At 31.5% G+C, this 144,179-nt stretch overlaps 20 protein-coding genes, 1 long non-coding RNA gene and 2 pseudogenes across 30 annotated transcripts in view; 14 read left to right on the forward strand and 9 right to left on the reverse strand.

Annotated features, from left to right (window-relative positions):
- Positions 1-9,557: 9,557 nt before the first annotated feature.
- On the reverse strand, positions 9,558-11,532 carry LOC128390848 (uncharacterized). 2 transcript variants are annotated; one of them, XM_053350618.1, is made up of 2 exons: positions 10,118-11,532; positions 9,558-10,057 (listed from the first exon to the last, which is right to left on the reverse strand). In XM_053350618.1, the coding sequence occupies exons 1-2, from the start codon at positions 10,830-10,832 to the stop codon at positions 9,660-9,662; spliced, it is 1,113 nt and encodes a 370-aa protein (XP_053206593.1). In that variant the 5' UTR covers positions 10,833-11,532; the 3' UTR covers positions 9,558-9,659. The 2 variants fall into 2 exon arrangements, with proteins under 2 accessions (XP_053206593.1, XP_053206594.1); XM_053350619.1 differs by having other exon boundaries at positions 9,558-10,024; positions 10,118-11,531.
- Positions 11,533-25,044: 13,512 nt separating this feature from the next.
- Positions 25,045-37,327, forward strand: LOC128390833 (uncharacterized). Its single transcript, XM_053350606.1, is given in 5 exon segments — positions 25,045-25,586; positions 34,360-35,177; positions 35,273-35,756; positions 35,759-36,823; positions 36,826-37,327. Coding segments are annotated over 5 exon segments (2,664 nt in total). The 5' UTR covers positions 25,045-25,525; the 3' UTR covers positions 37,062-37,327.
- Positions 37,328-44,904: 7,577 nt separating this feature from the next.
- LOC128390862 (uncharacterized) lies at positions 44,905-45,798 on the forward strand. Its single transcript, XM_053350635.1, has one exon. The coding sequence runs from the start codon at positions 45,139-45,141 to the stop codon at positions 45,736-45,738; it is 600 nt and encodes a 199-aa protein (XP_053206610.1). The 5' UTR covers positions 44,905-45,138; the 3' UTR covers positions 45,739-45,798.
- A 1,338-nt stretch (positions 45,799-47,136) lies between these two features.
- Positions 47,137-49,115, reverse strand: LOC128390863 (uncharacterized). Of its 2 annotated transcripts, XR_008325711.1 has the most exons (5): positions 48,974-49,115; positions 48,666-48,868; positions 48,141-48,378; positions 47,758-48,026; positions 47,137-47,670 (listed from the first exon to the last, which is right to left on the reverse strand). It is a non-coding gene; the product is annotated as an uncharacterized LOC128390863 (long non-coding RNA). The 2 variants fall into 2 exon arrangements; XR_008325710.1 differs by having other exon boundaries at positions 47,137-48,026.
- LOC128390859 (carbonic anhydrase 1-like) lies at positions 48,679-52,439 on the forward strand. Its single transcript, XM_053350633.1, has 7 exons — positions 48,679-49,505; positions 49,690-49,716; positions 49,805-49,972; positions 50,688-50,842; positions 50,906-50,998; positions 51,494-51,721; positions 51,873-52,439. The coding sequence occupies exons 1-7, from the start codon at positions 49,217-49,219 to the stop codon at positions 52,074-52,076; spliced, it is 1,164 nt and encodes a 387-aa protein (XP_053206608.1). The 5' UTR covers positions 48,679-49,216; the 3' UTR covers positions 52,077-52,439.
- A 7-nt stretch (positions 52,440-52,446) lies between these two features.
- On the reverse strand, positions 52,447-57,002 carry LOC128390849 (V-type proton ATPase 116 kDa subunit a 1-like). Of its 2 annotated transcripts, none has more exons than XM_053350620.1 (5): positions 56,703-57,002; positions 56,538-56,616; positions 56,220-56,446; positions 54,857-54,975; positions 52,447-54,673 (listed from the first exon to the last, which is right to left on the reverse strand). In XM_053350620.1, the coding sequence occupies exons 1-5, from the start codon at positions 56,817-56,819 to the stop codon at positions 52,678-52,680; spliced, it is 2,538 nt and encodes an 845-aa protein (XP_053206595.1). In that variant the 5' UTR covers positions 56,820-57,002; the 3' UTR covers positions 52,447-52,677. The 2 variants fall into 2 exon arrangements, with proteins under 2 accessions (XP_053206595.1, XP_053206596.1); XM_053350621.1 differs by lacking the exon at positions 54,857-54,975 and adding an exon at positions 55,364-55,452 and having other exon boundaries at positions 56,703-57,001.
- Positions 57,003-57,103: 101 nt separating this feature from the next.
- On the forward strand, positions 57,104-60,031 carry LOC128390853 (tRNA (uracil-5-)-methyltransferase homolog B-like). The gene is made up of 2 exons (XM_053350627.1): positions 57,104-57,994; positions 58,054-60,031. Exons 1-2 carry the CDS (start codon positions 57,353-57,355, stop codon positions 58,744-58,746), a joined length of 1,335 nt encoding a protein of 444 aa, XP_053206602.1. The 5' UTR covers positions 57,104-57,352; the 3' UTR covers positions 58,747-60,031.
- A 1,470-nt stretch (positions 60,032-61,501) lies between these two features.
- On the forward strand, positions 61,502-65,545 carry LOC128390850 (glucose dehydrogenase [FAD, quinone]-like). The gene is given in 4 exon segments (XM_053350622.1): positions 61,502-62,316; positions 62,612-63,004; positions 63,892-64,440; positions 64,443-65,545. Coding segments are annotated over 4 exon segments (1,950 nt in total). The 5' UTR covers positions 61,502-62,189; the 3' UTR covers positions 65,324-65,545.
- A 30-nt stretch (positions 65,546-65,575) lies between these two features.
- LOC128390855 (DDB1- and CUL4-associated factor 13-like) lies at positions 65,576-67,225 on the reverse strand. Its single transcript, XM_053350628.1, has 3 exons — positions 67,041-67,225; positions 66,244-66,952; positions 65,576-66,173 (listed from the first exon to the last, which is right to left on the reverse strand). Exons 1-3 carry the CDS (start codon positions 67,108-67,110, stop codon positions 65,621-65,623), a joined length of 1,332 nt encoding a protein of 443 aa, XP_053206603.1. The 5' UTR covers positions 67,111-67,225; the 3' UTR covers positions 65,576-65,620.
- Positions 67,226-67,784: 559 nt separating this feature from the next.
- Positions 67,785-69,414, forward strand: LOC128390841 (BRCA1-associated protein-like). Its single transcript, XM_053350611.1, has 2 exons — positions 67,785-67,828; positions 67,926-69,414. Exons 1-2 carry the CDS (start codon positions 67,785-67,787, stop codon positions 68,407-68,409), a joined length of 528 nt encoding a protein of 175 aa, XP_053206586.1. The 3' UTR covers positions 68,410-69,414.
- Positions 69,415-69,588: 174 nt separating this feature from the next.
- On the forward strand, positions 69,589-71,354 carry LOC128390856 (NDP-glycosyltransferase YjiC-like). Its single transcript, XM_053350629.1, has 2 exons — positions 69,589-69,925; positions 69,989-71,354. Exons 1-2 carry the CDS (start codon positions 69,852-69,854, stop codon positions 71,244-71,246), a joined length of 1,332 nt encoding a protein of 443 aa, XP_053206604.1. The 5' UTR covers positions 69,589-69,851; the 3' UTR covers positions 71,247-71,354.
- Positions 71,355-72,732: 1,378 nt separating this feature from the next.
- Positions 72,733-74,255, forward strand: LOC128390842 (NDP-glycosyltransferase YjiC-like). Its single transcript, XM_053350612.1, has 2 exons — positions 72,733-72,877; positions 72,941-74,255. The coding sequence occupies exons 1-2, from the start codon at positions 72,804-72,806 to the stop codon at positions 74,253-74,255; spliced, it is 1,389 nt and encodes a 462-aa protein (XP_053206587.1). The 5' UTR covers positions 72,733-72,803.
- Positions 74,256-77,877: 3,622 nt separating this feature from the next.
- LOC128390860 (alcohol dehydrogenase [acceptor]-like) lies at positions 77,878-78,959 on the forward strand (annotated as a pseudogene).
- A 541-nt stretch (positions 78,960-79,500) lies between these two features.
- Positions 79,501-82,119, reverse strand: LOC128390843 (uncharacterized). The gene is made up of 2 exons (XM_053350614.1): positions 80,522-82,119; positions 79,501-80,491 (listed from the first exon to the last, which is right to left on the reverse strand). The coding sequence occupies exons 1-2, from the start codon at positions 81,000-81,002 to the stop codon at positions 79,686-79,688; spliced, it is 1,287 nt and encodes a 428-aa protein (XP_053206589.1). The 5' UTR covers positions 81,003-82,119; the 3' UTR covers positions 79,501-79,685.
- Positions 82,120-96,197: 14,078 nt separating this feature from the next.
- Positions 96,198-121,332, forward strand: LOC128390852 (uncharacterized UDP-glucosyltransferase YdhE-like). 6 transcript variants are annotated; one of them, XM_053350624.1, is made up of 4 exons: positions 96,198-96,569; positions 96,637-97,030; positions 119,468-119,562; positions 119,632-121,332. In XM_053350624.1, the coding sequence occupies exons 3-4, from the start codon at positions 119,489-119,491 to the stop codon at positions 120,896-120,898; spliced, it is 1,341 nt and encodes a 446-aa protein (XP_053206599.1). In that variant the 5' UTR covers positions 96,198-96,569; positions 96,637-97,030; positions 119,468-119,488; the 3' UTR covers positions 120,899-121,332. The 6 variants fall into 6 exon arrangements, 3 of the variants coding, with proteins under 3 accessions (XP_053206599.1, XP_053206601.1, XP_053206600.1); XR_008325709.1 differs by lacking the exons at positions 119,468-119,562; positions 119,632-121,332 and adding an exon at positions 118,528-118,607; XR_008325708.1 differs by lacking the exons at positions 119,468-119,562; positions 119,632-121,332 and adding an exon at positions 97,224-98,126.
- On the forward strand, positions 98,666-99,902 carry LOC128390861 (uncharacterized). The gene is made up of 2 exons (XM_053350634.1): positions 98,666-98,900; positions 98,963-99,902. The coding sequence occupies exons 1-2, from the start codon at positions 98,690-98,692 to the stop codon at positions 99,448-99,450; spliced, it is 699 nt and encodes a 232-aa protein (XP_053206609.1). The 5' UTR covers positions 98,666-98,689; the 3' UTR covers positions 99,451-99,902.
- Positions 99,938-101,731, reverse strand: LOC128390858 (UDP-glucuronosyltransferase 2B7-like). Its single transcript, XM_053350632.1, has 2 exons — positions 101,565-101,731; positions 99,938-101,501 (listed from the first exon to the last, which is right to left on the reverse strand). Exons 1-2 carry the CDS (start codon positions 101,606-101,608, stop codon positions 100,238-100,240), a joined length of 1,308 nt encoding a protein of 435 aa, XP_053206607.1. The 5' UTR covers positions 101,609-101,731; the 3' UTR covers positions 99,938-100,237.
- On the reverse strand, positions 104,671-106,279 carry LOC128390851 (para-nitrobenzyl esterase-like). Its single transcript, XM_053350623.1, has 3 exons — positions 105,974-106,279; positions 104,928-105,917; positions 104,671-104,854 (listed from the first exon to the last, which is right to left on the reverse strand). The coding sequence occupies exons 1-3, from the start codon at positions 106,243-106,245 to the stop codon at positions 104,719-104,721; spliced, it is 1,398 nt and encodes a 465-aa protein (XP_053206598.1). The 5' UTR covers positions 106,246-106,279; the 3' UTR covers positions 104,671-104,718.
- On the reverse strand, positions 108,226-109,880 carry LOC128390857 (DDB1- and CUL4-associated factor 13-like). Its single transcript, XM_053350630.1, is given in 5 exon segments — positions 108,226-108,607; positions 108,610-108,668; positions 108,670-108,792; positions 108,866-109,574; positions 109,664-109,880. Coding segments are annotated over 5 exon segments (1,314 nt in total). The 5' UTR covers positions 109,734-109,880; the 3' UTR covers positions 108,226-108,254.
- Positions 121,333-132,209: 10,877 nt separating the features above from the next.
- On the forward strand, positions 132,210-134,067 carry LOC128390812 (NDP-glycosyltransferase YjiC-like; annotated as a pseudogene).
- Positions 134,068-139,449: 5,382 nt separating this feature from the next.
- Positions 139,450-141,398, forward strand: LOC128390831 (BRCA1-associated protein-like). The gene has a single exon (XM_053350603.1). The coding sequence runs from the start codon at positions 139,559-139,561 to the stop codon at positions 141,011-141,013; it is 1,455 nt and encodes a 484-aa protein (XP_053206578.1). The 5' UTR covers positions 139,450-139,558; the 3' UTR covers positions 141,014-141,398.
- Positions 141,399-141,422: 24 nt separating this feature from the next.
- LOC128390832 (glutamate-gated chloride channel alpha-like) lies at positions 141,423-143,786 on the forward strand. 2 transcript variants are annotated; one of them, XM_053350604.1, is made up of 9 exons: positions 141,423-141,555; positions 141,623-141,687; positions 141,772-141,854; positions 141,925-142,113; positions 142,175-142,257; positions 142,527-142,658; positions 142,854-143,083; positions 143,150-143,296; positions 143,374-143,786. In XM_053350604.1, exons 1-9 carry the CDS (start codon positions 141,447-141,449, stop codon positions 143,662-143,664), a joined length of 1,329 nt encoding a protein of 442 aa, XP_053206579.1. In that variant the 5' UTR covers positions 141,423-141,446; the 3' UTR covers positions 143,665-143,786. The 2 variants fall into 2 exon arrangements, with proteins under 2 accessions (XP_053206579.1, XP_053206580.1); XM_053350605.1 differs by having other exon boundaries at positions 142,539-142,658.
- Positions 143,787-144,054: 268 nt separating this feature from the next.
- The window catches only part of LOC128390874 (uncharacterized), a 3,481-nt gene continuing 3,356 nt past the window's right edge, over positions 144,055-144,179 (reverse strand). The window contains exon 2 of the mRNA XM_053350646.1: positions 144,055-144,179. This exon is cut by the window's right edge and continues 1,742 nt beyond it. The gene's annotated coding sequence lies outside the window, so the exon portion shown is untranslated.

The following is a 144,179-nucleotide window of genomic DNA, read 5'->3' on the forward strand; positions in this document are numbered from 1 at the left end:
AAATTTATCATATAATTGCTGTTTCTTGGTGAAACTTCTTTATTGCTTGGTTGGTCACAAGATTAAGGAATCACCAGAAATGAACTTTAATTTCACAATGGGTAAACCGAATCATATTTACAATATTAGCCGTAATGGAAAATACCTGACAGAAGAGTCTTATGCGGAAATCGAGATTGAATTGAAGAAATATTATCGTAGAGAGGGTGAAAATTATGTCTGTAAATGTCAGCCAAAGTGTGAAGTTAAATCATGGTACACATCCGATTTAAAAAATCATCTACAACTTTTCTTTAATATTAAATATCGGTGTTTTAAATGTGGCAAAAACTATTCAAACAGAAGTACAATGACCTATCATCTAAAGTCATGTCCCGAAAAGGAATAAATCATGAATAATTGTTTTTGTGAACAATTAGTTAATAATTAATTTATTTAATTGTTTATGAATTATTTCAAATGCTAAAAAAAGGATTAAGAATAATAACAGAATTAGTTCTGTAAATTAAATTAATCTATTCACGGTGTTTACCACCGTGTTTAGTTTTCCTTTCTTTAATTCTTTCTAAATACTAAAGTTTGAAATTAAATGTACTCTAGTTGAACAGATCAACCATTTCAATGTATAGAAATTATTATTATCAGAATAAATAGATTCAAACAATCAAAATTAATTGATAAATCAGATTAATAAAGTTCTTTAAATTAAATTAGTCTATTCACGGTGTTTACCACCGTGTTTAGTTTTCCTTTTTTACATTCTTTTTATAAATCGCGTCAGTAAGATAATTTCTTAATTCCATGATAATAATGAAAGTTTTTAAGGAGATGATCAAGAAATATTAGTACCAACCAACAAAACACCAAAAAAACCAGAAAAACTTTCACTTTCAATTAAAGAGCTATAGCTTTAAAATGAACAACTAGAGTAATTAACTAGTTGCCTATTTCATAAAACTGTGATTATTTGTAATCATAGTTAACTGATGTAATAATTGGTAGTGACAACGTTCTCTGTTTTAATAAGCCAATTTATTTGTTTATTTATAGTTAAAAAGCAAGACAAAGACAATAAAAGCCAAATTGAAGTTTGAAGCTCTACTGGCTCTTTCGGCCATTCGAGCGTTGATTTTCTGTCTCACTGTCGCTTTCACCTATGGATGATTGATGATTAGTCCCTCCAGCTGATTCTATTGACGAATCTCTTGCAACTTCTTTCTTAATCTTATCTCTTGAGTTCATTGACTTTAGATTACATTCGACCATTTGTAATGATCGAAGAAAAGAAGATGATAAAAAACACCAGAAAAAGGAATAATTCACAAAATAATCTTCACGCCAATAAATCAACGCAGTGAATATCGTAATTATCAAATGCCAATAGCAAAAGATTAGTAGATATTTAATTGGCTAGTTTGGCTTTTACAATCGCAATTAACACAGCAACCGAATCAAAGTTTTTAAACAGAATCGATATAATTCGTTATGAACAATTGTCTCGACTGTTAAAATTTAAATCTTTATCGCAATTGACTTAATTACGCAATACATATATCTTTCAATGTTTATTGTTTGATAATTGCGTATCCTCACTGGATTACAAAATCAAACTCTATTGATTTTCAATAAGAAACAAACCAATTAAAATATTTGAATGAATCAATTCTAGTAAACACAAATGAAAGGTTTTCATTGAACAAAAATCATTCATGATAATCATCCTTAAGACAGATTGTTTTGTCTTTGATACTTTGGAAAACATTTACCTTATTGTGATAAATTAAAGTGTTGTCGTCAAGAGTCCTTCTTATAATACAGGGTGTTTACGCTAATTAAACAGATTTTTTTTTGGAATAACTCGTGAACTAAGATTCGCACAAACAAATGGACTAAACCGGCGGACTTGTAGTGTCTTAGGGTTTACTTTGACACCAAGTTGAAAATTGAAATTCGGCAGGCCAAAATTCCGACAACCAAAAGGCCAAAACTGATAAAAAATGTTTTTTGAGATATTAATGTCTTTGTTCATACAGAAAAATTTATCGTTTGTCTTTAAATCGAATTTTTGAACGGAATTCTGGCCTGCCGAATTTCAATTTTGAACTTGGTGTCAAAGTAAACCCTAAGACACGAAAAGTTCACTGGTGTAGTCCATTTGTTTGTGCGAATCTTAGTTCACGAGTTATTTCGGAAAAATTCTGTTTAATTAGCGTAAACGCCCTGTATGTAATCAGTGTTCGAGGCCTAAGCGAGCAAATTAAACAAATTTCACTAAAATGGTGGTCAAGATTTATGGTTATCTCTGACAGATAATTAGCTATAAGAGACACAATTATCACAAGTAATTTCAATTGAAGCAGCAGCATTTCCTTTGTTTTCCCTTTATGGGTTAGTAACATTATCCATAGATTAGCTCAGGAGACTTTTTTATAAGAGATTAAACACTTTCATCTACACAGAAGACAACTCTCAACTTGGTCCGAGGGAAATAACTAAGTGAATATGATATTTGTTCACAATCGTTGAATTTCAAACGATCACTTATTTGATCAACAAGAACTTTGTATCTTTCTTCGGATGCTTCATATACTTCCAAAGGTTCATTATCGGCGAATTATGTTAATATATTAATACAATGTAGTTGAGAACAGGATTTAACGCCATTCATCATGTTTTCTGACGCAAAAAAAGATTCAATAGCTCACACACTTAGGAATATTTATACAGCGACAAGTAACAATTAAAATTGATTTAGTTTTTCAGTGATGTTGATTCAGTAATAGTTTTTTATTGATAATACGAAATGTTAGCATGGGAGATTAGTAATCAAACAAGACGATTAAATTGTGAGTCGATCTTTGGAATCAGAAAAAGAAATTTGTTCAATAGTCAATTATGTTAGAATGGTGAGTTTAACCATCAGGTCACTTTCGCCTTCGTGGACAATCGTGAGAGAAACAATAACCTCTTCTTAAACGAATTTCCCCACACGAGCCACAGAAAGCGGCGAAGTTCGAGTGAACTGCTTCGAGGTGTATAACAATGTTTGGCTTTCCAGCGTACTTTCTCGTACAAAGTGGACATTTGGCCCATCGATCGCTTCCCAATCTGATTCGTTTGAAGAAGATTAGATTTAATTGCTTGTAACCAATGTTGTAGAGTTTTCCTTGTGACATCCCTTTGAGAATTCGTTTTCTATTGTATCAGATAGGAACGGGACCAACAATGGTTCAAGATCCGATTCAGGCCAAGGTACTTCATTTTGTACATGAGCAAAGATTTGTGGATCTGGATCAATTGAGCTCAAAGCAGCTAATCGTCTTTGAATTTGTGCCACATTGGACTTACCAAGATAACTTGGTAGTAGTGATTCTGTTAAATATCCATTTTGAATAAAGATTCCGTTATAGAACCAAAAGTCCTGAAGGCCTTTAATGGCGAGAGGAAATCGTTTCGCAATTTCGGATCGTATTGGTCATAAAGATTTTCCCTGTAAACATCTTTTTCGAGCGTCTTACATTTTCGTGTGTTTTTCTTTCTTATTTCAGTTTCACTTTCGCTCTCACCAGCGGTAAATTGATTATCTTGATAATCTTGATAATCTTGATCAACAAATTCTTCTATTGATCCAGTAAAGGATTTACTGTTTGCTTTTCTATCATAACTTTTTCTGACCTTAGTTGACTTGAGATTACGTCCAAGCACTTTTAACGATCTTCTTAGTAACTTGATTGATTCTCGATTCGAGTTTAATTTCAATAGAGCGACGTTACTCACAACCGAAGCAGCTTCAATCGATTTCGCCAAATTTATTTCATTTTCATAACTGCTCACATCAACCTGAGGTAATAAATTACCAGTTTCTACTTTAATCCAGTCACTTGAACTAATCTTGCTTTCGGCATCACAATGATCACTAAAGGCCATTAATTTACCAGGGGGAGTCAATGAGTTTTTCTGGTCTACACATGACACTTTGGACGCACTAAATTCACCACTTTCACATCGATTAGCACTTTCACCATTAAGATAATTCGATGATTCCATTATAATGAACAAATTTTCGAAGGAGAAATAAACAATTAATAATCAATAAATCATTAAAAGCGAAAAACAATCACAATGAGAAAACTTTACAAATGAACAGCTGAAGTGTCTTACTAATTGTTTCTTGATACAACTGTGAGTGTTTCTAATCAACACATGTATTATTTGGTTAAAATGAAAATCAACTTAATTTAAAATGAGAAACAATCAATTAAAACACATGTACTCTAAAATCAATATTAGTAAAGACAAACTGATTGACCACTTTGACCAATTACTATTTATGACAATCGTCGCAGAGCATAAACAAATTGTCTTCTTAATACTGTACATAATAGTCAATTGTAAGACAATTAATTGTCAAGGGTCAGTTTCAAAATCAATCTAATCAACAGTTGCGGTCTAAGAAATTTAGTTCAAACCAGATTAAACAAATCTCACTCAACCAAAATCACAATCAAGATTAACGATTATCTCATAGAGATAATTAGCCAAAGAGAAATATTTCCTGGTATAATGATGATTTCATTTGAAGTAACAGTATTTCCTTAATCTCCTCTCAGTGGGTTAGTATCATTAACAACGGATTAGCTTTTGTTTTATCATAAATTAACCCTTTTAATTATGAAGACGGTACTGAAAATCACTACTGTACAATATCTGTAATAAACTCAAATCGTTGTTGTTAAGATATTAATACAATCAACAATTAAAATGACCAATTAAAAGCAAAAAACAATAAAAATGGGAAATATTTAATGAACTACAAATCAACATGTTTGTTAGCTGTTGTTTTTTAATCTAATCGTTGGTCATCAACTGATTTATTGATATTAACTTGATTAGTTGGTTTAACTTTTTCTCGGACTCCTGAGTTACTTAAATTGATTGAGTCTAAGCGTATACATTAATCAGTACAATTAATTTTGAGCAGTTTTCATAAAGAGAACTATTTTGATAATGGTTTTATCGATTAAATATTTGATTGTCGTAATTGACTTAATTTACATGTGAAACATTTGATTTTTTGGATGGACACTTGTGTGTCCTCGCCGAACTTCTAACAAATAACTGACCACACTGACCACAGAAACAAGCAAAATTTGTATGAATGCTTTCCAAATGTTCTATTACCGACGATCGAATAGTATAAACCATACCACAAAGCGGACATTTGACCTTTCCATTTTCCTTACGAATGAATCCAACGAAGATTTGTCTCAGTCGTTTAAGATCAATATTGTAGAGTCTTCCTTGTGACATTCCCTTGAGCACTCGCTTAGCAGTTCCCTTGCGTATTTTTGGTGCTAATAATTGCTCGAAATCGGACTCATCCAAAGGCTTTTTATGTTTCACATGACTGAAAACGCAAGGATCTGGATTAAGCTCCGTTGATGTTTGTAGTCGCTTATAAAGGTGATCTGTTGAATAGGAACAAAGATTTACAGGGAAATTTTGTACTTGAATGTGTCCGTTTTGAATCAAATTTCTAGAGTAGAACCAAAAGTCTTTACGATTATAAACTTTAAGTTCAAAGCGCTTTTCAAGTGTTCTATTGATTCCGTCAATGGGTTTTCCTGCATCATGATCATTATTGAAGTTTGAATCTCTTTCAGTCTTTTTGTACACTTGACTTTCATTTTCACTTTCACTTTCGTCTGTTGATGATTGATGATCAGTTTCATCGTATCTTTGAATCGATTCCAAATAAGAATTAACTTTTGATTGCCATTTACGATTAATTGTTGACTGTATTGACTCGAGACGATCTTCGATCAATTTCAATGATCGTCTAAGAAATTTGATGGAATCTCGATTTAGAGACAATTTAATATGAAAAGAATCATCTCCATCAATAGCAATCAAAGATGATTTTACTATTGAGCTAATTTGCTCATGAAAATCAACACCGACGATATCAGGGCCAGCTTTTGTTTTAATAAATCCACTTGAACCATTCTTAAAATCAGCATAACAATTACCACCAAGGTTCATCAATTTATCGAAATGAGCCAATGAATTTCTCCGATCAAAACATTTAAATCTGGATTCACTGAATGCATCACTTTCACCGTGATCAGTACTTTCACTATTGAGATATTTCGTTGATTCCATGAAAATAAATCATTCAGTAAAAATATATTTGATTTAGAATAAACATATCAATGGAGATACTATTTAGTCAATTCTAGTAAACACAAACCAACGGTTTTCATTGAACAAAAATCATTTATGATAATCGTCCCTAAGTGTGGACAGACTGTTTTGTCTCTGACTCTACGGAAAACATTTACCTTATTGTGATTAAATTAAGTGTTTTCATTCAAGGGTCGTATTATAAATAATCAGTGGTCGAGGTCTAAGAGAGTAGTTTAAACAAGATTAAAAAAATCTCACTAAAATAGTGATCTAGATTAACGGTTATCTCTGGCAGATCATCAGCAATAAGAGATAAAAAAGTAATTCCAATTGAAGCAATTATATTTTCTTAGTTTTCCTTTAGTGGGTTAGTTCAAAGAATAATTCGTTGGTTCATAGGAGATCAACCCTTTTAGTTATGATGCTGAAAACTGCTTCGAGGGAAACCACAACTGTACAATGTAAACATCCCATCGTTGTTGAATGATTGTTTCTCCATTATTTTACAATCAATAATTTATGTTATATACCAGAAATTTTTTCGACTGTACCAATGTTTCTTATTACCGTTCATGTTGCGTTGTAGTACGTTAACTTGAGAAGTACTTTGAGAGTTGATTGGACTTTCCTGAGACTCCGTTTCACGATAAGTTTAGTGACTCTTTGTCGTTTTCGGTTCTTACACTTGACAATACAATCATTTCGAAGTTGATCAAATATTGAAAATCCAAACCAAAGACCTAAAATACTTCCTATGAAAATTAGATATTCACTTGGTGGTAAATTAGTTAAAGCTCTCAGGTAAACTATTGGCTCACTTGGTGATAGTAAGTAAACAACACCAAAATCCCCAGAAGCAATCGTCGGATATGCTTTGAGTTCAATCGAATATGATATTTGTTCACATTCAATGAATTTCAAACGATCACTTATTTGTCCAACAAGAACTTTGTATCTTTCTTCATATGCTTCATATGCTTCATAACCTTCATCATCATCTCTTTTTTCTTTCAGCTGATTCTCAAAACCTAAATTCTCCAAATTAATATTCCAAGGAACTAGAACATTAGGAGCGAGGTAAGGCTGTGGCTCTTTCAATGTAAAGTTTGTCAAAAGTTCTGAAAGTATTTTAATACGATCATAATCTTGACACTGAGTTTCAAATGGATATGGTAATGAAAGAGAAACTCGTTTCGAGTATCGAGCGAATATCAGTTGGAAAAGATCTGAGTTATCGTTGAGTGTACGATAATAAGTGAACGTAGTCTCTGGTAACTTTTTATTATCACTTAGTCTTATTCCAGATTTTGAATTCAATGTGTGAGTTAGAAAGGCAAATCCATCCATTGCAACTGAGGTCACACTCATGTCAACAGTTATTGGCCTTGATTCGTTTCGACAAGATATTCTCAAGAAAATTGCAAGAGCAGAAAAATATCGGCTCATTGAGCAAACCCTTTTGAGAAGATTTTTCTTAGTACTTTGTAATTCAAGCCTAAGAATTTTGGTTCTCAGGTCAATTGTTAACTCTTTTACATCTTTGACCTTAATAAAATGTGCTAACCATGCCGAAGAAACATAGGGATGAGCTTTTATCAAACTCGAACATGAGTTGGTGTAAATTTCAAAAGTACGATTATTTTCAGGTTGATCAAGTTCAGAGCATAAAATTGACATTTGATCAGGATAACGAATGAACAATTCAGTTAAATTGATGGCAATTGCCATTGGCACCATTAAATCGATATCGGGTAATTCTGTAAACGTTGGATTTTCAAAAGTTACATCACTTCGAACTTTAAATTGTAAAAATTCCTTGGTTGTATGTAAAAGTTGAATAAAACAACCAATTGAACAGACACCACGAACAAAGATTAAACGTGAGAGTTTCATTCTTATTCACGATCTACCGTTAATATTAACGATTTAAATTACTATCGAATGAAAAAGACTGGGAAGGTGAAAGTCTATTGATTATTTGAATGTTTCAAGTTCTTTTCAATTTAAGTGTATAAATGATGAAATTAATTATTTATAACTACTAAATATTGAACCATTAACATCATTTTATTATTAAGGTTCCGAGACAGAATATAATCAAGTTAACGATTCATAAAATGTTCGAGATTGTTTTTCAATATAAATGATGAATTAGCAGTACGAATCTATTGACAATTGTTAACGTTAATTCATTGACTCGCAATTGTTGTAGGTATTAGAACGTTTTATCATTTCGAACTTTATAACTAAGATATTCAATCGTTAACATGTAGATTTGAACGCTACAAACGAAGTAAACATACGAACTGGGACAAATAATAGATCGCTCAATAATGATCTTCATAGCTATCACAAAGAAAATGGACCATGAATGCTAACGAAAATACAAAATAATGAGCATTTAAATGCTTTGAATTTAATTTAACTGTGAAGTAAAAGTTTAATTAGTCAAGGAAAGTGAAAAGAAAGGTAAATTAATTTTCTACCACAAAGGTTCAATTATCGACAAATTGTCATTTTAGTGCAACGATTTATTAATGATTAGTTATTAATTATTATTATTGTATTAATAATAATTGATAACAGGATTTATCGCCAAGTTTTTGCTTGACGATAAGGAAATTAAATGATAAAAAATGAAATGATGCTCATTTACATTTGTAAGTTTCTTATTGATCAATTAATCAAAATGAAAATATGAATAGAGCCAAGATCATGTAATCATCATGTTTTCAGATCCAAGAAAAAGTATTCAAAGGCGCACACACTTGAGGACAACGATGAGTAACTATTAGAATTGATTTAGCTTTTCATTGCGATTGATTCAGTAATAATCAACTAAAACTCTGCAAAAAAACTGTTGAAATTTTGTCCAGTTCATCATGGAATATAAGCTCATTGTCTTCGTTACTCTTTTCACCATCGGTACTTGTGATACTGTCCCCAGGGAGTACAATTCATGTGGTTCTGCGTGTGAAGAGACTTGTGCCAATCTCAGGATCTGTGGGTCGCAATGTGTATCTGGTTATTTCTGTCCACGAGGTTATGTCGTGAATCATGACAAACAATGTGTTCGTATTGAAGACTGTTGATCCCGAAAGGAGCCTTTTGAGCATTCAAATATTGTTATTTACTATTTAACTCGAAGAAATTTTTGTAATCGTTAAATTTACTTTTCCATACAATAAAATGATGCAAGCGAATTGAATTGCAATAATTTGATTGGATCAATTTGTCAGTTGACTATTTTAATATAAAAAAAAGTTTTGTATTGATAATACGAAATGCTAGAATGAGAAATTAGCAATTAAACCCTAGAAAAAATTAGAGGTTTGATTAAGATAAAATTGTGAGTCGATCTTTGGAGTCGATTTTGTTGAAAAAAAAGAAATTATTTAATTTGTTCCAAAGTTAATTATTGTAGAGAATCGAGTCAGAATAAGTAGTCACACTGTTGAGAGCTGGAGTTTCGGTTAATGATTAGAATGGTGGGTTTGACCATCAGGTCCCTTTCGCCTTTGTGGACAATCGTGAGAAAAACAAATACCTCTTCGTAAATAGATTCGTCCACATGAACCACAGAAACAAGTGAAATTCGAATGCAAAGTTTCCATGTGTCTTATAACGTTAGCCTTTCCAATGTATTCTTTCACACATAATGGACATCTGGTCCATCGATCACTTTGCATTCTCATTCGTTTAGTGAAGATTAGACCTAATCGCTTGTAATCAATGTTGTAGAGTTTTCCTTGTGACATCCCTTTGAGAACCCGTCTCTTTATTTTATCAGATAGGAACGGGGCCAACAATGGTTCGAGATCCGATTCAGGCCAAGGTACTTCATTTTGTACACGGGAAAAGATTCGAGGATCTGGATCGAGTTGACTCAAGGCATTTACACGTCGTTTTACTTGTAATACATCATACTTACCAAGATAACTTGGTAGTGGCGATTTCACTGAACACCCATTTTGAATAAAAATTCCGTTATAGAACCAAAAGTCCTGAAGGCCTTTAATGACGAGAGGAAATCGTTTCGCGAATTTCGGATCGTATTGGTCATAAAGATTCTCCCTGTAAACATCTTTTTCGAGGGTCTTACATTTTCGTGTGTTTTTCTTTCTTATTTCAGTTTCACTTTCGCTCTCATCAGCGGATTGATTATCTTGATTATCTTGATAATCTTGATAATCTTGATAATCTTGATCAACAAATTCTTCTATTGATTCTGTAGAGGATTTACTGTTTGCTTTTCTATCATAACTTTTTCTGACCTTAGTTGACTTGAGATTACGTCCAAGCACTTTTAAAGATCTTCTTAGTAACTTGATTGATTCTCGATTCGAGTTTAATTTCAATAGAGCGACGTTACTCACAACCGAAGCAGCTTCAATCGATTTCGCCAAATTTATTTCATTTTCATAACTGCTCACATCAACCTGAGGTAATAAATTACCAGTTTCTACTTTAATCCAATCACTTGTACTAATCTTGCTATCGGCATCACAATGATCACTAAAGGCCATTAATTTACCAGGGGGAGTCAATGAGTTTTTCTGGTCAACACATGACACTTTGGACTCACTAAATTCACCACTTTCACATCGATTAGCACTTTCACCATTAAGATAATTCGATGATTCCATTATAATGAACAAATTTTCGAAGGAGAAATAAACAATTAATAATCAATAAATCATTAAAAGCGAAAAATAATCACAATGAGAAAACTTTACAAATGAACAGCTGAAGTGTCTTACTAATTGTTTCTTGATACAACTGTGAGTGTTTCTAATCAACACATGTATTATTTAGTTAAAATGAAAATCAACTTAATTTAAAATGAAAAACAATCAATTAAAACACATGTACTATAAAATCAATATTAGTAAAGACAAACTGATTGACCACTTTGACCAATTACTATTTATGATAAACAAATTGGCTACTAAAGGCACTAATCACTGAAGACCGATAATTTACCAATAAGTTTCTCTTGTCTACACATGACACTTTGGACACTCACTAATTTCACCACTTTCACCGTGATAAGAAATTTCACCATTAAGATAATTCCATGGTTCCATGATGCTAAATTAAATATTCGAGCGAGATAATCAACAGGCAAAAATTAGTAAAACCAAAAACAATCAAAACTAGAAAACTTTACAAATGAACAGCTGAAGTAATTTGTCAATTGTTTCTTGCAACAACTGAGTCTTTCTAATCAACACATTTATCAATTGTAATTTGGGTAAAATCATTTTAAATTCAAATCTACTAGATTTAAAATAAGAGACGCTCAATTAAAATACTAAATCGTAACTAGTTAAGACAAACTGATGGACCACTTTGAACAATTATTATCTATGATAATTGTCTCAAAGCATAAACAAATTGCTTTTGATACTGTGGACAATAATCAACTAATTGTAAGACAATTGATTGTTGATATTCAAGGGGCAGTTTCAAAATCAATCTAATCAACAGTTGAAGTCTAAGAAATTTAGTTCAAACCAGATTTAACAAATCTCACTCAACCAAAATCACAATCAAGATTAATGATTATCTCATAGAGATAATTAGCCAAAGAGAAATATTTTTCTGGTCTAAAGGTGATTCAATTTGAAGCAACAGCATTTTCTTAATCTTACCTTAGTGGGTTAGTATCATTAACAACGGATTAGCTTTTTTTTATAAGAGATTAACCCTTTTAGTTATGTATTAATAGATGATACTAAAAATTGCTTAGAGGGAAATCACTACTGTGCAATATACAAACTCCAATCGTTGTTGTAAGGATACAATCAGCAATTGAAATGACCAATTAAACGCAAAGGAAACACAAAAAAAAACAATAAAAATGGGAAATATTAAATGAATTTCAATTCAAAATGTTTGTTAGCTGTTATATTTTAATCAGATCATCAGAAATGAAAGCAAATTGGCGTAAAAACAATTAAATCAAATAAAATCAAATTTTAATGAACGTTGAGTTGAGGTGTTATCATAAAGAATTGTTTTGATTATGGTTTAGTTGATTAAACATTTGATTGTGATAATTTTGATGTTTACTTATCAGCTGAACATTTGTGAGTCTTAACCGTATCGGTTCTGAGAAAAAAATGACCACAATGACCACAAAAAACGGCAAAATTTGTGTGAATACTTTCAAAATGATCTATGCACGATGCTCGACAAGCATAAACCCTGGCACAAAGTGGACATTTGACCTTTCCTGGAGCATCTTCATAAATAAGACCACCAAAGATTTTACTCAATCGAGGATAATCAATGTTGTAGAGTTTTCCTCGTGACAATCCCTTTAGCACTCGTTTAACAATTTCTTTGGGTATTTTTGGTACTAATAGTTGCTCGGAATCAGACTCATCCCAAGGCTCTTTATTTTGTACATGAGCGAAAGTATAAGGATCTGGATTAACTTTTTTTGATTCTTCTAATCGTCGTTTAATATGATCTATGTTGGTCAGATTCAATGTTCGAGGGAAATTTTGTACCTGTAATTTTCCATTTTCAATCAAGTTTCTAGGATAGAACCAAAAGTTTTCGAAACGATTGGTGCAATACGGAATTCGTTTAACAAGTTGGTCATCATTTTCGTCAACGAATATCCTTGTATTAGTTTCCCTTGCAAACTGTTTGGACATTTGAGCTTCAATTCTACTTTTACTTCCGTCTGTTGATGATTGGTGATCAGTCTTATTGTATATCTGAATCGATTTCATAAATGAATCAACTTTTGATTTCCATTCACATTCAGTTGTTGACTGTGTTGGCTCGAGATGACCTTCGACCGTTTTCAATGATCGTCTAAGAAATTTGATGGAATCTCGATTTAAAGACAATTTAATTCGAAAAGAATCATTTTCCTCGATAGCTAACATAATCGATTCTACCAATGAACTTGTATCTTCATGACTATCGACATTAACCTGAGATGAATTATTACCAGGATTAGCTTCCATTTTAATCCAATCACTTGGACTAATCTTAAGCTCGGCGTAACAATGTCCATCTAAGTTCACTAATTTTTCAGGATCAATCAACACATTTCTTTGGTCACTTTCTTCATTATTTTCCCAATGATTATCACTCTCATCATTAGTAAGATAATTACTTGATTCCATGATAATGATCAAAGTTTCAAAGGAGATAATCACCAAGTAAAAATCAACAAAACACTAAAAGCACCAGAAAAACTTTTTTCCAATTAAAAAACTTGAACTTTAAAATGAACAACTAGAGAAATTCACTAATTGTCTACTTCATAGAACTGATTATTTGTAATCACAATTCTTCAGATGTGATAACTGTCAATTATTAAACTTTAATTAGTATATTCCTCTCATTGATAATAGTAAAAAAACTATTAAAATAAAATAAAGCTGAATTGTGGCTTTACTCTCACTAATTATCATAAATGATAATTTCGATAATCATTTTGACGATTAAATATTTGATCAAGATAAGACCTGAATGGAAAATTGATAGATTTTAATGTTCGAGACAATCGATTAGTATTTATGTTCCAGCCAAAATAAGATCAATCAATCAGTACATTTATTGGCAAAGTTTAGTATTCTTTTTGTGTATTCCATTCTATCGGCTATTTTTCTCCTTCTAGTCTTTATCGGTATCTTCCCATTGACCGATGTTACGAATCTATTGTAACCGAATTGAAGTCCAGCTAAAAGTCGATCGCAAATCGAGAACCCAAACCAGACTCTCAATATACTACCAATGAATATGAGATAATCACTTATCGGAACAATCATGACCATCAACATGAGGAAGTTCATTGTAAGGATTAGCTTCAATTTTAATCTAACCACTTTGAATGATCATTGGCATAAAAATGGCCGCCAAAGTCTATTGATTTTGAAAGATTATCATAAATGGGACTATTTTGATAATGATTTTATTAGTAAAACGTTTGTTTCTTTTTCGTAATTGACTTAATTTACATGCGAAACATTTACTTGGTGTTGATTACTTATGAATTTCTCTGTTTACTTCTTGATGGACATCTGTGGTACTTTGTTCCAACATTTCTGAGAAAAAAATGACCACATCGGCCACAAAAACAAGCGAAATTTGTATGAATGCTTTCCAAGTGCTTCATGACCCCAGGTTTACGACAGTAAACTTTACCACAAAGTGGACACTTGGCCTTTCCATTTGTTTCCACCTGAATGAGACTCCCGAAAATTTTACGTAATCGAGTGATATCAATAAGGTAGAGTTTCCCTTGTGACATTCCCTTTAGCACTCGTTTAACAATTTCCTTGGGAATTTTCGGTACTAATAATTGCTCGAAATCAGATTCGTCCCAAGGTTCTTTGTGTTGTACATGAGCGAAAGTGTAAGGATCTGGATTAAGTTCCGTTGAGGTTTTCAGTCGCTTATCAAGGTGATATCTGGAATAGGAACAAATATTGAAAGGGAAATTTTGTACTTGTATGCGTCCATTTTCAATCAAATTCCTTGGGTAGAACCAAAAATCTTCACTACGATTAACTCTGAATTGAAAGCGCTTAAGTGTTTCGTTGGTTCCGCCAAGAAGCTCCGCTGCGTTCTCAAAGGTCGAACCTTTTTTAACTCTCTTGAACACTTGACTTTCATTTCCACTTTCACTTTCGTCTGTGGATGATTGATGGTCGGTTTTACGTTTAGTCATCGAATTTCTGGGCTCGAAACGATCTTCGACCAATCTCAATGATTGTCTAAGAAATTTTATCGAATCTCGGGTCAGAGAAAATTTAATATAAATCGAGCTACTCATACTCTTAGCTAACTCAATTGATTTAACTAAATGACTCTTTTTTCATGGCCATCGACATCAACACGAGGCAGATCATTGTAAGGATTAGCTTCCGTCCTAACCCAATCGAATCCAATGTCTATGGTTTTATTAGAATCAACCAACACATTTGTTTTATCATCAACTTGATTATCTCCATAATTATCACCACTTTCACTTTCATTAAGATAATTTCTTGATTCCATGATGATGTCTTCAAGTTTCAAAGTATTAGATAATCAATGAGTAGCAATTAATGAATAACCGAAACTTTCACAATGATAAAATTTTAAATGAACAACTTAATTCACTAATTGTTTACTTCATGCAACTGCGAGTGTTTGTAACCATAATTCACAATTCGCAAATGTGATGATTATATCAATAATTACTTGTTGTACTTTAATCAGCGCATTTCTCTCATTGTTATGATAATAGAAAAAAAACTAAATAAAAGCCAAATTGACGGTTCGCTTTGAATAGCTATCGAAAATGATTATTTTGATAAACGTTTTCCCCGATTAAACATTTATTAATCAGTTTCTTTCAATTTCTACCATCGATTAGTACATTTGGCAAAGTTTAGTATTCTCTTTGTGTATTCCATTCTATCGGCTATTTTTCTCCTTCTAGACGGAGTTTTTATCGGTATCTTCCCATTGACCGATGTTACGAATCTATTGTAACCGAATCGAAGTCCAGCTAAAAGTCGATCGCAAATCGAGAATCCGAACCAGACTCCCAATATACTACCAATGAATATGAGATAATCGCTTATCGGAAGTAATGGATGAGCTCTAATAATAAGAATCGGATCAGTTGGTGATTGTATATAAATCAGGCTGAATTTTTCTTCCAAGATATTTTCGTTGGGAAGGTCATCTAATCTGATCGTTTTATAAGATACCCGTTGGCACTCAGGTGAGACAATTGTGGTAATACAATTTCTTGTAACTTCTGGTAACAATTCATCGTCATCGCTATTTGAATAGTTATAATGTCTTGGGTACTCTCCCCATTTACTCAAGACATGATTACTCAAATAAGATGAATTAGCTTTCGATGTATAATTTGTTATACAATCAGCAATGAATTTCGGTCTGTCGTAGTGACGACACATTGTTTCATACGGCGCTTCCAATGAATTGGATATAACCTTTGAATATCTGAGACGATGTTTTGAAAGTTTGGTATTAATTGGTAAGTAATTCGCCTCATCGATATCGGGCAATTTATTATGATCACTAAAACGAATACCAAAAGAAAGCTTTGAATGTACTCTAAGTCCACAATATGTACCATCTTCCGAAGCAAATGAATTGATTGGTGCAGAGAAAGGCTCATCACCATTTCTACAAGAGATTCGAATGTAAATCGCAAATGCATTGAAATATTCCGTTATATCACATAGATTAGATTCTAGAAGTTCCTTTTCATCGGGACCATAAATCCCATCGATGAAACTTTTCGTATCATTGACAAGATCTTCAATATCTCCAATGGTATAAAATGTTCTGTATAAATTTCCAACCTCTGTGATTAGAATACTTTCCTCGAGTTTTGGACAGTCTTTCGGTGAAGTATAAGTAACATTTTCTTTTCCAATGTAAAGTGCTACAGCATTTAACAACTGAAGCATTTGATTCGGGTAACGATAACATAACTGTGTCGAATTGATTATTTCCGCTATCGGTATTCTTATATCGATTGCAGGAAGTTCTATGGTCGTTGGATTCTCAAAAATGGCATCACTACGAACAGGAAATTGTACATACTCCAAAGTGGTCACATAAAGTTGAGCTATACAGCCAATTAAACACGAAAAGTGTATAACGAATGAGCTTTTGAGTTTTATTTTCATTCTAATTGGGAATCGTATCGATAATCATAGTAAACATAATATGATAACATCAGAGTCAATTGTAGATCTAATCAGCTAGATAGTGAGTCTCGATTGATTAGATGACATTAATTAGTGAAATTGATTCTATTAATATTAAAATATGAGATGTTTTGTTTTGAAATTGATGAACTTTTTTATTTGCATCGATCGTTTTTTTTATTAATTTTTTAAAGTTTTTAGCTTTCGAAATGTTTCAATCAATCATTGGATTTGAAGAACTTTAATATTATCTATTGGTAAGTGAGAATATGATATTGGCCTTAAAGGCTTGGAACGGCGAGTACAAATGTGAGTATCATTGTGAGAATCGAAGTGATAAAACTCGGGTTTATAACGAATAGATTAATAAACGTAAAGCCAATGTCGTCTTGTGTCATTCGATAGAGGAAAAGATCAACCTATCGAGAATACGAACTGAATTAGATGAAAAACTCAATGATTAGTGACTGAATTGATACTTGCCTCAGATTTAAGTTCTTTTGATTGTTTAAGTAAAGATAGTTCATAGATAGTTTCAGCTTCTTCATGAGAAACTGTGTTCACCGTAACAATATTCATGGTCAAGTAAATGATGTGAAGAGAATCGGAAGCAAAAAATATAAACGTCAAAATTTTCCTCCAAAAAGGATCTGTTGCCTCGTATGCTGAATAGAGATTGATTAGATTAGAGATCGCTGAGAGAATGTACAATCGTCCAATGTCCAAACGACCAAATTGTTCAACGTTCTGTGTTGATCTAATTGCAATACTATAAAGACAACGAATATCTCTTAGTTTGACTGTCGGATCATTGAGATACTTTAAATTTACTAGTTGATTGTTGATCAGCTTGAAACAAGCAATCAATTTGATCGCAGCGTCATTAAGAATATCGTAAGTGTACAACCATCCAAGAAAACCAAAAATTTGAAGTATATTATTCACACGGAGGATTATTTGATTCTGGAGAGCGGACATTTTGCTACTTTTCATCGAATGCATTTGACTGTTACCAGCAAAAAACAATATCGGATAGTAAGTTATCAATATTAACATGAAAACAATTCGAAAACGTTTTCGTACTTTCAAGAATTGGGTGACATCTTTGTCTTGGAGGAAATTGAAACTTTCAGCATACTCATTAGCCTTTTCTAATGAGCTCCATCTAAATCCAAAGATTAAGATAAATCCATTGATAAATTCATAGAAATCACTGAAAATTAGATAGATACAATTTCTTAAACTTGTATTGGTCATCGATTGACAAACGAAACAAAATGTCCAAACACTGCCAATAATTCCGGAAGCGATTGAACTTAATCCACTGATAATCAACAATATTTTATAAGTTGGTCGTTTCATAGACAAATTCATCATAATTAACTGTTAATGATAAATCACAAAGATCAACTTTGAACCAGAAGCTAAACTTTAATGCAACAAATCATATTTATTGAATGAAATCAATTGACTACATTTTCTTACAATATCATGACAATTGACAACAATTATATTATTCAAATGATACAAATAAATTGTTGACTTATTGTTAGACTAACAAAAAAGTAACCTCGAAAACCTTGAAAACTAATCATTCATTTGTTATCCAAATAATCAATTTAATTTCATTATTTGTCCAATTTTCATTGATTATCGAGCTTATTATATAATTGATAGTAGTTGCGGTCATTTATTATTGTCAAAATATTAAATCAAATCAACAAATGATCATTAAAATGAAAAGAAATAGAAAAGCAAATGAAATTAGCTCAGGTTCTCATAAAGATGGAGCCACATCTGAATTAATTGTAAAGTTTTCTAAATAAGATTTTGTTTTCTTACTTTAATAATATCAAAATAAATTGTGATCCTGTTTTTGTATTGATCACGAAGAAAAATTATCGATAATCGCTATCCATCAATCTAAAATAAGGAAAATCATGTATGAAACATCATGATGGTGATAATGAAATACTAAATTAACTCAATTATTAAAGAAATGAAAGTGTAACAATTTATCAAAAGAAAGAAAAATTTAGTTATACAAATTCATCTTGAAACAATGAGGGAAATCAACAATCAACAAGACTGAAACAATGAATACAAATCTGAATAAGGAAAACTTATGAACTCTTTCCCAAATCTGATTGTCCAGTTAATTGTTCGGGTGATAGTTTATTATTATTAAATGTAATAAAAATCCGAGCCATACACAAGAAACAAGATTTAATCATAATGATGATGATAACAAGATATGAAAATCTAATTGTCATCATCAATTAATTCACTTGTTTCATCATGATTATCAAAAAATACCAACCAACACCTTCCAACGATATCATTTACTTTCCTTAATAATGCAACTCGAAACCGCAACAATTTAATCATGATTAAAATAATCAACACACACACACAATGAATCTCATCATCATCCAACACCAATGATTATCATCATCATGATCAGCACGTAAATGTGGATTAATATATCCAAAAGTAACTGTGATTAGCACGCAAAAGATTAGCTTCTAATCTGGATCAATTTTATCATCATTCTATCATTAAATCATATGGAGATTGTATCTTTTAATCAACAACCTTTCCTTTAACCTTCTTCCCACAAATCACCAACATTTAATATCTCTAACAATTAACTGATTGTTGTTGTTGCCTTTTTTTGCCTTTTACTCTTATTATCCCTCATTTCATCATTTACAATTAACCCGCTAATCAAATTGTTAGCTTGTTGATTAACCAAACTATTGATTGGTCATAATCATTATGCTGACCTCAGATATGATTTTTTTTTGCTTTGGTTTATTTAATAGTTTCCAATTGATTTTAATCAACAAACTTTGGGTTAAACAACAACAACAACAAAATTAATTGTTCACAATTAGTTTAACTGTACCTTAATCATTACAATTCACACCACGGTGTTTATTATCATCATCATTCATTTGATTTACCGTTAATCTTTAAATTGAAAGAAAAGAGGTAAATTAAATCAATTGAATTGAGGCCCGATTTGATTGGGAAAAAAAGTGTAAATCTAATCAAAATTAATCTCTGGTCTCTAATTTAATTGTTGACCTTCAGAGTAAATTAACTTTCACATCTCACACACACACACAGTTAGTTTAATTATTTATATATTAATTGAAATGTTTACGAAACAATTTATCCTTTTCAAATCATTTTGTTTCTTAATCATAATGATTAATGTTATTTGATTATTGGTTTTTACTTGTGAAATTGTTCAATTGATTGTTAGCAACAATTAGTTGATTAATTATTTGCTCTTGTTTGATATTGAAAAATTTTGATGTTCTGAATGGGAACAAGTTCATTTAATTGTTGATTGTTAATCAAAATATTTGTAAAACAATCAACAGATGATAATGAATATTGATAATCAATCATCAATCAAATGATTACTTTTAATTTCAATCTCTTATTTCAACTGATTTACAATTAACTCTGTTATTAGGATTGATCTAGAATTTACAAATCAAGACAATCAACTAATTGTAATCCAACACTCACACAATTTATTTATTATTATTATTAAAACCCAATCAACATCCTATAAATTGATTGCTCAACTTATTACAAAATTAAATTGTAATGTAAATAATCATCAACCCTTTTTACCTTGTTAATTTACAATTAATTGATTGCTGTCCTTGTCTGGTAAATGGTACTAGAGAAATTAGTAAATTGTTAAAGTTTAAAATCGTGATTAACATTGATTAACAAACTTAAACGATTCAACTCAATCTAAATTAACAGGAAATTTTGGTCTAACAATTAAGGTAAATAAAAGCTGATTTAATCATCTAAATTACTAAACCACACCAACTACTGGTAACAATACAATTGATTGTTTTAAATTTTAAATCCTAATCAATGTTAGTTAATTATAGTTGCACTAAATCATTAATCAGTCAACATCAACAACCAAAAGGAAAACAATAAGACCTTAAATGAACAACTAAATCAAAGACAATTTTAACCAATAGATTAAAATTGATTAAGGTAATTTAATATCAAACAATTTGCTGATTATCCTTACCAGCGGATTAACTCAACAGTATCAACAACAATTAATAATTAACTCAAGGGTGGACCAACTGGATTACGTGTTAACGTGCCTTTTACTTTAAAGTGACCAGTAAACTTGCTTGACCATTAGTATTGACCATACCTTAAAAAATGAATTTAATTCCCATTTTTGGCATTCAAATTTATTTTAAATTAATTGTAATCATGATTACTCTTGGTTCCTCTGAGTTCCTAATCAACCTTGACCTGGAGATGGTTGTTGATGAATTTATAATATCATTATTAATGGTAATGGCTCGAGTTTTGTTTTAAACTGACCAACGCCTCATTGAAAATGTTTCCTTCATCAACAATCAACAATCAACAATCAAAAAACAACAACAACAACAACAATTAAAAGAAACAATTTTTATCAGAATTCAAAAAGTTTGAAATATTTTCTTGATTGTTTCGAGCACAATTAACGCGTTCATTGTGATTTCTTTTATCATCATCATCATCTCATCTTTACATTACTGTTATACGATTTGATGATTTGATTGTGAAGATGAAGATGATTACCTTCAAATGGCTCGTGAACCAAATCACGAATCGAATCAGTGTTAACATTGGCACACCCAAAGCTAAAGGATGACCAGTTGTTGATTGTAATGATTAAATTGTGATGATGATTGTGTTTATAAATTTTTCCTTTTTCTTTGTGGTATCACAATTAACAATTGAATCGAAAGCTAATAAAGTAATCAAACAGTTTAAAAGTGTTAATCTTTTACTGTTACAAATTGGTAAAAGTCTAAATTATCTTGACCATGGAGAGTTTGAAAGTTGATGGTACATTTGAATTGATTTAACAATCAAAATTTAAATTGTATCAATTGATGCAAAGTTAATTACAAATCAATGAGATTGTATTAGTTTCAAGGGGATCGTTAATAATAATAATATTTTATTTATGGTCAATCAAATTTAATTGTTGAAATACAACAAAATTAACTTCGACCTCTCAATGTTTAATCACAATCAAGTTAAACATTGATCCATGATCATGAATAACTGAAACAAATTGATAAGTTGTTTTTTTTCATGGTTTCAATTGTAATTAATTATTGTTCTTAATCAACTTTCGAGGACTTAATTAATTTTCCTAGACTAGTTAAGCCCTTGCAACAATTAATAATAATCAACCTAAATTGTAAACAGAGTTAATCGTGATTAGAGTTGAGATACAAATTTGAATTTAATTACATAAATTTTCTGGATTTTCATCAATTTCCTAAGTAATAGTAAAAATAAAATATCCAAGGATTTAAAAACTAATGATGAACAATTAATCATTATAATCATAACTCTTGTAAAGCAATCAAATTAAAGAGAAACAATTTATTTCAATCATAATTAAGTTGATTGTGTGTGTGTATGAAACTAGTTACCAAGGATGATCAACAATTATGAGTCTAAAGTAACTGAGATGATGAATAACCAAAAAAGGATTAATTTAATACGCAATTAATTAAGACACTGAGCTTCCCTTTGTAATCAAACCTTGTTATCATTTGTTAATCAGATTGATTTAATTACGACAATCAAGGTTATCTCTTGTACACCTTGTATGACAAATGTCATTAATATCATTTGAGAGATTAAATAATCTCTCAATTAAATCCATAGATCACCCATACTGAGAGAGTGATCAAGATTACACTGACTAATTGTTGGAATGATTTAACAATAACCTTGACTGGATTTAGTTAATTATTGCTATTTATTCAGGAACGAAATCAAGGTTTGAAAAAGTTGGAATAACAAATTACTCTGTTCAACCAAAGATCATCATGATTATATTTTATAACAATTATAAACAATTATCTCTGTTAATCAGTTAATTATTAGAATGGAAATAGAATCAAATTTAATTGTTTTCTTGGTTTAGCAAAATTGATTATATTCAAATCAAACCTTGATCACAATTTAATCAAAAGTTTACCTTGTTTAATATCTCGATGGTGGTTCGAATGTACAAATAAAAAAAAAGTTCGTGAAACTTTTGTTTTTTTTTCGAGTTTAATTTCATTGAGATTCTTTGATTAAGTTAATTCATATTCATTGTTAAGGTTATTTTCATCTTGATGATCTTCAATTAGCAAAATTTAGCCAAATAAGTGATTAACTTGTTGGTTAATTGCTGAATTGTAAGTTGATTTACCTGAAAGTTTTCTGGTTTGAATTGTGATTAGAACCAGAATTAGTTTAATTAGAACTGTTACAATTTGTATCAATTAATTTATCACCAATAGCTGCAAGCATAAAGTATCGATAGTTAATCACAATTAGAGAAAGTTAATAAATTGCTACTTGGAGTTATGCTTGTTATTAGATATCAGAGTAAATTATCATTTGCAACAATCAACCAAGTTAGAAATTAATTTTCTCGCTAAAAGCAATGCAGAAAATTGTAATTGATTGTTATAACTCTTACAGTGTATTAACCTGTTGATTGTTGTTGATTAAATAACAAAAATTGATTCACCACATCAACAAATCATCAATAAATACGGAAATGAATTGAATGATAAAACTTATTGTTGATTAACTTTCTACCCTAACTGATAATATGTATTAATCAAAATAAAGATTTTCGTTGAAAACTTTAACTAATCAGTGATAATAAAGAAAAAAATCTAAATAAATAATCACAATCAAGTTAATTTTCATCAATAATAATCTGTTGATTATCTGAGCCAAAAACTAACGGTATTTTTAGCAGCATTTCAGGTCATTTTTATATAAGATTAAGATGATTAGTATTATTTGTTGATGCTCTCATTTTAATGATGTTGATGTTATTATGATTGTTATCATTCAAATAATAGTAACAATCAACTGCCTACTACTGTGGACAGAATAGTTAATTATAATTAAAGAGAAAGGTAAAAGTAAATTAACTTGATTGCCAGATTTACAAGTTGTTTCCTATTGTTGATTGTTGATTGTGTTGAGTAGTTTTTTTTTAATTAAGGCCAAGCTCATTTTGAATTATTGTTGACACCAATTATAAGAGTTAATTGTTTTGACAATTAAAAAAAGACAACGACGAAAAACAAATTCTCAAGTTAACCAAGATTCTGATTATGATTATAATGTTAATTAAATGTAATTTCTTGATTGTTTAAAACAAACTAAACATCGGAAGAGACTTAATTGTATAAGTAACAATTATTGTATCGAAACTTTGATAAGATTGAACAGTTAATTTGATTACTTTACCTTGGGCAATTTAAGAAAAAAAAAGTGATTAGTAAATCAACAAGATTCTCACATAATCAAATTAACATCTTCTTTCAGGTAGAGTTGATTATAAAATTACATCAACAATTAAAAAGTCTATTAGGGTTAACCAATGACCACCACAGTTCTTGGACATTAACAAATAACAATTTACCAGAATTAACCAGAACAATTAAAAAACTGAATGATTAAATTTCCATTTCCATTTGCTTGAAATACAATAAAAAAAGTTCATAAAAAAATAACAATACTCAAGAATAACATGATCGTGATTTTTGTTTCCATTCACATTATTGATTATCAAGTTGATTAGACGATTTGAGTTTGTCATTAACTGATAGTAATCAACGTTAGTAGTTATCGTAACTGTACAAGTTGAACCTGACCATTAGTTAATCAATTTGACTACAGACAAATGAATAAAGAACTGAAAAAGGTAAGAATAGTTTCTCGGTTAATCTAAAGTTAGCAGGATAATTCGCCGAAAAGAACTTGAATTTAGAACAATTTTCAGAATCGAAATGTAAAAGTAAATTGATTAGGGAGAAACAGTAATTTCTAAAATCAATAATAAAAACCACGATTAACGATGATAATTGTAAGAAACTTTTTCTCTTATATGTAAACAAAAGTTGCTAATAAATAATTAGTTACCATTAGAACCGGTCTAACGTTTTGGTTACATTTATAAATCGTGTTCGCTTTAGACACCATTGAGATGGCGCTTCGATCTTCAATCGGAGCAACATGAAACCAAAATAGCGTAAAGAGTGAGCCAAACAACCAAAGTGAGCACCAACAAGTTGGATCAGCACGTTGTCTCAACTTTTTTTTGTAGTCGATTCAATCAACACATTAGTTAGTCAAAAGCCGTTTGTCTTTTTTTTTCATTTGTTCGAGTAGCAACTCTAATCGTCGTCAGAACTTTTTCAATTTTTCGTTGTCGTTTGATGGTGATTTTTTCTCTCTCTCTCTCTCTCTCTCATTTTGATTTTATCAACTCATCGAAACCCGGAAAAGTTTACAAATTGTTTCATTCTATCAGAACTTATATATCATGTTTACAAACAATCGTCAAGTTAATTATCAACAATCACCAATAATTTCCACCAATGGTTACTCGTTATTGTGATTGTAAAGTGTTGAGTTAAAAACGTGAGATATTGTTACATAAACAGCAATTAAAGTGATTTTAATCATCAAATAATTAATCAGATTAGGACGTAATGTGTCATTGACTTAATTGTGATTCTTAATTCCTGCCAAAACAAAACCAACTACAAATCATCATGAAATTATCAAATTTAATCTCTACTTTAATCATTACCTGTATCCTCTCATCATCATCAAGTGAGTTTCCAATCATATTAATAATTCAAATCATCACCAATCATAATCCATACAATTGAATCCTTAATTTAGATTGTAAAATATGACAATAATAATAATCATAATCTCATCTTAATCACATCATATTTCAAAATTACCTTAATCAGTGAGCTTATTTTTATCATGGTAACAATCAGTTGAACCATTAAATTGATGATTAGATGATTGAGCAACATGACGACAAAGTGTTGAAGATGAGTTAAGGAAGCGAATTAAAAACTTTGTCACAACATTAGAACTTTTCCCGTTCTAATCCGCTCGATTAGTCTCTTTATCCCTTTTTTCATCTCTCCAATAATCTCCTTTTAATCCACTATAATTTGTCTTACTACATTTATTATCCTCGATATTTGTTGATCGATAAAGTTCCGGTCAATTGATTGATAGTAAAATTAATTATCGATAATGATTATGTCCTCGTCGTTGTCTCAAGTTCTATTAAGATGCTATCGATATATGATCTTTCTTCCGGTTGTTTTTTCTTTTCGTTAACTTTGTTTTTTTTTGCTGTTCGACTTTCGATTTACCTTATATCGTTTACGATACATCTACATGTTGTTAGTGAACATTATATGATTCGAGACTGTAATCACCTTGGTGTTACCAGATTAAATGATTTCCACGATTACAATTTACAAGTTTACGTGTTAAATGTGATTAACGATTTAGATTATCGATTGATTAAAGATTTGATTGACAGCTTTCAGTATTTCTCCCAATTGATTTACACTCAATTACCTCTTGACATCAAACTTGACCACAATTGTCTTAATCTATTATCTCATTAATTTATTCAATCACCAAATAAATGAGCTTCAATCCGATTCAATTAATCCAATTTTTCAACACTTTCACTTGTCATTCAATCAAATCAAACTTGCCATTCATTATTTTAATTGTAATAAACAATTAAAATACTAATACATGTTTGTTTTATTTGATTTAATTGTCTGTTGATTGATCTGCATGTTGATTACTGATGTTTTTTATATTAGCATTTAATTTTAATCCTCTTAATTATTTCCTGATCTATTTGTTGATCAAATGGATTCACTTCAAAATCATTTGTTTGGAAACGTTTGATTAATCAACTTGAAACATGATTAGTGATTTAGTTTTTTCATTTATTTTATTGTTGCTTTTTCAACAATTAACATCAAAATTAAAGTAATGATCAACAATTTACTCAGTGATCAACACAATTAACTTTTTCATGTAAAATAATAGATATCAAAATAATCACGATCAGTATCTAGTTAATTACTGTTCAATCATAAAGTTGATTAACTTTCTCTCTCTCTCTAAATTAATCACAATGATTTCAAAAGGTAGATGATCTTAATTGTAATAATAATCTTTAATTGTTTCAAATTTACTGCTTTTTATATTATCAAATTAATTGTCTTATTAATAGACTTAATCTTCATCTTAATGTTTCCGGATCCACACCCAATGATTATCATGTTTAAACAGACTTGATTAGTTGATTAAATTGTGATACTAGAACCTTACCCATTTTAATCACTTTGAAAAAGGTTTGATTGTTTCAATAGATGGATAATTGTGACTCTGAAACAATTAACCGGTTAATATAACATTTACATGATCATAAATTAGATTTCATTATTGTTTTTCATTGGATAGCAATTGGGTTTTACTTTAAACTAAATCAACAATTTATTTGAGCTGATTAGTAGACGATAATGAACAATTTAAACTTTTCTCAAATTTCGTAGTGAATAATTTAGAACTTAATTTTCCGATAGATTGAGATTTATCTTAATCAAGATAATGAATAAAACGGATTTAGTTGACCTAATCTCTTGACAAAAAAGTGCTCTTGATTAAGTCTCTTAATTGTTGACTCAATTAGTTACTTAATTATACTTTTCGTATTTAGATACAGAAAGAAAACCAGTTTAACTAATCAGAAATCAGCTTTTTGTTTACCCAAAAAGTTATTTAAATTGTAAATCATTCAAGATAATTGAACTCACAGCCAATAGAGATAATTAATTGGCCCATTTAATAAATTGTATCGATTTCCGTTTGATCAGTTGGAGGTTAATTGTTAATCAACACACTCACACATACACTCATCTCATTGAACATGAAAAAAAAAGGTTTGAGAACAAAAAACTGAACAAAAAGAATCGAAAGTTGAACAGAAAAACAAAAAAGTTCTAACGCAATTACAAAGTCGAAAGAATCGAAAATCAAAGGTCATTTAAGGCCATAACTGTCCATCATTTAGCATAATATACAAGCTTCAACAGCGTTGGCACCATGGTGGTTTACCGTGATTAGTTAATTAAATTAAATTCTCAATCGATTAGGTCAAAATTTATGATCTAAAAGATTAATTCGATTACGATTAGTGTGAAAAGTTTGTTTCGAAAGAGTTGTCGCTGAGAACAATTTAATTAAATCAAATTGACCCACAGAAAATGAATGGATTAGATAATGAAAACTTTATATCTCATCATTAAGATGATTATCTTAATCAACGGAATAGTTTTAATTGTTGTCCTATTTGTTTACCTGGAGAGAGAGAAAAAAGTTAATCAACTTTAAAAGACAAGAAGGAAAACTTTTTTTCTTCATTCATTTTCTGTGTCATCAGATTGAAAAACTGTATCAACAGGTATGGTGATGAAGGTAAAATAATCCAACCTTTTCATTATTATTACCGTTTTATTATTAATGTCGTCGTCGTAACGTGTTAACGAAATTGAACTTTCGTTGACAACGACACTCGATTAGATACTTGTAACGTTAACACGCTTTCTACTTGAATGGATTAACTTAATTATCGTTTCTTTTTGTTTCTTTAAACTTCATCTGCATTAACTTTGGACTTCGGTGCACCGATTATGTTCAAGGCCGATTTTCCGCGATTTTTTTTCCAACAATTTAAATACTTTTCTGTTCGCATATTATAATCACTTAAATTAATCACGATTAACCAGATCAATGAACTGAGCAACTAAACTTTCACTTGACATTCTGCTTTATTAATAATATTAAGATAACTTTCACTTATTGAATATATTAATAGTTACCTCTAATCAAATTGATTTACATCAATTTCTGGTTAATCAATGACAATTTATTAATCAGATTAACTGTAATTAGACAATTTGAAATCGATCAGATCAAAAGTTGATTGATAGTTTTCAAACTTATAAAGGTTATCATGAATTGAGAATAACTATTGATCGTTGAAATCATGAACTGAATTAACTTTCACATCAATTAATAGATTAATAATTTTCCATTTTTTTTCTGAACTGATTTACTTTTTCTTCAAAAAATTTAAATTTATATCATTATCAAGGTTGATACAACAATTAAGTTCACAATTAGCTCTCATTAATTTACATAAAACTTTCTAATTGTTCAATTTACAATGTCCTCGGATCATTGTAATTGAGGTTAATCAATGATATAACTTAGAGTTAATTGTTATTTAAAAACTAATTCATGAATCATGATTAACAATCAATGAAATTTGATTAAACACACCTTAACCTGGGATAGGCTAATTGTTTACATTTTTAACACTTTTCCTTTTATCTAATATTAATATTAGTAAATTGTTGTAATGATTAACCAGCTAATCAAAGTTTTTCCAATAAAACAATTTACTACAAAAACCAAACTTGGAAACTTAATCGACTTAAATTGTTTAAATATTAGTGATGATTAGTGGTATTGTTATATTATTAAAGTTAAATTGATAACAATTTACAAACAATCAAGGTTAGAATATGTATTAACAAGGTTTGTCAGGTAAGTAGAAGAAACTAATCAACTAAATTAAATTTAATTGTAGTTTTTCTTTCAACGTTAATTAAATTGTTAATTGTTAATTCTGATAACAGATGATTAAAGTTACATATTTAGCTTAATCACGAACATTAATCTATTAATATTTAAATCTAATGAACAATTAAGAGGAAAATTTTGATCAGTAAAAATTGATTGTTGAATAATTTAGTAGTTAATCATTTGCTTTTTAATAGTTCTCTTCAATTAACTGATTAATAACGATTATTATCTAATCCAATTCAACTAATAATAATTAAAAGATGGAGGATTAATCAATTTCGATCAACAAGTTAATTCCCTGATATTGGATTAGTGATTTACTAATTAATTGCGATTACAAAATCAAAGGGCAAGTGTCAAAAGGTCAGCATTTTAGTGATCAAATTAACTTAATTTACATTTACTTTTTTGTCTCTCTACGAGTTAATCTCTGATCACTAATTGTTGACAATCAAAGTGACATTGATATGATTTAATTAATATGATAAAATAATCAAATTATAAAGTAAATTGAATCGAAGTTGTTTCCTTTTAATGAAAATGATGAATATGATTTAATAAATGGCCGGAAGAGGTAACAACTTTTAATGGTCAACCGGATTAAGATTATTATTATAATTGTCTGGTTATTAATCATACATCAATCAAAATCATGTTAAATTGATTAACTTTATTAACTAAAACACCTTCAGGGTTAAGTAATTTCACTTTGATCATCACTTGATCAAGTAACTTACTGTTAATTGCTAACAAATGATAATCATAATTTGCTAACCTCTAAATCAAATGACGACCTTAAATGTCCCTTTAATTATAATCTTCATCAAATCAACAATTTGACAGATTTAATTGTGATGATGATGATGATGATGATGATACATTAAAGTTAACTAATTACCGACAATTGAACTTTTATCCTTGATATTTAATTCATTGACTTTTCTAATTAAGTTGATTGTTAAACTTGATCAATTTGATACTTTTCAATTGATTGTTAACTCCCGGAACTGATTTAGTTGTTATTTCAACAACAACAATTGTTAAGTTTATATATTGACGATTAAAATAAGGACAAATTTGATTATAATTAGCTAATCAAATTGAATGTTGATTAATTTCAATGTTGATAACAATTGATCACTTATTATACAAACAGCAATCACGTAACAATTTATAAATTATTTATAAATTGTCAGTAATTTAAAGTGAAAGTTATTGTTTATTATTATCATATGTAAACAAAAGGTAAACAATTGAAAGTGATGATTTAACTAACAATTTAAACGGTTTCCAGTTATAACAATCAGAATTAATCACGTTTAATAATCGTGATGAATTAACTTTTACAAACTACATTTAGCTAATCGCTAGTGGAGATCCATATTTAACACTAATTTAATTACCGATTTACTAATTTTAATCACAATTAGCAAATTGATTTGTAAATTTGCTCACAAAACATGCAACTAGGCTGTTAAGTAAATCACAATTAACTTGATTACCTGTTGATTATTCAGTTCAAAACATTTCTTTTTAACTGTGTCGTTAATTGAATTGAATCAACTTGAACTTTTAATGAACAATTAAAAAAAATTGTCAATTTAGATGAGAATGAGAATCGTTAATTTCAATGGTTCTAAGTTAATTGTTATAGTGATGGTAATAAACTTCCGTTTGACCATAACAATTAATCAATTGTTGAGAAATAACTAAATTGTTTTATGAGATGAGACAAAAGTTTCGTTAATCATAATTAAAAAAACGTTGATTAACATTTGAATTACATATAGAGAGAAAGTGATTCGTCAACCACTTGACCTAAAGAATTAACAATTTAGGTAATTGTTGAATTAATCTTAATTGTTGAAGAACAATTTACTAATCAAATAGTCGTATCTAAATTCAAATCAAATTGAAAAGTTACGATCTGTTGATTGGATTCATTTACTTAATCACAATCAAATCTATGTAACTAATCAGAAAGGAAAATCAAAAATGTTTAATCTAATAACAATCAAACTCAAATAGATATTTTTTTCATCTCCATAACGATAACAACAATTAACTTTAATTGTTAAGCTAATTTGCTAATAATTATGTCAAGGATTAATTTTGATAATTTAAGGCTAATTGTAAAATCTAAATTGGGGTCATTAGAATCACTATTAAAAGATGAAATTGATAGGTGAAAAAAAAGAAACGAAAGAATCAACAATTAGTTAATCTACATTCGATCAATAATCAACTAATCAAATGATTTAATTCTTGTTGAAGGTTAATCAATGTTTTCTCTGATCATTAAACAATATCATGATTAAGATGTAACAATCAAATTAAATTGTTAATCTTCATCTTGGCCTAAATAATTGCCAACTTTTCCTTAAAACCAGTAAGACTCATAATCACCTTTTATTACAATTTAATCCTTGATTGTAACAATTTAAAAAGTTAATCATCATCAATGTTTCATGTTAATTTATTTTTAATTGTCAATAAATGAATTAAATTGTCCTTTGGGGTAGTGATTAATGATTTATACACATAAATTGTACATTGATTATAAACTGAAATCTATTCACAATTTTTTAATTGTTTTCAATCAAATCAATTTCTAACTCATCGCAGTTAATTGTTTACCTTGTGATGTTAATCAATTTATATTGAACCTCATGTGAATTAATTACAGTTAATTTAAACATTATTAATCTTTGTGGTGATTACTATTATCTTAATCAAGATGAATCAATGTCATCTGAAGGATAATCAATTCATTAATCATAAAGGAAAATAATTAACTCTTCCTTCCGAATCAATTTAATATCAATTGAAGGATATTAAATCCATAAAGTTAATCACAATTAAGGAAACTACTCTCTCTCTCTCACTCTCAATCATTAGGTAATTAAATTGTTATTTAATTCATTATTAAATCATCAAATGATTCAATGAACAATTAGAGATAAATTTCAATGATCATTGTGGATTAGCAATTTAAAATTATAATCCAGTCTAATCAACTTGTAAAGTGATTTAAATCCTGTGAATTGTTGACTGATTGTTTCTTAATCACAATCAGTTAATTTCTCAGCTATTAAATAAATCAAAGTTTTAATTGTAAGAAAAGCCTTAAGCCTTTAACTTTTCACACGAGAATCAGGATTAGATTTTAATCAATTTAATCCAATTTTAATTATCTAACCCGGTTAATCAGATTACACACTTAATTGAATAAACAACAACCAGTTAATCAGTAGATTAACAATAAAATTATATCAATATAATTGATTGTATTAAGAAATTGTTTAATCCCTAATCTTAATTACTTTAGCTTTTGACTATTGATTTTTTTAATTATTTGGATGCCATAAGCTGATTAAAGTTAATCAAAATCACCGATCATCATAAATTGTTGATTAATTATTTCCAGCCAGTCTAATTGTTTATCTGTTTACCATTTTAATTGTTATAATCATAATCTGTTGATTGTTTGGACCCTTGAGTTGATTTAATCAAATAATTACTTTAATTGCATCAACGACAACAATTGACTTGTTAATTGTTGTTCTTAGTAATACAATTGAATCGTCTTGAAGTCAAGTTCATTTTTCATTGATTTAATTGTGTTTTCCCTAATCTTTTAATTACTACAGTGATCAAAGAATAGTTAAATTTAATCACCAAGTAAATTTAGTAAATTTCTCACAATTGATTACAATCAAATATTAAAGTTTGAGGTTCCTTGTAATTATTATCATTAAGAGTTACAATTAAGAAAAAAGTTTTGGTGAGAAAAACAAACTTTCAGATTAATCATCATGATGAAATTATTTAATCATTTAGATGATAATAATTAGATAGCCAACGGAATTGGGTCAACTCTTGATTAAATTGTTATCAACAATCAACGGCAATACTGTTAATCTCCTAACACTTTTGGGCAACTCAATCAATATATATATTGGAAACAATTAACTCTTACCTTCATCATGTAGTTGAATCAAATTAATAGTTGAGTTTCTGATCAATATTAACAAATCAATTGATTGAAATTTAATGATAACAATTATCATTTCATATTATGTTTCCCTGATTATAGTTTTCTTGGTGATGATTAAATGACACAATCAATACCCTGATAATTTAGTTTATTATCTTGGACAATCAAATCAATTTTTCCATTGACCTGGAAGCCAAAACATATTAATTATCATCTTAAATCACAATCAAATTGTTAAATTGTTATCATTGTTTAACTAACTCATTCGGTGTTCCGATTTGTATTGTTATTATTATTTTGTATACACTGATTGTGTCCAATTGTGTGTCGTGATTAATGTTAATTTAGTTTTGGTAAAAAGTGTTCATTGAATATAAGATGAAAATTTAAATGTTATTTACTAAATGGTCACGATCAATCAAATCTTAATGTAATCAATAGTCACAATTAACTTGTTGCTGTTGAAGAAAAAAAAACTTTTCTTAATTGCATTCAAATTGTTTATCGTTTATTATTGATAACTTAATGATAAGGTTAAATCACTTTCACTTGAAACATTTCAATTGGTTTGATTAATCATGTAAACAAATCAAAACAATTAAAAAACAGCCAAATTATCAAACTATTGATTGTATCGATTGTATTGGTTATGAAAATGATTAATGATTTTGTAATAAGTGATAATTGTCTTGATGATAATTGATTCGCAATTTATTAATAACAATTTAAAGTGTAAAGTGCTCCAGGCAGAAACAAACAAAATTGATGATTGATTGTTAATGACACTTGATTGTCATTGAATTAACTTTTTCATGACGGTGATGATTTGATACTTTTAATAGCAATTTAAATAATAATTGATTCCAATTAATTGATTTTTTTTTCTTCTCTTTTCTTGACAATTAGTAAACTGCCAATCAGCTTATGTCCATCCAGTGCTTCCCGTGGCCGCTGCCTTGGTCGCTGAAAGTTTCACATCGGAAACCGCTTTGCCCACGGTAACGGTTCGAGGTTTCCTCAATTTCCGTACCACCGTTGACGGAACGGTAATTGTATTCACACCCGCTTCTGCTGCAGCCACTGGTGGACCCTCGGAAATAAGCTCAACCAGTCCACCCTCCATTCAACCAAGTAAAATCGCTGTCACCTCAAGTCCACCTCAAATTGATATTAGGCCAACATCAGCGAGCTCACGTTCATTTGAATCAAAGCCAACACCCGTACCTTTATCACCCTCTTCAAATGATGGATTATCAAGTGAACCAGTTAATTCTGGTGCTCAATATCCGACAGGATTGGTAACAGTTCTGGGTGGAACTGTAATTCTTAACGGAGCCACGACAATCCATGAGACTAAAGTAATTGGAACTTATATCAATGGTAAATATGCTCAAATTTTAAAGAGCACATCACATATTAAAAGTGCTTATGAACCAGTACCATCGTCAACTCGACCTGCAGAGATAAAACCTTCGGCACCAATAAGTATCATCCCATCAGCTCGACCACGGCCAAGTCGAGATTCACTTAAATCTGAATCAACAAGTGAAAATGTTCGACGTGTAAGGCCAATCAAAGTACTTGAATCATCCAAAAAAGAAGAAGAATCCAAGGAATCGGAAGGCGGAAATAATTCTGCAGATCAAGCGAAAGAAAAAACGAAACTTCGTCGACCTACTCGAATCGGAACAAGATTAACCTACACTCCTCGTGAAAATCCTCGAGTAAGTTAACCATTAATCACTTAGAAAACAAAAATCTTCACAATCGAAATTGTCAAATTACTAATCCCTTTAAATCCCTTTACACTATTCTTAAGGTTCGTTTGAATCGTTTTAAGGTCAAAGTTGCCGTTTCGTCAACAGCCTCACCAACTTCTAGGGAAAAAGTTGAAGAGGAAGCAGCAAAAGAGATCAACCAACGGTTCCAAAAACGTCTTGGTATCGGTCGATCAGGTACTAATCTAAATAGTAGTTATCGTCGATCAAGAAATGAAGAGAAACCCGTTACACCTTCACCCGCTTCCCGTGAGGATGAAATTCGTGATGGAGACCCACAAACTCTTGGTTCTGATCATGGTAATTCTGAGAGTTCACCAGGATCATATGCACCTCCATTATTTGAACAATCAGATCCACTTAACGGACAAATTGAACCTTCCGCTCCTTTGAAACAAGTTCAAACGGTTACTAGTGAGATTACACATCATCTTAATGGGTCACCAATCAAGGTTGATACCGTTACTTTAGTGACAACAGTTGATGAACCAATTCATCCTTCAGCTCGATTGTTACTCGCAGGTGACGAGGTGGATTAATTGAACCAACTGAACCTCTTCCACTAAATGGTAATGAAGTTACTGGCGGTTTAGAGACACCGCCTATTGTTTTAAGTCGCACTTACTCATTGACAGAACATGTTTCCCGAACGACAGTTGTACCCGTTTATGATGGAAACACTTCGGCAAATCATACGATTACCGAAAGTTTTGTCATTCGTAAATTGATCACCGCATATAAGACAATGCCCTATGGCGATACCGCTCTATTGGCTACCGCTTCCGCTGAGATGGCCAATGGAACCGCCATACTTGATGGACTGGAAACATCTGAACAGAATCTTGAACCTTCACTACTTGGAGGTTCAATTGAATTGACCACATCACCCGAAGATGGTGCACTGATCAATGGTAAACCAACTTCGGCTCTTTTATCAGCCGCTGGTCTTCAGACTCTTGACCCATCAACTGGTTTTGGTCACAATGGTTTCAATTCACCTTTAGGTCAAAATCTTCCACCTTTCGATCTTTCCAATCCATTGGTTGTCGGAGCTGCTCTTCGTAATCCCGCTTTGGCCGCCATGTACCTTGGACTACAAAATTATCACAATCAACAAGGTAGTCCAGCTGAACAGCCACAATTTGAGACAATCACCCGACCAACTGAGGTGGTTCTTCACGAAACTGTTTACAACACAAAGGTACTAAGTTTCTATGATGGTCGTGCAACTCGAACTCGAACCATCACCGAACCAGCAAGTACAATCGATAAAACAATTACAACAATCACAACCCAAGTTACACCTCGATTAAATACAGTTGACGTTTTAGCCGCTGCTCAAGCTCAACAATTCCAACGACTTTTGGCCACCCAATTACTTCAACCCAATGCACCCTCACTTCGAGCATCAATTCAACCCAATTTACCAGGTAATCTCGGTGGATTCCAAGGCTATAACTTACAACAACCAAATTTCAATGGAAATAATTTCCTTGGCAATCAAATTCAATCCCAGCAACAATTACAACAAGCTCAATCACAGAATCAACAACAACAACAACAACAACAATTAGCCAACAATCTTAATCAATTGGCTTTGGTCGTTTCGGTCAACAACTTCAACCTGCATCAACAGTGACCCAAACCTACACCACAGTTACCGATGCCACCTCAACCCAATCTAAAATATACACACTTAAATACAACGCTTTCAGTACCAAATATCGGACAGTAACATCAACGAGTGTCTATCCAACAACAATAACAACAACAACCACAGTGATTGTCCAGCCGTCACTTGGTCCAGCATTTAACCCATTCTATGGTTAAATCAACAATTAAGACTATTTAATCAGTTAATCACTCAATAGATTGTCAATCAAACCTTGGACAATCTCATCATTTGTGTCATTCAACACGAATCAACTACAATTAATCAACAAAAGGCAGTTAAATGTTGAATTGTAATCAGCTGATTTTCGCCTCCTAACTAATTGCTGATTGGAATCAATGTTGTTAATTTTAATTTTTCAATTCTTCCTTTTAAGAAACTGATTTGTTATAATCAATAAACTGTAAATAACTTTTTTTGTTAACACTTTTACCTCCAAACAATTAATTCAACACCAAAGTAATCAGTCAAAAAATTAATAATCTTACATAATAATTATGATTAGTTAATTGTAGACATAAAAAATAAGGCTACAAGTTAATTGTAATCAGTTTCAAGGTTAATATTAATTCAGGTAGACAATTGGTTAGTAATTAGTAGTCATTAATTGTTGATTATAAAAAGAAAAGTTAAATATCCAAAACAATTAATATCCAAATGAATTAAACATCCTACACAGTAATCATTTAATTGTTACTACTAAACATGTTATTGTCATCGTTTTAAAGGTTAATTGTTACAACAATCAAGACCTCAAGATAGATACGATCATAATATTAGATGAGTAAGTTCATAAATTGTTGAACAAATAAATTACTTTGAAAAAAATGAAACAATTAACATGAAAACAATGATGATGATGATAAATTAAGTACCTTGAATTGGAGGATGAAACAGAAAATTGATTTAATCTTAATTTGATCTGAACGTAAGTAATTAACTGATTCACAATGAACCAAGTGTTGGGTAAGTATTCAAAGTTGATGTTACAATTAAAGTTAATTGTCCATTGTCAATTGAACTGAACCCTTGAAACAGATTAATCAAAAGGTTTGATTGTATTATTATTATTCTGATAAATTGTATTATAACTTGTCCATCAGATTGATTGTTCACAATTAAATTTAATGATGTTCTCAGACGGGTTTGCCTGTTTAACTCCCACGAAAAGACTTGAAAAGATTTGGCTAAACCTAAATCATGACCTAACTGTTGTTTTTAATTGTTATTATTGTTGTTAATTCCAATCAAATCCATGTTAATCAACATGAATCACAACTTTCCTTCAAATGGGTTTGTTTTCACTTTGATGTAAACAAAAGCTTAATTGTTTAAAAGGTAAGAAAACACAATCAACTGATCAATATTGTTTGAAAAGCTCAAACTTTCCGTTCAAGTTGATTGTTAATCAAAAGTCAATCAAGTTTAGTTTCTTGATTAAGGCCCATGCCCATCATCAAAAGATGAGATTTATTAATCTCAAGCTTAACCAAATTGAAGAGAATCAATTTTTTCTAAATATTAAAACTCAGAATTCATGATATTTAGCATATCAGATCATCTATGAGTAAATAAGAAATTGTAAATTGTCATCATTTTCCTGACAATTAGTCGAGTGTGATACTCGATTAAAGAAGATTCTTCAAATGCTAACTATTCGCATCAATGAAAACAGTTAAACTCGAACATGTTTAAATGTTTATGTCCAAGGTTCTTACGGCTACTGCGAAAATGATAATCACGAATGTTCTTGGAATATTATAACGATATTATTGTAATTATTGAGAGTTATTTAAATTCTGTTTCAACTGAGAGAAAAAACAATTATAATTGACAAAAGTGTCAGTAAAACAGAATTTAAATACACTGAGTAATCAGATATTTTGAGTCACATTGAATAATATTACAAACTTGTATGTAGTATCCGAACTAAATAATCTAATTGTTCAACTGTTCCAGAGGCAATATCAAACAAGTCAATCTCATGAGGAACTAATTCCTTTTCCTGATTGTTAATTGTATTTAAAAGTGAATTAGTGTTGGATGTTTTTTTTCGTCAACAATAATCAAATAAAACTTCATATTTTTACTAGTGTTATTAACCGATATTAAACTTGTCATCATGAAATATTTATTAATTGTTTCAATTACTCTTCTGGCTTTCGTAACTTGTGATAATGATTTTGAAAGGGACATTGATGGTCCAAGGGACGATATAGTTGACGTTCTCAAACATTATGAGGAGACATTCACACCTGATGGTGACTCTAACGATGACCATGATAGGAATGACCCAGACCAACCTGTTGTTGAGATTTGGAAATTTCTGCAAAACAAAAAGTTTCATTAACTTGACTCTTCAATAATGAATAGTTAATCGGTGTAAATTGAATGAATTCAATTAAATAATTAAAGACTAGATCACCTACTGAATCGATAACCGAATTGAAAACTGAGATCTTATCACAACACAATCAACTGATCAATATTGTTTGAAAAGCTCAAACTTTCCGTTCAAGTTGATTGTTAATCAAAAGTCAATCAAGTTTAGTTTCTTGATTAAGGCCCATGCCCATCATCAAAAGATGAGATTTATTAATCTCAAGCTTAACCATATTGAAGAGAATCAATTTTTTCTAAATATTAAAACTCAGAATTCATGATATTTAGCATATCAGATCATCTATGAGTAAATAAGAAATTGTAAATTGTCATCATTTTCCTGACAATTAGTCGATTGTGATACTCGATCAAAGAAGATACTTCAAATGCTAACTTTTCGTATAAATGAAAACAGTTAAACTCGAACATGTTTAAATGTTTATGTCCAAGGTTCTTACGGCTACTGCGAAAATGATAATCACGAATGTTCTTGGAATATTATAACGATACTATGGTAATTATTCAGAGTTATTTAAATTCTATTTCGATTGAGAGAAAAAACAATCTTAATTGACAAAAGTGTCAGTAAATTAGAATTTAAATATACTACTATTTAAATACACTGAGTAATCAGATAGTTTGAGTCACATTGAATAATACTATGTATTATCCGAACTAAATAATCTAATTGTTCAACTGTTTCAGAGAGAATATCAAACAAGTCAAACTCATGATGAACTAATTCCGTTTCCTGATTGTTAATTTTATTTAAAAGTAGATTAGTGTTGAATCTTTTTTCATCAACAATAATCAAATGAAGGTTTAACTTTGAATTCACCTTTGTATTTTTACTAGTGTTAATAACCAATATTAAACTTGTCATCATGAAATATTTATTAATTGTTTCAATTACTCTTCTGGCTTTCGTAATTTGTGATAATGGTTTCAAAATGGACATTGATGATCCAGGCGACGATATAGAGGACGTTCCCGATGTATTTGAGGAGACATTTACACCTAATGGTGACTCTAACGATTACCATGATAGGAATGACGAAGACCAACCTGTTGTAGTCCCAATCGGAGAGAAAGAAATCAACAAAGATCAACTAATTGTGTTGATTATCCTTTTCGGCATCTTAACTTTTGATAATAAGATTTATACTGATTGCGTAAATCCCTGTAATACTTGCAAAGCAATAGGTAGTTCTTGTAATTTTCTTGTCTGTAGTCGTGGTTATGACTGTAAGCCAGGTTATAGATTGAATAACAAATACCAATGTATTCATGAATCACAGTGTCCAGGGAACAGCTCTCAGAATGAAAGAAATATTTTTGATGGTATAAATGATTTTATTCAGGCTAATGCAAGGAAAAATCTCGATGATCGTCAACTTAAATATCTTAGTAATACGACTCGAATAAATTTCTTTTAATCCTTAAAATCACTCTATTTTCCCAATACCTACATGTACCCAACACAATGGTTGTAATTCAAATAAATAAATAAAACTCAACAATAAGAACAAGGCTGTAGTTTAATTTTATGGTGATAGTAGCAATTGATTGACTATGTTTATTGATAAACTCTCATAAACCATAATGTTAATACGCTCAACGTCAAAATAAATGCAAACTCAATTAAATCTAAATATCTTTGAATTAATAGTTACAATCACTCGATTTTATCAATTGGAATATACAAAACTGCTTGAAAAAATCAGTTCCCGATCAGGTCATTAATGTTATTTCGGCAGAAGGAAATACTTTGGAATAGCAATTCAATTGAAATGGTTAACGTTGATATGTTTTTGTCTCAATCATTAATTTGCGTTTGAAAATTTCAGACAATACCCTTCGCTATTTTCATTTCATTTCACATTTGATACATGTATTCATTTACGAATAATCAACAAATTAACATGATAATCTCATCTAATTTTTGCGAAATTTTATCGAAAATTACCTTAATTGCAATTATTGTGACTTGGAGTGTATTACTAATATTCTTAAAAGAAAGAAAAAGAGAAAAAATTTACATTGAAGTTCCTCACAACAATAACAATTAATGACAAGTTTCAAATGCTGGAAAATTATCAATAATTTATCTTTCTTTTCACTTTCCTTGATTAATTATTAAATATTTGGCTCATTTTTCTCAATATTTCAAATTAATACATTAGTATATTATTATAGATTTTATTACATTTATTGCAGAAATTTAACTATTGGATAATAATTTGCGATGTTCATAATTTTTATTACTATTGATGGTCTACTTCCTCTATTATAACTATGAAGATCGTTATTAAGCGATCTATTATGTCCCAATTTGTATGTTTACTCGGTTGTACCATCCAAATCTACATGTTAACAAGTGAATATCTTAGTTATAAAGTTCGAAGTGATGCAACTTTCGAATATCCGAAAACTACTGAACTACCAGCTATCGACATAAGAATACCTTTGGAGTCTGCAATTAACAGAACTCAACTGTGTATCAATCACAAACACGATATATTTTCATCGTTATTCGACTCGTATAAAGATGAAAATGCTACAATCGATAATATTTGCGATCTTGCCTCTTATGACGATAAAACTTGGGACTTTCTTACAGTGAAAGATGTTGAACAAAGTCTCGATCATCTTGGTGAGAAATTCAAATCTGACCTTTTTATTAAACACTCTGATTATAAGAATATACCATGTGAAAATAAATATTATTTCAGCTTTGACTCAGTTATATGGCGAATCTCTTGTGTTAATGGAACACAAATAGTAGCAAAGCCACAAAACGATTTCATCACATACGATAATATTTTCATAAGCATTCAATTGGATTTTGATATAAGTATTCGTTTCAGTAGTCATGATAAGTACCCAATAGTTTCCAAATTCTCTTACATAGATACTAATTTGGATTTTACTTGTACAAAATACGTGAAAACTATTGTTCAATCCCTCGAATCACCATATGAAACCAATTGTCTTCGTTACGATAAAAACAAGGCTCTACAAGAGTGTATCACCAAGAATACAACGAATTCTAATCCACCCTATCTGAATAGTCTGGTTCAAAATGAATGGAATCGTCTCCCAGGTCATTATGGATTCGCACATTCACATAGTGACGAGTATATTAGCCGTGTTGTGAATGATTGTTACAGCGCAATAACAGCACCCGAATGTGTCTCAGTATCGTATCAACCAGTTAAGTTATATGAGTTTAACACGAACGATGAAAATTATCCGAAAACTATTGAAATCGCTCCTGCAATCGATCCTATTCTCAATATTACCGCTTATCCTGCATTTAGATTGGACGAGTATGTTATTTATATTGGAAGTGTTTTAGGACTTTGGTTTGGATTCTCGATCTCCGATCGATTGCAGAAAGGAACTCAGTTCGATGTTCTCAAGTTTATCCAAAATGAAAAAATCTAAACAAAACTAAAGTCAATTCGCAGTTACGAAGGAAAAATATGAGAACCAAAATTTTCACCACTAATCCATATCTCCAAAGAATGGATATTAATAAGAATCAATTTAATCCATCGACATCCATAAACTCAATCAATAGATTCGGTAATTCCATATAATAATATTACCGATGAATAATCCACTGGAATACAATTTTATTAATTAGCAATCGATATGAAGAAAAATATCACTTCCAAGTTCTCATAATTTATTAATAATTAAGCTGATTGTTCAGATTCGGAAATTTCTGCTTACAAAACAAAAAGTTTCATTAACTTGACTCTTTAATAATGAATAGTTAATCGGTGTAAAATTGAATGAAATTCAATAATAAATTTCATGGAAAATGTTATTTCAATATTTTCTAGTTGAATTTTAATCTGTATATTAATGACATTTTATTGTAATTAGATTAATGAATTCAATTAAATAATTAAAGACTAGATCAGCTACTGAATCGATAACCGAATTGAAAACTGAGATCTTATCACAACATGGAAAGTGTTCAAATTGTGACATTCACTTTGATTTATTGAATCAGTTCACTGAATTATGAGACAATTAATTCCGTTAATCATTAGATTGTTTTGTGTGATCGGTTGTTTATGTCAACTCTACCATCTTACGGCACAATTTGTTAAATTTAAAGTTCGAAACGATGTCGCTTATGAATATAGAACTACCTTCGAGTTACCTGATATCGATTTCATGTTACCAATCATATCGTTTATTAATATAACTGAATTGATGATCAGACATCCAATTGAAATGTCTATTGTTTGCTCACAATTTTTCAAGCAAAGTTCTGGTAAATATTCAAATGGGACAAACTGTGAGAGCTCATTAGTTAATTTTCCTGTGGCCGCTTCGACATCATTATTACCTTTCATAACGATAAAAGATGTTCAAGAATTGACTCATGATCCATCAGAGAAAATATTAAGCTTTAAGCTTAGTAGTCATTATGATCTGATCGAAAAGAAAGTTTGTAAAGTTCATCGATATTTCATGGGCCTCGCTTTACTTGTTAGACTTTCATGTCGAAATGGAACTCAACCACTTACCTTGAGTACGAATTCTGTCTCAGTCGGTGTTAAATATTTCGCTATATTGAAGCATAAACTAAACTCATTGTTCGGCATTCGTATATCTGATAGACATGTCCCACCTCAAAATGATATAACCGAATATGCTATTTATGAGTCGAAAAAACATCAAGTTTCTTACATTCGTTTTACAAAGACTATTTCGAGATCACTTGAATATCCATATGAGACTCGATGTTTACACTACGAAAAGACTGAAATGCTACAAAACTGTCTTGTTGAATTTTCATTGAATGAATCGGAACCATTTCTCTGGACTGATGTTGTAGCTCAATGGAATCAATATCCAGAGGATCTTAAGTTCATTCATTCAAATTTTTTATCACCGAAAGTAAGTGATCTATGTAACTCAGCAGTTGAGCGATGTAATCGAAAGTTGATGTCCCCCGAATGCTCTAGAACAAAATATTCGACCAACGTTAAGATTTACAATGAGGGAATATCGTCATCAGTATCGTTCATATTTCTCCAAGCTCCAATTGAACCGATAATTTATCTTCTAACGGTACCGATTCTCTCATTACCTGAATATCTTATATTCGTGGGCAGTATACTTGGAGTGTGGTTCGGATTCTCAATATTTGGTCAACTATTTAGAAGCTACAATAGATATCAAACTATTATTAAGAGAAAAGACAAACGATTAACTTACGATTGATTAATCAAGCTAAACAAAATTAGATCTTTGTAAACACAACAAAAAGTCAAAAGTTGTGAAAAGTGTAGGCCATTTACCGTTACCACAAAGAAAGCTTGGTATCAACCAATGATACATCATGGGTATTAATATATAGAACCAGTTGAATCATGGAATGGTGATTCTCAAGAATTGTTGATTTATGAAAAGTTTATCTTTCGTTAACCGTTGGCATTATTATTATGACACGAAAGGTTTGCACGAAAATCAATCCAACATAAAATAAAGTAATTAACACAAAACAATCGTAATTGATAAAAGTTAGACTAACAGAATCAATTTAAATATTATATTATTTAAATAAACTGAGTAATCAGATAGTTTGAGTCACATTGAATAATACTATGTATTATCCGAACTAAATAATCTAATTGTTCAACTGTTTCAGAGAGAATATCAAACAAGTCAAACTACTGATGAACTAATTCCGTTTCCTGATTGTTAATTTGATTTGAAAGTAGATTAGTGTTGAATCTCTTTTCATCAACAATAATCAAATGTAGCTTTAACTTTGAATTTACTTTTGTATTTTTACTAGTGTTAATAACCAATATTAAACTTGTCATCATGCAATATTTATTAATTGTTTCAATTACTTTTCTGGCTTTCGTCACTTGTGATAATGGTTTCAATATGGACACTGAGGGTCTGGAAAATATTGCTGACGCTCTAAACAATACAGTTTGTGATGCTAAGGATTCATGCCAACCTGATGGTCACTGCGGTGATGGCCATGTTAGGAATGACCAACCTGTTTTAGTCCCAATCGGACAGAAGGAAATCACCAAAAATCAACTAATTGTGTTGATTATCCTTTTTGGTATCTTAATTTTTGATGACGAAAAGACTTATACTGATTGTGTAAATTCCTGTAATACTTGCAAAGCAAATCTCCAATCTTGTAATTTAGATCAATGTATTCCTGGTTATGAATGTAAGGATGGCTATAAATTTAATAACGAAAACCGATGTATTCCTGCTTCACAATGTCCCAAATATACATGTAAGAATGAACCAAGAACTATTCTTACTGATATAAATAGTTTTATCCAGGCTAGAGCGAAACAGTTCGATGATGATGAACTTGAGATTCTCACCAGACTAACACGAATAAATTTTTTTGACTATGATAATGCCTTTCAAGTTGACGGTCCAAATGACCCATAGCTATACCAGCAATAAATTTGGAACTTTTTTGAGTTTAATTTTAAATTAAATCTCATCAGATCTAAAAGTGAAAATAATTTTTCAATTCAATTCCTAATCGTTTTTATCATAATTATCTAGCATTATTTAATCTACATATTGTAAATATTATTAGGTATCCTCAAAATTTTAATTTTCCATTGATGATTTTTTAAGTATTAGGTATTAGAGATAAAAATTTCCTATTATAAATTAATACCATTTTAAGCTTAAATTTATCTTTCGAATGATATAATTTATTGATACTGGAGAATCAATTAATTACAATTAAATTTTTGTTGTTGTTTTACTAAGTTTTTGATGACTCTCTTTGAGGTCACTTTTTATGGTAAAGTGACCTGAAAATTTTAATATGATTAACATGTGGTCTAATATTGAAATTATTTAGGAAAAATTTGATTAATTTTGCTTATTGATTATAAAGAACTAAAACTTAATTAACTAATCATTTAACACTAAATCCCATGAGAACCGATTTTCACCTTTTATGAAAAAAAGGTAAATTTTCAATGGTGAGGTATTGACAGAAATCAGTTTAATCCATCAGAATAGGTAACTAATCTACCCAATTTAATAACAAAATTAATAAATTTTTCCAAATAATTTCAATATTAGCCATGTTAATCATATTAAAATTTTCATCACTTACCGACGGAAATGACCTCAAGATGGTCATCAAAAACAAAAACACCATTATCTGATTAATTGTGTCAAAAATAATTCAAAAACAAGATAACACAAAATAGTATCAATTTAATAATGAAATTCTTTATCTTCTAATATAATAAAAATCATCAATAAAAGTGCTTTGAATATATAATCAATTGTTGATTAATTTTAACCCTTTCGAATCTCCCGCTCTACAAGTCGAATGTGTTTATTGATAAATTTTCATAACCCATAAAGTTAATAAGCTCAATTCTTACTACAGATTAATCTAGAGTAAAAGAATAAGAAACTGATACTGGTGAGTAATAAAATTAGAAGAGATTACAATTAAGTATTAGATTGGATAGATTGTGTTTTGCTAGTCTTTGATTGAATCTCTAATGAAAGTCTCTCTTTTGAAGGAGTTTGTTTCTGTAAAAAGAGATGGCAGTACCATAGAAACGCTCAAGTCGAAGCTTCGAAATTTGAACATTTGAAGTTGGTTCGAGCAAAACTTAGTTCCATTCATCGATCAGTGTCTTATTTCATTTTGATATGTCAGTTAAGTGTGGATTTATGCATCTCACGATCAATTAATCGCAATTAGTTTATCTCTTTTGGTGACAGACCATAGATTTGGTCAACAAAAATTTAAACCAATGTTGAAAACAATCAACTTGTTGAGATAATTCATCAATTTTGGTCAACTGATTTCTTGGCCGATCACTTTTAATCATGAAACAACTTTTTATCTTCTAATAAGTGAAGATAATTAAAGACAATTAAGTGTTGTCAATATCAAATAAACTTTTCTTTCCAATTTGATTGTGAATTAGTTTTGATCGATCTGGTGGCACATGATCTAAATCTTTGTTGATTTTTTTTTTCATGATGATATGTTCAATCCACTCGTTTCAATGTCATTGCCAAAGTACAATTAACAGGAATAAAAGTAATTGCAATTACTTTTGTTTTCAACAAAAATGGTTTTAATTGTTTTTCACTAAATATGAATTAAAGTTGAATAGCAATTCAAGAGATATGTATTAGTTATCAAGTGACAGGTTATCACCTCAACGGGTTTACTTTATGACCTGAGGTTGATGGAAAGTGCTGCAATTAAATCCGATTGAAAAGGTTTACTGGATTGTCACGTTTATCTGGTTCATCATGATCCAAAATGATTAACATTATCAAAAGATTATCGCCTAATTTATTGAGATTGTATGAGGTCAGGGACAAAAACTACAGTTGGTTAAATGTAAACGATTAACAATTAATACTCTTAATTGTTATTACCACTACAAGAATGGATTAATAATAATAACTTACAATAGGAATATGATAATAATTAAATTATTCAAATTTCAATGCATCAATAATCACTTTTTTTCTGATAATCACTTAATTGTAAGAAATCCGTTTAACTTATTATCAAGATGGACAATTAGTTATTTAAATTTTGATATCCGAGTGTTAGGCCTAATTAACCTAAAAAATGATGAAGTTTCCAAGGAGAAATTTGTTCGATTCCATTTAAAATTCAACTAATGATCAAATGAAATCTAAAGATAACAATCAACGAATTAAAATTTCACAACCTGCAACAATAAAAAGAGATTAAATTAAATTAAACTATTATATTAGTTTAATAATAGAATAATTAATAAAAGTTTATACTCAAGTCTATTGCAAAATTTGATTGTCAATCTTACCATTAATTATAATTAATTTCCAACTAATTATTGGAATACATTGTTGGAATTATGGAAAAAATTATCCCAGTAAGTTAATTGCAGATAAATTATCTTCAGGATCAGCAAAAACTTAATCATCAGTGAAAGGGTTCCAGGGAATTAATTAATATGTAAAATTCAATTTCCTCTGTTTCCATGGGTCAGGAAATCCTGTTAGATTCAAGATCAAGGTTTAACCAAAGAATTGATTGTTGCTCTGAAAGAAAAACATCTTGCCAATTAGTTAATTCAATTATAAGAGATATTGATTGTAGTTAAAGGTAATGACAGATGATAAGTGTCAAACCATTTAGAGAGGGAGAAATGGAGAAAGGTAACAATTGATGACAATTTGTCAGTAATTATCAACAATTCAAACCATTTCACAACTTGCATAAATCATATTCCCACCTTCATCTTGTAAACCTCCTTCTCCTTCATCATTTTACTCTCACTTTTCATGTTTATCATTTTCTCATATAAAATCTAAACACTTTCACTTACCTTTCCTCTTTTCTAATCTTTACATCGTTTCGCTTCTTGGTTACTTTTCGGTGTAAGTTAAACGTTTATCTCGCTGATTAGGCCAGAAAAAAATCGCGTGACAATTTACTCAACTAAGAAAATTTCATCGGATTCGATTCAGTCTCCATCACCAGTAGTGATTTGTAATATCCAACAATAGTAACAATTAATATATCAAGTATCTAAATGGGAAGAGTAAAACAAAAGAAAAAAAAGGAAGAGTTAAACAAATATATTAGTCTGAAAGAATGAAAATTGTTTAACAAAGTGAAAACAAAAGGAATTACCTGATCACAAGAATAAGAATATTATTCAAATTATTCTATTCTACATCTTATAACAATATAAGGAGAAACAATTAAACAATCATCACCATTACCATTCATCTTTAAATGTTGATTATTTTGAGTAAATAATCAACAAGTGAACGAAGGAAAGAAAAAAAAAATAATTCTCTTTGTGTTCTGTTCAATACTCATCGGGTTTTGTGTTTTCACCATTTCCTAATATAATCTCAAAATCTTCAATCAATGTGGACCAGCAATTTAAAACTAATCTTCCTGTTCACAATCATCAGTCTTTCGGCATCATGGTTACATCAGATTATTGGTGTGATGGGACAATTTCCTGATGAACAACCATACATCTTGACTAATCCACTTTATCCCTTGTATGAATTAAAACGTTACAGTAATGGCGGCGATGATGTTGATTACATAGGAACAGGTTACGATCGGATTGAAGAGACTGTAGATGAAGAAGACAACAAATTAGATCCCGATCATATTGATTACGAGGACAAGGAACGAAAACCAGCAAGTAAGATACAATTTAAACAATTAAGTTAATTGAATTAACAGAAAAAGAAAATAATTAACCAGAAGAAAAACCGATGATTAACAAGTGTAAACATGTGAAAGTCTAAGATTTTTTGTTCTTTTCTATTTCTTTTTTATTCTCTTCTCTCCTATTGGTTGATTTTTTATTCTTCTCTATGATTAAGTGGACATCGCCAATTGGACTTATCAAGGTGAGTTTATTTTTCTTTCTAATTAATTGATTCCTTTTTCTTTACTTTAATTGTTTTTGTTTGTGAAATTAATTCTTTAATTAACCAGAACAAGAGGAATGGGAAAGATTATACCCAGACTGTGGTGGTAACAATCAATCTCCAATCAATATTGATGAGCAATTAACTGAGAAAGATGATGTTACCGAGATATTTTTTGATCCAAGTTATGAAGTTTGTTGTCGTTCTATGGAAATTAAAAACACTGGAAGATCGGGTTAGTTAAATCACTTTTATTTACCTTTAATTTGTGTCTAATTGTGTTGGTGTTTCAACAGATTTAATTGTGATCAACTTGTTGTGAATTTCCAAATTACACTGCTCCACTTTGATTGACTTTAGTCAGTTAATTTCTTCTTGTACTATTAATAGTTTGTCGTATTGTTTTGTTGTGGTCATTATTGTAATGGTCAATTTTCTCAAGTCCCATGTTTGTGTTTCTTATCTTTGATTGCAATTATGTTCCAGCAATTAAGATTTGAGGTTATCAGTGTTGTTATCTAATTAAAACCTGCAAAGTGATCTGAATGTTGTGGTTTACTTTCAGTAAATCGGAATAATTTGAATGAACTGACTTATTTTAATTATCAAATTGATTTATCAATTATTTTTACTGAACTGTTGAAACAAAACTGACTCTCAGTTAATTATCAGTTCAGTCATTGAAAAGGATTGCAATTAACATCAAATTATCATGTACATACAACAGTTGGTGTATCAATCTTTCTGAAACTCTGAATCTGAATAATTGCTCACCTAAGTTAGTGAGTTAAATGTTACTAAGGTGACAATTGATCTTAAAAGTTTTGCACAATTACCGAAATCTAATGCAATTAGTACCCAATTTCAAGTTTACAACCAATAGTTTTAATTTATTGAGTAAATTAAATGTTTTTTTGTCCATTTAACTCAAATTTTTCTCCTCTTTTCAGTTGAACTCGCAATTTCTGAAGGCAAAGGTCCAATAGTTACTGGACCTTTTGTGGACAATGAAGCTTATCACTTTACTCAATTACATTTCCACTGGGGAACTGAGCCTGAACAAGGATCGGAACATGCAATTAACAATGAACGTTACGATATGGAGGTAAGAAGATAGAAATTGATTAAAATTGATCATTTAACTTGACTAATTTTTCCTTGATTTCAGATGCATTTTGTTCATTACAATAAGAAATATGGAGATTTCAATGAAGCTTCAACCAAACCCGATGGACTTGTAGTTATTGCTACATTATTTAAGGTGAGCAAAGATGATAATTAACATGAATTCAAACATGATCAATAAGCAATCGTTAGAAACCTTGTTACATGGATACTTGATTATTCTGACGGGATGAATTATTGCCCATGGTTAATTTATCATTCGCTTTATAGTTACCTAAATGATGGATGATTGAGTTTCCATTAGAGAGAAAAATTTTGACTCCTAGTTTTCTTTTTGCGCCTTCTTTTTATCGCTAAAGACAAAACCAATTCTGTAGCTAATTGTGCATGTTGATAATTTCCGTTCTCAATCTAAGCTTCTCTCTTAATTCAATTTCTTCAAAGAAAATAATAATTTTCTCTCAAGGAAATGATTGATGGGAAAAAAAGAACAATTAAAAATATTGATATTATGTGTTCTATTGTTTTTTTAACTTTATCGATGTAATGAGATTTAAATTATTGAATCTTTTCATCAACTAATTGTTATTACAGCTCATTAATTTATCTTTGTTTGATTTATTTCCCTTAGATTTCTGAAAGTAACAATCCAGCGCTTGAAGATATTGTTAGGAAATTGGAAAAAATCAGATGTGGTGGATTAAGATATGAACTTGGAGCTCGATTAAATTTATTGCAATTATTACCATCAAGTATTGATAAATATTATCAATATCAAGGGTCTCTAACAACTCCACCCTGTTCTGAATCGGTTACCTGGATCGTATTCAAAAATTCACAAAACATCGGAAGAAAACAGGTTAGTTAACAAATTGACAGAATAAACAATTAACGATATTTTGACATTTCCATTTTTTACGTTGAAGTGTTAATTGTTTCATTTTTTTATTATTATTTTATATTTAACTAAATTAACTTATTGTTTCTTGATTTATGATTGACAATTTAAGATTACCAAGTTCAGGAACTTATTTCAGGATAAAAAATGCACCATTGAAATGGGTTCAGTTACAAGGCAATTACAACCAATTAACGAACGGATCGTCTATTCATCAACATCAACCAATAATCAATATCCAACTAAATTGCATCCGAATGGATTATCTAGAATACAAATGATTGGCAGAGTCATTGGACTGAGAGATCTTTTTTAACTTAAATCATAATATAATAACTACGATAATCAACAAGTCTTCTAATTTTATCCTAATCTTTTTTTTGTCCTAACCAATGGTAGCAATTAAGTTTACCATGGAATCAATGAAAAGTATCGCCAAATTTAACTTGTTTAATTTATCATTAACTCTGATTGTGATCAAAGTTAAAACTTTAATATAATCGATACACAATCTTGCTTTTTTTTTGTAAACAATCAAAATGTTGAGCAAATTGAGATCAACAATCAACAATCAATTTTTTGACAATAAAAATTGTAATTTGATTTTATCTCATAAACACAACAATCAGATTCCTCTGATTGTTTGATTACAATTAAAATAAAGAAGAAAAAATCAAGACATGACCTAAGATAATCAAAAGATCATTTTTTTAATTCTTGATTCGCATACGATGAAAATACAATAAAGACTCTTGATTTCATTTTAAATCTCCTGAATAAATAGTTACAAGAATAATAATTGAGATTGAATAATGAACAAGGTGTGACAAGGGTAAGTAAAACAATCGAAAAAATTTGAGACCAGAATTCTTAGTTACAAAATGTGATTATAGTCGATGGAAGGTGAGCAATTATGATTAGGCGACTTCTTCACTTTCATTATTGAGAATCACTTCGAAAGAAAATGGTTGGAAAATGTACCCATCACCTTTGTAGAATTTACTTTGAAATTCAACCCAATGTAATCTGAGAGCATGAAGAAAAGCACTTAAACCCTCCATGAGCAAAAGTACGGCGACTGTTAGACATCCCCAGAAACAGAAAATAACGAACATGGTAAAACCTCCGGTGATCTTAGCGCCCGATAGACCAATTTGCAAGACCATAGTCCATAAGACTTCACTAAGTTGAGCGTGAGCTAAACTTAAAGCCCAAAGACGAAGGTAAGAAGCGGTGTGGGAAATTGATCCAAGACAAGATTCAATGGTGTGGATGATTTGATGGATGATTACATCTCCCAGGTCAAATTCACCGTCATGACCGTGACCTCCTCCTCCTCCTGCACTTGGTGCATCTGTTTCAATAGAAACGGCAACATCGCCTTCAGCATTATAGCCATTGTGGTTCTCGGTGTTAGATGAATGAATTGATGCCAATTTCTGGGCATCATGACGTTTCTTTAAAAAGTAAGGCTTGAATATCAACATCCATGGAATGCAGGCAAGAGCGGTGAATAAAAGTACCGTTTGGATAAATTGTTGCCCCGAGTACATTGGTGCTAATGAACAAGGAGTGTCTTGATATTTGTAAAGGAACATGTTGATTAATGTAATCAAAATTGATGGTGCACAACCTGATTGTGTGGAATCATATGTAATCCATTTAGCTAAAATAAGAAGATTAAGATAACCAAAGATGGATAACAGGAAGATCACTTGAGGGATAAATTCGCACAAAATATTGATTCGGTCACCAAAGTAACGATGGTTGTAGAAACTAAGGACTATACCGAATAACATTTGACCAACTCCAAGAAGAACGGAAAGTTTCATCTTGTATGAATTTAGGAATAGAATCTTATTCCCTGAAACTGCCCATACAGGATCCATTCCAAACCAATAAGGTTTTCCAGTGAATTGTTTCTGGGGATCCAACATGAAAGTCTCCGGATATAAGCCTGATGAAGGTACCGGAGATGCTTTCCAAGATGAGCCGAAAAGATTCAAAGATTTTGAAAAGACATCGTTATAAATAAGGCCAGTGTATATCGAGAAAATGCCCATCAACAGGATTAAATATCTTCCACCGAAGAAAGTTTTGTATATTTCATTGGATTTAACTTTCTCCGCTAATGATTGTTCCTTGAGAACCAACCAGAGAGCAAAAAGTGCCATCAATAGGCCATGACCTGCATCACCGAACATAACAGCGAACAGAAATGGAAAAGTAATTATGGTAAATGGAGCTGGATTAATTTCTCGATAAGCAGCAACTCCATAGGCATTAACTAAATTCTGAAAACCTTGGGTAAATTTGTTAGTACGATTAAAAGTCGGTGGTATTTCTTTAGTGTCCATCCTGTTTAAAATCGATGGGACAGATGATCCACTTCTCTCTGTTCCTCTTCTAAGTGCAATATGAATTCGTTCCATATCATCAACCGGACACCAACATTCAGCGATTAAACATTTTCTAGTAAGATCCAAATTGAACATATTCAACGTTAAATAAATCGCTTTAACTTTTTTAACCTTAACAATCCAATTCTTGATATGTTTAGCGGCAGCAACCAAAACACGATGACGATGTTCAGTTGTTTGCTTTAGAACAGTGTTCAATTCATCAATTCGAGTAACAACACCAGCGATCATTTCTCGCCGATCAACAGCAGTTTCAGGACATGGATAAAGAGTGGCCCTAAACCCTTCGCAAATCTTTTTAACTCGAGTCTTGAGTTGTTCTCCTTGGAAGAAAATAATAAACACCGATTTGTAAACTTGATCACCGCTAACTGGATCTTCCAATGGTTTCTCAATTTCGGCCTGACGTAGGAAGACATTACCCAAACAGACTCTCCATAACATCCGTTCAAAAGCGGGAAGACGTTCTCGTAAAATAACACCAGCTAAGAATCTAAAATAATAGAATAATAAAATTTTACATATATTAAAAATTATCATATGATAAGATGAATTATTAAACCATAACTATTATATATATATATCATCAGTTTTATCAATAAAAACAAAGAGAATAAAATTAAAATATATTCTGGGCTAAATATGTTGAATAAATCATCGTTTCATTGTTTCATACCCCAAATCGGTTTCAAAACGCTCTGGAGATCCTTCAGAGCTCAAATAAGTGTTCATCGCAGCGTTAAAATGTTGAACCTCACTAAACCTGCGACTCCTTACACCTTTATCAGATGTTTGCTGAGGTTAATAAGATTAAATAATATGCAAATCAAAATTTAAAATTGTTGAAACAAAAAAGAATAACAAATAATTGCGAATAAAAGAAGAAGCGAAAATCATAAATGGTGATTAGTGATTGATGGAGAAGCGATTAAACTAAGTTAGTAAAACGTTTGTTTGTTTTTTTTCTTGATCTAAATTAAAAGCGATATTATGTATATGTTTGTGATAGATTTGTATGAGTATAAAGCAACAGAAAAAAAAATGGAAGCGATTTGATAACAGATAATGAGCACGATAGATGGGTAACCATATAAAGAAAATGCTTGATATTATTTAGATTTAAGTGTAAATATTATATAGACTGTGTATGCCGAAGTCGATACCATGGGTCTTAGAAACCTACCCTAACTTCATATGTGCTTGTCCACCAGCACGTAATCCCTCCTCTCCGAGTAGTTGAGTCGATTCGTCACCCATTCCTGATTCTTGAATCTGTAATTATTTCACTTTCACGATGAGCTTTCACATAAAGTATGATTGATTAGGAAACAAATGGAATAGGAAAGGAACAAGGTGATCATAATTTTAAATTGGAAGCAATTAGGAAATGTTTTTAGTGCAAAGGTAAAGAGACAGGGAGAGAGTTAAATTCAGGGTATTAGTAATATATGGAGAGAGTTAGTTCCATGAGGAGAAAATCAAACAACGGTTATTCATTATAACAAAAAAAAATTAATCTTCTTAAGTGTTAAACTAATGACCCAAAAGCAATTAATATGTAAATAGTATTAGAATCTAGATTATCGACCCAAAGGATACAAGGCATACATTACTGTAAGATTATAATTATTAGAGAATTAAATTGATTAGCATCGGTAACCAAGATGATAAACTAACTGGTAGATTGAATTTTTTTTTTCAATCTTGGTTTTCTATGTCATTCAAAGCTATTAATGATACCCAAGTAAACAATCAGTGTTGAAGCAACAAATAAGGTTGCAAGGTTATTGTTGTTAAGATTGATTGGTTAGATGCAAATAAAGCGGGGTATTGTTTAAAACATGATTAGAACTCAATGTTTCTGTGGGGAAAATGCACAGATAAGGTATGGTGGGGAGGAGAAGTTGAATGGTCTGAAGAGTTTATGGAAAAGTAGTTATTGGAAAGATAGAGAGGAGAGAGAGAGAGAGAGGAGACTTGTTGATAGATAGGGAACGAAAGGAGAAGCTTTGATAAAGAAGGTTAAGCAAATAAGATACCTCATCAAAGAATTGTTGGGTCTTTTGGAGAATATGTTTCAATTCAGTTAACTCAAGATAAGTTTTTTTCAATGCTTCAGCATTAGAATTGACCTCTTTCAGTTCATTTTCAAGTTTCTCAAATGTTGTTTCCAGTTCAATCATTTCTCTTGGTAAAGGAGCATCAGGTATATCTCCCATCTCTGACATTGGAATCTCATCTTTTTTAATTTCCTTCTCAAGGACTCCTGAAGAAGAAAATAGAAAACAGAAGGAGTTAAAAGTATAGGTGAAATTGATGGAAGAATAAATAAAAAGAACAAAATAATTTCTACTAACTTAATTTTCTTTCCATTTCATCACAACGACGAACTTCAAGGACAAATTTCCTTTGGAATGCATTGACATCCGGATTAAGCTAAATTCGCAAAGAGAGAGAGAGAGAGAAAAAATAACAGGCAGGATGATGAAAACTGTAATTCCATCATCAACAAATATACTTACATCACGGAATTGCACTAAGCCTAATTCACCGAGTTCGGCAACACACAAATAAGCGGCCTCAGACTGGAGAAACAGTTGACATAAGCTCATTTCTTCACTACGTAAGAGAGAGCCCATTTTGATTTTCCTTCTGCAGACAAACTCACAATCAAATGGAATATACTAAAACAACTAAAATGAAGAGAGAAAGGTCAAAATTATTTCTATCACAGTTAATTAAATAAGGAAAAGGTTAATTAACAAAGATTAAGGTTAATTAAAAACCATAACAATTAGGCGTATTTACCTTAACAATAATCAAGGAGACTAGAAGTTTACTCATCAGTTGTCATGACAACGGACGAACATTAAATTCGCTTTTGCTGCCATCTCTTGATCACCGAAACAACTAAATTCACAAGCATGTTTTTCCTTTTTTTTGATTTTTTTTTCCATCTTTAGAATTTCAATTTAATTAATTGATTTAATTGTCTTTGTTTTCTTGATCTTTTTTAATTCACTAATGTAATTTAACCTCTATTGGAAATTATAGTTGTCCTTCAACTGGTCTGTTCTTGTAAGGAGGATTATTTTTGTTTTCTCTGTAATAAATTCTGGTGAATTTGTGTTCAGTGTTTTTGTTTGTTTTGATTTTGATTTAGATTACAATTATGGTTTCTCGTCGTTTACCTGCTCCAAATCAAATTAATTATGCTCTTCACTTGATAAATAATCAAATTTCACCTATGGTTAATTTAGATTATGAAGCTCAATTGGCTAAGAAACAATTGATTGCCAAAAGTGTTCTCTCGGTAGTTGGTAAAAAAATCTCCAAACTTAACAGAGATATAAAAATTCATCCTGGTGGATTACCATGTTTATTGGAAGAAATTAAAAGATCTCCTGTCATTAGTGGATATCGTAATAAAGATGAATTCTCAATCTGGCCTGGTAGTGATGGTCAAACACCGATTGTTGGATTCTTGTCCAGTTCTCTAAGTGAAAAGACAACTTATTGTATCGAGCCCGATTTAACGGTAACCACTAAAGAGATTCACAAAATGGCAGCGAAAAAGTTTCAACAATACATTCAATCTGAATCTTCATTAGGAATTTGTACTCATTTTGATAAACCAAACGGTAATTGGAGACGTTTTATTGTTCGAAGTAATCAGAAAGACGATTTGATGGCGATATGTGTCTTACATCCAAAAGTACTTACACCAAATGAGCTCAACGAGGAAAAGTTAAAGTTGTCAGATTTTTTCAGTCGAAATTCTGAACAATTATCTCTAAAGTCATTATATTTTCAGGTAAAATTTCACAATCTTATTCTATTGAAAGAATATTAATTCTTATTCTTATTTTCTAGTCTTGTCCAGCTCAAAGATGCACCAATGCTTCAGCTCCTTTCCAATTACTACTTGGTGACAAAACGATAAATGAGACAATTTTGGGCCATGATTTTGATATTTCACCCGATTCATTTTTCCAGGTCAACACTCTTGGAACTGAGGTTCTCTATCAGAGTATATTCGACAAGTTAAACATCGATCAAAATACTGTGATTATTGATCTAAACTGTGAAATAGGAACAGCAATTATCCCGATCGCTTCTAAGGTGAAAAAGGTCTTCGGGATTGATCCATCAATCGATTCAATTGAAACTTGTTATCGAAATGCTCACAAAAATGGTGTCTCAAACTGTCAATTTTTCGCCGGTTCCATTTTGGACATTCTACCTGACCTGTTTAAAAAATTGTCAATGGAAAACAATATAATCATCATTACTAAACCAAAACGTGGTGGACTAACAAACTCGGTTCTCAGTTTACTTCGGGAATTTGATGCAATCAAACAGATCATTTATTTATCAAGTAAACCTGATAGTATGAACGCCATTTCAAATTTTATCCACTTATGTAAATCATTTAGACCTGGTGATGGTATTCTTGGAGGCCATTTTAATCCGATCACCGCGATTCCTGTTGATCTATTTCCCCAAACAAACCATCAAGAATTGATTGTTGTTTTTGAAAGAAAAGAGATCGTTCTGTTCCAGTGAGATACATATTGAAACCCATGGACGAAACTTATTGACAATAATTATCCCATCTAGTTGAACAATTAATATTCATAAAGTACAATTGTTTACCGTCCATAGTTAATTACGGAAACGATAAAACAATTTTTCTCCCTGTTGACTGATCCATGATGAAATGAATATTTATAAATTTTCACATTAGTTATGCAAATATTATTATTTATATTATCCACTGATTATCATCTCAAAATGTCTGATTGTTTTACCCAATCCTAAACGTCAATGTTATTTTCATGTTAATCCATTGATGTAATATTCAAATTTCTAGTCTTAATTAGTCCATTGACATTGTCTCCATTGTAAAATTTAGGTTACATGATTACCGAGATTCATTAAGTGTAACCAATTTGGTTAATTAGTCTCCTTGAAATGGTTACTCCAAAAAGCTAAAAGGAAATGGTTCCCAACAAAGAGATAATGAATGGATAAATTTTCTCAAAGGAAAAGAAAATACAAACACAAAGATGTTCGTATTTAAATTGTGAAGGCAAATACAAAAGAAAATCAACTTCGGGAATTACATGATTGTGCTATATGGATGGTTACCTCATTAATATCGACTTCCACATTGGCGACTGATTTTTATTTGAAAAATTCTGATGGTTAATTGATCTGAACCTTGAGAATTTCCCTCACTCTAAGCGACCGTTAAACAATCAAAGATTAACTTTTAATTCATTTTAATCAATTTCGATTGAACTAATCTATTGTTCCACTGGCTAATCAAACAGTAGCGAAATCAACAAACAAACTAAAAAACAATTAAACCCAAAGAAATGGAACCAAAGCCTGATGAAAGCTCGAAAACGTATCAACTCGATGGATCGAACCTTGAATCTCTCTCTCTCTCTCTCTCTCTCACAAATTCTCATCAACTTGAACTAAGACTCTTTCCCGATAGATAAACAAATTAATCGTTTGTCCAGTTTTCCTGTATCATTGGATCAGAAACATGATACATATATCAAACTGTAATATTTTCGAGGTCATGTCCAAGAAATACGGAGTAGAACTTTTTTTCGCAACCAACTCGAAATGATGAACAGCTAAAGCATATATAAGATATGGGCAAAGAGACAAACAATAAGGTGTTCATGTTGTTCATCCGGTTGAATCTCACCAAGCGTTGATTGTTATCCAAGGTTAACCATCAACAGATTTACACTTTTTCATCGTGTATTAATTGTTAATCGGACCGAAGACAATAATCTAGTAATTGTTGAATAAATTTTCCTATTTACTTTAACCATGGACAACGGACAATTAACATCAACACCTTCGGAATGGTCAAAATGAAACCTTAAAGAACAACCAAGAGAGGAAAATCTTAATTGTTGTTGACAATTAAATGGATTAACCTTGGAAACCTCGTTGATTTATCAATAATAATAATATTTAAAGAAAATGAAACAAAATCTCATCAACAATCAATCATAATCAATTAATTGTTGACAGAATTTCTTTGAAAACTTAATGATCAAGGATATTATCTAATTTTTTACATAATCTTTGATAACAATTAACAATCAATTGATATGGATGATATTCATTAATGAAAAGAGTTGAAAAAGTTTTCTAATTGTAATATCATTTATTTGATAATATGTTTGTTTTAATTGTTCAATTGATTATCAATTAATTATTCAAGTAGATTAACTTTACACCAATGAATTAATTGTTAATACAGGAAAAGATATTCACTCAATTGTTGCAATTTTGTTTCTTCATTATCAAACTACTTGAAGCGATTAAGAATTAAATTATTGTGATTAAAGTGATATATTTATTATACTTATTCATGTTAATTGTGATGAAAAATGATTTAATTCAGTTACGGAAAATACATGTAAATATTAAACAGGTCGATTTAATTGTGAACAATTTAAAATTTTCAAGATCATTTTCTATTTTTCTGTAAAATGTTTAACCTTCTCGATTAAAGTTTAATCACAATTAATCATTAAATCTTTTACCTTTAAGTCAAAAGTTAATTGTTATTGTTAAGAAATCATAATTTCCGCGATTAATAAATTGTTATTATTAATTTTTAATCATGTTCAACATTTCCTGTCTTCCATCCGTTAACAAATCAATTTGTCTGATGATTAGAAAATGATTATCTTAATCAAATCAGTTAATCGTAAACAATTAACTTTAAACTGTTAACATTGAACTGATTGTCAAACAATTAACAGTGTAGTTATTTAGGTTATAATAATTAATCATAACTCATCTTAAAAATTAACAGAAATTAATTGTTCCAGGTTAAATTAAATTGTTGCAACTCTGTGATGAACAAATTGATTTAAGATTAATTGTAAAAATGTCTAACATTTTTTGATTGATTTTGATCAGTTGAAACAATTAACTTAATTGTTGTGTATTATCATGTAACCGACTATGTAATTTGATTGTTTGTCAATGATAAGAAACATGGAAATAAACAATTAAGATGAGGTGAAAGATTAAATTGTCAATGACAAATTGATTAACTTATTTTATCACTTCGTTCTGGTGATAATTAATGATAATTAAGCTAATTTTGGACATGAGAGTGGGAGTGGGAGGTGGACTCATGGTGGTGGTGGTGGTGGTTAAGGATGAGGAGGTAAAACAGTGGAGGTGGAAAAGGGTGTCAACAATTAACCAGAATTAACAGTAAACCAAATAGGCAATTGGAATTGGATTTGATTCTTATAGTGAATCGTTGATTTAATTTTGTTTGCATTTGAGTTTTAAATGTTGGTTGACAAACAATTAACAATTTTTGTTGGTCGGCTAACAATTAGAAATCATTTTTTTTTCTCTCACTGATTACTAACTGAAAACGTTTCATTTCTTGATTGTTGTGTTGTTTTTAATCATTCCCCTTGATTGTTACTCTCCTTTTGCAAGAAAAAGGAAAAAGTTTTAAAAGAAAAAAAAAATTATTCTATCAATTTTAATTCAGTTTGTCTCTTTGCTGGAAATACAAGTCAGGCTCCGTTGATTTCTGCTTGAATCTAAGGTCGAGTTGATTGTAATACTTGGGAGAAAGTTAATCAGTCAACAATAAGACTTTGATTTGGTCGATGTCGGTCTTGGTAGCAACCGAACAGCGAGTGGGCCTAAAAAGACAACGGGACAAGACAATCAGCAATTAGTTAATCAACGAAACTCTTCTCATAATATTTTCTATTGTGAATTGTGATCATTGTTTCATCTTCATTATTTTGTTTCAACTCAACAAACTTACAACTTTATATTTTAGTTTCACCATTCAAACAACATTGTGATTAATTGTGATTAGTGAATGATGTTCAAGTGAATTTACTGGGCTAATTGTGATTATTTAAACTTAATTGTGACTCGCCAAAGAAAAAGCCAAAGGTTATTGTTAAACAAATGGTGATATTAATATCGTAATGATCGGGGCTTCACCCATTTTACCTTCTCTAATTCCAATTCTAACGCTATTCTGGTTAAGAATAGCCGATGATAATTTATCAATTAATCGTAATAAATGGGATCCAGAATATGATTACATAATTGGTAAGATTAATTCAAATTACAATTGAAGATAAAAAATCAATCAGAATTTATTTCGTCTTCATTTCTTTTACTTAATCAGTTGATAACAATTCCAGTCGATTCGTTAATCTTGAGTCAATGATGTAACTCTTATTGTTACATTATTAAACCGCTGATTGTGATTAAATCAGTTAATTTGATGATTATTTGAGCTACTAAGGATTATGATACAACTAATTACTTTTAATTATTGATTTTGCTTTGTGAAAATTGATTGATTTTTCTCTTTCATCTTTGATTGTGTGTTTTTCTTTAGTCGGAGGTGGATCAGCTGGAGCTGTTTTAGCTAATCGTCTCTCTGAGAATCCATCATGGAAAGTTCTTCTATTAGAAGCCGGTGGATCAGAAAGTGTTCTCAGCGATATTCCAGTGGCCGCTGCGACTCTTCAAATGACCCCCATTGATTGGGCTTTTCAAAGTGAACCACAAGAAGCTTCGTGCTATGGGTTAATCAACAGACGAAGTCGATGGCCTCGAGGCAGAGTTTTGGGAGGTTCATCGGTACTAAACTACATGTTATATGTTCGTGGAAATAAAAGAGACTACGATCTATGGGCCAGTATGGGTGCGACTGGCTGGTCATGGAAAGAGGTTTTCCCTTATTTTCTAAAGTCCGAAGATAATCAGGATCCCGATTTTCTAGCAAATGGTCAGTAATATTTTGCTCAACAGAGAAAAGAAAAAGAGAAACTTGATAAAGTGACCATTATGGTCCAGTAAACAATCAATGAATTACTCAAAGTGAACCAAATGTTTAACAATTAAATGAATGCGTGTGAATAGTAGTAAGAAAAAAAGTAATTCTCGATTCGCCAATGCAAACCATTAATACTCATTACCAAACAAATTCGAAGGTCAAAAATTATTCTAACTTCCGAATATTTTGCTCACTTTCTCTCTCTCTCTCTCTCTCTCTCTCGACAAGGATTTATATTCTCGATTACAGTATTTTCCTCATTTAATTATTCGCCTCTTTCCGTTAACTTTCCTTTTCCTTTTTGTTACTTTCGACACTCGAACTACCGTCTTTGTTTCCTTAATAATCAAACCAAAGAAACAATTTAAATCAACAATCATTATCATACTCGAGAGTCTGAAAGATACCTAATTACGATTATGATTATCGATTCCGGTGATAATCAATTACTGATAGAATTGAACAAAATTTCAGTTTGATAACTGAACAAATTGGTACAAGGATCTATTTTTGTATTACAATTAGTTTCATGAACACAACAATTAACGAAGAGAGTGATTACCCTAACTTGTGAATTAAATTTAATTGTTCTGCATTTAAAGTGCTTATCTGAAATAACCTTTAAGTGGTTCAATGCCGATCAACTTTTCAGTATCAACATTGAATTTGGTATAATCGTTAGACAAGTCATTCGATTCGGTTCGAGTGTCCATTCAATTTGAGTACAATTAGAAATCAAATTATTGGTCATATGATTTGAAATTTTTATTCGTTTTCATATTAGTCGCATATGAGTTTGTATTTTAATTGGGATTTTATTTTCGATTATTTTCCATCAGGTCATCATTCAACTGGTGGTTATTTGACAGTCTCTCAGCCCCCTGACCCTTCAGCTTTGGCTTATGCTTTCCCGAAGGCTGGTCGACATTTGGGTTACCCGAACATCGATATCAATGGTCCGATTCAATCAGGTTTTACGATACCTCAGGGTACAATTCGTCGAGGTGCTCGTTGTTCAACCTCTAAAGCTTTTCTTCAGCCCATTCGAGATCGAACCAATTTACATATATTACCTTTTTCTTATGCGACAAAAATTTTATTCAATAATCAAAAACGAGCGATTGGTGTCCAGTTTGACCGATTCACTATAACCAATGTTGTTTACGCTCGACGTGAGATTATTGTTTCCGCTGGTTCGGTAAATTCACCTCAACTTTTAATGCTTTCTGGCATCGGTCCAAAAGATCACCTTGAGACACTTGGTATTCCCGTTATTTCCAATGTACCGGTTGGAGAAAATCTTCAAGATCACATTTATCCCGGTGGAGTTCATTTTACCATAACAGCCCAAGAATCGTTACTTCAACGAAGAATAGGAAATATGAAAACATTATCGATTATTTTGTCCATGGTAAAGGTCCATTCACAGCCTTGGGTGGAGTTGAAGGTCTTGGTTTCATTAAGACGAAATATACAAACTTTTCCGATGATTGGCCTGACTTTGAGATTCACATGATCTCTGGAAGCCCTACTTCCGATGATGGTACAGTTTTCCGTCGAGTTCAAGGTTTTACTCGTGAAATGTGGGACTCAGTTTATCGGCCTTACCTTCCCTATGATACTGTCTCCATGTATCCCGTCATGTTACGTCCCAAATCAGTTGGTTACGTTCACCTCCGCTCATCCAGTCCATATGATCCTCCAATAATTAACCCTCGTTATCTAACTCATCCCGATGATATCGTTTCCATGGTCGATGCTATGAAAATATCGATTGCCGTTGGCTTAGCTCCAGCTTTCCGTTCTTTAGGCTCTAATATATTCCAAACAGTTTTTCCAGGCTGTGAAATCTATACAATGTGGTCAGATGAATATCTGGCCTGTGTAGCACGTACATACACTTCCACCTTGTACCATCCTGTTGGTACTTGTCGAATGGGAAATCCTCGCGATCCAAGATCGGTTGTTGATCCAACACTTAAAGTTATCGGTGTTTCTGGTTTAAGAGTTGCCGATGGGTCAATTATGCCGTCAATTGTTTCTGGAAACACAAATGCACCGATAATCATGATTGCCGAGAAATTGGCTGATATGATTAAAGGGGAATCTTATTCACATAAATTACCTGATGAATTTGATGAAAGTTATGATGATTTTAAGGAACATCCTGATTTCATGAAAAGTGAACGTGAATTAGGAAACACTAATTATGATTTTGTTTTAGAAACAATTACTTCACTAGTTAATGATGCTAAAGCTAAAGCTAAATAATTTGAAAGGCTTGAAACAATCAGAAATGGGATCAACCAATCAAGCAATATGTTCAATGTGATAATTACACTGTGATGACACAATTTAACCTAATCAAGCCAAAAGAATCACCTTTTCTCATCTTTATCATTTAACTATTGACACAAATGCTCACATATTTTTTCAATAAAACGTATCAATTAATGTACTTGATTATTACCAATAAATAGTATAAATAGTAAATAGCAATTGAAAAGCAATGATTAAAGATCATTAATATTGCAAATTAGAATCCATCTAGAATTGTGAATCATCTGTTTATTCACTTTCGATAACAATCGCTCGTTCAGTTATTTTCGTTATTGGAACTGTTCCTGGTTTTGAATGAGCTCTCTTGTTGCCCTCTTTCCTCTTTATGGCGTTAACCATGGCGTCTTTCTCTTTCTTTCCATGGTAAACATGTTTAGGTAGGTGACGATGTCGAGCGATCCTTTTAATTTCTGGATGATGAGCATATGCTTCTTTAAGTTTCGCTTGGTATCTGAAGTTGATTTCTTCTTTTGAACCTTTAGGACCAAGTTTCTCAGAGGCATTTGCCTTCCAGGCTCGAATGTCCATCTCATCCGATCCACATAAAATATATTTGGAGTCTAATGTCCATAAAACGCTGGTCAACCTTTGCATACGTTTCGTATGGTAAACTTCTCGACTGTGGACAGCACCTTCTCGAAAGATTCTTAAAGTTTTGTCATAACTTCCGCTGACCAATTCTCTTCCTGTTGGTGAATAATCAACATCGATTACGGCAGAAATGTGATCTACATGGGCTTTCAATGGTTCTGAAAGATTCCGCATATCGAAAGTGTATAAACTACAAGAGAGAAAAATAAATAATGTTATTAATATAACCAGAGTATAAAGATGAAATTAAATCAACTTACTTATGATCTTCATTTGCTGCTGTGAAATGATATCCTTCCATTGGATTCCATGCGATATTATTTGTTCTCATTGACATGATCACTTTTCTCAAATGTTCATTTTGGCGAATGTCAAATAAGGTAATACTGCGATCATTCGCTGTGGAAGCGAAAATGTCACATTCAATTGGGTTAAATTTGATTGTGTACGAAGAATCAAAAGTCGGATTGAAGGTTTTAAGAGGCGATGGTCGCGATTCATCCCAAAGGTCAATCGTTTCTCCACAAGTAATTAAATATTGTTTTTTCTTGTGATGATCGATACCAACAATACTTGTTTTTGTAACGATTGAGGTGATTGGTCGATCATCTTTATTGGCCTCATTTATATGCCATCTTTTTATGACATTAGTGTCACCACAAGAGAAGAAATAGTCCCCGTGTTGTGGTATACACAAGCCAGAAACAGGACCATCATGGGCTTGGATGGACTGGACACATTTCCTCTTCATGAGGTCCCAAACTTTAATTTGACCATCAAACGAGCCCGATATTAGTGTAGACAAACTTTTAGGGTGTTTCATTAGGCATTCAACTGGATCAATATGACCAGATAAAGAAAACAAAAAGGGTTTTGCGAAAATTTTATCTAATTTTACAGCATTCAATGCTCTCTTGTACTCTCGTGGTATTTGAAGAGGATGAAGACGTGAATCAAGGTTCCTTTGAACTAAATAAAAAACAAAAAGAAAAAGAAAAAATCAAAAGAGATTAGAAAAAATCAACAAAAACAAATCCAATAAAAGTCAAATTCTCACCTTTGTGAACATCCTTGTTTGTTTCTCTCACATAAGCTTGAGCACTTCGGGATATAACTTCAACTTTCATAGTTGAATAATAGAGAATAGAATAGGTTAGAAGCAATTATTCGAAAAAAATAATTAGAATATTGCAATTTGCTATTAACAAATCAATTTAAATTAAAAGAAAAGGAGCGAATCCAACGGTAAGCCCTAAATGTCCACATGAAGTATCTGATCCTATCTGATACTATTCAATCACAATATCGAATCTCTTAACTAAATTAGCTTAATTTTAGCTTAATTTAGTTGATCAATTGTTAATTAGATTAACATCTTATTAGTAATAGAAATCAATTACTAAAATTTACCCAAAATTAAAAGTAAAAAATTAATTAGAAGAATTTTATTCAGCTTAATTCTAAAGGTCTAATTCTAAACCGAATTTACAATTAGAGTATCTTACCAGAGATTAATGAAAAATTATTTGCTGATTAGTTGATTAAAAACAATTTTCAATGTTAATTGTATCTTTTTTTTCATTTAATCTCTGATAAGATACTCTAATTGTTTAGCAAACAAATAGTTAATAAAAATATTAATAAAAAGTCCTAGAAAAATTAAATACCCTTTGAGGTTCGAACTCAAAAAAAATTTATCAAAGACTTGGATCATTTGCTGGACTAACAAATTAATTTTCAAATATTGTGCTAATTTAATTATATGTTTTGTAAATTGTGGATAAATAGTCGCGGGTGCTAAATGTCCACAACTTCGTGGACGAATAGACTTTTCCGAATCCAACAGTTGGATTCCAACAAACGAACACATGTTAACCAGGGGACATTCCCTAATTTCGCTTTGATTTTTCTCTTTCATCTTTGATTGTGTGTTTTTCTTTAGTCGGAGGTGGATCAGCTGGAGTGAAAGTGTTCCTGAAAACAATTGTTTCGCCTGCAATTCACAAGAATCCTTGTGGATCTGTTTGATTTGTGGTCACATCGGATGTGGTCGGTATGTCGGAGGTCATGCCAAGTCTCACTATCTGGAGACTCAACATACTTTTGCTCTCGACTTGAGTATGGATAATCTAGTCTGGGATTATGCTGGAGATAATTATGTTCACCGATTAGTTCAAAACAAATCAGATGGTAAACCAGTGGCCGTTGAGTACGAAAATCGAGCCGAGGATAAGATTGATGCGGTCCAGTTGGAATACACTTACTTGCTGACCAATCAATTGGAAGCTCAGAGACATTTTTTCGAGGAGACGATTCGCCTTATTAAGAAAGAAGCCGAAGAAACAAGCAAAGAATTGATAGAAGAGAATAAACTTCTCTTGGAGGAGAAGAAACATTTCGAAGATGAGAACCAACGGTTACGCTAAGAAAAACAATCTCTAGAAAAGAAAGTGACCAATTTAAGTTCTCGATTGACTAAAGTTCTTCATGATGTTCAAGAGGAAAAAGAAATGAACAAATGTCTCTCTCAAAATCAAGATCTATGGTCTCGAAAGTTTCAATCGACGGAATCAAATTTGAAAACTTCCATCGACAAGAAGGACAAGGAAATCGAAGACCTTAAAGAAAAAGTTAGAGATGTGAAGGCTGGTCGACATTTGGGTTACCCGAACATCGATATCAATGGTCCGATTCAATCAGGTTTTACGATACCTCAGGGTACAATTCGTCGAGGTGCTCGTTGTTCAACCTCTAAAGCTTTTCTTCAGCCCATTCGAGATCGAACCAATTTACATATATTACCTTTTTCTTATGCGACAAAAATTTTATTCAATAATCAAAAACGAGCGATTGGTGTCCAGTTTGACCGATTCACTATAACCAATGTTGTTTACGCTCGACGTGAGATTATTGTTTCCGCTGGTTCGGTAAATTCACCTCAACTTTTAATGCTTTCTGGCATCGGTCCAAAAGATCACCTTGAGACACTTGGTATTCCTGTTATTTCCAATGTACCGGTTGGAGAAAATCTTCAAGATCACATTTATCCCGGTGGAGTTCATTTTACCTTAACCGCTCACATATATTTTTTTCAATAAAACGTTTAAATTAATCTACTTGATAATTATCACAATCTTTCAAAGTGAAAAGTTCATTAGTTTGATTGTCTCCCAGAGACTAAACTTGATCAAGTCAAAAAGATACATTATATTTTCATCAACAATCATGACATAACCGTCATAGCAATCAAACTTGATTCATATTTCCAATGAAAACTGCAACTAAATAATCTTAATCCAATTCAAGAACCAATTGGTGCATTACATTTAGAATGTAATGGCAATCTAAACCAAACCTTGTGAAACTTTCCAATTAATCAGCCAACGAATGGAAATCACCAATAAATAAGAATATTAAAAATTTATCTAGAATTGTGATCGAGCAATTTTTCATTTGACTTTACCACCAAGTTCCTCTAGAGTGTTAGTTTTTTTAAGGCTCTGATGTGGAAAATATCAGAAAAATATCTGAACACGAATAGAGATTAACAAAACCAATGCAATTAATCAAAGTGAATATTCACTTCATGGAAATTGTTAATACTCTTGTTGATTAAGTTTCATGAGAATGATAATTACAGTAAAGTTAATCACAGAGTAATACAAGGATTAATAATATATTTTCTTGGAAATGGATTAATCTCAATGGAGGGGACTCAATTTAGAATCAGTGTTCTAGTCATTAAATTAGTTCCCATAATATAAATACCTAATTGTAACATTGGGTTAGATTGTAATAAGAGTTTAGTTCACTACAATTATCAAATTTTGTTTTATAAAATTTAAAGTGAAACATTATTACATTTGAAATGTCGGAAAACAATCAACAATCAAATAGTGATCAAGATCGTCCATTGAAAGTTTTTATTACTGCAATGTTAGCGTAAGTACAACAATTAAACTAATCGAAAACTTTATCGATAACCAATTCGTATTTACATTACAGTACTGGTCATTTTAATTCTTGTCTTGGTATCGGGTCACTTTTAAAGAAACGTGGACATGATATTTACTTTGCTCATCTACCCAAGAATCAATCGATTATTGAACAACAAGGGATGAAGTTCATTAATTTACTTGATTGCTCAAGTGAAATTGTTCCTTATGATGATCTTATGATGGGCTTTATCAAGAATCAATTCCAGGACGCTCTTAAGTTTAATGCCCTCGAGCAAATGAAACCGAAAAAGACTGAAGAAGAAGACCTCAAGTTTTTCTACAAGATCCAAGAAACGACCATAAAAGAAAGTGAAGTGATCATCAAACTAGTGAATGAACTGAAACCCGATGTTTGTATTGCTGATTATGGGGCTTCAGTTCCTTGGATACAAGTTGTTGATGTTCCGACTATCCATGTGATGTCAATTGCACCGATAGAGCTTTATGATGGTCCACCGCCAGGTTCTGGTTATTCAGTTAATGACAAGCGAGAACTTTGGGGAGAATTTCAAAATCTAAAAAATGAACAAATGGAAAAAACGGTACTTGGTTTTACAAAAATATTCGAATCTTTCGGTGTTAAGTATGCAAAGTATGATAGTCCACAATATTTGGGTATCTACATTTACCCCAAGCCTTTGGACTATAAAGAATTGGGTCAACCTAAACCTCGATGGATGAGACTTGATTCAGCGGTTCGATCACGAGAGACAAGTGATTTTATTATTCCTGAGAAATTAGCAAACAAACCAGGAAAACTAATCTATCTCTCAATGGGAACGGTTGTCTCTACGAATCCCGATGCTATGAATATGATAATAGAACCTTTGTCCAAATCACCACATCGATTTATAATCTCTACCGGAAGAAATGGAGATCAAGTCAAATTATACGACAATATGTGGGGTGATAAGTTTGTCAATCAAATCGCCATCTTACCTCACGTCGATCTGTTCATCACTCATGCAGGATCAAATTCGCTTATTGAAGGTCTAGTAGCGGCAAAACCTCTGATTGCGATTCCAGTATTTGGTGACCAGTTAGACAATGGACAACGCGTAGTTGATCTTGGACTAGGAGCTAAAATCAACCTGTGGGAGTTTGATGGAGACAAATTCCTCGAAACTATTGAAAATGTATTGACCGATGAAAAAATTCATGAAAATGTCGCAAAAATATCAGAAGAAATTAAAAAGTCAGACTCAACGGCTAAAGTTTGTGAAACTATTGAGCTAATCGCCAGAACTAAACAACCTCTCATATAATTATGAATTAGCGTCTTTGTACCAACAATCAGTCTGCTGTAAATTGTTAATAACAACTTGTTATTGATTCAATAACACATTAAACTTCATCATCGTCATCAATAAAATGCTCACATATATTTTTTTCAATAAAACGTATTAATCAATGTATTTGATTGTTATCACAATCGTTCAAAGTGAATAGCAATCAGCAAGGGATTGTTGCATCGAAATTGGACTTGATCAAGTCAAATAGATTAATTTTTTTTCGTATTAACAATTATAATATAAAATTGCTAACAATCAAACTTGATTGATATTTCCAATGAAAATTGCAACCAACTAATCTCAATCCAATTCTTGAATTGGATTGGATGATTATGATAAGCTTAAATTAAACTTTCCAATCTAATCAGCCAACGATTAGAAATCATCAATAAATAAGAATATTGCAAATTCATTTAGAATTGCGATTAAATTGTTTATTCGACTTCTTTAACAATCGCTCGCTCAGTTAATCATGGCGTCTTTTTCCTTCTTCCCATGATGTTAATGACGAGATAAGATTTAAGATACAATCTAAATTAAATATCTTAATATCAATGCGAAGATATTGTGTGACGATTCCTACTGTCGTTTATTTAGCAAATAGAGATAATAACATGAGTGTGAATATTTATGAAACACTTTACATCCATTCCTATGATTTCTAGTAATCAATTTTCAGGGGGAAAAGTGCAATGAAAAGTTTTCTCAACGGGGTCTAAAAGGTTCAGACGAAATTATCTTAACGATTTATAACAAACAACTTAACAACTATAAGTTTGATAGCTTTCTTTTGAACTGCAATCGGCTTTGTAGATTTGCCATGGACGAATGTACATTCGTCCACCATTTTCCAGAATGAAAGAAAATGTCACAGGCAGGGCGAACTTGACTCTCACAAGCATTAAATGTATCAAACGAATATATGTATTAACAAGCTTCGCCATCTTAAGAATCACAAGCAATCATGTGCTCATCTCTCTGAAAATTTCAACTCAAATGGAAATTAGTTAATCACTGATAATGCGATAATCTATTGACTAATTTCCAAACAAATTAAACTCATAATAAGGACAATAATGTGTATTATAAACAATCTCGGTACATTTTGTAACATTTACTGACATAAGTATTGTATTAATGAATGAATTTATCTAATACAAATCATCATATTTAATCAATTGCAAATTGGGTACTCAATGTAAGTGGCTAATAAAATTTATGACTGATTTATGAGAAAATCTTAATTACTTATACATAGGATTAACTGGTACACTCTTTGCAAGGCATAATGAAATTTTGATTCTAAATTTAATTTAAGGCATTATCTTAATATATCTACGGAATTAGTTTGTCAATTCTTTATCGATTATCTAATCCAACTTATTTATTGTTTCCTTTTCAGTATATAAATACAATAAGTAATTGTCATTTGATTATCATTAACAAGTTTCATCTACACTGACAAGAATTCAAATAGATAATCAAATTAAAGATATTTTGTTCAAATAATTGAATTTGTAATCAAATAAAATGTTGGAAAACAATCAACAACCAAATAGTGATCAAGATCGTCCATTGAAAGTGTTTATTACTGCAATGTTAGCGTAAGTACAACAATTAAACTAATCGAAAACTTTATCAATAACCAATTCGTATTTACGTTACAGTACTGGTCATTTTAATTCTTGTCTTGGTATTGGATCACTTTTAAAGAAACGCGGACATGATATTTACTTTGCTCATCTACCCAAGAATCAATCAATTATTGAACAACAAGGGATGAAGTTCGTTAATTTACTTGATTACTCGAGTGAAATTGTTCCTGTTGAAGATACTTTCCTTGCTAACATTGAAAGGTTCAATAAACAGTTCGAAGATGCTTGTGAATCTAGTCCTCTCGAACAGCTAAAGATTGGAAAAGGTATAAATAAGTTGGCATCTTTTTTTCATAACACAACCGGAACAATTGTGAAAGAAAGTGAAGTGATGGTTAAATTGGTGGATGAATTGAAACCCGATGTTTGTATTGGTGATTATGTTTTTCCAACTCCTTGGATGGAATTTGTCGATGTACCAACTATTCACGTAATGTCAGTGTCACCTTTAGATCTTTACGATGGCCCACCAACAGGTTCAGGGTATTCGATTAATGATCCACTAAAACTTTGGAAAGAGTTTTCAGTTAGGGCGGAGGAAGGTAAGGAAAGAATAGCAATGATTGCTGCAGAGATATTCGAGCATTTTGGCATTGTGTATATGAAAGATGCGAGCCCGAAATATTTGGGTATCTACATTTACCCCAAGCCTTTGGACTATAAAGAATTGGGTCAACCTAAACCTCGATGGATTAGACTTGATTCAGCGGTTCGATTACCAGAGACAAGTGATTTTATTATTCCTGAGAAATTAGCAAACAAACCAGGAAAACTAATCTACCTTTCAATGGGAACTCTCGCTTCTATCAATCCTGACTTGCTGAATCTATTGCTCGAACCATTGGCTAAATCACCACATCGATTTATAATCTCTACCGGAAGAAACGGAGATCAAGTCAAATTATACGACAATATGTGGGGCGATAAGTTTGTCAATCAAATCGCCATCTTACCTCACGTCGATCTGTTCATCACTCATGCAGGATCAAATTCACTTATTGAAGGTCTGGCAGCAGCAAAACCTCTGATTTCAATTCCAGTGTTCGGTGACCAGCAGGATAACGCTCAAAGAGTTGTTGATCTTGGATTAGGGGCCAAAATCAACCTGTGGGAGTTCGATGGAGATAAATTCCTCGAAACTATTGAGAATTTATTGGCTGATGAGATAATCCAAAGAAATGTAGCCCTAATATCTAAAGAATTCAAAAATCAGACTCATCGGATAAAGTTTGTAAAACCATCGAGCAAATTGCAAGAACAAAAAAACCAATTGATAAACTATTGTAATTTTTTTCAGACAGAAAACAAAAAATTATATTCGTTCTGAATACATATTCAGGCATCAACTGAATGTTAACTCCAAATTCATTGAATAAAAAATTTCTCAAAAATTGATTGATATATTGCATATCTTTTAACTATTAATATTTCAATATTTTAATGTGAACAAGAATTTAAGTTAAGAGGTTTACATTGAAAGTGGATTAAAAACTTATGATTGTTTCTGCGTAAAGGATTATCGAAAGTGAAACAGAGAAAAGAGAAACGATAAAGTTTTTATCGATAATCATAAATCCAAAGAATCTAAATCCAATATTTTTATTATACATCCGCATGAGAAACAGTTCAATCTGAAAGGTAAAGAAAGAGAAAATGTCAATCAAAATTTTTACCTATCAGAACAATGATTAAGAAAATTATATTAATAGTTACCTCTTTTTGGTGAATATCATCACTCGAAGCAATTTCATGTAATAGTTCAATCGATTTATAAGATTCGGTGTTTACAGATACAAGTTGATAAGTAATCAGAGCTAAATGAGCAATTCTAAAGCTAAAACTTAAGCAGTTTTGCAATGGGGAAATTTGAACACCATCATTAAAATATCGATAGAATATAATTGGATTGAAAAACATACAATCAAAGTATATCAATGTTATGATGTACGAGCAGAATTTATCAGCGACCTTACAAGCTTTTATATTGTTACTATAAAGACATCGAATTTGATTGAGTCCATTAGTGTCACGAACAATCAGTCGACTGAATACAAGAATCTTCCAGTTAATTATCTCGAAATAAGTCTTAACATAAGATGATAGGTAAGTTATTATTGCACAAATTACGAACAACTTTGCACATCCAATACAATGTATCAGTATGAATAAAAAATTAGATAACATGAAACTTAACCCATTGTAGTTTTTACTTGCTGGAAAACTGAATATTATATAAGATATCATGAACACGAAATAAACTAGAAAGTTTAAGATGTTAAATTTTATGATTTTCTGCTTATTGATTTCCATTCGATTCGGAAATTGATCTTCCAGGTTCATCATTCCAATTAGATCGTAAAACTTTTTCAACTTTTCCCATTTTAATCCGAAAACAAATAATAAACCATATGAGGATCTAGTGAGCTCCCTGAATATTAGTTCATAATAAGTGAGAGTTTTTTTCCCAGGGGAATTTGAAGACTTAATAATTCTTACGATAGAATCTGTGATTGAAAATAATCCAACAATAACGGTTATTATTCGAACAGATTTAATCGAGATCATTTTTAGAGTTACAATTACTTTCACTTTGAATCATAGACTGATGGATAAAAGTTCTTGGGCTAATCAATCCGCATTCGTTTTATCGACAATAGGTGACCAACCATAAAGGTCAATCTTAATCATAGAGCTTTTTAAATTTTCTCCAACAGCGTCATGATAATTTGTCATTCACAACAATCAAACGACAAACAGTTAGTTTTGTGTCTACTGAAAGTTACTCAGCATGGACAGAGATAAATGTTATTCATGAAAATCATTTCTAAAGCATAAAAGTCAAATTTGTTTCATGTGGATTATGAATTTGACACTAAAGAAATATACAATAATAATCAATTGAATAGAGACATTTTTAGGATAATTAATCATGTAAATTTTATTCGAGAAGCAACTTTATGAACTTAACGATAAGATTGTTATTCTATTGTGATAAATTTAGGTTTCAGGATGATGTTTTTTTCCATTCTACAATTAAATGATTGATGGAGTAAATTCATTTCGTCCATAACTTGTCAATTCTTTGAGTAATCGTAACTTAATATTAAGTAAAATCTGTAGACATTATTGCTATTTAATTACTATATAAGACGGTTGGACTGTTGAAAGTGTTTCTAATGTAACATGATCATAATTGCCAAACATTGATCGATAATTGACAATTTTCTCAATCATTCTAACGAAAGTAATCGATTGACTTATAACGGAAACACCAAACCATGTACCAAGAATACTGCCGACAAATATTAAATAGTCACTCAGAGTTCGTTCAGGATAAGCTGCATAAATCGATTCTGGTAGAATAGGATCTAGAAGAATAACAAGAACTGAGTAACCAGCATTTTCGTGAGAAACATCGATACCAATTCTATAATCAATTGTTCGGCATTCATTATATTTCGCTCTCTCCTTACAATCAAGAAGATCGCTCTCAGGTAATGTTGGTTCTAATCCAGAAAATTTCATATCATTTGGATAAAAGTTGAAAGGTTGAACCGTTGTATGAAATAGACTGGGTTTCGGCGAGTTGAGCGTTTTCTGGTTTAAACAATGTCCTTGTGTATACGCTTTATTGTAATCACGACAGTGAGATTCATATGGTGAAGGTAATGATTTGATTGTGTATTTGGTGAAACCAATGTTTAGGATATTCATAACACCCGATTGTATTTCGATGTAATGATATTTAGCAATTCCAGCTTCTATTGGACTAATAGTTTCACTCAATCGTAATCCGAAAGATGTGAAATTGAAACGAACAACAATCTGACTGAATGCTAAAAGTGAGCTACTTAAATCATCTGAATGCACTTTCAAAAGGTCAGAACCGTTCAAACATGATATTCTCATGTAGATCATGTAAGAATTGAAATATGAACTAACATTACAATACTTTTCTACTTGGTCATCTTTTTTCGTGGCTATTTTAATAAATCTGATAGCTTTTTTAGGATTGAATAATATTCCGTGGAGATCTCCAGCATCCAGAGAATTGGAAATTATCGAGCTAAATACTTTACTGTTTTGTTTAATTTTGGTAATGTTACATTTTCCATTTGAATTCATTCCTGTTGATTGACATAATTTATCTAATAACTTTGGATTTTTTCTTTCAAACAATTCGTAGTTCAAAACGTTTGGAATTGGAATAGCAAAATCTATCGCTGGAAAGTCAATCAGTTCAGGTGAATAGAAAGCTGATTCACTGCGAATTTTAAATTTCAGAAAAGAATTAGTTAAATGATATAACTGATAAAAGCAACCAGCGAAACATAATATGTGGAAAACCGATGATAATATCTTTACCAAACGCATTTTAATTTAGAAACAACTGATGAGACAAAGTTAACCAACTAAATTAAATACTGAATACTGAATATTGAATATCAATCCATCAAGAACTCAGAGTAAATTCAATTCAATATGATGACTATTCAATTGCAAGAAAACCTTTTAATCAATCGGAGTCGATGTTTCGTCTAAAGATAATCGTGAATGACCAACTCTGGATGACAATGAGATGAATCAATTCATCTAATAAATTTACACTCAACGTCAAAATAAATGCAATTAAGGTAATTTTCGATTAAATTAGCGAGTTCGCAACCGAATTAATTTATATTTTCAGAATCGATAGACAAGATAATCATGATTATTCACAATTAATACTGAATCAGTAAAATGAATGAAACAAAAATTATCAACAGAATTTTCAAAACCAAATTAATAATTGTGATAAAAAAAATGCAAAGTTAATTATAACAATTAAATTAATATTTCAAAGTTTTTTCTTTTGACGATATAACATTAATGAGTCGATCAGGAATAGAATCAAATAATTTTTTCAGACAATTTTGTTTATTCTGATTGATAAAATCGACGCAATTGAATTTGCATTTATTTTGTCGTTGAGTGTAGTTATTAGATTCCATTCAAAGAAACTTTGTCTCTAGTCACACATATTTGGTAACCTGGGGCTCGGTACATCCGATATAAGTTAATATCATATCGATTTTTAGTTGACCTTAAATTACCATTAACTTACAATTAACATCTATGGAAAAATGAATTTTTCGATTGTACAAGGTTTTACTCGTGAAATGTGGGACTCAGTTTATCGGCCTTATCTTCCCTATGATACTGTCTCCATGTATCCCGTCATGTTACGTCCCAAATCAGTTGGTTACGTTCACCTCCGCTCATCCAGTCCATATGATCCTCCAATAATTAACCCTCGTTATCTAACTCATCCTGATGATATCGTTTCCATGGTCGATGCTATGAAGATATCGATCGCCGTTGGCTTAGCTCCAGCTTTCCGTTCTTTAGGCTCTAATATATTCCAAACAGTTTTTCCAGGCTGTGAAATCTATACAATGTGGTCTGATGAATATCTGGCCTGTGTAGCACGTACATACACGTCCACCTTGTACCATCCTGTTGGTACTTGTCAAATCCTCGCGATCCAAGATCGGTTGTTGATCCAACACTTAAAGTTATCGGTGTTTCGGGTTTAAGAGTTGCCGATGGGTCAATTATGCCGTCAATTGTTTCTGGAAACACAAATGCACCGATAATCATGATTGCCGAGAAATTGGCTGATATGATTAAAGGGGGATCGTATTCACATAAATTACCTGATGAATTTGATGAAAGTTATGATGATTTTAAGGAACATCCTGATTTCATGAAAAGTGAACGTGAATTAGGAAACACTAATTATGATTTTGTTTTAGAAACAATTACTTCACTAGTTAATGATGCTAAAGCTAAAGCTAAATAATTTGAAAGGCTTGACAATTGACAATTTAAAATAGGATCAACCAATTAATCAATATGTTCAATGTGATAATTACTCTGTGATGACACAATTTAACCTAATCAAGCCAAAAGAATCACCTTTTCTCATCTTTATCATTTATAAATCTCATCATCCTCATCATTTAACTATTGACACAAATGCTTACATATATTTTTTCAATAAAACGTATCAATTAATGTACTTGATTGTTATCACAATCGTTCAAAGTGAATAGCAATTGAAAAGTGACGATTAGAAATCATCAATAAATAAGAATATTGCAAATTTATCCAGAATTATTTTCTCATCTTAATTTTATACAGACACAGAAAATCAAGATAAATTGGCTCGTCTTCAATGGTTAATAAGCCAAATCGGTTCGTCCCAACAGTCCCTTGACTTTACCAAAGACTCTGATTATCGGCATCCAGGTAAGTTGTTAACTTGTTGACTTAGCTTTTTTGAATGATTAATTTGGGTTTTCTTAATTGTATTAATACATAAATTGTAGATTTTGATCTATTTATCTCTGCTCTTGATGGGAAACTTCACAAGTTTATTTAATAATTATTACTTTTATTAAATTTCTCCATAACTTAAAATGACCGAAAAACGGCCATTTTATTGTTGAAGAGGGAGAAAAACTTCTCTCTCAAATTTTGCATCATCATCTTCATCATCAACAAAACAACCAATAGGATAGACCAGGTACCATGTGAGAGGTGGTACCTGGTAATGTTACATTTAAAACTGGTTGTAACTAGTTTGTTGCATTTCGTCCGGGGTACATGAAAAGATCAACGTCCACGTTAATTTACAATTTACTAGAATTATTATAATTAATTAAGGATTAGTTACATTAAATATTGACTATTAAAATATGAAAATTGTTAGTAATTAATGATGTCCATCCTGGAATTCCGATAACCAATGTGAAATGTTCTGTCCGTTTTTGACCATCTCTCGTACAATTTCGGCTGAAGGTATTGGTATATTGCGGTCTGTTAATTTTTGTAATTCCATGTAAGCCTTAAGGGTTACTCGTGAATCTCTCTCAGGGGAATGACCAATAGTAACGTGTGAATCATCTTCTCGGCGAAGCTTTTGAAATTTGTAGAATAAGAATTTGTCAATCGATACCAAACCAATTGGTTGTTTACCTGGCCATAACTCTTGAAGATCAATATGTTGTATATTATAAACTCTTAGTCGAGCGGGTGTCAGTTGTAATTTTTGTAGGTCCTCTTTTCCTTGCGTTATTAATCGTCGTCCCCTAGAAATTTCTGCCACTTGCATTGAAATATCGTCCAAAGTTAATCCTTTTGTTAGATCATTGATCTGTAGTCCAGTAATTAGAGTTAATGGATTTACAATATGATGATTTTTCACCTGGGCATAATAAACAGTTTGGATACGTATTTCTGGGCCAAACCAACCGGATAAATGGACACTACCTACTCCACCGTGACCATCTCCTTCAATGTCCAAACCTAATGTTTCCTTTTTGTTTGTTTTAGGGCCGATTGGTACATAATTTTCTAATTGTTCGGGTATTGGGTTATTTAAACTTTTCCACCAAGGTTTTCCGCCATAAGCTGCTCGTAATTTACGTCGACGAAGTTTTCGTTGTTCTCTTACATAAGCATTTTTCTTTGATTTAGATTGTACAACGGCGGTTATGGTGACCTGATTATCGGTTTTAAAAGAAGCTCAGGACAATTTTGCAGAGTGACCAAGTTCACTGCAGTACGAGCAATAATTACAATTAATTTTCATATGATCAGAACGGAAACACAAAGAGCAATGATTTTCGGGTATTTGAATTAGTTGAATCTGGGTAGAATTTCTGCTATTTTTATAATTTAATAGTTCAGTGTATTGATTTAGTTTATGATGGGCCATTCGTATTTTATCAGGGTGATTAGCTGTTACTGTTAATTTAGTGTACTTATTCATCTCCTTCGGTGTTCCACTGATCTCATATTCAGGTGAAATAATTTCTGGTCTCCAAACATGGCCAAAGTAGCTGGTGAATTTGGGTGCAAATATTGATAGTACAAGGAAACACTGTCTAAAAATTGCTTCTGATGGCGAGGTGAATGAAATTCGATCAATTTTAACTGCCTTTCGTCGTTGTTTTGCTTCCATTTTTTGTTCAAATGCTTCTAATCTAGGATTTGGAGCTGCATAGTTATTTTCCCATCCTGACGCCATCCTATTTGTAAAGAGAGAGAGAGAGAAGAGAAAAGAAAACTTAAATTATTCATTTACCCCAAATCACCGGAGTTTGAATAATAAGATTTTTAGTTAATTGAATTCCCATCACCGGGAAATAATTATATTTATACGTCTCTGTTGTGTTTTTTAATCCCCATCACCGGGGTAATTAATTTACTGCCCCAGCACCGGAGCTCGACTAAATTTTAATAACACTGATGTAGTGGAACGCTAGTTTCTGGTGTTTCATCTTTATCTTTTCTTTTTTCGACAACAATTGAATTTATTGATCTCTTTGGATAAGGGATTAATCTACAACCGATAACACAACAAAAAAAGCTGATGGTAATACAAATAAGTATCCAAATCCACATTGGTACATTCATTTTCCAATTGATTTTAAGGTGGTTGATACTTGTTTCAATTTTCTCTTGAGCTTCATCGATTAATGTGAAATCAAGTGGTTCAATTTGTAATTCTTTAGCCAATGGTTGAGTTAATCGTAAATTTATTGCATGTGTATGTTCTGATACCGGTGAACCTTGACTGTGAATTTGGAACTTTTGAACTGTACAGGGCTATTCAGCTATTTTTACCGATGTTTTTTGTGATTTTCTCAGCAACTAAGAGTCAGAGAGACACGAGACTTGAGTGGTATGAGTTTGAGCGATACTCAATTGTCATATCAAAAGATCAAGGTCATTCAGGTCATCGGTGAAATAACGCGTTTCAAGGTCATCTGAAAGTGATTCAACAATGAAGAATATTCAGTTATACTGCTGACAAGTTTTAAGGTTTCTATGAGCTTTGCTTTGCACGTTAAGATAAATTAATTGAATAGAAGATTTTCAACAGTTATTCAAATAAACTGAAATATTTCAAGATCTGTAACAACAACGATCTCTAAACTCATTATCCAGCGTTAAAAAATGTGGAGTATAACCGAGCCACCTTCAGATGACCTTGAAACGCGTTATTTCACCGATGACCTGAATGACCTTGATCTTCTGATATGACAATTGAGTATCGCTCAAACTCATACCACTCAAGTCTCGTGTCTCTCTGACTCTTAGTTGCTGAGAAAATCACAAAAAACATCGGTAAAAATAGCTGAATAGCCCTGTATATTCTAGGTCATCAATAGTAAAATTAGTATATTTTGATAATCTTATCACATTATTTGGACAAATATATTTAATATTACTATATAAAGTAATTGGGTGTCCTGCACAATGTATTAAATACTGCTCTCCCATTTGTTTAACTTGAATCGTTTCTGCGTATGTGGTAACATTATGGCTATTGCTGAAACAAACTTCATTCTTCCAAAGTTCAATTTTCTTCAAGTTTTCTTTACAATTCGATACTTTCTTAAAGATGGGATTATGACCTTTCAAGTCCTTCTCGCTAATCTCACAGAATCGATAATCAGTGATGTTGACTAATACATATTCTGGACCTTTATATGTAACTTTACAAGTGTGTGTATTATTTTTATTATATAATGTAAATGCATCTGCTTGAAATATTTGGTTAGTGGTATCTCGTAAAAATGTTGTAAAATTTACCATTAATGTTGGAAATCTTTCGTTATTGTATACGTTTACATTAACATTTTCAATTTCATCTAATGAACATTCTGGTGAGCAGGGTAAAACAATTCTGAAGTATTTAAAGAAATTCTTATCAATCCTTGGTTTAGCTTCTCTAATTGTTTCATTAAAATGTTTTAATTGATTAAGCTGGTTATTTGCTTGCGTTACCGTCTCGGCGGCTTGAAATGTTATTAACGGTAAATATTGAGGCAGTTGATTCACATTGAACTGAATTGAAAACAGTTGTTGGCTTACATTATGTAATTGTTCAAACTGCTTTTTATCAGCTTCTTATATTCTTGGTTAGACTCTGCGATGGATGTTAGTACTGGTTGTATTTCTATTCCGGGATTGAAAATGTGTTTATATAAATAGTTAACGCCACTAATTACTATTCCACCAACTATTATTGTGGTGGCTACAGTTCCCGCAGTGATTATTTCTCGTCTTATTTTTATAATATTTTCTTCTGGTTTGGTTGTTACATTCGGTATATTACGAATAGGATTTATGTAATTTTCATCAATAAATGATGAACAATGTTCTTCAAATTTGTCCAGAATTTTCCTTACGTATTTACACATGGCTGGATTATACTCACATGTAATGGATTCATTTCTTTCCTTGTCTGTTTTTAGAACAATTGGGATTTCTTTACATGGGTTCGAAAATGCTAGTATGACAGAGACTTGTTGAGCTGATTTTCTTGGGTGATAGTCAGTTTTTCTCCATAGAATAGGTTCACCAGAGATAAAAGGAGAGATCTCTAACATCTCAATTCGTGTAAGTATGCTTAAGATTGTTACTAAATTAATTAAATTTCTATGAAAGTACGGCTTGAGTTACTATGGGCTCGTCTTATTTTTTCCTTTTTATCGGTTCGTAGTATTTTATAAGTGGTTTCTCCTTGTTTTTCTATCACTTTATATGGTCCTTTAAATTTTTGCTTCAGTTTCTTTGGTCCCTGAAATTGTTTGTACATAACTTCATCTCCTACTTGATAAGTTCGTAATTTCTTTCGATCTTGTTGTAATTTTTGATTTTCTTTTGAGTTCAAAGAGTAAAGCTTTGCTTGATCATGAATCTCAGGCCATTTTTTGATTGTTGATCTTAAATCTGAAGGCAATTGCTTGAATTTTGGAGTGTTTATTATAATATCAATAGGTAATTTTGGTTGACGACCGTATAGTAAATAAAAAGGTGATGCTTTTGTAGATTGATTAATACTTGTATTGTAAGCGAATCCCATCATTGGGATTAACTCGCTCCATTTTTTAGTATTTTCCCTTTTGCAATAATGTGTTAACATTGAACAAAGAGTTTGATTTACCTTTTCAGTTAAACCGTTAGTTGCTGGGTGATATGCAGTTGAAAATGACCATTTACTTTCAAAAAATATTTTAACTTGTTCAACTACTGAAGAAATAAAATTTCTACCCTGATCTGAGACAATTGTTCGAGGACAACCGTGTCGAAGGAAAATAGATTCAATAAGAAAATGGGCTGTTGATTCTGCGGTCATATCCTTTATCGCTCTTACTTCAACCCATCTAGTAAAATAATCAGTACATACGATAATGTAATTGTTTTTATGTGATGTTGGGAATGGACCAACTAAATCAATACCAATTTTGTCGAAAGCCTGATTAACAATAATTGATTTTAAAGGGGCTTCTAATGTGCCACTACCTCTCTTATCTAATTGACATGTTAAGCAACTCCTAACATAGTTAGTTATATCTCTACTTATCTGAGGCCATAATGACATAATGACATTATGACATAATGCACAATGGTCAGTAACTACTTCGAATTTAATTCCCTCTAAATAAACTTGAAATTTCTGTACTGCCCAAACAATGGCCAAGCATTCCTTATCGGAAACTGGGTAATTTAATTCTGCTCCTCTCAATATTCGAGAGGCAAATCCAATTGGATGAAAACCGTTCTCATCTCTTTGTAATAAAATTGCACCTAAACCGTAACCTGAAGCATCCACTCGTAACTGTGTTTCCTTATTTGGATCATAATGAGCAAGGACTGGTGGAGTGGTTAGTTTCAATTTTAACTCATTAAAAGCGTTTTCTTGATCTGGACCCCAATTGAAAGGTAAATCTTTTCTAGTTAAGTTGGTCAAGGGTCTAGCGATATTAGCAAAGCAAGCATATATATCCTTGATGAACCTACGGTAATAAGAACATAAAGAAACAAATGATTTGATATCTCTCATTGTCTTTGGAGTGGGAAACTGTTGTACTTTAATTATTTTTTCTGGATCAACTTGTTGACCACTTTCACTGATAACATGACCTAAAAATAAAATTTTTCTTTTTAAGAAAGAACATTTATTAGGTTTCAGCGTTAATCCTGCATTTTGAAGTCTTACGAATATCTTTTCTAATTTATTTAAATGCTCTTCTTCTGTTTCAGAATAAATTAATAGATCGTCAATGAATACTAAACAAGTGTTGTAAATTAGTCCGCTTAGTACCACACTCATCATTCTCATGAATGAAGAAGGTCCATTGGCCAAACCAAATGGAAGACGAGTGTATTCGTATAACCCGCTTGGGGTAACAAAAGCTGTTTTGGGTTGATCCCTTGGATCCATTGCCATTTGGTGATATCCTGATCTTAAGTCTAATAATGTGTAAATTTTCATTCCCCTAAGACTATCTAAATAATCTTAAATATTTGGTAAAGGGAATTTATCTTTGACTGTTATCTCATTTAATTTTCGATAATCAACACACAATCTCATTTCTGTTGTTCCCTTTTTTGATACTAAAACAATTGGAGAGGCACATGGTGAACAAGAAGGTATGACGATTCCAGCATCTATTAATTCATTTATTGACTTTTCTGCTATGTTTCTTTTCAAATCTGACATTCGATACGGTTTCTGGGCTATTGGTGGATGATTTCCAGTATCTATCTGATGAGAGTAAACATTTGAAAAGCCCAGTTCTCTGGATGTTGCTGCGAAAACATCTCGATACTTAGTTATCAATTTATCTAATTTTTCTCGAGTTGACAACTTAATTTCATTATTTATCTCAAGTTTCAATTCATTGATCACATTGTTGATATAAATTGTTTCATTATTTTCTTCCCCATCACCGGAGACTGAAAATAGTGATGACAAACTAATTGTTGATGAATGAATTTTTTCTGTTGTTATTAATGACGATTTTATCGAACTTAGGGTTGATTCATAATCGGAAGAAATGATTGACGAGGTTGTTAATGGTTTCTTTCTTGATTTAAAAGTTAAATCTATTTTTTCAAATTTCTCTTTCGGGTTCAGGGGAATTATCAACTTTCTCCTTTTACAATCAATAAAAAATTGACCTGTTTCTAAAATATTTTGTCCAATTATTGCTTCAATTCCTGCGGGTAAAATGTCAACTATTATCATTGGTGATTTCAATTCAGTTGTAGTTGCTCCATCTGAAATTTCTAATTTAATATAACTTTCACCAAGAACATTTAAAGGTTTATTTCCGGCGGTTAGATGAATTGGACCTTTATAATCATGAAATTTGTGAGCTAATTGATCAGCTAATTGCTTGGACAATAATGACACTTCAGCTCCTGTATCAACTAAGCAATCTACGTATTGACCTTTAATTTTTGCTTTTGTGAAAATAAGTTGATTTTTTTTGAATAGATTTGAGATTATAGAATTAGAAAGTTTGGTTTCCTCTTCATCTTCATATTCAGTGTAAACTGTTTTTACTACTTTTGTTTTTCGTTCAGTTGATGGTGAACGTGATCGTGATCGTGGTCTTCCTCTGCCCTGTGGGTGAGGAGAACCTTGTCTAGGTCTACCTCTTGGTCTAGGACTCAATGATCTGTTTCTTTGAGATGTTGATGTAGGATAATTATATTTCTCTGGGCGGGTCGGACGCATTGATCGAGGAGGAGATCTACTCAAATTCCTATTCAAATACCATGGTTGCTTTCTATTATCTTGTGATTGAGCCTGAGCGCGCCAATTATTATCTTTAGATGTTGATGGACTTTGATTGGTCCACCCAATACTTTTTCGTTCACTTAGTTGATCAGTTTGTCTCGGGCACTCATTCCTTTTATGCCCTGGCTCATTGCACCCATAACAAATGATTTGTTGATTGTTATCTTGTTTCTGATTGTTGGATGGATAGTTATTGTTTCGATAGTTGTTTTCTCTGTAATTCTCTCGATAATTACTCCTATAACCTCTCGATCTAAAATAGTTGCTTCCATAATCATTTCTGTTTCGAAAATTTTCTCTCTCTCTCCTTTTCATATCATGTTGGAAAGTTAGACAATCTAATCTCTCAGTTATTTGTTGTAAATGTTGAGACAAAGCTGTAATTGTATTTTTTAATTGTTCATTCTCTTCGAGCTCAGACAAATCATCATTTTTAGACAACGTTGATCTTTCAGCTAAGGTTACCTTAGTAATAAAATCAGAGGAAGAATCTGCTGTTAGTAAATCTAATCGTGTTCGAATATTAGCTCTTAAACCTCTGTCAATGAAACTATTTACCAATTCCTCTTGCATTTCAGGGTTAATGCGTCTGCATAGATCTCTCACCTCATAAGAATAAGAAATGGCTGATTGGTCTGATCTTTGTTTTTTATTATTCAATTCTTTGATTAAATTTTTTCTGTACCCTGAAGGGGCTAAATCAGAAACTAATTTAATTTTTAGTTCTTCAAATGTTCTCGGTATCGCATCACCAGTTAATGGTTTTATTCTACACCTGTACCACCTACTGGCTGTTCCTGTTAAATAGGCTGGTAAAGCTTTCAATTTAATATTTTCATCCCAATCAAGGGCAACCGCTGCTGACTCAAAATGATCTAACCAATCAAGTAAATCCTCATCCCCATCACCGGAGAAGTTAGGAATATGTAACTGTTGATTAACTGTAGAGCTTAACTTGTTTTTCTTTTCTTTACTAATTCCCATCACCGGGAATGGTAAAGTATTATCATTATCCATTTAAGGTTTGAAATGGGTTTCAATGTATAATTGATTTAATTTAATTATAAACCAAATTGCTAGGGTTATAAATGGAGAGAGGAAACACAATAACTTGATTATTGTGATTGTATTGAAATAAATTTCAAAATTAAATATTTTTTCACTGATTCTCAGTTCTCTCTCATCGATAAGTACACTATTAACATTTAATTCAAAATATCCTTTATTAATATCAACAACAACAGATGCATATAAAACATAACCAACAACAGAAGGTCTTACACATTTTCTTAATCAATACTTGTTTTAATGTTTTACCAAATTCAGTTCAATTTCATTCAATTAAGTAATAAATTGATAATAAAGTTTCCTTTGATTCTGTTCAATGATTGGATATTAATTCGTTTTGATTCAGTTCAATTTGATTAATTGATAATTCAATTCAATGATTAATTGATAATTAAGTTCAATGCGATTCGATTCAGTTCAATTTGATTAATTGATATATAATTTATTCACCTTTGATTTATTGATTCTCTGATTCTTCAAGTTAATTAATTCAGGAGATGATTCAAGTTAATTAATTCAGGAGATGATTCAAGTTAATTAATTCAGGAGATGATTCAAGTTAATTAATTCAGGAAATGATTCAAGTTAATTAATTCAGGAGATGATTCAAGTTAATTAATTCAGGAGATGATTCAAGTTCATTAATTCAGGAGATGAATGATTGAATATGATTAATTCTGCACTTGGTTAGTTCAGTTCTCAATTTATTCTCGGTATTACTTAGTGACTAATCACTTCTTTGATTGATTGTCTAATTAATTCTGCGTCTGATTCGTTCAGTTTCTAATTAATTCTCATTCTTACTCAATGATTAATCACTTCTTTGATTGATTATCTGCCTAATTAATTCTGGAATTGATTCTTTCTATTTGATTATTTAGTTCTTAATTTCATTATTTCAATTTATCATTATTTCAATAGGCCGAGAGATTCACCTTTAGTGAATTACGTTTCACCTTTGATCAATTCTTATTCTTTCAATTTACGATTAACTAATTTATTTTCCTTATATATGATAACGTTCAACTCTTTATTAACAATCGTTTTTGATTAATTTTGATGGTTTCACTCAAATTCATAAGGCAAATAAGGTTTATACTTATCTTGTAATATGATTCAATTCCTGATGAATCCACTTAGTTCCAAACGACTTACCCCACCGGAATTTTAGATAATCAGTAAGGACTGGATTAGTTCTTATACCCAATTTTGGTTGAATCCAATTTCAATGATAATAGATAATTTATTTGATTTATTAGTTTTAATATTGATTTTCTTATTACCCAATAGTTATTGGGTGAAATCTATTTTATCATAAGATAAAATTCTGGTAATTTAGTTCACTCTATTGGTTGATAACCAATAATCACTCTACCTTCAAACTAAAGGTAAAATTCTGGTAAATTTGGTCACAGGGTTAGTTGATAACCGATACTCACTATACCTTTAAACTAAAGGTAAAATTCTGTTAATCTAGTTCACAGGGTTGGTTGATAACCAATATCACTATACCTTTCACTTAAGGTAAAATTTCTGGTAGATTAGTTCACAGGGTTGATTGATAACCGGTGATCACTATACCTTTAAACTAAAGGTAAAATTCTATTAAATTAGTTCACAGGGTTGGTTGATAACCAATATCACTATACTTTTCACTTAAGGTAAAAATTCTGGTAGATTAGTTCACTTTATTGATTATCAACAAATTTTAAGGCACTTACAGTTTTTCATATAACTACCACTTTAAAGGTCACCTTGATGATTTAGAGCTCAATAACTAGATTCACTTTTATTTGTAATTAGATATTATAATTTTATATCTTTAACACTTTTTCACAATAATAGATTAATACTTTAATTCATAATTAGAAGTCACAATTATTTATCCCCGTAAGGGTGCCAATTGATGGGAAACTTCACAAGTTTATTTAATAATTATTACTTTTATTAAATTTCTCATAACTTAAAATGACCGAAAAACGCAAAGAGTAATAGCAAGAGAGAGCAGTTGATACCTCTTACGATAAAATTAGTTCACACCGATGAACCAGGTGGAGGCACAAGTCAATAGTAAGAATGGTCAATACGCTGAAAAAATGGACTTTTGAGTTAAGAATTGAAACTTTGTAGTTTTGTAGGCACATAAGAAAGAACTCGTTTGTTAAAAATTTCATTGTGATCTGATCGTTAGTTTTCGAGCAAATCGCGTTCAAAGTCCAAACTTTAGATCATTTTTTCTCAGCATTGGTAGACTTTTTAGGAATTAAATTAAGAGTGTAAGGACAACTTTTTATGCGCTTTCAAAAAATCAGACTTTTACAGACTAGAAATATCTACAGTTATCAGGCCAAAGCGATGTTTAGTCCAGATAAGTCAACGCTCTAGGTATTTTATTTAAATTCTAAACGAATTTTGGACTAAATGACGTAAAGTAAGCTCAGTATCTATTCGCAAAAAATCTTAAAAATCATACGAATAATAATTAATTAGAAAATTGATTAATTAAATCTCCATTGACTTGCTGCAGTTTTGCTATTCTTAGGCTCCACCTGGTTCATCATTGTGAACAATTTTCTTGTTTTTTTAGTCTGCAGTCTCCCCTGTACTCTTTGGAAAAACGTCCATTTTATTGTTGAAGAGGAGAAAAACTTTCTCTCAAATTTTGCATCATCATCTTCATCATCAACAAAACAACCAATAAGATAGACCAGGTACCATGTGAGGTGGTACCTGGTAGATCTCATTAAAACTAGTTGTAACTAGTTTTTTGCACTCTTAAATTGAATCTAAATTGAAACTCTTCTGAAACCAATGGATCCTGTACCCTATGATTCCAGTTAATGTAAATCGATAAAGCTTGAAACAAATTGTGTTTCTATTTGGAAGTGAATTAAATTTAACCGATGCCACAATTATTAGTAAATCTCGACGATTGCTGGTTCACCGTGATTCATCAATTGTCACTGAAGCTTTTCATGCGACCTTGCTGAAGTTCAGCCATTTTAAACCGATTGAGTAAACAAAACTGAAAGAACAAAACATAGTTTTGGACTCGGCTCTACATCTATCGCTCTAATCTATTACCAATTATGCCAGTGTTCACAATTTCAAAATCAACGTGATGACCAACATCATCTCTTTTTTCAAATGGAAATATGAAATTAGTCGATCTAGAGATTGACCAACAACACCAAGAAAACTTCAACTTTCTTGTGTAAATGCGATGACAATAATGACCTTTCACATGGACAAAAGTTACTACAATCAGCGAAAATATCCACAAATAACCAGGAGACAATTATACAGATCTAGAATGAAGTAACGATTATTATCAACTCAAAAGCGATCTCAAAAAGAAAGACAATCAAACAAACAGCCTGACCATCATCATTACATTTTCCATAGGATTGAAAAAGGTGATAACCTTCAATGAATCGCTCACAAATGGTATTGTTCATTTAAAAATTGTGATTGAGGTTATTCCAATTGGTCAATGTTAGTTGTTACTTTAATCATCTGTAATAATAAGTCACAATTAAATCAATGGGCCCCAAACTTTGTTTGCGATTAATTTACATTTTGTTTATTGTAAACTCATTTGAATCAATAGAAAAAGTTAATTTTGAATTAGATGATCATTAACTAGATCAATATTTAATGAACAAAGTGTTGATTGATATGGATTAACCAGAGAATTAGTTAAACAGTTTGATTAAATTATCTCCAGTTCTAATTGAATCTAGAGAAAAAGTCATTCGTTTCGCAAACTGTGAAAAATCTTTTTCCATTCTCGACAATTCCAAAGGTCTGATTAATTCAGCCTTTTATCGACCTTCGATCATAGAGTTGAGAGGTGACATGGAACCTCAATTTAGTTAAACAAAGATTAATGCATTTTCTATAAATGACATAACACATCGGAATATAATAGTTACCATACTGATAATTAACAATCTAATTGCTCAGAAGTGAGTGATCATCTCAAGAATGGTAGATTCTATTAATAAAATAAAGTTTCAAACTTCATTAAAAGCGCCATCGCTCAAATGTAAATTTTTTCAAAATTTTCGAAGCCCAAATACGACTGTGGTTTTTACTTAAGGGTAAAAATCGCTCTCGGTCAAAATTTTCTCTATGAGAAGTTTATAATGGGAAATTTAAAGAACAATTTTCGTTAATTTTGGCCATGTTGGATCTCAATAACCTTACTTCAGATAATGATGAGCTCAAGTATATAAGATAATAGGTCAAAAAGATTAACTTTTGACGAAAAGTTATGAGTCAAAGTCAACCATTCGCTTTTCAGGCCTCGATTTCTCAAGCACTTCCACAGATAATTATGTTATTAGTAAACAGTTTGAACAAATATTTTTATTTTTCGATGCATAATGATGTTAATCTTAAGATTTACATTTTATGAGAAAAACTTCAAACAGAAATGAGATGATTGTAAAAACACAAAATAATAAGTAAAGGCTAATGAGATCAGTAAAATTTAAATACGTGAGTGGACTGTAAGAGCCTTCGGCTCTAGGGTTTAATTCCTGGTAGAACCGACATCCGGGAAAGCGACTATCATTGATGCGACGATGGTAAAGTTTATTAGCATTAATTGCGGCCAACTTATCAAAACCATGTTCAATATGTGAATATGAAGCTCTGTAAATCCGTCGTTTCTTATTGCGCTCAATATTCGAATGGTAAAAGTATGAACCTGTTTTCTCAAAATAGCGAACTTTGCTAGAATGAAACAGAAAATCGTTCCGTCCATTTTTGAGATACTTATGATTTCTAATAGAGACGTTGACAAAAGAAATTAAAAACCATTCAACGTAATCGGGTTGATAATCTATTGATCAATATATTTGTTTCATCAAAAGGGTCATCGATCGATTGATACTTCTATATTGAAACGGAAGGTCATTTAAATTGATAGATTCGTTTGCGAAATGATAACAAAACATTTCTGTGCAAAACCTTGATTTCTTTTCATATTCTATCAATCTTATTCTATCTGTCGTTATGATATCATTTTCTTGTTGTAAAGATTTCGTTAATATTTCTTATTGTGAGGACGGACGGATAATAATTAATAATCTCTTATTAAAGTTTGGTTATCGTCAACAAGCGAAATCGAAAGTCGAGGAAACTGAATCAGTTTGACATTACTTCTGATAGATCGAGCAAAATATAATATCGCTGAATAGTTTTGAAGGTGATTATGATACGAACGGATTCTTCAATTATCTCAAGTGATGATAATTCTTTGTTAATTCACCGTGGATAATTCGGTAAATGTTCATGAAAACACAACTGTCAGGCCAGTCACTGGTGACAGACACATTTCTCTGTACCTGTCAAAACGAAGAAATTCTGGAAAAAGTAAAATCAACTTCACCTGATCTGAAGAAATAAAGTAACATCAGCCTCACTATCAATATTCAGCATTGTGGGAATATCACCAGCTCATTTCAGAAGATGAGCTTGAGTTGCTCCTCGGACTTTCCTTTTGACGATTTTCACAGAAATTTAATAGAGTTATTCATTCTTATCCGGCCTTACAATTACATTTATTTTCGACATTTTCACGAACTACAAAATGAAATCATAACGACAGATGAATACGATTGATAGAATTCAAAGAAAGAAATCAAGTTATTTGAGTTTTCAGTTTTATTAAATCGATAATTGTATCAATTTAATGGCTTTTCCTTTTCCTATATAGAAATCATTAGAGGTCGACGTGTTGATTTTGATGAATCAAATATATTGATCAATAGATTATCAACCCGATTACGTTGAATGGTTTTTTAATTTCTTTTGTCAACGTCTCTATATTAGAAATCATAAGTATCTCAAAAATGGACGGAACGATTTTCTGTTTCATTCTAGCAAAGTTCGCTATTTTGAGAAAACAGGTTCATACTTTTACCATTCGAATATTGAGCGCAATAAGAAACGACGGATTTACAGAGCTGCATATTCACATATTGAACATGGTTTTGATAAGTTGGCCGCAATTAATGCTAATAAACTTTACCATCGTCGCATCAATGATAGTCGCTTTCCCGGATGTCGGTTCTACCAGGAATTAAACCCTAGAGCCGAAGGCTCTTACAGTCCACTCACGTATTTAAATTTTACTGATCTCATTAGCCTTTACTTATTATTTTGTGTTTTTACAATCATCTCATTTCTGTTTGAAGTTTTTCTCATAAAATGTAAATCTTAAGATTAACATCATTATGCATCGAAAAATAAAAATATTTGTTCAAACTGTTTACTAATAACATAATTATCTGTGGAAGTGCTTGAGAAATCGAGTGGCCTGAAAAGCGAATGGTTGACTTTGGACTCATAACTTTTCGTCAAAAGTTAATCTTTTTGACCTATTATCTTATATACTTGAGCTCATCATTATCTGAAGTAAGGTTATTGAGATCCAACATGGCCAAAATTAACGAAAATTGTTCTTTAAATTTCCCATTATAAACTTCTCATAGAAAATTGTGACCGAGAGCGATTTTTACCCTTAAGTAAAAACCACAGTCGTATTTGGGCTTCGAAAATTTTGAAAAAATTTACATTTGAGCGATATTTTAATGAAGTTTGAAACTTTATTTATTAATAGAATCTACCATTCTTGAGATGATCACTCACTTCTGAGCAATTAGATTGTTAATTATCAGTATGGTAACTATTATATTCCGATGTTTATGTCATTTATAGAAAATGCATTAATCTTTGTTTAACTAAATTGAGGTTCTGTCACCTCTCAACTCTATGATCGAAGGTCGATAAAGGCTGAATTAATCAGACCTTTGGAATTGTCGAGAATGGAAAAGATTTTCTGTTTGAAACGAATGACTTTTTCTCTAGATTCAATTAGAACTGGAGATAATTTAATCAAACTGTTTAACTAATTCTCTGGTTAATCCATATCAATCAACACTTTGTTCATTAAATATTGATCTAGTTAATGATCATCTAATTCAAAATTAACTTTTTCTATTGATTCAAATGAGTTTACAATAAACAAAATGTAAATTAATCGCAAACAAAGTTTGGGGCCCATTGATTTAATTGTGACTTATTATTACAGATGATTAAAGTAACAACTAACATTAACCAATTGGAATAACCTCAATCACAATTTTTAAATGAACAATACCATTTGTGAGCGATTCATTGAAGGTTATCACCTTTTTCAATCCTATGGAAAATGTAATGATGATGGTCAGGCTTTTTATTTGATTGTCTTTCTTTTTGAGATCGCTTTTTGAGTTGATAATAATCGTTACTTCATTCTAGATCTGGTATAATTGTCTCCTGGTTATTTGTGGATATTTTTCGCTGAGATTGTAGTAACTTTTGTCCATGTGAAAGGTCATTATTGTCATCGCATTTATTACCAAGAAAGTTGAAGTTTTCTTGGTGTTGTTGGTCAATCTCTAGATCGACTAATTTCTCATATTTCCATTTGAAAAGAGACGATGTGTTGGTCATCACGCGATTTTGAAATTGTGAACACTGGCATAATTGGTCAATAGATTAATAGATTAATCTATTAATATTAGATTTTAATTGAGAAAAGTAAACATTGAAACATTTAAAATTAGTAGAAATCTGATTTTATGAAAAGTGAACGTGAATTAAGAAACATTAATCAGGATTTTGTTTTAGAAACAATTACTTCATTAGTTAATGATGCTAAAGCTAAATAATTTGAAAGGCTTGAAACAATTCAAATGGTATCAACGAATTAATTATGATCAAGCTAAAAGAATAACCTTTTCTTATCTTTATTATTTATAAATCTCATCATCCTAATCATTTAACTATTGATTCAAATTCAATTTTTTTTTAAAATAAAACGTATTATACACGTACATGTTTACGTAAACATGCCGTGTTTTGCAATGATGATGAGCTTGATGGTTACATGATAGCTATTGAAGCTCTATGATCGATTTATAATCGATAGGATCTTTAATATAAGATGTTGACAAAATTTATCTTCGAGTATGGTCAACAGAAACTCTATGATCGAAGGTCGATAAAAGGCTGAATTAATCAGACCTTTGGAATTGTCGAGAATGGAAAAAGTTTTTTCACAGTTTGCGAAACGAATGACTTTTTCTCTAGATTCAATTAGAACTGGAGATAATTTAATCAAACTGTTTAACTAATTCTCTGGTTAATCCATATCAATCAACACTTTGTTCATTAAATATTGATCTAGTTAATGATCATCTAATTCAAAATTAACTTTTTCTATTGATTCAAATGAGTTTACAATAAACAAAATGTAAATTAATCGCAAACAAAGTTTGGGGCCTATTGATTTAATTGTGACTTATTTTTACAGATGATTAAAGTAAACTAACATTAACCAATTGGAATAACCTTAATCACAATTTTGTATAAAAAGCATGAGCTTTGGGTTGATTATTACCCAGTCAACCCAATTTTCTCGCGTCTCCAAAAGTTGAGTGTGCATTAGATTTCCTTCAAAAAGACCTGCGTGATTTCATGAAATTTTTTGCATTTCAATTTATCGTCTCTCTGAGAATCCATCATGGAAAGTTCTTCTATTAGAAGCCGGTGGATCAGAAAGTGTTCTCAGCGATATTCCAGTGGCCGTTGCGACTCTTCAAATGACCCCCATTGATTGGGCTTTTCAAAGTGAACCACAAGAAGCTTCGTGCTATGGGTTAATCAACAGACGAAGTCGATGGCCTCGAGGCAGAGTTTTGGGAGGATCATCGGTACTAAACTACATGTTATACAGTAAACAATCAATGAATTACTCAAAGTGATATCGTTTCCATGGTTGATGCTATGAAGATATCGATCGCCGTTGGCTTAGCTCCAGCTTTCCGTTCTTTAGGCTCTAATATATTCCAAACAGTTTTCGGCATCCAGGTGAGTTGTCAACTTGCTGACTTAGATTTTGAATGATTAATTCTTAATTGTATTACATAAATTGTAGATTTTGATTTATTGATCTCTGCTCTTCAAATTGAATCGTAATTGCAACTCGCTGAAACCGATGGATCCTCGTTATCCACCATGATCCGATTAAATCGTAAATCGACAAAAACTTGAAACAAATTGTGTTTCTATTGGAAGTGAATTAAATTTAACCGAATGCCACGACTTATTGGTAATCTCGACGATTGCTGGTTCACCGGCGGCAATCCAAATTGTCACTGAAGCATTTTCATACGACCTCGCTGGTAGTTCGGGCATTTTAAACCGAGTTGAGTAAACTTAAAACTGAAAGAACAAAAAACACAGTTTTGGACTCGACACTTCCAAAGGTCTGATTAATTCAGCCTTTTATCGACCTTCGATCATAGAGTTTCTGTTGACCATCATCAAAGGTAAATTTTGTCAACATTTTATATTAAATATCCTATCGATTATAGAGCTTCAATAGCTATCATGTAACCATCAAGCTCATCATCATTGCAACACGGCATGTTTACGTAACGATTATTATCAACTCAAAAAGCGATCTCAAAAAGAAAGACAATCAAACAAACAGCCTGACCATCATCATTACATTTTCCATAGGATTGAAAAAGGTGATAACCTTCAATGAATCGCTCACAAATGGTATTGTTCATTAAATGAGCTTAAACGGGTTAACAATTTAGTTTCTGATCAAGATTTTCATGCACTTGCTGTCATTAAAATGCCCGTTAAAAAGTATGGAATCCTCAGTGAGGTGATGGTTCACCAAGTGAACAGTTCAAATTTAACTTTGATTGATGAAACACCAGAAGAATTGACAAACAAACCGTTGATAATTAACGTTGGTTTACGACAGACTTTTCTTAATGATGACAATTCTCAAGATATGAACAAATTTAGATGTTGATCTGGCTAAAATGAGAAAAGTGGCCGACAATATGAAATGACATTAAAAATGAAAGGTTTTTAACAATCAAGCGAAATGTAAGCTCGAAAAAATTTTTGTCATTACTTAGTTGCTTACCTAATAGAATATTTTCAATCTATTGATCAATATATTTGTTTCATTTTCTAAAAAGGGTCAACACGCGTCGACCTCTAATGATTTCTATATTGGAAACGGAAAAGTCATTTAAATTGATACAATTATCGATTTGAATAAAAAACTGAAAAACTCAAAATAATTTGATTTTTTCGCTTTTCATATTCTATTCAATCTTTTCTATCTGTCGTTATGATTTCATTTTCTTAGTTTCGTAAAATTTTCGTTAATATTTCTTATTGTGAGCTTTGGATAAGTAATGAATAACTCTCTTATTAAAGTTCTGTTCAAAATTGGGAAAGGAAAGTCCGAGGAGCAACTCAAGCTCATCTTCAGAAATGAGCTAGGTAATATTCCTATAACAGTCGCTGAATATTTTGATAGTGAGGCCGATGTTATTTCATTCTTCAGATCAGGTGAAGTTGATTTACTTTTTCCGGCTGTATACTTTCATTTTCTGACAGGTACAGAGGTAAATGTGTCAGTCGGACCAGTGACTGGCTCTGACAGTTGTGTCTTCATGAACATTTACCCAAATTTTATGATTTTCTGCTTATTGATTTCCATTCGATTCGGAAATTGATCTTCCAGGTTTATCATTCCAATTAGATCGTAAAACTTTTTCAACTTTTCCCATTTTAATCCGAAAACAAATAATAAACCATATGAGGATCTAGTGAGCTCCCTGAATATTAGTTCATAATAAGTGAGAGTTTTTTTCCCAGGGGAATTTGAAGACTTAATAATTCTTATGATAGAATCTGCGATTGAACTGAGTTTATCTTATTCAAGTTTGTAACGGAATCAAATCATTTCAACGTTAATTTTTTGATTAATAATAAAAGATTAAATTGATTGACAGGTGTAAACTTTATCAACAAAAATTATCAACACTGTTAAAATTCAATCAACGATTAAAAAAGCAGTGTGATACAAAGTTAATTGTATTCTCTACCTTTTAATTGAAAATTTTATTTTCTGCAATCAAAACAGTTCTATTCACAACAAGTTGAGGTTCATTAAAATGTGTTATAAATCATTAAAAACGGAATCACTTTCAAGTAATCCAATTACCATGAATCGAATCATTTGCTTATATTCACGATCATCGAAAGCTCATTTCATTGGAATTGGTGTAATCCTCTTATTATCAATTGTGATTTGTGTGGGTGTTTCAGTGACTCGTCTTACTGGTTCATCTTCAACACTTTCACCATCATTTCAACGATTTAAAGGTAATAATTACAATTACTTATTCGAAATGGTCTTTGATTAATTCTAACTTATCATTCTGAAGAAAAATTGGCCAAAATCGATCATTCAGTTCAATGGGTAAACTATAATACTATCAATGTGTCACTGACCGATGTTTTCATTGGCGATCAAGATGAAAACAAAGATTTTATTTACGCGTGCAGAGTCGATTATAACAGCGAAATCAGTGAGGTTATACCTGGCACTTATTATCCAAAGAAACAGAGGTGCCTATTTTCATATGGAGGAAAAACTCTAGAAAAAGATGAATTTCAATTATTAACAACTAAAGATCAAAGTGCTTTGATTTGGATTAAACGTTCAAATGATGAAGTTTATAATGGTGCAATTACTGGCGGTTTAAATGCTTTTGACGAAGAGCTATGGATTGCTCGAGTTAACGTTTTTGGTTACCGTTATGCGATTGGAAAAATTTACAATCGATATAAATTAGCACATGTACCAGACGGATATGAAGAATATGACAGTCAGCAATACGATGTTCTGTGTCTCGAAGATTTTGCTCTCTGAGAATCTGGTCCACTCAGCTATTTACTTATTTACAGTATTTTGTAGTTTTCTACGAATAAATTGAATTAGAATCATTTTCAAGGCTCATGAGCTAGAAATTAATTGATAGCTCAAAATGTATTTCAATACGACCTAAAGATTGGACTTGAAGCCCTATCGAACAAATTTGACGATTGTATTCAAATATATCTATTGTAGTCAGTTAAAATTATCAAGTGAATTAAATTGTTGTCATAGATCATCTTTTGCATGATAGACTGTTGGTAGCAATTAATTAATCGAAAGTCGGTCATTATCTTTATTTTTTGTAATATAATGATTAATAATAGATTTTCTCAGAATTCATTTATTATCTTAACGATTGAATGATGCAGTTAATTACTTCAACTTTCTCGTGATGAATAATGACAATTGTTATTAGGTAAATAATGACGTTTGCAATTAAAATAACATTTCAACAACTAACATTATTGAACTTTATTTTATTAAATGGGAGGTAAACTAATTAATATCGAAAAATGTCAAACAAAATCACTTGATGATCAAGATCGCTCATTGAAAGTGTTGATTATTTCATATTAGTTCAATCACTATTACTGAATCTCAGCAAATGCAGTGAAGGGAAAATCTCCGATGTAATCGGCGATTCAAGGCCACAATCAAACTTGATAATAGAAAGGCAAACAAATGAATAACATAAATTACTCTTTTTCAATAAACATTGGAACTCTGAAATACTCATTTATAAATTGATATTAATTTAATATTTATGAATGATTTATTATGATTAGAACCCTTTATTTTTAACAATCAAATCTTCAATCATCTTGACGGCTTTTGTACCAGAATCTGAATTTTTCATATTTTCTGATATTTTTTTTACTCTTTCTTGCAATTGCTCATCATTTAAAACTTTGTCAATACAATTAAGAAAATAATCTTCATCAAAGTCCCAAGGATTAACTCGATATCCAATCTGTTTATCAACGACTCTCTGTGCATTGTCTGGTTGATCGCCAAGCCAAGGGATCACTATCATCGGTTTTCCATGATAAAGACTTTCCATAAATGTATTGTTTCCTCCATGGGTTATTACCAAATCGACTTTCTTGATAACGGCAATCTGGTTAACATATTCTTGTCCCCACATATTTTCAGAAAGATTTAGTTTTTCACCTCGTCGACCCATTGAAACGATCACACGATGGCCACAACGAGCAAGAACGGAAAGACATTTATTCATAATTATTAAATCATTAGAAGCAGTTGATCCAAGAGAAAAATAGATCAACTTTCCAGGTTTATCTTTTAGTTTTTCAGGTAATTCGAATTCTGAACCTTCATCAGGAGATCGAACATAACAATCAATTCGATGCCACCCACTTGCAACAGGCTCTAACTCGATGTAATCAAGATCAGCAGGATAATGATAAAAACCAATTGTTTTAAGTGGTAATACCCATCGAATTGTACTAAAGTCTTCAGGCCTTCCTGATTCTTTTAACAGAGCATTGAAATTTTCTGTTCTCTTCGAATTAGCATCAACACAATAGTTTTGATATTCTACCCATAATTTAGGATCACTATTAACAGAAAGACCGGACATTCCCGGTGGACCTTTTTCGTATAAGACCAATGGTGCAGCCGAAAGCGAGGAAATGACAGGAATCGTCTGCTTGTAAATACAATCTATTAAATCTAATCCATCATGAACAATTGCATCGAATGAGTTGCCATCCAAAATCGGGATTAGTACTTGATTTAATTTTCTGAAAATCTCAACTCCGAAAGCTGCTGATTCCTTTTCCTCTTCAGTATAATTCTTAAATCTCTCCATTGGTTCTTGTCGAAACTTTTCCGCATTCGCGTCCATCCATTTCAGAACTTCTTCCTCGCACTCAGCACCAATAACTTCTTCGTCAAAAGAAATGAAATCAAACCCATGTTGATCGGCGAGTTTCTTATACTTCAATCGTTGAGCAAAGGTCACTTTATGTCCATGTTGAACTAATAATTCACCGAAACCACAAATCGCATTAATATGACCATAACTGTTGTTGAAAATTGGAGACAAAAATTAGTACAATTTAAACAAGAAAATAATCGTTACTTACGCTTCAATAGCAGTAATCAGAATATGATATGAAGATTTAAACATTGTAACAATTGAATTGAAACAACTCTTTGATTGTCAATAGACTAATGCTTTAGATTTATATTTGCTTTCATATCGCCATTATTGCAGCAATAAATGAAAATATCAAAGGTGCTTGTTGATGGCTGTTCACTAAACTCTCTATTGTCAACTAACAGCAATGATAATTATCAATTTTCATCCTTCTCCAATCTTTCATATCTATTGCAAAAGAGTTTTCATCACGAGTTAAATTTTGCACTCGCCTTGCAATTAACAATTTATTGTTTAATTGTGATAATCAACGATTAGACAAATGATAAAACTAATATTTGTTTGTTTTTCTAACAAAGTTAATCAAATCTATAATAAGATAAGCATAAAGGGTGATCGAAATCTCCGATTGAATGATCGAAAAAACTTTTCGCTAAATTATCCTTACTCAGGAATGAATTTTTTGTAATCAGCTAACCAAATTTGTTGATTTATTTAAATGCTAAATTTAAATTTTAACAATTTTCCTATCAATATAAATAATTAATTAAGACTTTAATCAATACAGATAGATTATAATTGGGATTAAAATTTCATCAACACTAGCTAAAACTGAGGAAGGAGAGTTTGAGTAACGAATGGGAAGTCCCCTGTTATTGGGTCTGTCTCTCCTGCTCGTATTCAAGCCTGAACCTTGATCCCATTTCTGGTCACAGGTACTACAGTACCTAATTGATGAATTAATTGAATGGATTATGTAACATTGACACCATGATAATCAACCTAAAGAGATTAATGAAGAAATCGTAAGACTTTGCCCTCAAGAATAGATAATTAAATATTATCTGAATAAACAGATTAATCCACAAGATTATCTTACCTTGACTAAAGATTATTGAGATTCTATCTGATTGTAGAACTATATTTTTATTAAGTTCCTTTTCCGATTGAACAATGGAAGAGAAAAGTATATATTGATTGTAAAATGAGAAATAAATTCAGCGTTAGGTCAATTATTGATCAGCAACGTACGAAAAAAAAAGTTTGCAGTTTTCATTCACTAAAATTTCCTCAAAATAAAATGTATATGTTAACCATTATCGTCAATTCATAAATGTAACATAAAAAAGGAACAATTTTTTTCTCTTCATTTCTTATACGAACCCTCGAACTCATTTCTTTTGGCTGTATAAGACTCGAAAGAACTAAAATCGAAAAGTTTCATTTACAACTCCACGAAGTTGACATCTGATCATGGTCTTACAATTAACCTTGATTGATAAAACTAATCTAATCGAGTTAAGTATAAATTAAAATATTTTAAAAGCTTAACTTATCATCACAATATCACTAACCAATTTTTCTTAAGAGTTAATCGAAAGTATTAATAAATAGTAAATTTTGCTTCGTTCAGATGAAGGCAAATTACTAAATATCATGAATTGGATATATAAAAATTACGAGGTAAAATTTACGATATTTTTTTGATTTGGGCTCATTTGGGCGAAGAGCATATAAGCGAAAGTCACAATAGCGAAATCAAAGGCGAGTCAAGATAGAAAAAATTTCTCAGATGAACCTTATAATGTACAACCCATAATTCAGAATTTTTCATGATTAATTAATTTCTAGTTCATGAAAACAATTAATTGTGATTAACCAAGAAATTCAAAACCTTAAAAAATCAGCTCAAAATGGTTGATTATCAGCAATTTATCATATTTTTCACTGAATCAATAAATTTTTTAGATGGTAAGTTGGTTAATTTAAATTCTTCTACTTTGACTTTCGCTAGTTAACAATTGGTTTCTCTCTTTTAATTTCATATTTTTGAGCCTTTACGAAATATTCATATTATTGATGATTTACATGTATATATCTATAATCGTTGATCGCTTTATGAGTTTTTATCTCTTATGTTGATTCAAAAAATAAGAATCTTTTGCCTCGATCAAGCCAGTCGGCAAACAATCAAACAAATGAACTTTTAATTGCGGTTTTGTTAACAATCAAATATACACTAACAAGTGTATACCTAAGTAACGTAAGACGTTTTATTGAAAAAAATATCTATGACCATTTGTATCAATAGTTAAATGATGAGGATGATGAGATTCATAAACGTGAATAAGATGAGAAAAGATGATTCTCTTGGCTTGATGCCGTCGATTGAGACTTTTGAGGCCATAGATCTTGATTTTGAAATTTCTAACTAATTTTCGTTATAACTGTTCTGATAGTAATACTTTAATTGAAATCATTGATTTTTCTTCCTTTACCTCTTAGATCCGTTAATTTCTCATGCGAATGTATGATAAAAATATTGGATTTAGACTCTTTGGATTTATGATTATCGATAAAAACTTTATCGTTTCTCTTTTCTCTGTTTCACTTTCGATAATCCTTTACACAGAAACATTCATAAAATTCCGATTCACATTAAATATTAGAATGCGTCCCCAATTATTGTTCAACTCACATTGATTTCTCGAAATGTTCATTAGCCATAAACAAACTTCATCCATTGTATTAATACTCTTGATACAATTAAATGATAACTCGCGAGTTAAATTTCACAAATCATGGCGAGTGGTATCAAAAATGATCATTTTCGAATAACTTTACGAGCAAAGTTCCAAAATTTCAAGTATCGAAAGAATATTGGATAGCGATAATCATACATCATCTCTCCTCTTTCGAGAGAAAGAGAAAGGAAAAAGAATGGAAAGACTTTTTTTTTATATATCCGCTCTTCATCTTCCGTTTCTCTCTCATTTTTCTCATTTTTTACTAAAATGATGCATCAATAGGCTCACTTATGGGAATTGAGACCGAACAGAGTTTAAAATTCACTTCAGCATGTAGATTTTTAAGATGAAACATTTGATAAAACTCGATTGCTGGTCAATAAATCGGAGGATGGTTTTTTTACCGTAACAATAGTTTAATTGCTCTTAATCGAGTGAATTTGATGAATTAGTTATCCTATATGATATTGTTCAAATGATCTAAAGATCTTCAAACATAAATAGCTGAACATGAGGCCGGAAATCGCGAAAATGACTTTGGTTAACGTGAAAACAGAATGAGTGTTTAAATGATTAATTTATTTTTCTTTTTCGCTCCGAGTTTTTTGACAGTTAAATTGTTGATAAACATTTTGTGCCTGTTATGTTATCGATTTTACCAACGAACTTGTTGTTCAATTCAATCAGATTAACCATTTTAGATCCAACCATTTGAGGCCAAACAATTGGTCCTTGTTTACTTGGTACACTAGAGATACAATTCAGGTCAATTGGTAAATTTATTTTTCAATTCAGTTCAGATATAATAATTTATAACTTACCCGTTTCGAGCAAAATCAGCCCAAGTTTTCATAAAATTAAGACTCAATTCGATATCATCGGCATCAAAGTTTTCAGGTTCACGAATAGGAGATCCAAAAACGAAGACCAATTCATTGCCGTGACAAACTTTATCCACTTGCCTACTACAATCTGGTGAAGGAACACCGATCGGTGTTAATGAGACCTGAGTATGGATATAGCCATAAGTAGATGTATTTGAATTAGAAGCTTTGAGAACAGCGAAATTGTAAGTTTTACAGATGAGGCGATCTCCTTCATCCCTTTCGGCTCCGACCAGCAGATTGACATCGTTGAATTGTCCAGTTGCAATGGCTCGAGTTTCATCTAAAGGAACAAATTTATCACCGTAAACTGGCTTGAACTTTGAATTCAAAGCGAAAGTGTTGTTCAAGAGATCAGTCCATGGGATTGATCGAAGGCAAGACATTTTATCTGTGGCATTCATGCATCCACAAGCTTCAACGGTTTCTGATGAAGTTGTAATGTTAAGTTCTTGGTTTGATTTCATTATTCCACCTGATTCCATGATGGCACCTTTGAATAAACCCTTATTATGAGGAGAGAGAATATGAAAAGCAACGGACGCAGAGCCAGCTGATTGTCCAAAGATTGTGATCTGATATGGATCACCACCAAAAAGGTGAATATTATCTCGTGTCCATTTGAGAGCAAAATGTTGATCCCAAAGACCGAGATTGGGAGTAAGAGAAGGAATCAATTCTTCATCATGTAAGAACCCTAACGGTCCCAATCGATAGTTAATAGTGACCAAAATGACATCTTCAAGAATTACTAAAGGAGTTCCAATATAAACATCAAAATCACCAGCACTTCCGCGAATGAAACTACCACCATGGATCCAAAAGAGAACTGGTTTCAATTGAGTAGTTCGAGCGTCAAACGTTTCCTTGTTGACATAAATATTCATGTAAAGACAATCTTCGTCCATGTCTTCAATCTTAGTCGCCCTATTCAATCAAAAGAATTAGTAATGAGAAAAATTATCGAAAATAAGAAAACTCACCATGAAGCTAGTGATGGACAAGATTTTCCGAAAGCGACCGTATCTTTAACCCCTTCCCATGGCTTAGGGTGAGCGGGTAACGAATATCGAAGTGAATCGACTGGAGCTGTTGCATATGGAATACCCTTGTATTCGTAAATTGATCGACCTCTCCATTGTTTAGTTGCACCTCTAATTTTACCTAGAGGTAATTCAACAACTTCGCTATATTCAAGACAATCAAACTGATTAACAGCTAAGCAAACAGTCAACAGACTAAATAAAAACTTCATTTTTATTTTAAGAATCAGAGTAAACTTACAAAACAATTCAGATAATGATGAAGCTCATTTCAATCAATTGATTTTTATATTTTTACTCTGCATTGTATTCAGCTAATTAAGTGTGATTGATGACAAAGTGAAACGTTTAATCAGCTTTTGGATCTTATTATTCGTGATTAGTGCAGCTCAAACAATACCTTATTCAGATATTGAGGGTCATATTCGTCGAGATTAAATGTTAATCTAAAGATCAATTGATTTTTCCATAAAATCATTATTCTCATTTAAAGTGTACTCATCAAGTTAGATTAGTTGAACTGAGTATCTTGGTGGGTAAATCGGCAATCGATTGTGAGTTAATTTCGTTTTTCAATTGTTAATAGTTATTTTCTACTGGATTGGTAATTTATTTGCACAAAGTTTATTTCTTTAATACCTCGAAAATTAATTAACTAATCTGTATGGTCTTTGCTTGAATCGATTATTCAAGTTTGGGAGATTAGTTTTGACTTATCAAAAAATTATTCGATTGCATTAATCTCCTGATTTTTCAATCAAACGAAGATCATTTTTACACAAAAACTTATGAGGCTCTATGAGTTTTCAATTCTGAACTTATACTAAATCTCTTTACATGCTGAAGTGAATTTTAAACTCTGTTCGGTCTCAATTCCCATAAGTGAGCCTATTGATGCATCATTTTAGTAAAAAATGAGAAAAATGAGAGAGAAACGGAAGATGAAGAGCGGATATATAAAAAAAAAGTCTTTCCATTCTTTTTCCTTTCTCTTTCTCTCGAAAGAGGAGAGATGATATATGATGATTATCGCTATCCAATATTCTTTCGATACTTGGAATTTTTTGGAACTTTGGCTCGTAAAGTTATTCGAAAATGATCATTTTTGATACCACTCGCCATGATTTGTGAAATTTAACTCGCGAGTTATCATTTAATTGTATCAAGAGTATTAATACAATGGATGAAGTTTGTTTATGGCTAATGAACATTTCGAGAAATCAATGTGAGTTGAACAATAATTGGGGACGCATTCTAATATTTAATGTGAATCGGAATTTTATGAATGTTTCTGTGTAAAGGATTATCGAAAGTGAAACAGAGAAAGCGATAAAGTTTTATCGATAATCAAAGAATCTAAATCAATATTTTTATACATTCGCATGAAAATTAACGGATCTAAGAGGTAAAGGAAGAAAATGATTTCAATTAAAGTATTACTATCAGAACAGTTATAACGAAAATTAGTTAGAAATTTCAAAATCAAGATCTATGGCCTCAAAGTCTCAATCGACGGCATCAAGCCGAGAGAATCACCTTTTCTCATCTTATTCACGTTTATGAATCTCATCATCCTCATCATTTAACTATTGATACAAATGAACATAGATATTTTTTTTCAATAAAACGTCTTACAACGTTACTTGGGTATACACTTGTTAGTGTATATTTGATTGTTAACAAAACCGCAATTAAAAGTTCATTTGTTTGATTGTTTGTCGACTGGACTTGATTGAGTCAAAAAGATTCATTATTTTTTTTGAATCAACATAAAAGATATAAAACTCATAGCGATCAGCCACGATTATAGATATATACATGTAAATCATCAATAATATGAATATTTCGGTAAAGGCTCAAAATAGCGAAATTAAAAGAGAAAAAACCAATAAGGGTCACTAGCGCGAAAGTCAAAGTGAATTTAATTAATAACTTACCATCTAAAAATTTATTCATGAAAAATATGATAAATTGCTGATAATCAACCATTTGAGCTGATTTTAAGGTTTTGAATTTCTTGGTTAATCACAATTAATTATTTTCATGAACTGAAATTAATTAATCATGAAATTGTACATTGTACAGGTTCATCTTGAGAATTTTCGCTATCTTGACTCTCCTTTTGATTTCGCGCTATTGTGACTTTCGCTTATATGCTCTTCGCTCAAATGAGCCCAAATCAATATTTCAAATTTATCTTGAATTGTAATCGATCAATTGTTTATTCGACTTCTTTAACAATCGCTCGCTCAGTTATACTTGTCATTGGAACCGTTCCTGGTTTGGAATGAGCTCTCTTATTGCTCTCTTTTCTCTTGATTGCGTTAATCATGGCGTCTTTTTCTTTCTTTCCATGGTAAACATGTTTAGGTACATGACGATGTCGAGCGATCCTCTTAATCTCTGGATGATGAGCATAGGCTTCTTTAAGTTTCGCTTGATATCTAAAGTTGATTTCTTCTTTTGAACCTTTAGGACCAAGTTTCTCAGAGGCATTTGCCTTCCAGGCTCGAATGTCCATCTCATCAGATCCACATAAAATATATTTGGAGTCTAATGTCCATAAAACTGAACCTTTGTTCGTTTCGTATGGTAAACTTCTCGACTGTGGACAGCACCTTCTCGAAGATTCTTAAGTTTTATCTTCCATGACCAATTCTCTTCCTGTTGGAGAATAGTCAACATCGATTACGGCAGAAATATGATCTACATGAGCTTTCAATGGTTCTGAAAGATTCCGCATATCGAAAGTGTATAAACTAAAAGAGAGAAAAAATAAACAATGTGATTAATATGATTCGAGGTTAAAGATAAAAATTAAACTGAACTTACTTGTGATCTTCATTTGCTACTGTGAAATGATATCCTTCCATTGGATTCCATGCGATATTATTTGTTCTCATTGACATGATCACTTTTCTCAAATGTTCATTTTGGCGAATATCAAATAAGGTAATACTGCGATCATTCGCTGTGGAAGCGAAAATATCACATTCGATTGGATTAAACTTGACTTTATAAGAAGAATCAAAAGTCGGATTAAAGGTTTTCAGAGGTGATGGTCTTGATTCATCCCAAAGGTCAACAGATTCTCCACAAGTAATTAAATATTGTTTTTTCTTGTGATGATCAATTCCAACAATATTAGTTTTTGCAACGATTGAGGTGATTGGTCGATCATCTTTATTGGGCTCGTTTATATGCCATCTTTTTATGACATTAGTGTCACCGCAAGAGAAGAAATAGTTTCCATGTTGTGGTATACACAGGCCAGAAACAGCACCACCATGAGCTTGGATGGACTGGACACATTTCCTCTTCATGAGATCCCAAACTTTAATTTGACCATCAAATGAACCAGAGACAAGAGTGGACAAACTTTTAGGATGTTTCATTAGGCATTCAACTGGATCAATATGACCAGATAAACTAAACAAAAAGGGTTTTGCGAAAATTTTATCTAATTTAACAGCATTCAATGCTCTTTTGTATTCTCGTGGTATTTGAAGAGGATGAAGACGTGGATCAAGGTTCCTTTGAACTAAATAAAAAACAAAAACACAAAGAAAACATCAAAAGAGATTAGAAAAAAACCAACAAAAACAAATCCAATAAAAGTCAAATTCTCACCTTTGTGTACATCCTTGTTTGTTTCTCTCATATAATCTTGAGCACTTCGGGATATAACCTTAACTTTCATGGTTAGAGAATAGAGAATAGAATAGGTTAGAAGCAATTAATTGAAAAAAATAATTAGAATAAAGTAAAACAATTTAAATTAACGGAAAAGAAAGCAAAACCAAAATTTAAATTAACCCAAACCAAGAAAGTGAACACATGTGACATGTTAACCAGGGGGCATTTCCTAATTTCGCTTTGATTTTCCTCTTCTCTATTTCTGATTGTGTGCCTTTCGTTTAGTCGGAGGTGGATCAGCTGGAGCTGTTTTAGCTAATCGTCTCTCTGAGAATCCATCATGGAAAGTTCTTCTATTAGAAGCCGGTGGATCAGAAAGTGTTCTCAGCGATATTCCAGTGGCCGCTGCGACTCTTCAAATGACCCCATTGGTGGGCAAAGTGAACCACAAAGCTTCGTGCTATGGGTTAATCAACAGACGAAGTCGATGGCCTCGAGGCAGAGTTTTGGGAGGATCATCGGTACTAAACTACATGTTATACAGTAAACAATCAATGAATTACTCAAAGTGAGCCAAATGTTTAACAATTAAATGAATGCGTGTGAATAGTAGTAAGAAAAAAAAAGTAATTCTCGATTCGCCAATGCAACTTCCGACGATGGTACAGTCCAACGAAGGAAGAAGGTCCATTCACAGCCTTGGGTGGAGTTGAAGGTCTTGGTTTCATTAAGACGAAATATACAAACTTTTCCGATGATTGGCCTGACTTTGAGATTCGATCTCTGAAGCCTACTTCCGATGATGGTACAGTTTTCCGTCGAGTTCAGGTTTTACTCGTGAAATGTGGACTCAGTTTATCAGCCTACCTTCTATGATACTGCCATGTATCCGTCTTACGTCCCAAATCAGTTGGTTACGTTCACCTCATCATCCAGTCATAGATCCTCAATAATTAACCTCGTTATCTAACTCATCCGATGATATCGTTTCCATGGTTGATGCTATGAAGATATCGATCGCCGTTTATAGCTCAGCTTTCCGTTCTTTAGGCTCTAATATATTCCAAACAGTTTTCGGCATCCAGGTGAGTTGTCAACTTGCTGATTTAGATTTTGAATGATTAATTCTTAATTGTATTACATAAATTGTAGATTTTGATTTATTGATCTCTGCTCTTCAAATTGAATCGTAATTGCAACTCGCTGAAACCGATGGATCCTCGTTATCCACCATGATCCGATTAAATCGTAAATCGACAAAAACTTGAAACAAATTGTGTTTCTATTAGAGTAATTAATTTAACCGAGATGCCGACTTATTGGTAATCTCGACGATTGCTGGTTCACCGGCAATCCAAATTGTCACTGAAGCATTTCGCATGACCTCGCTGGTGGTTGGGCATTTTAAACCGAGTTGAGTAAACTTAAAACTGAAAGACAAAATCACAGTTTTGGACTCGACACTTCAAAGATCTGATTAATTCAGCCTTTATCGACCTTCGATCATAGAGTTTCTTTGACCCTCGAAGATAAATTTTGTCAACATTTTATATTAAATATCCTATCGACTATAGAGCTTCAATAGCTATCATGTAACCATCAAGCTCATCATCATTGCAACACGGCATGTTTACGTAACGATTATTATGAACTCAAAAAGCGATCTCAAAAAGAAAGACAATCAAATAAAAAGCCTGACCATCATCATTACATTTTCCATAGGGTTGAAAAATGTGATACCCTTCAAGGAATCGCTCTTAAATGGTATTGTTCATTAAATGAGCTTGAACGGGTATACAATTTAGTTTCTGATCAAGATTTTCATGCACTTGCTGTCATTAAAAATGAAAGGTTTTTAACAATCAAGCGAAATGTAAGCTCGAAAAAATTTTTGTCATTACTTAGTTGCTTACCTAATAGAATATTTCAATCTATTGATCAATATATTTGTTTCATTTTCTAAAAGGTCTGTTGCAATATTATTCAATATTAATTGATTGATAAAATCTAACCAGAAAAACAAACCTCTTCAATTTGATTTTACTAAAGATAATTTATCTAATATATAAGAAAAGTTTTATTAGTTAGTGAGCAGCAGTAAATTGATCAGAAAAGATCAATCTATGACTTTGGTTATCCAGTGAAGGGTAACCAAAGTCAAATCATCATTTTATACCCTTAAATTGTATTTCTTTCCCTTTTTGTTTCATATTAAAATTATTAAAAACATAAGTGAAAATAGTTAAAGGTCAGTGAAGACCAGTGAATAAACCGTGATTAGTTAATTGATCTAGTCAGTGAAGACTAATCAATTAACGGGTTAAACTAAAGTCAGTGAAGACTAAATTTTACCTTTTACCTGAATACTAAAGGCCAGTGAAGGCTTAATATTATTAAAATAATTCAATTGTGATTAAATTAATTGATACAAATAACTAATTAATATACAAATTGTGCTCTAATCAAAAACGAATTCAACCCCTTTTAATTTTCATGTAATTTTTACGTTACATTTGGTGGCCGTGTGTGAGGGTGAATTTTTGTGAACTAATTTCCATGCAAATGTATTTCTAAATTAATCCGAATCGAACTATAAAATGACCTTCAATTAAAAGTTAAAATCATGCTCTATACGTTACTCTTATGAAAAAATAAATATAAACAATTAACAAATAAACAATTAAAAAAATCAACAATTAACAATCAACAATTAACAACTCAACAATTAACAAATCAACAATTAACAAATCAACAATTAACAAATCAACAATTAACAAATCAACAATTAACAAATTAAAAATTATAAACAATAAAAGACTAATAATCAATGATCAGAAATTAATAATAATCAATTAACAATTACACATTAATAATTAATCAAATTTGTATTTAAATCATATAATTGTAACACACTACAACTAATAACACACTTTACAGATTGTCCATTTATCTCTTGATTATACAAAAGTAAGTCTTCTTTTTTGGTATCTTTCCCTCTTTACAATCGCTAATAAGGTCAGTGAAGACCAAACTTTTTCGTACGATTGTTTTCTTATCTTGTTTATTCTCACATTTGTTTTTTTCAGTAGAATCCTTAAACTTACGGTCAGTGAAGACCTCAGTTTATCATTTATTTCTTTATTCATTTTTATCATTATCATTATGCATCAAAATATTTGAATTTAACTCTTAGTTAAAACAAACCTTATAAATTATGAATTACTCTGAACACTTTGGATTTAATCCAATCGAATTTAGCCCATCAATTAACGCTATAAAACCATCAAACCATGTCCTAAACAATCATATTACCATTGAGCCATTTAAAGGTGACAATGAAGATTTGATTGATTGGTTAATAAACTTTGAATTAGCTTCTAGTGCTTTAGGTCTTGGTGCTATTGAGATGTTCAAGATCATTCCCTTTTATTTGCAAGGTTCAGCTCGCAAATGGTACAACGTTACCTGTAGTCCTCATTCTTTCCGAAAAATGCCTAAAACTTATGATGAATTAAGAAATAGAATGATCTCAGACCTTTGCCCAGTTGATTATCAAGCTCATCTCTCTCATCAATTTCATTATAGTAAACAAGAGCCAAATCAGCTAACGACTAACTTTGTCTATCAAATTCAAGAATTATGTATGAGAATGAATAAAAAGATGCCAGAAAAGCTCATGATAATCTTCATCATTGAAAGACTTTTACCTCAAGCTAAATTCATAATAACTTTACAAAATCCTCAAACATTAACCGAACTTATTAATGCTGCTAAATTAGTAGATAAAACCGTCAATTCAAGAGTAAAACAAGAAAACGAAAACGAAAATAATGTGAATTTAAATCAATTACAATTTAAAATTAACAAAATAAATGAAAAATTGAACGATTCAGTCTCTTCAATTTTTCCAATTCCAAATACAAATCTAATTCACAAAGAAATCAAATTAAATAATAACAAAGTCCAAGCAATGTTCGATACAGGTTCCGGTTTAACTCTAATCAGTAAAAATCTAGTTGATCGACTGAGTTTAAATTTGCAACCGTACTTTGAACCCTTCCCATTAGCTGTTAATAATAGCCCAGTTAAAATACTTGGACAAGTCAAAGTTAGAATTAAAATTTGTGACGACGAATCAGCAATTGCAATATCAACAATTGTCCAAGTTACTGAATATTTGCCACATCAATTTGATGCCTTAATTGGTCAAGATCTAATGACTAAGGCCAATCTTATAATTGATTGCGCATCTAAAACAATACATATTAATAATTCGAATCCAACTAATCTCACGAGTTTACCAAGTGATAAACATTCAAATGAGATGAAAAAGGCTGAAATTATTGAAAATCTTGATCAAATCGAATCGAATCAATGCAAATTTAACGAAGAGAATGAACAAGAAGAAAACTATTGTCCTAATTTAGAATTAGTTGATTCTCAAAATGAAATACCAATTGCTGAAGAGATACCAAAATTGATTGATGAAACTAACGTTAATTATCCTAATCTTTACTTAAAATCAAACTCAATTAAATGTTTATCTTCATATTATTATCCTTTACCTTACTTGAATTGTTACCCTACACTTGAATATTATCAACCCTATCACCAAACAAATGATAAAATCATCAACTTAAACAGTCATGAACCTAACGATAATGTTTTCAACTGGTTGGTACAAAGGAGTGCCGATGAAATTACCTAACGATAACCTCCCATACACTTCTCGAACATGGACTTCACCTTTGCTTTGGCAGGGACTGCTCAAATTTAAGATGACGGAAATGTTGCAATATTATTCAATATTAATTGATTGATAAAATCTAACCAGAAAAACAAACCTCTTCAATTTGATTTTACTAAAGATAATTTATCTAATATATAAGAAAAGTTTTATTAGTTAGTGAGCAGCAGTAAATTGATCAGAAAGATCAATCTATGACTTTAGTTATCCAGTGAAGGTAACCAAAGTCAAATCATCATTATATATTAAATTGTATTTCTTTCCTTTTGTTTCATATTAAAATTATTAAAACATAAGTGAAAATAGTTAAAGGTCAGTGAAGACCAGTGAATAAACCGTGATTAGTTAATTGATCTAGTCAGTGAATTAATCAATTAACGGGTTAAACTAAAGTCAGTGAAGACTAAATTTTACCTTTTACCTGAATACTAAAGGCCAGTGAAGGCTTAATATTATTAAAATAATTCAATTGTGATTAAATTAATTGATACAAATAACTAATTAATATACAAATTGTGCTCTAATCAAAAACGAATTCAACCCCTTTTAATTTACATGTAATGACTTCGTTACATTTGGTGGCCCGTGTGAGGGTGAATTTTTGTGAACTAATTTCCATGCAAATGTATTTCTAAATTAATCCGAATCGAACTATAAAATGACCTTCAATTAAAAGTTAAAATCATGCTCTATACGTTACTCTTATGAAAAAATAAATATAAACAATTAACAAATAAACAATTAAAAAAATCAACAATTAACAATCAACAATTAACAACTCAACAATTAACAAATCAACAATTAACAAATCAACAATTAACAAATTAAAATTATAAACAATAAAAGACTAATAATCAATGATCAAAATTAATAATCAATTAACAATTACATTAATAATTAATCAAATTTGTATTTAAATCATATAATTGTAACACACTACTAATAACACACTTTACAGATTGTCCATTTATCTCTTGATTATACAAAAGTAAGTCTTCTTTTTTGGTATCTTTCCCTCTTTACAATCGCTAATAAGGTCAGTGAAGACCAAACTTTTTCGTACGATTGTTTTCTTATCTTGTTTATTCTCACATTTGTTTTTTTCAGTAGAATCCTTAAACTTACGGTCAGTGAAGACCTCAGTTTATCATTTATTTCTTTATTCATTTTTATCATTATCATTATGCATCAAAATATTTCAATTTAACTCTTAGTTAAAACAAACATAAATTATGAATTACTCTGAACACTTTGGATTTAATCCAATCAATTTAGCCCATCAATTAACGCTATAAAACCATCAAACCATGTCCTAAACAATCATATTACCATTGAGCCATTTAAAGGTGACAATGAAGATTTGATTGATTGGTTAATAAACTTTGAATTAGCTTCTAGTGCTTTAGGTCTTGGTGCTATTGAGATGTTCAAGATCATTCCCTTTTATTTGCAAGGTTCAGCTCGCAAATGGTACAACGTTACCTGTAGTCCTCATTCTTTCCGAAAAATGCCTAAAACTTATGATGAATTAAGAAATAGAATGATCTCAGACCTTTGCCCAGTTGATTATCAAGCTCATCTCTCTCATCAATTTCATTATAGTAAACAAGAGCCAAATCAGCTAACGACTAACTTTGTCTATCAAATTCAAAAATTGTATGAGAATGAATAAAAGATGCCAGAAAAGCTCATGATAATCTTCATCATTGAAAGACTTTTACCTCAAGCTAAATTCATAACTTTACAAAATCCTCAAACATTAACCGAACTTATTAATGCTGCTAAATTAGTAGATAAAACCGTCAATTCAAGGTAAAACAAGAAAACGAAAACGAAAATAATGTGAATTTAAATCAATTACAATTTAAAATTAACAAAATAAATGAAAAATTGAACGATTCAGTCTCTTCAATTTTCCAATTCCAAATACAAATCTAATTCACAGAAATCAAATTAAATAATAACAAAGTCCAAGCAATGTTCGATACAGGTTCGGTTTAACTCTAATCAGTAAAAATCTAGTTGATCGACTGAGTTTAAATTTGCAACCGTACTTTGAACCCTTCCATTAGCTGTTAATAATAGCCCAGTTAAAATACTTGGACAAGTCAAAGTTAAAATTAAAATTTGACGACGAATCAGCAATTGCAATATCAACAATTGTCAAGTTACTGAATATTTGCCATCAATTTGATGCCTTAATTGGTCAAGATCTAATGACTAAGGCCAATCTTATAATTGATTGCATCTAAAACAATACATATTAATAATTCGAATCAACTAATCTCACGAGTTTACCAGTGATAAACATTCAAATGAGATGAAAAAGCTGAAATTATTGAAAATCTTGATCAAATCGAATCGAATCAATGCAAATTTGAAGAGAATGAACAAGAAAACTATTGTCCTAATTTAGAATTAGTTGATTCTCAAAATGAAATACCAATTGCTGAAGAGATACCAAAATTGATTGATGAAACTAACGTTAATTATCCTAATCTTTACTTAAAATCAAACTCAATTAAATGTTTATCTTCATATTATTATCCTTTACCTTACTTGAATTGTTACCCTACACTTGAATATTATCAACCCTATCACCAAACAAATGATAAAATCATCAACTTAAACAGTCATGAACCTAACGATAATGTTTTCAACTGGTTGGTACAAAGGAGTGCCGATGAAATTACCTAACGATAACCTCCCATACACTTCTCGAAACATGGACTTCACCCTTTGCTTTGGCAGGGACTGCTCAAATTTAAGATGACGGAAATGTTGCAATATTATTCAATATTAATTGATTGATAAAATCTAACCAGAAAAACAAACCTCTTCAATTTGATTTTACTAAAGATAATTTATCTAATATATAAGAAAAGTTTTATTAGTTAGTGAGCAGCAGTAAATTGATCAGAAAAGATCAATCTATGACTTTGGTTATCCAGTGAAGGGTAACCAAAGTCAAATCATCATTTTATACCCTTAAATTGTATTTCTTTCCCTTTTTGTTTCATATTAAAATTATTAAAAACATAAGTGAAAATAGTTAAAGGTCAGTGAAGACCAGTGAATAAACCGTGATTAGTTAATTGATCTAGTCAGTGAAGATTAATCAATTAACGGGTTAAACTAAAGTCAGTGAAGACTAAATTTTACCTTTTACCTGAATACTAAAGGCCAGTGAAGGCTTAATATTATTAAAATAATTCAATTGTGATTAAATTAATTGATACAAATAACTAATTAATATACAAATTGTGCTCTAATCAAAAACGAATTCAACCCCTTTTAATTTACATGTAATGACTTACGTTACAGGGTCAACACGGTCGACCTCTAATGATTTCCTATATTGGAAAAGTCATTAAATTGATACAATTATCGATTTGAATAAAAACTGAAAACTCAAAATAATTTGATTTTTTCGCTTTTCATAATCTATTCAATCTTTTCTATCTGTCGTTATGATTTCATTTTCTTAGTTTCGTAAAATTTTCGTTAATATTTCTTATTGTGAGCTTTGGATAAGTAATGAATAACTCTCTTATTAAAGTTTTGTTCCAACTAGCGAAAGGAAAGTCCGAGGATCAACTCAAGCTTATCTTCAGAAATGCGCTAGGTAATATTCCTATAACAGTCGCTAGATTTTTTGATAGTGAGGCCGATGTTATTTCATTCTTCAGATCAGGTGAAGTTGATTTACTTTTTCCGGCTGTATACTTTCATTTTCTTACAGGTACAGAGGTAAATGTGTCTGTCGGGCCAGTGATTGGCTCTGACAGTTGTGTCTTCATGAACATTTACCCAAATTCGTCCACTGGTGTAATTAACAAAGGAATATTATCATCACTTGAGATAATTGATGACTCGGTTCGTATCTTAATCACCTTTTTAACGGTTCTCGCTTTGATATTATATTTTGCTCGATCTAATATCAGAAGTAATGGTCAAACTGATTCAGCCTTTTATCGACCTTCGATACTAGAGCTTCTGTTGACGATAATCAAAGGTAAATTTGGGTTATTATTATTTTTAACCTGCTCTTTCTCCGTCTATTACATATTACATTTATTTTCGACATCTTTCACAACACAATACTCGATAGCTTCACGTCCAGCACCGTTGAATACGTGGTCTGATCTAACTTCACGGAAAGAAATCAAGTGTTTTGCAAACAGAAATGCTTGTTATCGTTTCGCAAACGAATCTTTGGGCTTAAAAAACCTACTAATTCCTATATCCGAGTATCGATTGATCGATGAATATTTTGATGAATCAATGATTTCAGTCTTTGGCGAACCCGATTACGTTGAATGGTTTTTTAATTTCTTTTGTCAACGTCTCTATATTAGAAATCATAAGTATCTCAAAAATGGACGGAACGATTTTCTGTTTCATTCTAGCAAAGTTCGCTATTTTGAGAAAACAGGTTCATACTTTTACCATTCGAATATTGAGCATAATAAAAACGACGGTTTACAGAGCTGCATATTCACATATTGAACATGGTTTTGATAAGTTGGCCGCAATTAATGCTAATAAACTTTACCATCGTCGCATCAATGATAGTCACTTTCCCGGATGTCGGTTCTACCGGAATTAAACCCTAGAATAGAAAATCTACGATCCTCACGTATTTAAATTTACTGATCTCATTTGCCTTTACTTATTATTTTGTGTTTTTACAATCATCTCATTTCTGTTTGAAGTTTTTCTCATAAAATGTAAATCTTAAGATTAACATCATTATGAATCGTAAAACATTAATAAAATATTTGTTAATATTCTTTTTGATTATGTTTTGCGAGAATGATAATCACAGAAACGTTAATCACAGAGTAATACAAGGATTAATAATGAATTTTCTTGGAAATGGATTAATCTCAATTGAAGAGATCTAATCAATGAATCGTTTCAATTTTCCCACAATACATATAATAATGTAATACGTATAAGTGATGAACATTAAGAACGTTTGATTAAATTGAAACAAGGATTCAATCACTACAATTTTATAATCATATTTTATTCTTAAAAATTTAAAGTGAAACAATATTACAATTGCAATGTCGGAAAACAATCAACTCTCAAATAGTGATCAAGATCGTCCATTGAAAGTGTTTATTACATCAATGTTAGCGTAAGTATAAGAACAATTAAACTATGAGAAATCTAAATGATTGGTAATCTATTTTTATTTTCGTTACAGTACTGGTCACTTTAATTCTTGTCTTGGTATTGGGTCACTTTTAAAGAAACGCGGACATGATATTTACTTTGCTCATCTGCCAAAGAATCAGTCAATCATTGAACGACAAGGGATGAAGTTCATTAATTTACTTGATTACTCGAGTGAAATTGTTCCTGTGGAAGAGATTTTGATGTCCGATCCTAAATTTTCCAAGGATCAAATCGAAGATGCTTGTAAGTTTCATCCTCTTGAACAAATGAAGCAGAAAAAGACTGAAGATAAAGACGTGCTGTTCATGCAAAAGATTGAGGGAACGACCATAAAAGAAAGTGAAGTGATGATCAAACTGGTGAATGAATTAAAACCCGATGTTTGTATTGCTGATTACGGGTTTCCAGCTCCATGGATGAAAGTTGTCGACGTTCCGACGATCCAAGTGATGTCGGTTGCACCTACAGAACTTTATGACGGCCCACCACCAGGATCAGGTTATTCAGTGCACGACTCACAAGAGCTTTGGAAAGAGTTTAAAACTCTGAAAGCTGAAAAGATGGCCGAAATTATAGCTTATGCTGCCAAAACAAACGAACATTTTGGTGTTAAATTCGAGGATAATCAATGTCCAAAATACTTGGGTATCTATGTTTACCCTGGACCTTTGGACTATAAAGAATTGGGTCAACCTAAACCTCGATGGATTAGACTTGATTCAGCGGTTCGATTACCAGAGATAAGTGATTTTATTATTCCTGAGAAATTAGCAAACAAACCAGGAAAACTAATCTACCTTTCAATGGGAACTCTCGCTTCTATCAATCCTGACTTGTTGAATCTATTGATCGAATCATTGGCTAAATCACCACATCGATTTATAATCTCTACCGGAAGAAATGGAGATCAAGTCAAATTATACGACAATATGTGGGGCGATAAGTTTGTCAATCAAATCGCCATCTTACCTCACATCGATCTGTTCATCACTCATGCAGGATCCAACTCGCTGATTGAAGGTCTAGTAGCGGCAAAACCTCTGATTGCGATTCCAGTATTAGGTGACCAGTTAGACAATGGACAACGCGTTGTTGATCTTGGATTAGGGGCCAAAATCAATCTGTGGGAGTTTAATGGGGATAAATTCCTTGAAGCTATTGAAAATGTATTGACTGATGAAAAAATTCATGAAAATGTCGCAAAAATATCAGGAGAAATTAAAACGTCAGACTCAACTGATAAAGTTTGTGAAACTATCGAGCAAATTGCAAGAACAAAAAAACCAATCATTTAGTTATCAATATTAAATTGATTATCATGTAGCGTCTTTGTACCAACAATCAATTTATTTATTGTAAATTTTAATCGCTCAACATCACGATTAAACTCATCATTTAGATATTAATATTTACGCAAACGCCAATTACTAATAATATATATTTTTTCAACGAGACGCATCAATTGAAATGCTTGATTGTTAACACAATTGTCAAAATGAACCGAAATTGAAAAGTTGATTAGTTTGATTCAAACACCGAAGCCAGTTGATTCATATTCAACGGACTGACTAAACCATAATTGGGTTTCTCATTGTCAACTTTAGCCGACTTAGTCAAAAATCTTCAGCTAATACTCAGTCGATTGACTTCGGTGTCAGGTTTGATTGTTTTCTGGACTTGATTGTTTTCAATATTAAAATTAACAATTATGATAAAACCTTTGGAAAATTGCAACTGAAAGGTGAACTTCAGGGTGATCAAGGTAAACACTTTAGTGAACAAAACTTATCGGCATTAGCCAACTGATTTATAACTAAAGTTATCGATTCAGAAGAGACTGCCTTTCACAAATTCAGTCTGTTACAAATTCTTTTAGGATCTTTCAAAATACTAATATTAATTTAACTCACAAGGTAAATTAGATTATAAACTTAAAGGTTTATTAAACTTGTTAATTAATGTTAACAGTATGAAGATTATGGGAATTAATTGTAAATTGATTCGATCATCTTTTATATAATCGAATAATCGAAATTTGAAATTTTCTAAAGAACAATTAATCTGATTGGTCGATTAACCATTTGTCTAAAGACAACGATTTTCTATTGTCTCCTTAGTAGACATTAGTCTAGATTAAAATAAATATTAACCATTTTCTCAAGAGAGTTAACTTGTCAGTCAGACGATGATGATTAACATCTTTAACTTCAATTGTGAACAATAGTTAATCTTAAACAAAGTGAAAATTAAATAGTAATTAAGTTAATTGTGAACAAAATTAATAAAACAAATAAATTTAAGCCTTGAGGTAATCCAAATATAAGTTAAATGGTTCCAACAGGTAACTCAGTTTTCTACCCTTCACTTCCGTGGTTCTTGATTAAGACTCCTTGGTTGGACCATTTTGATTTGATTTCTTGGAATAGCTCGAGGTCGATCAACAGACCGTAAAATGTAAGTCTCTTGATCTTTCTCTTGAATTATGATGATCTCTATGAACATTAACCGAGGTAATGATGTATCATATTCTCATGGATGAATCTCAAAGATTGTGTTGTCTGAGGTACAGGCATTTCAGATGCGGGTTGACAACAACGATGATTGAATTGAGTTTACCTCTTGATCTATCAGGACCATAATAAGCCCAATTGTCAGGCCATTCGGCTTCATGAGTTTGAACTCTTTCAGAATAGATTTTGAATAACCTTGAGACAAATGAATTACTACATGTTGATGTTACATTCGCATAATGTATTCCATCTCTATTTGATTTACTTTCTCTTGATCTCTTTCGGACATTACAGTGCATCGCTATTATGGCCTCAATAGAGCAGATAAGGTCTATTTCCACAGTATATCCTCCGAATACCAAAAAATGAGAGTTAATGAACAAGCACTTTCATTAAATGGAAAATATTTGTGTTCTCTCTCATCTTTGGCTTTAGCAATTCAATTTCACATGACTCAAGTCCAATTGATTTTAACATGTTATTCCAGCACCAACAATTACTTTAGCACAAGCAAGATATTGGATCACCTGATCTCTTATCGATGGTAAGTTTCTCAATCTAATATCAGATTTCTTGAGACCATGATAATGTGAGTCCATATAGTTAATGTTATTGTGTCTAACTAGAGTTTCGTAAACTATTTGTTGAAACCCATTAACAATAACGATCCAAACTGGTCTTGGCATTAGCTTATTAGTATAACTGTTTCGTTCGATTCGGTTTCATTAACGACAAAGGCCATGTGAACACAGAAAGTTAACAGAGGATTAGGATGAAGCTTTGATTGTTGTTCGATCCTTGAAATTGCTTCACTTAAAGGAGGAAGTTGAATCCTTGTGACACGTTGATACAATTCAGTTGCTTCTCTTTGTTTCTCATCTTTTCTTTGCTGTTTCCAATCAGACTGATGTCTTGATTTGGATGATGATGAGGTTGATGATGAAGAAACTGATGATTTATCGTCAGAACACCACGAAAACGGTCATCACAGATTGAGGTTAACACTGAGTTTCTCTCGTTTACGTCAAGCAAGGTGAATGGATCGATCTAATAAAACCATCCATTAGCGACATTATCTGGAGATACATTTACTTTAGTGAAACCTTTAGGTGCTCTTGGTTTTCCTTTAGCAAGTTTAGCCCATTCAGGTGAAGCTCTTATGAGATAAGCAGGTACTGTATATTTGCTTACGATTGTCGCTGGTCTTATATATTGACCTGGTTCGCTCTTTTACCTATGACTGGGTCAAATCCAAGGTCTTGGAGATATTGTTCACCTTCATATATTGGAGCGTGTGGATCACAAACTCTTTTAAAACTGACCAATAACATGTTCCCATGTTAGCGTAAGTTCTAATAGCGTTTGGTGTAAGTAATGGATCATTTGGTGACTTTTCTTTTATCACATCATATTGGCCCATTTCTCATGAATTCCACCATCTTTCTTCTTGAGATCATAAGAAACAATTCGTTGAGTTATCGCTGTTTGTATGAGAGGTAAAACTGGTTAATCGTCTTGGGGCTTTAGCCAATTCATGACGAAGTTGGTCCGGGAACGAAGGTTTCACCAAGTTGGACCTCAAACTCTTCAACAAATAGTCCATATCGACATTTCATTTCGTGGTAGAAACTCTTTAGGAGAAATCCTTTCTTACAGAGATTCCGTCGACAGATAAAGTTGAACTGTTGTAAATGAGTCGTTTGATCTTCATAAATTGGACCAAATTTTGGGAAATCGTCTTGAGGCGCGTATTTAACGGCACATGGGAATAACACAGAAATTTATCCTCGAATCGGGTTTAATAAGATTCAAAATCTTGATGATTGATGAGCCATTGAACACGAATAACAATACCATTTGTTACACTCTAAACATTGTCTTGGGTTGAGTGAAATGTGTTCACAATGTACACACATTTAATTGTGTTATGAATTCGATTTATTCCTGATTGAATAACATTGGCTCTAGTTAAACCTCTAGAAATGGTTGGTAAGTCTATTTCAAACACTTGAGGTCATGAACAAGATTGAGATAATTTCTCTTTAATCAAGTTATCGAAAATTTTCTTTTCTTTTCAAACTCATCGGCTTTAGCCTTGACTTGTTCACAATTTCAGTATTTTTCCTTTTGGAGATAATCTGGTAATTCACCAGGTAATGGAGCCGGATACTCGTGTAATGGCCAGCGTAATCGTCAGGTCCTGGTATTTACCTTTAGGTACATCATGAAGTTGAGTCGGTCGACGTTTCCATGTACTTGATGATGGTTGTTCAGGAACCTTAAACTCTGGCTCAGTTGGAGTAACTTCAATGTCCATGAGACATCATTTACACTATCATATTCCTTATTTCATTCCTTGATCATCGGTCATCAACGATAACAGTTGAATAAGTATCTTTAGATGTACTAGGTTCATTAGAACTTTTAACACGAGTTGGTGTTGGTTCAGTTACTTTCTTTTGTTTACCTTTATCAACTTTAGGTTGTTTAAACAACTCAGGTAATTGAAACGCTGATACTGGTTGATAGACACGATGTCGTTTCACATATTCACATGGAATTGAATTGTTCTTAAGAGCATCTTGATTGATAGTAATGTTAATTGATGAATCACTTGAACTTGGTTGATTAGAATCAATGGAAGTGTTTGCTGTGGTTGGTGTCGATTCATCACTTGGAACTTTTCCACTTTCCTTAGCCTTTTCAGGGGAAACAGGATTCGATGAATCAGAATCATCAAGTCGAAGTTTCTTCGTAACTGAAGTCAATGATGATTGTGAACCTTCATTAGATGAATCGGGTGTTGAACAAAGTCTTGATCGCTTAAGCGAAGCAGAAACACTATTGAGATCAATTGATTCTTGAGAATCACTTTCACTTGTTGGTGTTGATTGTTTTGGTGAATTAACTGGTGTAGCAGGAATTTCTTGAATTTCATCACTTTCTTCAGTCATGATTATGATCAACACTTTAAGTAAAAAGTTGATTAGATCAATTGAAACTTGGAGTTTAAACTCGATTAAGATGAAACTTTGATTTGAATCAGTTTGAAGACAAATGTAAACTGAAAATTGAGAAACAATTTTGGTTTTGTTTTCTTTGTAAATCAATTTGTTGGTTAATAATTTGAGCTTTGAATCATTAGAGATTCGTTGTCGTGAGAAATAACAACAATTAACACGATGAATAATTTGATCCTTGGTTAATTGCTTTAGCTTTTGCCTTGTTAAGGGTTGATCACTTATATCATCAAAGATAATGTTTTGTTTATCTTTTGTTATTTCTCGGTCAGCCGATTGTCTTTGTTTCTTTTGACTTGAGTTGATTGTTTGTTGATTAATTTTAGTTTGTTTATCAACATTTTCCGAAGTTTCAATTTCAGTGTTAATTTGTGCTAATTGAATTTGATTTTCAATTTGAGGGTCAACATGATTTTCATCAGCAATGGGAAGGTCAATAGTGGTGAGAAAATTTTCATCAAGTTGTGAACTTTGGTTATTAACTAATTCAATGTTTTGATCTAATTGATTTGAATCGCTAAGACCTTCGATTTCTGTATCTAACCAATCTCGTTCTTCATTGAAATACTTATTCATTATCATCTTCATTTTCTCTGATATTTCACCTACAAATGGTTTTGTATTTTGAACATTAACTGAGAACAAATGAAAATCTTCCTCTCTTAAGAGTAAAAGTGAACCTTTTCTATGACCAACACAAAGATATGGGCCATGATATTTAGGACCTAATTTCTTACTCATATTACTAGGAATCGATTCATCTTTTAACCAGACAAAATCACCAATGTGATACGGATTTAAGAAATGTAAGCTTCGATATCTATTGATCTGATATTGTTCTTGTGACTTAAGTCTAGCATAAGCTAATTTTCGAGCTTGTTCAACGGTGAATTTTGGTTGAGGTTCTAAATCTAAATGATTATCTAAAGGTTTCAATGGAATCTTACCATAAACAAGAAAATAAGGTTGAAAACGAGTTATCTTATGTACTGAAGTATTTATCGCTAAGACTGATTGATCTAATTTCTCACTTAAGTTACTAGTTCCTTGTTCATAGACTAAGGTTCTTAATCGTTCAGCGATGGTTCGATTTGCTCGTTCCACTATTCCTTGTGATTGTGCATGATAAGGGTTAGATGATTCATGTTTTATACCATTTTCCTTGAGGAAATCTTGAAACTCATCACTTAAAAAGTTGGTTCCTTGATCGGTTTGGATCACTTTCGGTAAACTGTGAATCTTGATGAAATGTTTCAAAAACTTGATACAAGTTTTAGCTTGTTGATTCGGATGAACTTCGGCAAAAACATATCGAGATAAAGTATCGACCATGACAAAGATGACTTTTGATACCTTGTTGATTGTGAACGGACCTTGAACGTCCAATTCAAGTCGAGATAATATTTCTTCTGGTATTGGTTTTGGACTCGGGTCAACGTAAATGTGAGGACTCGGTTTGTTTATATGGCAAGTTGAACAATTTTTACACAATCGGACAATTTCATCAAAAAGGTATTTCATATAAAATCTCTTTGCGATTTGTAAATATGTTTTCTCACTTCCAAAATGTCCACCAATTGGTGTTGAATGTTCTTGAGAAAATATCTCTTTTAAAAGATCACGACCAATAATCAATCTTTTGCTATTAGAATGTTTATCTATTCGATAGATTAATTCGTCTTTAAGAAGATATTTTTGACTTGTAAGTCGATCACCAAGTTGTAATAGTTTCATGATTCGTTGACAATCTTCATCTTTCTGTTGAAATTGTTTCACCTTTTCCTTCCAAGGGTTAACTTCGCTTTTAAAAGCATAAATAACTGGATCAGTTATTTGATTAAATGTATTATCCAGGCCAAAGTTGATTACATTGAATGCTTTTTCTTCTTCATCAGAACAATTTTCAATATCATCTGAATGGAGATAATTGATTAAGCAATAGCGATCATAAAATTCTTCTTCATCTCCTCGACTTATATTCACTGATCGATGATCCCATTGACTTGGATTTCTTGAGAAACAATCAGCTGAATGAATTACACCCTCTTTGTAAATCACTTTGAATTTGTAAGATGATAACATAATTGACCATCTCTGGAGACGAGAATTCTTGAAGTTGATTTTAGTCAATTGACATAGTGCATGATGATCGGTTTCTATTGCGAATTCTTGACCATCAAGGTAATGTTTAAATTTATCGATGCCAACTAGAATCGCTAAACATTCCTTTTCGGAAACAGTGTAAGATTTTTGGTACTTGTGTAACTTTTGAGAAAAGAAAGATAAAGGTAACCAATCTTTTACCTTATCTATTGGTTGATTTGAATCATAATTCTCAGATTTTGGGTCTTCTTGTAATAATATCCCTCCGACTGCAATATCGGATGCATCGACTGCAATTTTCTTTCTTAATTCGGGATCGAAATGTACGAGAAGAGTCGTTTCGACTAATGAATTTTTTAAATGATCTAATGCCTTAAGGTCTTCAGACATTAATTTAAATTTTCTTTCTTTAGAAATTAGGCGATAAAGTGGAGCGGCGATTTGTGAATAATTAGAGATGTATCTTGAGAAATAATTGTAACACCCTAAAATCGACTGTAATTGTTTCACGTTCTTTGGATAAGGTAGTGCTTTCAATGCTTTTACCTTATTAGGATCTGGTTTGATTCCATCTCCATTGACTAAGTGTCCAAGTAAGAGAATTTCGCTGTAACCAAATTTGCATTTTTCGGTTTTTACTTTTAAGTTGTACTTTCGAAGACGTTCTAAGACAATTCGAGTCATTTGAATTAACTCTTGCCATGTTTTTCCTACAACGGGAATATCGTCAAAATAACCTAAACAATTCACGTATTGTAAACCTTCCAATACTCGATTGATTAGATTCTGAAAAATGAACGGGGCTCCAGATAGTCCCATGGGTAACCTTTTATACTGATATTTTCCTCCAGGAACGACAAAAACGGTTTTTCTCTCTCACCTACAGGTAACTCAATTTGATGATACCCTTGATAGAGATCAATGAGATTGAAAAATTTTCCACCTCTTACCACTTCGAAACAGTCATTGATTCGAGGCATTGGAAAAGCCGGTACCGAAGTAATTCGATTCAATGAACGAAAATCTGTTACCAAACGGTATGATCCGTCAGGTCTATCGACAAGAATAGCCGGTGATCCTCCTTGAGCTGTTGAAGGTTCGATGATGTCAGCTTCGACAAGATCATTGATCACTTTATCGAAGGCGGCTCGTTTCTCTTTGGTACATGGGTACGGTTTCTGATAAGGGATTAAGTTATCACCAATATCAATACTAACAGGACAAATATCTTTAGATACGAAACCCATATCTCGACGATGTTGTGAAAATACGTCAGCGAATTCTAACAGAACGAAACCATTTCATCAATCTTATCTTGAGATAGTTCTGGATTGATTCTTGACCTAGTTTTCCACGAATGGTTTAGTTGTTTTAGGATCCTCTTTAGAATTACCTTTAATTTAGCTGCTTTTACCAGAAAATCTTCATCAGGACCTTTACATTTGAATACTCTTGTTGTCCTTGAAGTTGAAATTTGTTCTTCAGGAATGAAACAATTTGGTAATTGTTCAATGATTGACTTAGCAATTTCTTCTTGAGTCAATTGCTTAGCTTGAGTTAAAATGTGATCAGTTTCAAAATCTTTGCAAAATCTGAAGTAAAATTCTGGAGAAAACTCTTTTCATCAGGAGTTTCTTTTGCAGTTAATTTATATTGATTACCATCAGAGTTCATCTTCATGTAATATAAATGAAGGAAAGTGTTATCCAATAGGAAAACTGGTTCAAAGTTTTAACCAAGTAAATTTTCAAAACTCTGGTTGAATTCATTTCCGGGTGCTTTAAAGCTGCATAAGCATAACCAATTGTTGGTAAATTACCAGCAATTCCACGTAACGGAGTTTGACCATGAACAATGTGACACCCAAAACGTTCAGCGATACGAGCGTCCATAACTGAAGTTGTTGCTCCAGTATCTAATAGAACTCGATATGAAATTAAAGGAAATTTATCTGGAGACTCGAAATTGAACTTGACGAGAGCCATTGTTTCATATCCATATCACCCATATCAGTTAAAACTGGAGTGTTGGTTGGTTGCCTTAAGGTATAAGAAATAGCAAAATTCGATTCGCTTTTCTGTTGTTCCTCAATTGTTACTGTTTGAACCACAGGTTGATTAGGCTTAACGGGTATTTTGCTGTGTGAGCTTTAGCTTGATCTTCAGATCGTTTACTACGACACTTATCAGCGGTATGGAAGTTTATGGCAAAATGAGCATTTTAATTTGCTTCTTTCTTTCCATGTTGATTTTGAGTCATTTGATTTATCTGTAGATTTATCTTTACCATCATGAGTCTTATAACTGTTTTAGAAGATGATGTTGATGATGACGATCGTTCCTTTGTTTTATCTTTCTGTTGATGGTCATAATAATGATTAGAACATTTAACATTTTATGTTCATCTTCGTGAGCTCCAAGCTTGAAGATTTCATCGACAATGTATTTAGGTAAATACGATAAAACATCATAAAGGAAGTCAGAATCTTCGATTCTCTTTTCTGCTTCAGACAATAGTCTTCTCGTTTCAGAGAAAAGGTCATTGGATCAACTTCGAAGTTATATGAATAAGATCTCAATCTGAACATCGCATTAGCACCAATCGAGGGTAAATCGATTTTTCTCTTAATGCTTTTAGGTACGAATGATAATCAGTAATTGACTTATCTATGGCATTAGCCAAATGGAAAATTTCGTGAGCTAATCCTTTTCGTAGACAACGTAATCGGTTGAATCATCAATGTCTTCTAAGGAAAGTTTATTCACTGTTTTATTCACCCATTCTTTCATGTTTTCACCCTTTGGAACTCAATTACCATTGGATCTCTTTTATTAACCTTGTTTAAAGATGCTGCAAAACTTTCTGCTAAGACCTTGAATCCTTCTACTAATGGTTGACTCATTGTTGAGGTTGAATTCTCATTGAGACGTTGGTTATTAGGACTTGGAGGTTGGTCTTGAAGAGAGACTCGGTTCATCTTGAGGTATACGTGATTGACTGAAATGCAATAACACGAATTGTACCAAGAGGTAGTTCTAGAGAACGTAATTCTGATTCAGTTGCACCGAATATTGAATCTTCATCTCGTCCTAATTGGGTGACCAGAGACTGTAGTTCTGTTTCAATTAAACCCAATTGTCTTAAGTCTCTTACCCACGAGGGTAGTTCAAGGCTTTCAGACACAGGAAGATTAATAATGTCATTATCACTTAATGATTCACCAACAATTGAAATTGGTTTTAATCACCTCGTAGATTTTCTTTGAGCCAAACTTCTGGTTGGTACTCTCACACCTTGTTCAAGTAGATACACAGAAATTTCTTCGTATTCAAGAGAAGACACTTTTGAATAATTTCCTCCATCTCATACGGTAAAGTTGTTGCTTGAGAGTCAATAGTTATTAATGAGCTTAATGAAGAGTTTAAATTTCACTAGAATGATGTGAAGATTGGAGATTGAATTCCCACCATGGAGATAAACTATTTCTTTTAGAAAGATCCTGCCTGGGTCGCCATGTGAAGGTGAACTTCAGGGTGATCAAGGTAAACACTTTAGTAACAAAACTTATCGGCATTAGCCAACTGATTTATAACTAAAGTTATCGATTCAGAAGAAGAGACTGCCTTTCACAAATTCAGTCTGTTACATTCTTTTAGGATCTTTCAAAATACTAATATTAATTTAACACAAGGTAAATTAGATTATAAACTTAAAGGTTTATTAAACTTGTTAATTAATGTTAACAGTATGAAGATTAAATAGGAATTAATTGTAAATTGATTCGATCATCTTTATATCGAAAATCGAATAATCGAAATTTGAAATTTTCTAAAGAGAACAATTAATCTGATTGGTCGATTAACCATTTGTCTAAAGACAACGATTTTCTATTGTCTCCTTAGTAGACATTAGTCTAGATTAAAATAAATATTAACCATTTTCTCAAGAGTTAACTTGTCAGTCAGACGATGATGATTAACATCTTTAACTTCAATTGTGAACAATAGTTAATCTTAAACAAAGTGAAAATTAAATGAGTAATTAAGTTAATTGTGAACAAATTAATAAAACAAATAAATTTAAGCCTTGAGGTAATCCAATATAAAGTTAAATGGTTCCAACGGGTAACTCAGTTTTCTACCCTTCACAACCAATAATCTCAATCCAATTCAAGAACCAAATGTAGTAATAATCTAAATTAAACTTTCCAATCTAATCAGTCACGATTAGAATCACCAATAAATATTACAAATTTATCTTGAATTGTAATCGATCAATTTTTTATTCGACTTCTTTAACAATCGCTCGCTCAGTTGTACTTGTCATTGGAACTGTTCCTGGCTTAGAATGAGCTCTTCTATCGACTTCATTTCTCTTGATTTCGTTAATCATGGCGGCTTTTTCTTTCTTCCCATGGTGATAATGACGATGGATAATACAATGGAATAGATTTACGATTCAATTGTGATGTCAAAATGATTGATGGTGTCCGACAAATGGGAAAAATGGAAAAAGAAAGTTTTTCGTCTCTAGATCGACAGATATGCAAAAAGGGCAAAGAACGAAGATTCATCAATTCATGTGCACCGATAATCATGATTTCCGAGAAATTGACTGACACGATTAAAGGTAAATCAGGTTCTCATAAATTATCTGATTGTTTTAATGAGCATTCTGATTTCATTAAGAGTGAACGTGTATTAGAAATTTCTAATCTCTAATTAGTTAATTAACACTGTTAATATAATAATCTTATTGATTGTGTCTCACGTGAATGGAAATGACAGAAAATACTGTCACAGAGCTTATAATATAATCGTTATTAGAATTTGGAAGTTCACTTTCTTAATTTATTCAAATCTCTACTGACATTTAAAAATCATGCTAATTGATCAATAGTTAATCTACAATTAAGACAAATTCATATCCAAGAGGCAATGGTTATAAAATTTATCCAAAAATTTATCTTTATTGTTAGGAATACAAGGATTAATAATAGATTTTCTTGGAATTAACTTAATCTCAATTGAGGGGATTCAATGTTAAATAAATGTTCTAGTTCATAAATAGATCCAATTTTCCCATAATATAAATGATTAACAGTTAGAGCATTTAATTAAATTGAAACAAGGATTCAATCACTACAATTATCATATTTTATTTTTGCAAAATTTAAAGTGAAACAATATTACAACTGAAATGTCAGAAAACAATCAACAATCAAATGGAAATCAAGATCGTCCATTGAAAGTGTTTATTACATCAATGTTAGCGTAAGTATAAGAACAATTAAATTAAACTGAGAGAAATCTTAATGATTGTTAATGATCGATTTTTATTTTCGTTACAGTACTGGTCATCTTAATTCTTGTCTTGGTGTTGGGTCACTTTTACAGAAACGTGGACATGATATTTACTTTGCTCATCTGCCGAAGAATCAATCGATTATTGAACGACAAGGGATGAAGTTCGTTAATTTACTTGATTACTCGTGTGATATTGTTCCTATTGAAGAGGCTTTGATGGCCGATCCTAAATTTTTCAAGAATCAATTCGAAGAGGGTCGTAAGTTTAATCCCCTTGAACTATTGAAACGAAAAAAGGATGATGAAGAGCTGAAGTTCGTTTATAAAATTGAAGAAACGACCATTAAAGAAAGTGAAGTGATGATCAAACTGGTGAATGAATTAAAACCCGACGTTTGTATTGCTGATTATGTTTTTCCAGTTCCTTGGATGAAAGTTGTCGACGTTCCGACGATCCAAGTGATGTCAGTTGCCCCGACAGAACTGTATAATGGTCCACCGTCAGGCTCGGGTTATTCAGTAAATGACAAGCGAGAGCTTTGGGAAGAGTTTAGAACTCTGAAAGAGCAAAAATGAAAAAAATGGAGTTTTATGCTATAAAAACTTTCGAGTATTTCGATGTGAAATTCGAAAAAAATGAGAGTCCAGATTATTTGGGTATCTATGTTTACCCTGGACCTTTGGACTATAAAGAATTGGGTCAACCTAAACCTCGATGGATTAGACTTGATTCAGCGGTTCGATTACCAGAGACAAGTGATTTTATTATTCCTGAGAAATTAGCAAACAAACCAGGAAATTTAATCTACCTTTCAATGGGAACTCTCGCTTCTATCAATCCTGACCTGTTGAATCTATTGCTCGAACCATTGGCTAAATCGCCATATCGATTTATAATCTCTACCGGAAGAAACGGAGATCAAGTCAAATTATACGACAATATGTGGGGTGATAAGTTTGTCAATCAAATCGCCATCTTACCTCACGTCGATCTGTTCATCACTCATGCAGGATCCAATTCACTGATTGAAGGTCTAGTAGCGGCAAAACCTCTGATTGTGATTCCAGTATTTGGCGACCAGTTAGACAATGGACAACGAGTTGTTGATCTCGGATTAGGGGCCAAAATCAATCTGTGGGAGTTTGATGGAGATAAATTCCTCGAAACTATTGAAAATGTATTGACTGATGAAAAAATTCATGAAAATGTCACAAAAATATCAGAAGAATTTAAAAAATCAGACTCATCGGAGCATGTTTGTGAAACTATCGAGCAAGTTGCAAGAACAAAACAACCAATTGATCAATTATTGTAATTAATTAATTAGAAACCAAAATTAAACAAAAGTTTCGAATACATTTTATTCACTCAATAAATGTTCAACAATTACATAGGAATACAAATTTTTTTCATGATCGACTGAAATGATTCATTGAATTAATTGTGTTTCCTGTTGTACAACTGTTCATTGTGAATCAGAATTTTATGATTGTTTCTGTGTAAAGAATTATCGAAAGTGAAACAGAGAAAAGAGAAACGATAAAGTTTTTATCGATAATCATAAATCCAAAGAATCTAAATCCAATATTTTTATTATGCAATCGCATGAGAAACAGTTCGATCTAAAAAGTGATGAAAGAAAAAAAAATTCTATTTTAATTATCAATTAAAACGAGCATTTAAATAACTAGTTACCTCTTTTTGGTGAATATCATCACTCAGAGAAATTTCGTTCAGTACTTCGATTGATTTAGTCGATTCAGTGTTTACAGATACAAGTTGATACGTTATTAGAACTAAGAAAATAGTTCTGGTACAGAAATCGAAGCAATTTTTGATAATGGAAAATTTTGAGGTATCAATAAAGTATCGATAGAATATAATTGGATTGAAAAAGATACAATCAAAGTATATCAATGTTATAATGTACGAGCAGAATTCATTAGCGACCTTACAAGCTTTTATATTGTTACTGTAAAGACATCGAATTTGATTGAGTCCATTAGTGTCACGAACAATTAGTCGACTGAATACAAGAATCTTCCAGTTAATTATCTCGAAACAAGTTCTAACATAAGATGATAAGTAGGTTATTATCAAAGCGCATTCAAGAAACTTTGCATCTGCTATCAGTTTCAGAATGTTACGAATGATATTAAATGACCATGAGTACTTATCCCAATCAGTCTCCAGAAAAGTGATTGATATATTTGTTATTATGAATATGAAATATACCAGAAAGTGTAAGATGCTGAATTTTATGATTTGTCGTTTGTTGATCTTCATCCGATTAGGGAATTGATTTTCCAGGTTCATCATTCCAATCAGATTGTTAAACTTTGTCAACTTTTCCCATTTTAATCCGAAGATAAATAATAAGCCATAAGAGCATCTAGAAAACTCCTTGAATAACATTTCGTAATAAGTTAGAGTGTTTTTCCTCTGTGAACTTGAAGAACTTAATATTATTATGGAAAATGAAATTAAACAAATACCAGTGATTATTGTTACAATTCTGATCAATCGTAACGATATCATGTTCAAGATACGAAGATTATCACAATTTATCTCAATATCGGTTATGTCGTGCTTCTTGCCACTTTTTCTGTGAATAAAGATAATAACATGAGTGAAAATATAACAGGTACTTATTCAATAGCTTAGATTTATTGCAATTATTTCTAGTAATAAATTTCCAGCGGACAAAATATCAAGAGAATTATTGTCATGATAATGCATCAATGTCATTGAGAACAATTGGTTAGGGTTCGTTTGATTAAAAAGAAAAAAATTAGAATGAATCAGTATGTGATTTTAAGAATTAAATAATAACATTTATTTCAATTTTCTCAACGGGACCTGAAAGATTCAGACGAAATTACAGGTCGGTACAAAAAACATTTGAACAAATTCAAATCAATGTAATTAATTAATTACTCAGAATTATGATTCAATATGATAACCATGAGCTCGGTAAATTTCCCGGCAACGTTTAGGCCATGATTCTAGAGCTCGTCTGATCTCATGTAACGGGATTCGTTTAAGTTCTCGTCGAACTGCCTTTTTCAGTTGCTCGATATCCGAACATTCAACCTTACTGAGAGCCGATTTTAGTCGACCGAATAGATAAAAATCACATGGTGATGCATCAGGCGAGTTAGGCATCCACTCTGAGGGTTGAATAAACTTGATACCAGAACTTTTCAAGAACTCGATCGTCCGTTTGGCCGTGTGAGAGGGGGCGGAGTCATGATGAAAGATGAAATCATTTTCAGGGAATAATTTCTTTACGTCCTCTTTGAAAAAAGGTTTCAAAATATTCTTAATATAATAATTGGAATTGATTTTACACTCTGGCGGAACAAATCTTGGTTTGAAAATTCCACGGCTCGAAAATGCCACCCAAACCATTATCGTCTTAGAGAAATTACTCGAAGTGTAAATTTCGGCTTCATCACGGCTTGCATTCTGATCAATATATTGAATTCGAGTTTGACCTCTCGATTCATCTAGCCTGATTAACGACTCATCCGAAGTGATGAACTTTTCCCAATTTCCTTCCTTAAGTCGCCGGTAGAGGGCCAAAGATCGACTCCGTCTCTTTTTTGCTATCGCTTCCGTTATGACGTGACCTTTAGGCTTTAACACCTTTTTTTTACCCAACGTTTGATGTATATGATAGTTTACCATTCGCTTAGTTACATTAAGTTTTTTGGCCATGGTCAATTGAGGCAAAGGGTTTTTTTCGAGCACGAGTTCACGCAGCTTAGAAAGCTGATTTTCACTAATTTTCGGCGGACGGCCACGATTTTCCTTATTGGCACTTTTTTTCAAATTTGACTTATTATTTTTGATGTTAGATATTGACCCAATAGAAACTAGTTGGCCATCTTTTTTTAAATGGTCTCTTATTCGTGAAAATGACCAGTTTAGGCCTAAAAGTTCACGAATTCGACCAATCACTTCACTGTCTAATTTCTTCATGATCTTAATCAACTGAAAAATTTAATTAGTATAATTGGATAGCCAAGAAAAAATGCTTTCTAGTGATAGTCTATTTGTCTAGTCATGACTTCTGATGGAGCGACAATTAGGCGACAAATTTGTTCAAATGTTTTTTGTACCGACCTGTATCTTTCCAACTGGCTTTCAATTGATAGATTTGTATTGAACTCCAATCTATTTTATTGATCTTTCGGCGAATCAAAAATGTACATTTGGTCGATCGTTTGCCATAGAAACGAAAACATCACAACCAAGGCGAACTCAACTTTGTCGCAAGAATTCATCCAAATTCACGATTGTTACCATCTTAAGAGTCTGGTGATCATGTGCTTAAGCCCATCTTTCTGAAAATTTCCGACTGATTTACTGAAATTCGGATAAAGATTACGCAACAGCTACAAGGAGTTTACGAAAGGTCAGGATATCAAAAAATCGTACAAAACGGAAAAACAGTCTAGTTAGAAAAATCTGAACGTCCTTTCATGAGAAATTCTGAATGAAAGTTTTTTATGTACACAAGCATAAGACTTTTTGAGAGCACGCGATTCAAAAATAATAACAGAGAGAGAGAGGCTGCTATGATTATCGCTATCCAATATTCTTTCGATGCTTAGAATTTTTTGGAAATTTGGATCGTAAGGCTATTTAAAAGTGGTCATTTTGCGATACCACTCGCCATGATTTGTGAACTTTAGCTCGAGAGTTATCATTTAATTGAATCAAATGTACAAAGGGATGAAGTTTGTTCATGACTAACGAACATTTTAAGAAATCAGTATGAATTGAACAATAATTGGGGACAGATTTTAATATTTAATATGAATCAGAATTTTATGATTGTTTCTGTGTAAAGAATTATCGAAAGTGAAACAGAGAAAAGAGAAACGATAAAGTTTTTATCGATAATCATAAATCCAAAGAATTTGAATCCAATGTTTTTATTATGCATCCGCATGAGAAACAGTTCGATCTGAAAGGTAAAGAAAGAGGAAAAAAGTCCATTAAGATTTTAATTTAGCAAAACAAAGACGATAAAATTATTAATAGTTACCTCTTTTTGGTGAATATCGTAACTTGAAGCAATTTCATGTAATACTTCAATTGATTTGTAAGATTCAGTGTTTACAGATACAAGTTGATAAGTAATCAGAGCTAAATGAGCAATTCTACAGCTAAAAATCACACAGTTTAGTAGTAGGGAATCTTGCATATCATCAATAAAGTATCGATAGAATATAATTGGATTGAAAAACATACAATCAAAGTATGTGAATGTTATGATGTACGAGCAGAATTTATTAGCGACTTCACAAGCCTTTATATTGTTACTGTAAAGACATCGAATTTGATTGAGTCCATTAGTATCACGAACAATTAATCGACTGAATACAAGAATCTTCCAGTTAATTATCTCGAAACAATTTCTTACATAAGATGATAGGTAAGTTATTATTGCACAAATTACGAACAACTTTGCACATCCAATACAATGTATCAGCTTGAATAAAAAATCAGATAACATGAAACTTAACCCATTGTAGTTTTTACTTGCTGGAAAACTGAATATTATATAAGATATCATGAACACGAAATAAACTAGAAAGTTTAAGATGCTAAATTTTATGATTTTCTGTTTATTGATTTCCATTCGATTCGGAAATTGATCTTCCAGGTTCATCATTCCAATTAGATCGTAAAACTTTTTCAACTTTTTCCATTTTAATCCGAAAACAAATAATAAACCATATGAGGATCTAGTGAGCTCCCTGAATATTAGTTCATAATAAGTGAGAGTTTTTTTCCCAGGGGAATTTGAAGACTTAATAATTCTTACGATAGAATCTGCGATTGAAAATAATCCAACAATAACGGTTATTATTCTAACAGATTTAATCGAGATCATTTTTAGAGTTACAATTACTTTCACTTTGAATCATAGACTGATGGATAAAAGTTCTTAGGCTAATCAATCCGAATTCGTTTTATCGACAATAGGTGACCAACCATAAAGGTCAATCTTAATCATAGAGCTTTTTAAATTTTCTCCAACAGCGTCATGATAATTTGTCATTCACAACAATCAAACGACAAACAATGAGTTTTTGCGTCTTTCAATTCAATGAATATTCATAAAGTTCATCAGCCAGCATGAGGCAGAACTAAATGTTATTCATGAAAATTAGTTTTTTTTACAGTCATACGAATACCGAATTAGAGACAAATCATTCGTCCGCTGTCAATCATCGCTAATCATGAATAGAGAACATTTTTTGCGTCATGTGGATTATTAACTTGACAATTGGCTGAAAGAGCTTCGAATTTAACATTCATAAGATTATTGAATTTTATAGATTGCTTATTTTTCTCCGGACTATTAGGATTCTAGAAACTGATAGAACTGTCAAATACTTTTTAGCGTCGAAATCATCAATAAATATAAATATTATATAGAAAATTCACCAAGAACTATAATTTATTGATTCAATTTCTTGTCATTGGACCAGTTTTTGGTTCGGAATGATCTGTTCGATTGGTCTTTTTTCTCAGTGGTAAATTTGTCTGGGTACATGAGAGATGTCGAGAGATCCTCTTAATCTGGATGATGAGATTTTTTAAGTTTTGTTGATACCTAAAGTCAATTTCTTCTTTTGAACCTTTGGGACAAAGTTTCTCAGAGGCATTTGCTTTCCAGGCTCGAATATCCATCTCATCGGATCCAAATAAATGTTAAATCACATGTCCACAAAACGATTTCTAACTTTTACAAACATTTTCCACGATAAAGTTAAGGACCTGGACGTCACTTGGGTTACTCGCACGTTCGTCTAATTTTTTTTCCATTTTATCCGCTTTTTAGAAATTTTCTTTTCTTTCATCAATAGATGGCGACAGTTTTTTTCGTCTTTGTTTTTGTTTACCTTTTTTCTTGTTGTTGTCATTTCTTTAATTGATTGTTGTTGGAATTGAGTAATTGTTTCATTGGTTCGAGTTGTGATTCCATTTTTGTGACATGGCCTCTGCTACCCCACCACCTCCACCTCCACAGGTCCCACAACAACCAGCGCAACCACCTGGTCCACTTCAAGCAGCGTCGTTGAAACAAATTCACTTTTTCAGTGGAAATCATAATGTGGAAACAATTAAGGGAATTCTTCACATTTATAAAGAGAATGAGAAAACTCCACTTGGTTTAGAAGATGAAAGTAAAGACATTGTTTGTATCCACTCGATACCAACTTCGATGACCATTCATGATCTGCTCCAATTCACTGGTCCTGTGAACAATAACATTGAACACATTCAAATTGTTCGTAACTCGAAGCCCAATCAATTCATGGCTTTGATCAAATTCTCGGATGAAAAGAGTTCAGATGAGTTTTACAAGAATTTCAATGGAGTTCAGTTTAATTCAATTGAACCGGAAATTTGTCATCTCGCTTATGTGGCTAAAGTTGAGACATTCAAAGAAACTTCTGATGGATGTTTACCTATTGTTGGCCACGAAGAACTACCGACCTGTGCAGTTTGTCTCGAAAAAATGGACGAATCGGTCGATGGAGTTTTGACAATTCTGTGTAATCACTCCTTCCATTGTGGGTGTTTAGACAAATGGGGTGACACAAGTTGCCCAGTTTGTCGTTACTGTCAAACACCAGAAAGTGTTCCTGAAAACAATTGTTTCGCCTGTAATTCACAAGAATCCTTGTGGATCTGTTTGATTTGTGGTCACATCGGATGTGGTCGGTATGTCGGAGGTCATGCCAAGTCTCACTATCTGGAGACTCAACATACTTTTGCTCTCGACTTGAGTATGGATAATCTAGTCTGGGATTATGCTGGAGATAATTATGTTCACCGATTAGTTCAAAACAAATCAGATGGTAAACCAGTGGCCGTTGAGTACGAAAATCGAGCCGAGGATAAGATTGATGCGGTCCAGTTGGAATACACTTACTTGCTGACCAATCAATTGGAAGCTCAGAGACATTTTTTCGAGGAGACGATTCGCCTTATTAAGAAAGAAGCCGAAGAAACAAGCAAAGAATTGATAGAAGAGAATAAACTTCTCTTGGAGGAGAAGAAACATTTCGAAGATGAGAACCAACGTTTACGCAAAGAAAAACAATCTCTAGAAAAGAAAGTGACCAATTTAAGTTCTCGGTTGACGAAAGTTCTTCATGATGTTCAAGAGGAAAAAGAAATGAACAAATGTCTCTCTCAAAATCAAGATCTATGGTCTCAAAAGTTTCAATCGACGGAATCAAATTTGAAAACTTCCATCGACAAGAAGGACAAGGAAATCGAAGACCTTAAAGAACAAGTTAGAGATCTAATGTTCTTCGTCGAAGCTCAAAATAAACTGAAAGATGTTAAAGATGTTTCTCAAGATGAAATCGAGGAAAGTTCAATTGTGGTCGGTGCAGCATCACGATTGTCGAAAGCACGTCGAGCACGAAAAAGATGATCGAACTACGAAAAAATATCATTTAAGTCATGATTTGAGCTTCTAATCCTGTTAAAGTATTACTATCATTTACTATTTTAATTTATCTTGTTAAATCGATTTTCAATTGTTAATATATTCTAAAAACAAAATCTAATATATTTGATCTGAGATCGGAAATTTAGTTCGATCAGAATGAGAATTTTGTAAATATCAATTATCATTATTATTGAATTTCTTTGATGTAAACAAGTTACTAATTATTACATGGGATTCAAGGAAATTACATGTAAAATCAATCCCGATAATTTCCAATTACAATTACAATTGTATAAACTAAATCAATTCAATCGATCGAGAAAGTGACCCAAAAGTCCAACCAATAAATGTCATTAAATCACAACAATCAGTTAACAGTTGATTTTATTAGTTCGAGTTGATCAAACTGAAAGTAATGTTACTTGATCTCAAAATTAAATCATCTTGTTTAACAATTAACTTAATCCAATTGCTTGTTATCAAATCAGTATGGACATCAATAAACCTGCCTCTAGATGATAAAGGTAAGTTAATTGTATCAATTAACAGTTAATTAACAGTTAGTTTAATTTCTGCTCATCTAAATTTAAGGTCCATTAAACATCACAATGAATATGATCATTGAAGATATTAACTCAATCAATCCATTAACTATGGTAAGAATTGATTACTAATCAACTAGATATTAATCAATACATGTGAATGATTGTGATTAGTTAATTGTAACTGATTATCCAAAGGATTTTAGATTGGAATTTTTTCTCACTCATAAATGGATAACAATTAAAAAACATTGTCAATCAGTGCGTCAATCAATTGAAAGGTAAATCTGTTTCTTTACATTCAGTGATTACTGATGATTAATTATCACCTTTCTAATTGTTACAATTAAGTCGTGAAACAATTGAATCAAATGGTAAACCAATCATTTTAAAAGGTAATGATTTAACAACAATTTGGGTTCCCGATACTTTCATTTACAATGCTAAGCAAGTTGGTCCAACAACATTTGATGATGGATACAAAAGTTTAATTGTTTCATTTTCTGGGCCCGATAAATGTTCATTTACATACACACTTAGGTAACAATTAAGTTAATTGTTGGGTAAGAAAACTGATTCCACTAATCAACTGATTACTTAGACTTTCAGCTTTGATTCCTTGTCCAATGAACTTCCGTTGGTATCCAGTTGATAAACAAATTTGTCGAGTCTCAATCAGATCAGGTAATTAGTTAATATCAATTTCGATTTCAATGTTTAACAATTAAATCAAATTGCTCGAGGAAAAAATCAACAAAAAAATAACTAATCTCGATTCCAATTCAATCGTAATGTTATTTTTATATTCATTTCACTTGGATAAATATTTACCTTTACATTGCCTTTAGGTTATTATTAAGTTAATTATATTAAGTAAACATTAGATTATATAATAGAAATGAGTCACTAAAATCAAATTAGTCTAATGAATTTAATCATAATTAACTAATCAGGTTCTTATTCAGCTGATCAAATAAGTTATTCATGGTTTCCAAAAGGAGTAATCATTGAAACTAAGGTTCCTCTCTTACAACACTCATTGGGAATTAACTATTACAAATTAATTGCTACTGTTCATGATCAAGGTAATTACGATTAACTAATTAACCGATAATTATTTATACTTAATCCACAATTGATCTAATTAACTATCTAATTCCCTCTCCCAGAATCACAATAAATGTTTTACCTTTAATCTCATTGTGATAATGATAATCACCACGATTAACTGTTGATCAATGATTAATTATCGTCCTTCTTAATTGTTAACAATTATACAGCTTTATTCACCTGGTTAATTGTTGATCTAACCTTTACACGAATCATATCTTATCATGTAATTCAAATCTATTTACCAACAATTATCTTGGTAACAATTAGTTACTGTTCACTTTGGATGGGTAATGATTATATTGCTGGTCGAATCACTCTCGGTGTAACAACACAATTAGCGTTAATTACTCAATTTTCTGGATTAAAATCTCGCCTTCCTCAGGTTTCCTACATTATTGTAAGTTTTTAATTTCCATTCAATCATGATTAACTGATTATAATCAACCAATCTACTAATTGTTAGGCTCTTGATGTATGGATGATTGTTTGTATGATTTTCATTTTCTCAACCATCTTAATTACAACAATAATCATTGTTATTAATCAACATCAGTCATCATTGTTATTTAAACAAATTGTTAATAATCAACGCACGGAAAATCAATCAAGAGTGAGTTAAATTGTTTCTATGTAAGTTAATTGATTTAATTGATTGGTTACAATTTTGTTATTATTACAATTCAATAGATTAAACAATCAAATCGATTGGAAAACAATTGGTTAAATAAGATTTCCTCTTATGCTCTTAATCATCAATCATGTGTAACTAATCAAAGTAAAAATAACATTGAAACAATTAAGTCTGAGATGATGATTAATCCAAAGGATATTGAAAAATCATTACAATTAACTAATCATCTTGAATATTTATCTGATAATAATCAAATTGGTGTAAAAATTGATCAAATCTTACGATTTATTTATCCAATCATTTTCCTATTATTTAATTGTCTCTATTGGTTAACTTTGTTCATCTGATTAACTATTATGATTAACTGATTCAGTTCATGTTACACTGAGTAATTTCATTAATTATCTGTCATATGGTTTTCCATGTATCATCATTTATTAATTACAATTAAACAAAAAGTTTGTACTAATTAACTGAAAATCATTCTAGTGTGAAAATATTTAATTTAAAAGTCAAGGTTAATCAAGAGCAATTAATTTTAATCATGATTATGATCATGAACAAAAACAAGTTAAACTAAATTGTATATTAAATATAAAGTTAATTCAAATAAATTGTTAAATTGATTAATACTCAGAAATTGCATGACAACAATTAGTTAATCATATTTCATCTGTAAACGGTAATCAACATAATCAAACCAAAAGAAATCAAATTGTAATCAAGTTTATTTAATTGTCTACAATTTTACTAAATTTACAATTAGTCAAATAATTTAGTTATCATTACATTTAATCACAGATTTAATCACAAAATAATTGTTATATATTAAGTTAATTACAATTACATTATATTTACATTC

Source organism: Panonychus citri, unplaced genomic scaffold (genome assembly GCF_014898815.1).
Source record: "Panonychus citri isolate SS breed McGregor unplaced genomic scaffold, ASM1489881v1 Contig00129, whole genome shotgun sequence".
NCBI classification, from domain to species: Eukaryota; Metazoa; Arthropoda; class Arachnida; order Trombidiformes; family Tetranychidae; genus Panonychus; species Panonychus citri.

Coding starts and splice junctions, on each gene's coding strand:
- LOC128390858 (XM_053350632.1), bottom strand. CDS start 101,608: ATGTTTAAATCTTCATATCATATTCTGATTACTGCTATTGAAGC. Junction 101,502..101,564: donor CTGATTACTGCTATTGAAGC/GTAAGTAACGAT, acceptor TTTCAACAACAG/TTATGGTCATATTAATGCGA.
- LOC128390849 (XM_053350620.1), bottom strand. CDS start 56,819: ATGGGCTCTCTCTTACGTAGTGAAGAAATGAGCTTATGTCAACTGTTT. Junction 56,617..56,702: donor GCTTAGTGCAATTCCGTGAT/GTAAGTATATTT, acceptor TTGCGAATTTAG/CTTAATCCGGATGTCAATGC. Junction 54,976..56,219: donor CCCAACAATTCTTTGATGAG/GTATCTTATTTG, acceptor TATTAACCTCAG/CAAACATCTGATAAAGGTGT.
- LOC128390848 (XM_053350618.1), bottom strand. CDS start 10,832: ATGGAATCATCGAATTATCTTAATGGTGAAAGTGCTAATCGATGTGAA. Junction 10,058..10,117: donor GCCACTACCAAGTTATCTTG/GTAAGTATGATG, acceptor AACTCGATCCAG/ATCCTCGAATCTTTTCCCGT.
- LOC128390861 (XM_053350634.1), top strand. CDS start 98,690: ATGTGTTATAAATCATTAAAAACGGAATCACTTTCAAGTAATCCAATT. Junction 98,901..98,962: donor ATCATTTCAACGATTTAAAG/GTAATAATTACA, acceptor ATCATTCTGAAG/AAAAATTGGCCAAAATCGAT.
- LOC128390859 (XM_053350633.1), top strand. CDS start 49,217: ATGTGGACCAGCAATTTAAAACTAATCTTCCTGTTCACAATCATCAGT. Junction 49,973..50,687: donor TAAAAACACTGGAAGATCGG/GTTAGTTAAATC, acceptor TCCTCTTTTCAG/TTGAACTCGCAATTTCTGAA. Junction 50,999..51,493: donor TTATTGCTACATTATTTAAG/GTGAGCAAAGAT, acceptor TATTTCCCTTAG/ATTTCTGAAAGTAACAATCC.
- LOC128390831 (XM_053350603.1), top strand. CDS start 139,559: ATGGCCTCTGCTACCCCACCACCTCCACCTCCACAGGTCCCACAACAA.
- LOC128390851 (XM_053350623.1), bottom strand. CDS start 106,245: ATGAAGTTTTTATTTAGTCTGTTGACTGTTTGCTTAGCTGTTAATCAG. Junction 105,918..105,973: donor TGTCCATCACTAGCTTCATG/GTGAGTTTTCTT, acceptor TTGATTGAATAG/GGCGACTAAGATTGAAGACA. Junction 104,855..104,927: donor GCTGATTTTGCTCGAAACGG/GTAAGTTATAAA, acceptor TTGTATCTCTAG/TGTACCAAGTAAACAAGGAC.
- LOC128390842 (XM_053350612.1), top strand. CDS start 72,804: ATGTTGGAAAACAATCAACAACCAAATAGTGATCAAGATCGTCCATTG. Junction 72,878..72,940: donor TTTATTACTGCAATGTTAGC/GTAAGTACAACA, acceptor TTTACGTTACAG/TACTGGTCATTTTAATTCTT.
- LOC128390841 (XM_053350611.1), top strand. CDS start 67,785: ATGTCCACAACTTCGTGGACGAATAGACTTTTCCGAATCCAACA. Junction 67,829..67,925: donor AGACTTTTCCGAATCCAACA/GTTGGATTCCAA, acceptor GTTTTTCTTTAG/TCGGAGGTGGATCAGCTGGA.
- LOC128390843 (XM_053350614.1), bottom strand. CDS start 81,002: ATGGCGTCAGGATGGGAAAATAACTATGCAGCTCCAAATCCTAGATTA. Junction 80,492..80,521: donor CTCGTACTGCAGTGAACTTG/GTCACTCTGCAA, acceptor CCTGAGCTTCTT/TTAAAACCGATAATCAGGTC.
- LOC128390862 (XM_053350635.1), top strand. CDS start 45,139: ATGCAATATTTATTAATTGTTTCAATTACTTTTCTGGCTTTCGTCACT.
- LOC128390852 (XM_053350624.1), top strand. CDS start 119,489: ATGTCGGAAAACAATCAACTCTCAAATAGTGATCAAGATCGTCCATTG. Junction 119,563..119,631: donor TTTATTACATCAATGTTAGC/GTAAGTATAAGA, acceptor TTTTCGTTACAG/TACTGGTCACTTTAATTCTT.
- LOC128390856 (XM_053350629.1), top strand. CDS start 69,852: ATGTCGGAAAACAATCAACAATCAAATAGTGATCAAGATCGTCCATTG. Junction 69,926..69,988: donor TTTATTACTGCAATGTTAGC/GTAAGTACAACA, acceptor TTTACATTACAG/TACTGGTCATTTTAATTCTT.
- LOC128390855 (XM_053350628.1), bottom strand. CDS start 67,110: ATGAAAGTTGAAGTTATATCCCGAAGTGCTCAAGCTTATGTGAGAGAA. Junction 66,953..67,040: donor AAACAAGGATGTTCACAAAG/GTGAGAATTTGA, acceptor TTTTTTATTTAG/TTCAAAGGAACCTTGATTCA. Junction 66,174..66,243: donor GCAGCAAATGAAGATCATAA/GTAAGTTGATTT, acceptor TCTCTCTTGTAG/TTTATACACTTTCGATATGC.
- LOC128390832 (XM_053350604.1), top strand. CDS start 141,447: ATGTTACTTGATCTCAAAATTAAATCATCTTGTTTAACAATTAACTTA. Junction 141,556..141,622: donor CCTGCCTCTAGATGATAAAG/GTAAGTTAATTG, acceptor TCTAAATTTAAG/GTCCATTAAACATCACAATG. Junction 142,114..142,174: donor TCATTTACATACACACTTAG/GTAACAATTAAG, acceptor CTGATTACTTAG/ACTTTCAGCTTTGATTCCTT.
- LOC128390853 (XM_053350627.1), top strand. CDS start 57,353: ATGGTTTCTCGTCGTTTACCTGCTCCAAATCAAATTAATTATGCTCTT. Junction 57,995..58,053: donor TAAAGTCATTATATTTTCAG/GTAAAATTTCAC, acceptor CTTATTTTCTAG/TCTTGTCCAGCTCAAAGATG.